The 144,179-nt window shown below is 47.9% G+C and overlaps 4 protein-coding genes across 6 annotated transcripts in view; 2 read left to right on the top strand and 2 right to left on the bottom strand.

Annotated features, from left to right (window-relative positions):
* Positions 1 to 17,598, top strand: part of CCM2 (CCM2 scaffold protein) — a 49,729-nt gene extending 32,131 nt beyond the window's left edge. For both annotated transcript variants that reach the window (XM_077493557.1, XM_077493558.1), the window contains exons 3-11: positions 1 to 157; positions 969 to 1,052; positions 2,116 to 2,299; positions 2,603 to 2,739; positions 3,690 to 3,825; positions 6,637 to 6,694; positions 9,875 to 9,989; positions 13,580 to 13,718; positions 16,840 to 17,598. The exon at positions 1 to 157 is cut by the window's left edge. In XM_077493557.1, coding sequence (XP_077349683.1) covers positions 1 to 157; positions 969 to 1,052; positions 2,116 to 2,299; positions 2,603 to 2,739; positions 3,690 to 3,825; positions 6,637 to 6,694; positions 9,875 to 9,989; positions 13,580 to 13,718; positions 16,840 to 17,138 — 1,309 coding nt within the window. In that variant the 3' untranslated portion in view covers positions 17,139 to 17,598. The remainder of the gene's footprint in view (positions 158 to 968; positions 1,053 to 2,115; positions 2,300 to 2,602; positions 2,740 to 3,689; positions 3,826 to 6,636; positions 6,695 to 9,874; positions 9,990 to 13,579; positions 13,719 to 16,839) is intronic.
* A 171-nt stretch (positions 17,599 to 17,769) lies between these two features.
* LOC143998129 (uncharacterized) lies at positions 17,770 to 20,605 on the top strand. The gene is made up of 3 exons (XM_077493871.1): positions 17,770 to 17,809; positions 18,199 to 18,773; positions 18,828 to 20,605. Exons 1-3 carry the CDS (start codon positions 17,770 to 17,772, stop codon positions 19,254 to 19,256), a joined length of 1,044 nt encoding a protein of 347 aa, XP_077349997.1. The 3' UTR covers positions 19,257 to 20,605.
* Positions 20,606 to 30,849: 10,244 nt separating this feature from the next.
* On the bottom strand, positions 30,850 to 111,974 carry LOC143997766 (uncharacterized). Of its 2 annotated transcripts, none has more exons than XM_077493556.1 (9): positions 111,594 to 111,974; positions 82,408 to 88,038; positions 75,571 to 75,837; positions 71,446 to 71,534; positions 65,559 to 65,642; positions 63,122 to 63,268; positions 50,486 to 50,617; positions 45,455 to 45,577; positions 30,850 to 31,038 (listed from the first exon to the last, which is right to left on the bottom strand). In XM_077493556.1, exons 1-9 carry the CDS (start codon positions 111,655 to 111,657, stop codon positions 31,024 to 31,026), a joined length of 6,552 nt encoding a protein of 2,183 aa, XP_077349682.1. In that variant the 5' UTR covers positions 111,658 to 111,974; the 3' UTR covers positions 30,850 to 31,023. The 2 variants fall into 2 exon arrangements, with proteins under 2 accessions (XP_077349682.1, XP_077349681.1); XM_077493555.1 differs by having other exon boundaries at positions 75,571 to 75,840; positions 111,594 to 111,971.
* On the bottom strand, positions 63,279 to 65,543 carry LOC143997883 (uncharacterized). Its single transcript, XM_077493710.1, has 2 exons — positions 65,539 to 65,543; positions 63,279 to 65,334 (listed from the first exon to the last, which is right to left on the bottom strand). The coding sequence occupies exons 1-2, from the start codon at positions 65,541 to 65,543 to the stop codon at positions 64,221 to 64,223; spliced, it is 1,119 nt and encodes a 372-aa protein (XP_077349836.1). The 3' UTR covers positions 63,279 to 64,220.
* Positions 111,975 to 144,179: the final 32,205 nt, after the last annotated feature.

Here is a 144,179-nt window from a genome sequence, read left to right as displayed (position 1 = left end):
TAAACGGGTCTTTCTGAAGGGGGAGAAGGGGCGGGACAAGAAGGCCCAGGAGAAGGTGACGGAGCGGAGGCCGCTGCATACGGTGTCCCCATCACCAGCGGAGCACCGCGTGGACCCGGATGTGCTGCTGAACGATTATATCGAGAAAGAGGTCAAGGTGAGCGATCTCTAATCTATGTGTATGACAATGGTGTCACATGACCTGATAGATCCCCATCATGGCAGACCCCGGTGTCACATGACCTGATAGATCCCCATCATGGCAGACCCCGGTGTCACATGACCTGATAGATCCCCATCATGGCAGACCCCGGTGTCACATGACCTGATAGATCCCCATCATGGCAGACCCCGGTGTCACATGACCTGATAGATCCCCATCATGGCAGACCCCGGTGTCACATGACCTGATAGATCCCCATCATGGCAGACCCCGGTGTCACATGACCTGATAGATCCCCATCATGGCAGACCCCGGTGTCACGTGACCTGATAGATCCCCATCATGGCAGACCCCGGTGTCCCGTGACCTGATAGATCCCCATCATGGCAGACCCCGGTGTCCCATGACCTGATAGATCCCCATCATGGCAGACCCCAGTGCCACATGACCGGATAAATCCCCATCATGGCAGACCCCGGTGTCACATGACTGGATAAATCCCCATCATGGCAGACCCCGGTGTCACGTGACCAGATAAATCCCCATCATGGCAGACCCCGGTGTCACATGACTGGATAAATCCCCATCATGGCAGACCCCAGTGTTACATGACTGGATAAATCCCCATCATGGCAGACTCCGGTGTCACGTGACCATATAAATCCCCCATCATGGCAGACCCCGGTGTCACATGACCGGATAGATCATCATGGCAGACTCCGGTGTCACATGACCTGATGTACTGAATGTTTTTTGTTGCCCACATACGTTTTATCTGACCCCGTTCTACCACTTCTCTCTGCAGTATTTGGGGCAGTTGACCGCCATCCCCGGATACCTCAACCCCTCCAGCCGGACAGAAATTCTGCAGCTTCTAGACAATGCAAAGGTGAGCAAAGGGGCGGAGACTCAAACTACTGCAGGAAATCTCACCATTGTGGGAGGGGCAGAGACACAAACTACTGCAGGGAATCTCATCATTGTGGGAGGGGCAGAGACACAAACTACTGCAGGAAATCTCACCATTGTGGGAGGGGCAGAGACACAAACTACTGCAGGGAATCTCATCATTGTGGGAGGGGCAGAGACACAAACTACTGCAGGAAATCTCACCATTGTGGGAGGGGCAGAGACACAAACTACTGCAGGAAATCTCACCATTGTGGGAGGGGCAGAGACACAAACCACTGCAGGAAATCTCCCCATTGTGGGAGGGGCAGAGACACAAACTACTGCAGGAAATCTCCCCATTGTGGGAGGGGCAGAGACACAAACTACTGCAGGAAATCTCACCATTGTGGGGGGGGCAGAGACACAAACTACTGCAGGAAATCTCCCCATTGTGGGAGGGGCAGAGACACAAACCACTGCAGGAGATCTCATCATTGTGGGAGGGGCAGAGACACAAACCACTGCGGGAAATCTCCCCATTTTGGGAGGGGCAGAGACACAAACTACTGCGGGAAATCTCATCATTGTGGGAGGGGCAGAGACACAAACCACTGCAGGAAATCTCACCATTGTGGGAGGGGCAGAGACACAAACCACTGCAGGAAATCTCATCATTGTGGGAGGGGCAGAGACACAAACTACTGCAGGAAATCTCATCATTGTGGGAGGGGCAGAGACACAAACTACTGCAGGAAATCTCACCATTGTGGGAGGGGCAGAGACACAAACTACTGCAGGAAATCTCACCATTGTGGGAGGGGCAGAGACACAAACCACTGCAGGAAATCTCATCATTGTGGGAGGGGCAGAGACACAAACTACTGCGGGAAATCTCCCCATTGTGGGAGGGGCAGAGACACAAACTACTGCAGGGAATCTCACCATTGTGGGAGGGGCAGAGACACAAACTACTGCGGGAAATCTCCCCATTGTGGGAGGGGCAGAGACACAAACTACTGGAGGGAAATTTTATAAGTGACAGATGATTGTTCTTCCTGCAGAGATTGCATCACCTCCCGGCACAGCTCACCCAGGAGCATGACGCTCTCATCAGTTTGTCCGCCTACAACGTGAAGGTGGTATGGAGGGACAGAGAGGACATCATTCTCAGGGTTCCCATTCATGACATCGCAGCCGTCTCCTACATTCGAGACGATTGTCTGCACTTGGTGCTTCTCAAAACCGGTAAGATAATAAATATATTACAGATTACACAGATATAATCATGTATTATTGATAACAGGGCTGCATTCATTTTGTCTTTTGTATCTGCCTGAAGTTCACCTTAAAGCTTCCAAACACTGGGGCGGGGGGGGGGGGTCGCAGTGAATGGGGCGGGGGGTCACAGTGAATGGGGCGGAGTCACTTCGGTTCCCATAGTTTTTGGAGTGGGAGGTCCAACAAGCTCTTATAGATGTGATGGTCAATTGTCTGCGATCTAGAGGCCATTGGGCGTTTTTTATTTTTTTATTTTTTGTCTCTTTGCAGCGCCGGATCCCGGAATCTCTCCCAGTCAGAGTCTGTCTGCAGAGAGCGCCAAAGTTCTGACGTCCGGGTCCTTGTCGGAGTGTGGGAGTGGCCCCGTGGAGTCGTGCTGTCTGGTTATTCTGGCCACAGAGAACAAGGTAATGTTCAGTCCTCCCTCTGTACACATATCTGGGGGCCCCTCGCCTGACATTTCCTGTTGTGCACATACCTAGGGGGCCCCTCGCCTGACATTTCCTGTTGTGCACATACCTAGGGGGCCCCTCGCCTGACATTTCCTGTTGTACACATACCTGGGGGGGGGGTGTATACTTACCTGGGGGGGTCCTCACCTGACATTTCCTGTTGTACACATACCTAGGGGGCCCCTCGCCTGACATTTCCTGTTGTGCACATACCTAGGGGGCCCCTCGCCTGACATTTCCTGTTGTACACATACCTGGGGGGGGGTGTATACTTACCTGGGGGGGTCCTCACCTGACATTTCCTGCTGTACACATACCTAGGGGGCCCCTCGCCTGACATTTCCTGTTGTGCACATACCTAGGGGGCCCCTTGCCTGACATTTCCTGTTGTACACATACCTGGGGGGGGTGTATACTTACCTGGGGGGGGGGTCCTCACCTGACATTTCCTGTTGTACACATAAATAGGGGCCCCTCGCCTGACATTTTCTGTTGTACACATACCTGGGGGGGTTGTATACTTACCTGGGGGGTCCCTCATCTGACATTTTCTGTTGTACACATACCTTTTGGGGGGGTTGTATTCATACCTGGGGGGCTCCTCACCTGACATTTCCTGTTGTGCACATACCTAGGGGGCCCCTCGCCTGACATTTCCTGTTGTACACATACCTGGGGGGTCCCTCATCTGACATTTCCTGTTGTACACATACCTGGGGGGGTTGTATACTTACCTGGGGGGTCCCTCATCTGACATTTCCTGTTGTACACATACCTGGGGGGGGGAGTTGTACACATACCTGGGGGGTCCCTCATCTGACATTTCCTGTTGTACACATACCTGGGGGGGGTTGTATACTTACCTGGGGGGGTCCCTCATCTGACATTTCCTGTTGTATATACAGGCTGCCGCTGAGGAGCTGTGTACTCTCCTGGGACAGGTCTTCCAGATCGTCTACACCGAATCCACCATGGACTTCTTAGACCGGGCCATATTCGATGGGGCGTCCACACCCACCCGCCATCTGTCATTACACAGCGGTACGGAGAACTGTCATTTATATAAAACCTCTATATTTTACCAAGGCACACAATATGAAAGCCAGCTAAAATAATACAATACTTTGAGGGGGTGGGTGGGGGGTGCTTATCGTGTCCAGGTCAGGACACTTTACTATTGTACACAATATTTTTCCAAATAAAAATCCTTTACAATTACTTTAAGTTTTTTTTTTTTTTTTATAATATAAAATATGTCATACCTGCTCTGTGTAACGGTTTTGCACGGAGTATCCCTGATCCTCCTCTTCTGGGGTCCTCCCGGGGGGAGGAGGGTATTCAAGTGGGCTCGATTCCCGAGTCTATTAACAGACCGTTATACTCGGCCCCCTTTGACCACTTGCACTCCGGAAGATTCCCCCCCCCCCTTCAGGACCAGGCAATTGCGCGGTCTTGCGAAGCTGTATCCAAATAACATTGAAGTCCTTTTTTTTAATTTTTTTTTATATAGTTTGCCCAATAAAAAACCTAAAGGAATATTAAAGGCAGATTTAAAAAAAAAAAAAAATTATATATATATAAAAAGATTTTGCACAGAGCAGGCCGGATCCTCCTCTTCTCGAGTCCCTCCTCGCTGCTCTTGGCCCCTCCCTGCTGCCGAGTGCCCCTCCCCCATTGCAAGCAGCTTGCTATGGGGGAACCTGAGTTGCTGCTCTGTGTGTCCGTTAACGCACACACTGCTGCTCGGCCTTGCCCCCGCTTTCTCCTCATTGGCTCACTGGCTGTGATTAACAGTAGCAGGATAGGATAGGTGGCCCTGACAGTTATTAAGGGGGGGGCTATGAGGAATGCATGAAAGTAAAAAAACAAAAAAAAAAAAACCTTGGATGCCACCAGGGCAGGGAGGAGCTGGAGTGAACTTTTTTTCTCTCCTGGGAAAGCAGTCTCTCTCACTGCCGGATCTCTTTTAGGGCTCATTCGCATGTGCGTCAGGAAACTGGCGCCCCCTCCTGAAAAGCGATCCACGCTCAGATCGCTTTTCTGAGCGATGCGACAGGCGCCATGTTGCTTCTTCACCGTCTAATTGCCGTGCTACCTCGCAATGCGATTGCACGCATTGTCTGTGGTGCAGCCAACAAAGCCCTAGATCAGGGGGGTCTCAAACTGGCGGTCCTCCAGCTGTTGCGGGACTACAAGTCCCATCATGCCTCTGGCTGAGGGAGTCAGGCTTGTAACTTTCAGCCTTGCAATGCCTCGTGGGACTTGTAGTTTCGCGACTCACTTAACAGATTTTTTTTTTTTTTCCGCCCTCTGTGTCCCATTGGGGAGATTTCCCTTCACTTCCCTTCACTTTCCCTTCCCTTCACTTCCTGTCCCACAGCCAAAACAGGAGGTGAGAGGAAATCCATCCAAATTGAGGGAATTCCTTTTTGGGGGAAGCCCCCAGGTCACCGGAATTGGTGTCCCCGTTGGAAGGTTTCCCGTTTTTATTACTTTTCTGGGGACAACCCGAAACTTGGGATTTTATTTTTACGTTCACTTTCAATGATAATAGTAAACAGGACAAATAGGAACAAATAGGAAGGGTTGTATATTCTTAATGGGGGGGACACAGGCAAAAATAAAAACTGACAGGGGTTCTAATCCCTCTCCACTATCAAACGAAAAAATTAAGTTTTGTCTTTTAGTTATACTTTAACCACTTGCCCACCTCGCTATAGCAAAATTATATATATATATATATATATATATATATATATATATATATATATATATATATATATATATATATATATATATAATATATTTTTTTATATATATTGGGTCCTCCCGTGAGCATGCCTTTGCGGGGAGTGCTGCGCTCTGATTGCTGTGTTCTCCGCACACCGCTCATCACAGATCAGGGGTAAAGGGCCAATCCGGAGGCTCTATACCAATGTCAGCTGATCACAGATGTAAACACAAGCCGGTTATCGGCACTCCTTTCCTCACACTGACTGCATGAGGAGAGGAGAAGAGAGCCGATAACCGGCTTGTGTGGAGGGGACATCTACACCGATAATTTTAATACTATCCCTTTTTAATTTATTTATTTTTTTTACATTTTTATCACTCACAAAGTGAAGGCTGGGGACGGGGTCTCTTTAAAGCGGGAGTCCGCCGGGACTCCGCGTTTTTATTTTTTTTTTTGTTTTTTTTTTAAAAGCCAGCAGCTACAAATACTGCAGCTGCTGACTTTTAAAATAGTGACACTTACCTGTCCAGCGCGCCCGTGATGTCGGCACCCGAAGCCGATCTGTAGATCGTTTCTCGGGTGCTGTCGCCGCCATCTTGGGTATGGGAATCAGGAAATGGAGCCTTTCGGGCTTCATTTCCCGGTTCCCTACTGCGCATGCGCGAGCCGCGCTGCGCAATAAGGACGGTCCCCGCTGCCTCTGGGATCTGTGTGTTTTCCCAGCAGGCAGCGGGGGGACCTGTGGAAAGGGGCGGGCACTTGCGGAAAGGGGCGTAATCTACGCCCCTTTCCGCAAAGAGCTATCCCGGAAGTGGGTGCAGTTACCTGGATTATCCAGGTAACTGCACCCCCCCTCCCCCCTGAAAGGTGCCAATTGTGGCGCCGGAGGGGTGGGGAGGATTCCGATGAGCGGAAGTTCCATTTTAGGGTGGACCTCCGCTTTAATAACATTTATGAATAAATGGATCCGTGAACCAGTATGCGGGGAGACATCAGATTTCTGGGTGTTTATTGCAGACGTGTGAGAGAGGAGCTCAGGGACCAGTTTTATTGTCATGTTTTGTCGTTGCCTGTGAAGTAATGGAAGAAATGGAACGTTGCCTATTAATCTGTTTCAGACGATTCTTCCAGCAAGGTGGAGGTGAAGGAATCCTACGAGCTGGAGGCCGGAGTGTTGTAAGTGTCCGCTTTGGATGTGGGGATAAGCTGGGACATCTGTATGTAGGAACACTAGCTGGATCTCCTTCTTTCCATTGTGCTTCCATACAAATGTGATCATCATGTTCTGATCTTTATTGGGGATGTTATTTTGTATATAGAGTGTTTATGTGGGGAGTTTACACTTTTCATTGAACAGAGTTTGGATAACACAGGGTTAAACGGAAAGGTCATAAATGAAGTGCACATTATCTGGACAGAATGCTTGGGGAGATAGTGATGTGTTCCTGCTTAGGAGATGTATGTTAGCTTGGGGGGGCTGCAAACTCTGCAGGGCTCCAACACACACTCGCTGCTATTCCAACCCTTCACATATTTCCACATAAACTTCCCTCCTGGCATTAAACTTTGCCAGGTATTGTGCCCAGCTTACCACCCCAAACTGATGTTCTTCCCTCAGCTCACCTCTCTCCCTGCATGTCCTGTGAGCAGAATAGCTGTGCTCCTCCTCTGGGTTCTCTTATCATATGGCACTGAAAATAGAGGAGGGGGGGGATTCAGCGGGACGCACAGAGCAAGTATGCAGGAGACTGGGGGGGGGGGGGGGGGGTGAGGAGACAGAAAATCAGGAGGGGCCGGCGGGGAGGAGCATCACGAGAGGTCTGACTAAATACAATCTCTTAGCAGCAGGGACCTGATCTACCCATCAGCTAGCTGTGATTGACAGGTACAGTGGTGTGAAAAAGTGTTTGCCCCCTTCCTCATTTCCTGTTCCTTTGCATGTTTGTCACACTTAAGTGTTTCGGAACATCAAACCAATTTAAACAATAGTCAAGGACAACACAAGTAAACACAAAATGCAATTTGTAAATGAAGGTGTTTATTATTAAAGGTGAAAAAAAATCCAAACCATCATGGCCCTGTGTGAAAAAGTGATTGCCCCCTAAACCTAATAACTGGTTGGGCCACCCTTAGCAGCAACAACTGCAACCAAGCGTTTGCGATAACGTGCAATGAGGCTTTTACAGCGTCCTGGAGGAATTTTGGCCCACTCATCTTTGCAGAATTGTCCTAATTCAGTTACATTAGAGGGTTTTCGAGTATGAACGGCCTTTTTAAGGTCATACCACAACATCTCAATAGGATTCAGGTCAGGACTTTGGCTAGGCCACTCCAAAGTCTTCATTTTGTTTTTCTTCAGCCATTCGGTGGTGGACTTGCTGGTGTGTTTAGGATCATTGTCCTGCTGCAGAACCCAAGTTGGTTTCAGCTTGAGTACACGAACAGATGGTCGGACATTCTCCTTCAGGATCTCTTGGTAGACAGCAGAATTCATAGTTCCTTTTATCACGGCAAGTCTTCCAGGTCCTGAAGCAGCAAAACAGCCCCAGACCATCACACTACCACCACCATATTTTACTGTTGGTATAATGTTCTTTTTATGAAATGCAGTGTTCCTTCTACGCCAGATATACTTGGACACACACCTTCCAAAGAGTTCCACTTTTGTCTCATCGCTCCACAGAATGTTGTCCCAAAAGTCTTGGGGATCATCAAGATGTGTTGTGGAGAAATTGAGACGAGCTTTGATGTTCTTTTTGCTCAGCAGTGGTTTTCTCCTTGGAACTCTGCCATGCAGGCCATTTTTGCCCAGTCTTTTCCTGATGGTGGAGGCATGAACGCTGACCTTAACTGAGGCAAGTGAGGCCTGCAGTTCCTTGGACGTTGTTGTGGGGTCTTTTGTGACCTCTTGGATGAGTCGTCGCTGCGCTCTTGGGGTAATTTTGGGCGGCCGGCCACTCCTGGGAAGGTTCACCACTGTTCCATGTCTTCGCCATTTGTGGATAATGGCTCTCACTGTGGTTCGCTGGATTCCCAAAGCTTTGGAAATGGCTTTATAACCCTTTCCAGACTGATAGATCTCAATTACTTTCTTTCTCAATTGTTCCTGAATTTCTTTGGGTCTCGGCATGATGTGTAGCTTTTAAGGATCTTCTGGTGGACCTTACTGTGTCAAGCAGCTCCTATTTAAGTGATGCCTTGATTGTGAACAGGTGTGGCAATAATCAGGCCTGGGTGTGGCTAGAGAAATTGAACTCAGGGGTGGACAACCACAGTTATAGTATGTTTTAACAAGGGGGGCAATCACTTTTTCACACAGGGCCATGATGGTTTGGATTTTTTTTCACCTTTAATAATAAACACCTTCATTTACAAATTGCATTTTGTGTTTACTTGTGTTGTCCTTGACTATTGTTTAAATTGGTTTGATGTTCCGAAACACTTAAGTGTGACAAGCATGCAAAGGAACAGGAAATGAGGAAGGGGGCAAACACTTTTTCACACCACTGTAGATCGAAGCGGAAGCTGTCATGGGGCCCCCTACTGGCAATGCCTGAATGGTCAGTCCACCCCTGGTGTGCGGCACTTACTATTGCGAGCTGTGTCGGCGGCTGCTGGTCTAGCGCCTGCCACACAGCTTGCATACTTCAAAGTCTTGCAGGACATGGCTGAGGGGGATCTGGGGTCCCATGCGCCCCTCCCGAGGGAGATCTGGGGTCCCATGCGCCCCTCCCGAGGGAGATCTGGGGTCCCATGCGCCCCTCCCGAGGGGAATCTGGGGTCCCATGCGCCCCTCCCGAGGGGGATCTGGGGTCCCATGCGCCCCTCCCGAGGGGGATCTGGGGTCCCATGCGCCCCTCCCGAGGGGGATCTGGGGTCCCATGCGCCCCTCCCGAGGGGGATCTGGGGTCCCATGCGCCCCTCCCGAGGGGGATCTGGGGTCCCATGCGCCCCTCCCGAGGGGGATCTGGGGTCCCATGCGCCCCTCCCGAGGGGGATCTGGGGTCCCATGCGCCCCTCCCGAGGGGGATCTGGGGTCCCATGCGCCCCTCCCGAGGGGGATCTGGGGTCCCATGCGCCCCTCCCGAGGGGGATCTGGGGTCCCATGCGCCCCTCTGAGAATAATTTGCTGTCAATCGGCATACAGGTTGCCAGAAAATTACACTTGGTGCTCTGGATAGAGACAAGTACACACTATAGAGGGATATGCTTTGTTCATATTTCATGTCTGAGGTTTACAAACACTTGAGATGCAGAGCCTCACATCCCCCCAGGATTGGGATAAGGGGCATTTCTTGTTTATTCAGCTATACCAGTGATCTGTATCCTCACACTGTTATCTTTGTTGTCTTTCAGCTCTTTCCAGGAGTCTCCTGATGGTGATGGGAATTCTCCTCCACATAACAAGACGGCCAGCGAGAGCGAACTGAGCACGTCAGCGGCGGAGCTACTCCACGATTACATGATGACTGTAAGAACCCCCGACCTGCAGAGGTCATGTGACCACATTTATAGACGCGTGAATGTTTGTTTGTTTTTTTGGCCGGTTGAGATAGAATTTTTTTGGTAACCACTTTCCGCCTGGCCTATAGCAAAATGTTAGCCAGGCGGGACTTTCGTTGTGGCGGGTGGATGTCGTATGACTTCCTCGCGGGAGCGATCTGTGATCACAGATCACTGTACCCACCCACTGCTAGGTACCATGTGACTCCCCTGTGACCAATCACAGCAGGTCACATGACAGGTTGCACACAATGGAGGGCTTCCTTTCATGCCATCCATTGTGTGCATTTGTGTTGCTAGCTGTGATTGGTCACAATGATCACATGGTATAGACATGGCCAATCACAGCTAATCGCAACAGTGCACACTGATTGAACCACTTTCCTTCAGTGAAAATGGCTGCTTATACTAGTGCTTCTCAACCTCAGTCCTCAAGGACCCCCCCAACGGGTAATGAGAGACATTTTATCTAAGAGAAGTTCCCAAAACATGAAAACAACCACGAGGCGGCCACAGCGGCACCAAACTGCCCCCTTGCCCTGCTGTCTGCCGGTCTGTCCGGCACTTACTCCATCTAGGTGGCGGGCTGCGGTGTCCTCATCTCCAGCACGGCGGCTTTCACCGTTCCTCTCTCCTCCTCCTCCTCGGCGCTAGATGTCCAATAGGATCGCTTGACGTTTTGTCCAAATTGGGAAAATGTGTCTGACGACCCACTTTCCTGATTGGCGGGGGAGGAGATTTAGTGTGAAAATAGCGAAATATTAATTCGTTATTGTCGCACAACTGGGTGGGATCGGGGTGAAGTGCTCTGCGCCCCGAGCCCACCCTTTTTTTGAAGCCTATTAGAGCCTCTGGCTCTAATCACAAGTTTCTAACCTCCCCCCAATTGGAATCCATAGTCCGGTGCCCTGTATGTAGATCAGGGGGCCGGACACAAGGGGACAGCACCCGTGCACCCCTAATGGACGGGCCGCCACTCGCCAGATCCCTTTTGGGCCAGTAGGACTCTCTCAGCTTTGGGAGAGAAGTTCCTGTAGCGGATCGATCCCGGTCACCCACTCACTGATCCAAATCCTTTACTAGTTCCATCGGGGTAATCTCAGGGGAAGAAAGCCAACACCTGATAATCGCTTAATACGTTTATTTAAATGTATTAATATTAAAACCTATATCGTGGTTCCTTTTTTTACGTCACGGCCGGTTTAGGTGGAATGCACGGCGGCTCAGAAGCAGGAGCGGCGGCGGTTTTGTTATCGTTTTAAGGCTCTGCGTAGTGGGTGCCGCTCCAGGGCACAACCAAATACGAGTCAACCACTATATGTTTCAATATTAATACATTTTAAGCTGTTATTCCCCCACCCCCCGCCACCTTCCGCTGCTCTTCCCGGGCCTCTCGTCCCACCAGGAGACACGAGCCACCAGCCAGCTAGGCTGGGCCCCGAACAAAGCCGCATTCAGCTCTGATCAGGTCTCCAATGTAATGTCCCAAGGAGCGGGAGGGGATGTTTCCCCCGCCACCTTCCGCTGCTCTTCCCGGGCCTCTCGTCCCACCAGGAGAAACCCTTCCCACCAGTCTCCATGCCACCAGGAGAAACTGTGACACCAGGAGACATGAGCCACCAGCCAGCTAGGCTGGGCCCCAAACAAAGCCGCATTCAGCTCTGATCGGGTCTCCAGTGTAATGTCCCAAGGAGCGGGAGGGGATGTTTCCCCTCGCCACCTTCTGCTGCTCTTCACAGGCCTCATGTCCACCCAGGAGACTCGAGCCACCAGGAGACCCATGCCACCAGCCAGCTAGGCTGGGCCCCGAACAAAGCCGGATTCAGCTCTGATCGGGTCTCCAATGTAAAATCCCAAGGAGCGGGAGGGGATGTTTCCCCCCCGCCACCTTCTGCTGCTCTTTCCGGGCCTCTCGTCCCACCAAGAGACATGAGCCACCAGGAGAAACCGTGCCACCAGGAGACATGAACCACCAGCCAGCTAGGCTGGGCCCCGATGTAATATCCTAAGGAGCGGGAGGGGATGTCCCTGTCCCTCCCCCCCGCCACCTTCTGCTGCTCTTCACAGGCCTCATGTCCAGCCAGGAGACCCATGCCACCAGCCAGCTAGGCTGGGCCCCGAACAAAGCCGGATTCAGCTCTGATGGGGTCTCCGATGTAATATCCTAAGGAGCGGGAGGGGAAGTCCCCCCCCCGCCACATTCAGCTGCTTTTCACAGGCCTCATGTCCAGCCAGGAGACCCGAGCCACCAGGAGACCTGTGCCACCAGCCATCTAGGCTGGGTCCTGATCAAAGCCGGATTCAGCTCTGATCGGGTCGCCAATGTTTCCCCCTGCCACCTTCTGCTGCTCTTCACAGGCTTCATGTCCAACTAGGAGACCCGTGCCACCAGCCAGCTTGGCTGGGCCCAGCTCTGATCGGGTTGCCAATGTAATATCCCAAGGACCGGGAGGGGATGTTCCCCCTGCCACCTTCTGCTGCTCTTTACAGGCCTCATGTCCAGCCAGGAGACCCGTGCCACCACAAGACCCAAGCCACCAGCCAGCTAGGCTGGGCCCCCCGAACAAAGCCGGATTCAGCTCTGATCGGTTCTCCGATGTAATATCCCAAGGAGCGGAAGGGGATGTTCCTCGACCCCCCCCCCCCCCCCCCCGCGACACCTTCCGCTGCTCTTTTCAGGCCTCACGGTCAACCAGGAGACCCGTCCCACCACGAGACCCAAGCAACCAGCCAGCTAGGCTGAGACCCGAACAAAACCGGATTCAGCTCTGATCGGAGTCTCCGATGTAATATCCCGGAAGCGACATTACTTCCGGTTTACTCGGCTGCCAATGGCGCTGATTTAAAAAAAAATTACAGTATTTAGAATTGCCGATTTTGGCGATCTGAATATTTTTGTGCAAGGGAGGGATTGGGGGGGGGGGGGAGGGGGGGTATTTTAACCAACAAATGGCAGAAATAGGCTTAGGCATGAGTGTCACTGATTTTTTTTTTTTTTTTTTTAACGCTCGGTGTGCGGCCTTAAAGTTCACTAAAAGACGGAGTTGGGCTTTTATCACTTGAGTCCTGAGCATCTTAATCCTGGACTCAGCAGCTCCCTGGGGGGGACGGGGGGGGGGGGGGGGGGGGCCCCTTCCACACTAGTGCTAGAACCCACCGGCTGGCAGCAGCAACAGCAGCTGGTACCCATCACTAAGCCCAGGATCCAAAGCCTTCATTCCCGGGGCTTTTGATTCCGATACTTCACTCCACAGAAGTGCACTGTAGAGAAACTATGTATCGGGGTACAAATGCTAAAAGGTAAAAAAAAAAATGCCCAAAATTGAAATCGATAAAATGGAAAAAAAAAATGCTTGGCTCTCAAGAGGGTCTAGGAAGAAAAACACCCGGGGGGGGGGGGGGGGGGCTCAAGTAGTTACATTTTTATTGAATTCCTCCTGAAAATCAGCAGAGCACTTCAGGTGTGTGAGGACACCTAACGCCCCACCCCATCCTCTGATATCCGGAAAGATTTGTATCGGAGAATCGAATCCATTCCTGTGTTTTTCTTGTTTTCAGCTGAGGACCAAGCTCTCCTCGGAGGAGATCCGGCAGTTTGCGATGCTTCTCCACGAGTACCGGAACGGAGCCTCCATTCACGAGTTCTGCATTAACCTCCGTCAGCTGTACGGGGACAGCCGCAAGTTTCTGCTTCTGGGTAAGAAGTCGCACAGCTTACCGTATATTGTACCAACGTCCTGCTGCAGGCCGCATAGCGATCACAGGGAGATACAGAGAGATTTTTTGGGTGGATTTTTTTAGGCGCCAACACATTGAAAACAGAGAATTTTATATATAAAAATATATATATATTGTTAAGACAAAGATAGACAATTAAAAAGTTGGTTATTATTAAACAAGTATAGACATCAAAAACAAGTTGTCTTTTATAGTATGCCATCAAAGAGGGACGTTATCTTATCACATAGAGGGTGACGGTTATGTAGTTATCACAACATGTTTCGCCACCGTGGGGCTTCCTCAGGGTAATTTATATTTATCCTGACATGTTTCGCCACCGTAGGCTTCCTCAGGGGATATTTATCCCGACATGTTTTGCATCTGCCTCTAGGGCCATGCCTTTTGGCTAGGACCAGAGGATTTCTCTTATTCCTGTCCGGAAGGCCAGCCATTGTATCGCACAATGGCACCTTTAGCACTTCTCCGCCATCCTTCCCTCTCCACCTTTATGTGTGTGTTTTTCACGTTTGTCTTTATTTTTGGTTGCACTGTACATGTCTCTTTTTTTTCACGTGTGACTGGTAGGGTGTAGGTCCTCAGGCCTGCCCTGAAAGTCTTGGGAGGGGGTGGATATGGCCTTCTGGCTTACTTCGCCCTCTCTCATGGGGTCTCCCTTCGGGGGAGCCCCACCTAGTACTTGGGGTTGATCTGTTTGGGCAGACCTCCCAGAGAACTGGGTCCGCCTGGTTTCGACCAGGTGGACCAGTGAAGTACCCCAGTCCCCAACAGGAGCCTCGTGCCCTGGGAGATCAGGGCTAGGGTCCTTTCTCTTCGGAGGAGGCCCTTTTTTTTTTGTGTTCCACTTTTTGATGTGCGCTTTTTGTGTTTCACTTTTTGGTGTGTACTTTTTTTTTTTGCACCGGCTGGAGTGTGTTCATGCAACATGGGCTTTTAAAAAAAAAAAAAAGTCAGTAGATGACACAAAATGCACTAGGGTGCACTGGAGTCATGGTTGCATTGGGGTCACTAGATGTCTTCGGGTTCTCAGTGGGGCACTGGAGTCACGGGGTGCACAGGAGCACACTTTGATCATTTTATATAGTAACAGCATTCTGTATCATCTAGTGACCTAAGTGTGCCCCTGTGCACCCTGTGACTTCAATGCACCACTGAACATCCCGAGTAGATGATACAGAATGCTGTTACTATATAACTCGGGATGTTCAGTGGTGCATTGAAGTCACAGGGTGCACAGGGGCACACTTGAGTCACTAGATGACACCAAATGTTGTCTGGGGGTGCACTGACGTTTACTATATAACTCAGGATGCTCATGGGGCACTAGAATCATGGGGTACGCAGGGGCAAACTTGGGTCAGTAGATAACACATGCTTTCTGGGGTGCACTGGAGCCATGGGCACTCTGGGGTTACTATGTGACTTGGGATGTTCAGTGGTGCATTGGAGTCGCAGGCTGCACAAGGGCAAGCTTGGGTCACTAGGTGACATAGGATGCTCTCTGGGTTGCATTGGAGCGACAGTTACATCTGGGTCACTATATGACTCAGGATGCTCAGTAGTGCAATGGAGTCATGGGGTGCATAGGGGCGCACAGTTGGGTCACTAGATGACACAGTATGGTCTGTGGGGTGCACTGGGATCACTAGGACTCGGGATGATCGGTGGTTCATTGGAGTCACAAGGTGCACAGGGGCACAGTTTGCTCACTAGATGACACAGAATGCTCATTAATACATTGGAGTCACTAGATGGCACAGGATACTCTCTGGGTGCACTGGAGTCATGTGCACACTGGGGTCACTAGATGATTCGGGCTGCTCAGTAGTGCAATGGGGGTCACAGGATACACAGGAGCACTAGATGACACAGGACGCACTGGGGTGCACTAGAGTCACCAGCGCACTAGGGTCACTAGATGACTTGGGATGCTCAGTGGTGTGCAGGGGCACACTTGGGTCATTAGATGACACACAGTGCTCTTTGGGGTGCAGTGGGGTCACTAGATGTCTTTGGGATGCTCAGTTTGGGCACTGGAGTTGTGGGCTGCACAGGGGTACACTTGGGTCACTAAATAACACAGAATGCGCTGTGGTGTGCACTGAGGTTACTATATGACTCGGGGCGCACAGTGGTGCATTGGAGTTACGGAGTACACTTGGGTCACTAGGTGACACAGAATGTTTTTTTTTGGGGTGCACTGGAGACACTAGAGGACTCGGGATGATGCGTGATTCATTGGAGTTACAGGGGCACAGTTGGGTCACTAGATGACACAGGATGCTCATTAATACAGTGGAGTCACAGGGGCACAGTTGAGTGACTAGATGACACAGGGTACTCACTGGGGTGCACTGAAGTTAGTCACCTGGATCACTATGACTCTGGATGCTCAGTACAGTGGAGGAGTCGGAGGGTGCACAGTTGGGTCACTAGATGACACTGGGGTGCACAGTAGTGCAGTGGGGTCATGGGGCACACAGGAGCACTATGACACAGGATGCTCTGAGGGTGCACCAGAGCCACAGGGGTGGACAATAATTCACTAAATGACATGAGTCACGGGGGGCGCACACTCTCTAGTCGGGGGGGGGGGGGGGCACGCTCTCTAGTCATGAGGGGGCATGCTCTATTCACACTCTCTAGTCACGGAGGGGCACACTCTCTAGTCTTGGGGGGGCACACATGTGGCACTGGAGAGACAGGCGCATATACGGGCACGGCATGGGTAGTACAGCAAACACTTTCAGCTGAATAATCACAAAGAACACAGGACTCGTGGCAGGCACAGAGGGGGGGGGGGGGCGGGGGCCTGACGTTGGGCTTAGCCACATGTTGCTTTACAATTTACGGGTGCGCCATTTAGAAGACCTGTCTCTGGAGCTTGAGGGAAGTAACTGTGACACCTGATTGGTTCGTTGTTATATGATTGACTTTCAATTTAGGTGCTCCGTTATTTTTACTCGATTAGCCTTTGATAAATGCTGTAGAATACCACTGAAAGCCAGTGACCTGGAATAGGAGTATATTCCCCAAGTATCCTCCCCTCCTGTAACTTTTGTCTTTCTTCATTGGCTCAGGTCTCCGGCCGTTTATACCTGAGAAGGACAGTCAGCATTTCGAGAACTTCCTGGAAACGATCGGCGTGAAGGACGGACGCGGCATAATCACAGACAGCTTCGGCAGGTACAGACGGACTATGAGCACCGCCTCGAACTCCACCACCAATGGCAATGGTGCGGCCGAAGGCTCAGATGACCAGTCCGCACCCTCGGAAGGAGACGAATGGGACCGCATGATTTCAGACATAAGTAATGACATAGAGGCTCTGGGATGTAGCATGGACCAGGATCCACTCCAAGGATCTGCAACTTCCTGACTCCAGAGTCAACTTTACGATGCCCTCACAGTAACTGCCTGAGAGGGGGGGGGGGGCCCTATAACCAAAAGCCTCATCTGGCCTTTACATTTCTTCAGCCTCCACCACAGTGGGAGTTTAGCCCAGCATGGAATTCTGGGAAAAAAATTTCTGCTAAGTGCAGCGGAACCGTTTCCTGCTGCACCACCTCCTGTTACCAGAAAGGTTTTAGCGCCCAAGTTTTGTTGGGTCTTGCGTGTATGAGACGGACGACGTTTGTAACCTGAAGTGCTTTTGTTACGTTTGACAAACCCTCTGCGTAGAAGTAATCCCGGGCGGGTTTGTACATTGAAGTGACACTTTTTTCCTGTTTGCACATGAACTTATTTTGTTACATTTGAGACTATTTACTATTTTTTTTTTTTTTTTTTTTATACATAGAAGTTATTGCTGGGTAAAATAAGAGATGACAATTTTTTTTTTTTAAAAGTCAACGTTTACCACAATGTGAATCGCTCAAGAGGAGAGGACCGTCAGAAGAAGATGGTAAAGAAGAAGCGAAAAGTTTTAGTTCAATGCTGGTTGTTGTGCGCGTGTGTTTCGTTATCCCCTCAATGTGTACGTGACTACCTTCTCGCCAGAGGTGCCTGGCATGGGAGCTCGGGCGGAAAGGCATTCAGAGTCGAGCTGTGGTCTGCAAATATAAAAATAAAAAATGCTGGAAACACTCCTGAAGAAGTCGGCTTAGCTCAGAGCCTGAAGAAGGCAGCTTTGCTCGGCTCCCTGAAGCGGGTTGCTCGGCTCCCTGAAGCGGGTTGCTCGGCCCCCTGAAGCGGGTTGCCCAGCTCAGCTTCCTGAATAAGGTTGCCCAGCTCAGCTTCCTGAATAAGGTTGCCCAGCTCAGCTTCCTGAATAAGGTTGCCCAGCTCAGCTTCCTGAATAAGGTTGCCCAGCTCAGCTTCCCGAATAAGGTTGCCCAGCTTCCCGAATAAGGTTGCCCAGCTTCCCGAATAAGGTTGCCCAGCTTCCCGAATAAGGTTGCCCAGCTTCCCGAATAAGGTTGCCCAGCTTCCCGAATAAGGTTGCCCAGCTTCCCGAATAAGGTTGCCCAGCTTCCTGAATAAGGTTATCTTCCTGAAGGAGGTTGCTCAGCTTATCTTCCTGAAGGAGGTTGCTCAGCTTATCTTCCTGAAGGAGGTTGCTCAGCTTATCTTCCTGAAGGAGGTTGCTCAGCTTATCTTCCTGAAGGAGGTTGCTCAGCTTATCTTCCTGAAGGAGGTTGCTCAGCTTATCTTCCTGAAGAAGGTTGCGCAGCTTATCTTCCTGAAGAAGGTTGCGCAGCTTTTCTTCCTGAAGAAGGTTGCGCAGCTTATCTTCCTGAAGGAGGTTGCTCAGCTTATCTTCCTGAAGGAGGTTGCTCAGCTTATCTTCCTGAAGGAGGTTGCTCAGCTTATCTTCCTGAAGGAGGTTGCTCAGCTTATCTTCCTGAAGGAGGTTGCTCAGCTTATCTTCCTGAAGGAGGTTGCTCAGCTTATCTTCCTGAAGGAGGTTGCTCAGCTTATCTTCCTGAAGGAGGTTGCTCAGCTTATCTTCCTGAAGGAGGTTGCTCAGCTTATCTTCCTGAAGGAGGTTGCTCAGCTTATCTTCCTGAAGGAGGTTGCGCAGCTTATCTTCCTAAAGGAGGTTGCGCAGCTTATCTTCCTGAAGAAGGTTGCGCAGCTTATCTTCCTGAAGAAGGTTGCGCAGCTTATCTTCCTGAAGAAGGTTGCGCAGCTTATCTTCCTGAAGAAGGTTGCGCAGCTTATCTTCCTGAAGAAGGTTGCGCAGCTTATCTTCCTGAAGAAGGTTGCGCAGCTTATCTTCCTGAAGAAGGTTGCGCAGCTTATCTTCCTGAAGAAGGTTGCGCAGCTTATCTTCCTGAAGAAGGTTGCGCAGCTTATCTTCCTGAAGAAGGTTGCGCAGCTTATCTTCCTGAAGAAGGTTGCGCAGCTTATCTTCCTGAAGAAGGTTGCGCAGCTTATCTTCCTGAAGAAGGTTGCGCAGCTTATCTTCCTGAAGAAGGTTGCGCAGCTTATCTTCCTGAAGAACGTCTTTATCGTCTCATCCTGCCCAAATCATTGTGACCAAATAATCTCTTGACTAAAGCAGTGGTCATCAACCCTGTCCTCAGGGCCCACTAACAGGCCAGGATTTATGAATTACCTTGGGGGGAGATGCAGACTAGAATACAGCAGTCACTGAGCAGCAGATGAGATAACCTGTGATGTATTTTATGCAAACCTGGCCTGTTAGTGGGCCCACAGCTGGTAGAGCGGCCTGGCGAGGCGCGGTTTGATTGGATCGTCAGTTTGTTACACGCTTTATACAAAGTCATGTTTACAAGAATCGGCCAACCTTTATTTGGTCGGTTACAAGTGGCGGATTTCTGATTCCACTCGTCCGTCTTACCCAGTTTACCGCCAGCGTGCCAAAGCCGGTCGTATTTTACGCACCGAGAGGGTTTTTCAGTGTTTTTATTAAGTTGGTTGTAGCAGTTTTTCTGTTAGAATGTTACTTGTGGTGTATGTGTATTTTTTTTTTTTTATATTTAAATGATTGGCAGAATACCGGCGTGTTTTAGATTTTTTTTTCCTTTTCTGTATCTGAAAGTTTAATTGTGATTTTGTTAAAGCTGAACTCCAGGACCCCCCACCACCACCACCACTTACAGTGGTTTCTATCAACCCCCCCCCCATCACCACCACTTACAGTGGTTTCTATCCCCCCCCACCACCACCACTTACAGTGGTTTCTATCCCCCCCCACCACCACCACTTACAGTGGTTTCTATCAACCCCCCACCACTTACAGTGGTTTCTATCAACCCCCCACCACCACCACTTACAGTGGTTTCTATCAACCCCCCACCACCACCACTTACAGTGGTTTCTATCAACCCCCCCACCACCACCACTTACAGTGGTTTCTATCAACCCCCCCCCCCCCCCCCCACCCCCGGGGCTCCATTTATACCATATGATGTAAAATTGGGGATTTAAGTTACCCGTGACCTCACCAGAAGGCCAATCTCTTCTCCAGTCCCTCCTGTGGATGGAGCACTTTGGATTCGTGCTTTGGATGCCGAGCTAGCATGGGTGACAGTGCTTCGAATAATTGCTAAGGGCACTTACCTGGAGCGATTATAGTCGCCTTTCCAGTGGACAGCATCTCTTACTTCCCCCCTCATTACCGCCTCTTGAAGTTTCTTCAACTGCGTACTAATTTTGGATTGGACACTGGCAAGCAAAAAAAAAGTAGGCCAGCCCTGGTAACCCAACCAACTACCAGCATGCCTTATTTTTTTGATGGTGTCAGCGGGGGAGGACTAGCGCCCCATTGATGGTGTCAGCGGGGGAGGACTAGCGCCCCATTGATGGTGTCAGCGGGGGGGACTTGCGCCCCATTGATGGTGTCGGGGGGGGAACTAGCGCCCCATTGATGGTGTCAGCGGGGGGGACTTGCGCCCCATTGATCGTGTCGGGGGGGGGGGGGGAACTAGCGCCCCATTGATGGTGTCAGCGGGGGGACTAGCGCCACATTGATGTCAGCAGGGGGGACTAGCGCCACATTGATGGTGTCACCGGGGGGGGCTAACGCCTAATTGATGGTTGGGGGACTAGTGCCTAATTGATGGTGTGGGGGGGGGGACTAGCACCTAATTGATGGTGTCGGGGGGGGGGGGGGGCTAGTGCCTAATTGATGGTGTCGGGGGGGGGGGGGACACTAGCGCCCAATTGATGGTGTCAGCGGGAGGGGAATTAGCACCCCATTGATGGTGTCAGCAAGGGGGGGGACTAGTGCCCCTTTGATAGCGGGGGAGGACTAGCGCCCCATTGATGGTGTCAGCGGGGGGACTAGTGCCCCATTGATGGTATCAGCGGGGGGGGAGACTAGCGCCCCATTGATGGTGTCAGCGGGACGACTAGCGCCCCATCATCGGTGTCAGTGGGAGGAATAGTGCCCCACTGATGGTGTCAGCGGGAGGAATAGCGCCCCATCATTTAATATTAGTGGGAGGGAGGACTAGTGCCCCATCAATGGTGTCAGTGGGAGGAATAGTGACCTTGTGGCGTAAGTGGGAGTAAACCATACCCATCCCATTCATACCAATAGAGCCTCATTGATATGAATGGTAGGAATAATGCTCCATCAATGGTGTCCCATTATTGGTGTCATCTGGAGGAAAAGTGTCCCAAAGGCCAGATAAAGGCAAGCAAAGGGCCACATCTGGCCCCTGGGCCATAGTTTGGAGACCATTGCCTTAGCTGAATGCACCGCAAACCCGCGTCACGTTTTCTCCCTGAAACTGTATGGTGTGCGCCAACCTGGCCCTTTTTACTGATTGAATGATCCCTACCGGCACTTCTAGTTATTAGCTGATCCCTACTGTCCAATCAGAATGTTTGGCAGCTGGCTTTGAAGGTGAAGTGCGTTTTTCATTGAAGGCTTTTTTTTTTTCTTTCTATGATTGCTGAGCATTGGCGTGTGCGTGCCGGGGGGGGGAGGAGTTTGTGTGTTTTGTGGGTTTTCATTCCAGTTTTTATCCAGTGGTTTTATACACTTTGTTTACTGGGCTGTCTATATGCTTTATTTTGTATGTATTATTTGTATCTGTAAATAAATGTGTGCATCTACATGAGTCCGTGTCTCTTGTCTGCTCTCTTCTCATCTATAGAGTGACCGGACACCTAAATATCCGGGGCAAATATAGAAAAACACTATTTAGTTCTCTTTTTCCTCGTAACGTTGTAATTGGACAAAGGGAGTGCTGAACCCATTCCATTGGTGGGTAAGATGGGGTCTGGAGTCAAAGCTGGGGCAGCGTTGGGGGAGACCCTGGCTGGCGTAGTCTCAAAAAATATAAAAAAAGGGCGAGGGGGCCACAGATTTAGGGCAACTCTGGTAAGTAAAAGCCTGCGGTGCTCGTGCCCCCAGAGTGACAGTTTAGGGGTTGTTAGAATAGTTCACTGATGAGGGCAATACGCACTTTACTCGCTCCCGATTTAGGAGGTCAGGGGTGCCCAACCACTGCGTCCTCTAATATTCCCGACCCGCTATTCCCAGAGCATCAGTCTGAAGAATGTAGGCAGTGGTAGAGGAAGCATGCCGATGCTTTGAAGAATGGAGCCCGGCGGTAGAGGAAGCACGCTGATGCTTTGAAGAATGTAGAGGAAGCATGCCGATGTTTTGAAGAATGTAGCCGGCGGTAGAGGAAGCACGCTGATGCTTTGAAGAATGTAGAGGAAGCATGCCGATGCTTTGAAGAATGTAGAGGAAGCATGCCGATGTTTTGAAGAATGTAGCCGGCGGTAGAGGAAGCACGCTGATGCTTTGAAGAATAGCCGGCGGTAGAGGAAGCACGCCGATGCTTTGAAGAATGTAGCCGGCAGTAGAGGAAGCACGCCAATGCTTTGAAGAATGTAGAGGAAGCACGCCGATGCGTTGAAGAATGCAGCCATTGGTAGAGGAAGCATGCCGATGTTTTGAAGAATGTAGCCGGCAGTAGAGGAAGCACGCTGATGCTTTGAAGAATAGCCGGCGGTAGAGGAAGCACGCCAATGCTTTGAAGAATAGCCGGCGGTAGAGGAAGCACGCCGATGCTTTGAAGAATAGCCGGCGGTAGAGGAAGCACGCCGATGCTTTGAAGAATGTAGCCGGCAGTAGAGGAAGCACGCCGATGCTTTGAAGAATGTAGCCGGCGGTAGAGGAAGCACGCCGATGCTTTGAAGAATGTAGCTGGCGGTAGAGGAAGCACGCCGATGCTTTGAAGAATGCAGCCATTGGTAGAGGAAGCACGCCGATGCTTTGAAGAATGTAGCCGGCGGTAGAGGAAGCACGCCGATGCTTTGAAGAATGTAGCTGGTGGTAGAGGAAGCACGCCGATGCTTTGAAGAATGTAGCCATTGGTAGAGGAAGCACGCCGATGCTTTGAAGAATGTAGCCATTGGTAGAGGAAGCACGCCGATGCTTTGAAGAATGTAGCCATTGGTAGAGGAAGCACGCCGATGCTTTGAAGAATGTAGCCGGCGGTAGAGGAAGCACGCCGATGCTTTGAAGAATGTAGCCGGCGGTAGAGGAAGCACGCTGATGCTTTGAAGAATAGCCGGCGGTAGAGGAAGCACGCCGATGCTTTGAAGAATGTAGCCGGCAGTAGAGGAAGCACGCCAATGCTTTGAAGAATGTAGAGGAAGCACGCCGATGCGTTGAAGAATGCAGCCATTGGTAGAGGAAGCATGCCGATGTTTTGAAGAATGTAGCCGGCAGTAGAGGAAGCACGCTGATGCTTTGAAGAATAGCCGGCGGTAGAGGAAGCACGCCAATGCTTTGAAGAATAGCCGGCGGTAGAGGAAGCACGCCGATGCTTTGAAGAATAGCCGGCGGTAGAGGAAGCACGCCGATGCTTTGAAGAATGTAGCCGGCAGTAGAGGAAGCACGCCGATGCTTTGAAGAATGTAGCCGGCGGTAGAGGAAGCACGCCGATGCTTTGAAGAATGTAGCTGGCGGTAGAGGAAGCACGCCGATGCTTTTAAGAATGCAGCCATTGGTAGAGGAAGCACGCCGATGCTTTGAAGAATGTAGCCGGCGGTAGAGGAAGCACGCCGATGCTTTGAAGAATGTAGCTGGTGGTAGAGGAAGCACGCCGATGCTTTGAAGAATGTAGCCATTGGTAGAGGAAGCACGCCGATGCTTTGAAGAATGTAGCCATTGGTAGAGGAAGCACGCCGATGCTTTGAAGAATGTAGCCATTGGTAGAGGAAGCACGCCGATGCTTTGAAGAATGTAGCCGGCGGTAGAGGAAGCACGCCGATGCTTTGAAGAATGTAGCCGGCGGTAGAGGAAGCATGCTGATGCTTTGAATGTAGCTGGCGGTAGAGGAAGCACGCCGATGCTTTGAAGAACGTAGCCAGCGGTAGAGGAAGCACGCCGATGCTTTGAAGAACGTAGCCGGCGGTAGAGGAAGCACGCCAATGCTTTGAAGAATGTAGCCGGCGGTAGAGGAAGCACGCCGATGCTTTGAAGAACGTAGCCGGCGGTAGAGGAAGCATGCTGATGCTTCCTGTATAGTGTCGGAGTGCTGTCACAAACGCACTCTGAAAAATTGATGCAATTTCCGGTATTACTGGCGCCACTTCCGGTCCCCGTGGAACGCACGCCACGAACAATGTTTTTATACGGACGGATCTATGTTTGAGGCCTGTTCGATCGTATTTTTTATTTTATTTTTTGTAACTGCCCACTCCCCCGTACAATAAAATCTTTTTTAATGGTACTTCACTATCGGTTCCATTTTTTTATTTTTTTTCCTTCATTTTTGGGTACCTGCCTGTTCTGCTGAGAAACTTCTTAACCACATAAGGACCAGCCTCGTTTTGGAATTTAGGTGTTTACAAGTTTAAAACAGGTTTGTTTGTTTTTTTGCTAGAAAATTACTTGGAACCCCCGAACATTATTGTTTTTTTTTGTTCTAACACCCTAGAGAATAAAATGGCGGTCATTGCAATACTTTTTTTCACACCGTATTTGAGCATTATTTTTTTTTTTTTTTTTTTATTCGCTTTTTTTAATAAAAAAAATAACACGACAGTAAAGTTAGTCCATTTTTATTTATTTTTTTTATATTGTGAAAGATTAAGAGTAAATTGATACCCGACATGTCACGCTTCAAAATTGCGCCCCGCTCGTGGAATGGCGTCAAACTTTTACCCTCAAAAATCTCCATAGGCGACGTTTTAAAAATTCTACAGGTTGCCTGTTTTGCGTTGCAGAGGAGGTCTAGGGGTAGAATTATCGCTCTCGCTCTACCGATCGCGGCGATACCTCACATGTGTGGTTTGACCACCGTTTTACATACGCGGGCGCTACTCGCGTATGCGTTCGCTTCTGCACGCGAGCTTGTCGGGATAGATCGCTTTAAAAAATAAAATAAAAATTCTTATTTATTTTACTTAATTTTATTAATTTTTTCACTGTTTTAAAAAATAATTCTGGATTACTTCTATTCCTATAACAAGGAATGTAAACATCCCTTGTAATAGAAAAAAAAGCATGACGGTGGGGGGGAGGGGGGGAGGGGTCAAAAAGTCCTCACATCTCATATTTGGACTAAAATAAAAATAAAAAAATTGACATTTGAAAAAATGTGCTTTTTAAGAGCTATGGGGGGCCATCTTCGCCTCACTCGCCTCCATACCCAGGCACCGAGAGGACCCGATCGCCTCCGCTGCTGCCGGCGGCTCTGGTGAGTGGCGGAGGGCACAGGTGAGAGGTGGGGGGGGGGGTGGCACCTCTCATCGATAACGGTGATCTAGCGGCGAATCCGCCGCAGAGATCACCATTATCGTAAACCCGACGGCTCCTGAAAAGATGGATTTTATATTTACACGTTTCTCAAGTGATCAGCACTGTGTGTGTCGCAGCTGCATTTTTTTTATTTTATTTCATTTTTATATTTCTTTATTTGTTTTTTGTATACACCTTTAGCGCGAGTTTATATATTTAGTTTACATTTCTCACTCGCGTATACACAGTAGACACAGATCTGTCATCCGCTCGTTGTGGCCCTCGACCGGTTACCAAGTTGCTTAAGTGGCCCTCGCTCTCCAAAGCGTTGGGCGCCCCCCCCCCCCTGGTGTAGGTCCTTGGACTTGCCCTGAAAGTCTTGGCGCGGTTATGCTCCCCCCCTCCTTGTATTGGAATGGACCTTGCCTCGGCAGGTCCCCTTAAGAATGGGGTTTGGCTCGGTGGACCCTGGGGAATCGGGGCTTAGGGTCCCCTCTCCTCCATGTGTACACCCAGTGCACTTTTTGTTGTGTTTTATTAGCACATTTTGTTGTCTATTATTCTCTCTCATTTACACTCAACGCCTATGCCCTGATGAAGGGGGTTTTGGGCCCCTGAACCGTGGTGGCTTTTAATTCTGACGACTTGTCATGTGCAGCAAGAGATATATATATATATATATATATATATATATATAATATTTTTTTTTTTTTTTTTTTTTTTTTTTATTGCTCCTCCACTACACTTCAAGGCTTAAAAAATAAATAAAAATAAAATATTTGTTGAACATGACAAATCGTCAGAATTAAAAGCCACCACGGTTCAGGGGCCCAAAACCCCCTTCATCAGGGCTTAGATGTTGACTGTAAATGAGAGAGAATAATAGACGACAAAATGTGAAAATTAAATGAACTCGATCTATGACCAATAGCCAGATCCTTTTTTTTTTTTTTTTTTTTTTTTTTTTTTTTTTCAACATTTTGTTGCCTTTTATTCTCTTTTGATAACATCTTCTAGGCCCTGATGAAGAGTTCTGAGCCCCCAAAACGCGTTGGAATTTAACTTCCCGTCACGTGCAATAAAGACTTATTAGATCTGTGATGCTCTCATACCTTTTTATATTCCTTCAAGATTAGTGAAGCCCTATTTCAGTTCAGGCCAGCTCACACAACAGCTGAAAGTTGAAAGCAGGCTTGCTGCTCTGCAAGCTGATAGGCGGGGGGCGGGGTTAGTAGTACAGCAGGACCACCGGTCTTCCAGTGACGTAAGGTTTGGAGCGCTGCAGTTTTTTCAACTTCCCTATAATATACAGCTATAGAGTACAAGGAGGACGGGGCACCACTGGGGGAGCAGCAGCGCTCGATCTTCCAGATATTCAGGGAGCTTCCTGAAATGAGCTGGCAGTGCTGCCCTCTGCTGTACTAAAATCTCAAACATAGAATGTTACAAACCTGACACTTCAGCAGCGTTCAGAAATCGCAGGGACGCTTGCCATCAAAGATGCGAATGCTACGGCCTCTGTGCGACTCGGGATAGAAGACTGAAGCGGTGCGGCCCTCCTCAGAGCGGGAGATCCAGTACTGAACACCCAAGAAACGCAGAGGGATGCGAATGCCCAGCGCATTATCTCCAGCACTGGATTACGGAATGGAAGATTTTATTAGGGATGCATCAATACCATTTTTACTACGAGTACCGATGACTTTTTTTTTTTTTGTTTGCTTTGGATTATTTTATTTTATTTTTTTGTCCACTTCTATTTTATAAACTATTAAAACTTTAAAATTTTTTTGTTTGCTTTGGATTTTTTTGTTCACTTCTATTTTATAAACTATTAATTAAAGCGCTTTTTTTTTTTGTTGTTGTTTTGTTAATATTTTTACACTTATTAACCCTTTAATGAGCTTTAATTAACTGCTTATTCTCCTTCTCCATTTAATTATCTTTTTCCTGCTATTTTATAAATCATTAATTAAAACATTATTTATTTGTTGCTTTGTTCGTTACTATTTTTACACCTTTAACATATATCTACATGCTTCACGTTGAAAAAAAAAAAGCGCAATAAAATAAAATAAATTTATTTAAATTTATAAATAACTTTTCAATGCTTTGTACAATTTCTGGACTGATATGAAGTGTAAACAGAACAGATGCGGTAGGTATCGGTAATTGGTATTGGCGAGTGCTAAAAAATAAATTAAATAATTCCTACCGCAGCTCTTCTGTTTACACTTCATATCAGTCCAGCAATTGTACAAAGCATTGAAAAGTTATTTATCAATTTAAATACATTTATTTATTTGTGCTTTTTTTTTTCAATGTGAATCGTGTAAATATATGTTAAAGGTGTAAACATATTAACAAACAAAGCAAAAAAAATATTTTTTAGTTAATAGTTTATAAAATAGAAGTGAACAAAAAAAAATAAAAAATCAGCAGGAAAATGATAATTAAATGGAGAAGGTGAATAAGCAGTTTATTAAAGCTGATTACAGTAAGGGGTTAAACAGGAACATTTAATAAAAAAAACAAAAAAATACTTTTTTTTTTTTTTTTAAATACACGTGACAGGTTGCTTTAAACGAGAAGTATTTTATCAATTTTTTTTTGCTGTTTTATAGGTGGATGTTGCATCTGTCCCCTGGCACTAAGAACCAACCGATCGACTGTCAATCACCAGCTCTCTGTTCTGACAACCCCCCCCCCCCCCCTCACTGGATCGCTGAGCTGCAGAGGGGTGGGGGGAGCGGCTCGCTGAGAGGGTCACCAGTCCAGACACCTGGCAGATCCAGACGTTATTGTCGGGATGACGCGGTGCCTAGACTGATATCTGTGACATCAGCAGAGAGCGGACTTCAGACCCACTCTCTGCTGAAAACGTGTCACAGGTGTGCAAAATGAATTGCACTCCTGTGACCAATAGGAGAAGCCCGGCCAAACAAGCTCAGGCTGGACTTCTCCTTTTAAACTGACTTCATCTGTAGATGAATAAAAAGAAAGATACAAAATGAAACAATGTTTCTTTTTATCTTTCTGTTTCAGTAGCTAAGCAAGGCTGCTTTTATTTTTTTCTGAAGGCTCCAATTATCAGGACTTCAGTTTACACTTCAGCTGTTCCCAGGGGAACCCCGCTGACAGCTGAATAAGTAATCGGCCCCCGCTCCTTAAAGCGGAGGTCCACCCTAAAGTGGAGCTTCCGTTCATTGGAATCCTCCCCCCCTCCGGCACCACAATTGGCACCTTTCAGGGGGGAGGGGGGTGCAGGTACCTGTACAGTACAGGTATCTGCACCCACTTCCGGCATAGATCTCTGTAGAATCTACGCCCCTTTCCGCAGGTTCCCCGCTGTCTGCTGGGAAACACACGGATCCCAGAGGCAGCGGGGACCATCCTTATTGCGCAGCGCGACTCGCGCATGCACAGTAGGGAACCGGGAAATGAAGCCGCAAGGCTCCACTTCCTGATTCCCATACCCAAGATGGCGGCGGCAGCACCCGAGAGACGATCGAGAGATCGGCTTCGGGTGCCGACATCGCGGGTGCGCTGGGCGGGTAAGTGTCCTTATTTTAAAAGTCAGCAGCTGCAGTATTTGTAGCCGCTGGCTTTTAAAAAAAAAAAAAAAAACGGCGGACTCCCGCTTTAACAACCAATAATTGCAGTTTTTTTTTTGTTTGTTTTTTTCCCATTTCTGCTGTCAGTGGGGGAATCCCACTGACAGCTGAAAGAACCGAGCCTTCGAGGTTTCAAGTATCAGAGCATGTGCACGACTACCGATACCCATGCAAATGCTTAGTATCGGCACCAATACCAGTATCGGTGCAACCCTAGCATTCATAATAGACTCAAACCAAAAAGGAATAGTGGCACGTCAAGATAAGAGTCCAGAAGTTCGTTCTCCAACCTCAACAAATTGTGTGGATGTCCATACCAGCTGACGCATTTCGGGGGGTGTTGGGAGGTTGCCCCCCTTCCTCTGTCCTCTGTCTAGTGCAATGAGCTACAGCTCATTGAGAGGAACCATGAATGCCAACATGTACTGTGACATACTGAAGCAGAGCATGATCCCCTCTCTTCAGAGACTGGACCGCAGGGCAGTATTCCAACATGATAACCACCCCAAACACACCTCCAACACCACCACTGCCTTGCTAAAGAAGTTTGCTGAAGACAAGCAGACTAAGGACATGGATTACTGGAACCATGTCCTGTGGTCTGATGAGACCAAGATAAAGGTATTTGGTGTCAGATGGTAACAAGCGTGTGTGGGGGCAACCAGGTGAGGAGGACAAAGACAAGTGTGTCTTGTCTACAGTCAGGCATGGTGGTGGGAGTGTCATGGTCTGGGGCTGCATGAGTGCTGTCGGCACTGGGGGGCTACAGATCATTGAGGGGACCATGAATGCCAACATGTACTGTGACATACTGAAGCAGAACATGATCCCCTCCCTTCAGAGACTGGACCGCAGGGCAGTATTCCAACATGATAACCACCCCAAACACACCTCCAAGACCAAAGAAGCTGAGGGGGAAGATGATGGACTGGCCAAGCATGTCTCCAGACCTAAACCCTATTGAGCATCTGTGGGACATCCTCAAACGGAAGGTGGAGGAGTGCAAGGTCTCCAACATCCACCAGCTCTGTGAAGTCATCATGGGGGAGGGGAAGAGGACTCCAGTGGCAACCTGTGAAGCTCTGCTGACCTCCATGCCCAAGAGGGAGAAGGCAGTGCTGGAAAATAATGGCGGCCACACAAAATATTGACACCTTGGGCCCAATTTGGACATTTTCACTTAGGGGGTGTACTGACTTTTGTTGCCAGTGGTTTAGACATTAATGGCTGTGTGTTGAGTTATTTTGAGGGGACAGGAAATTTACACTGTTATACAAGCTGTACACTCACTACTTTACATTGTAGACAAGTGTCATTTCTTCAGTGTTGTCACATGAAAAGAGAAGAAGAAAAGATTTACGGAGATGTGATGGGGGTGTACTTACTTTTGTGACATACTGTGTATATATATATATATATATATATTGTGGTCAGCCAGCGGCTAGGATCACAACGCAGTTCTTCAAGTGCAGTTTAATGAGTGAGTGTTGTCACCAACCAAAAAAATAAATAAAACGAATGCGGCCACCGCAGCTAATGACCGATAAGTTGCAACATTTTCGCTTAGAACTTCAGGGAGATCGGTACTATTCTGCCCACCCTTATTACTCTATTAAATAAAACCCCCAGCTAATATTCTGTCCGCCATATGGGGGGGGGGGGGGTGCGGAGTGTATCGGTTGGTCTCTCTACGTAGAGATTCTGCTTCTCTTATTACTTTAGAACTGATTTTGCGGCCTGTGACGCGTTTCGTCCCGCAGCACCGCGAACCCCTCCAGAAATAAAGTCCCGGCACAATGTGGATGTATCAGCAACGGTTTATTGAGCAGCATAGTTGGTGCATCCTACTCGGAGTATATGTCTAATACAGAGGGGTAGTTAATGATCAGCTGTGCACTATACAGAGTGAGGCAGGAAGAAGAGGCTTGAAGGTTCTCGGAGGGGGAGGGGAAGGGGTCCAGTCTGACCAGCAGCTACATAGTCAGTTCCTACAAGACAAAAAAGAAAGATGCAAATCAGCGACCTCAGGAGCAACACTCTGACCTTCCACCAGCACCTCCCATTATTCCTAATGTAGAAGTCCAGCCAAATACCACGCCAAGCTTAAACCTGCCCCCATCCCCCTTCTAATCCCTATGCTAACTACCCTGTAGATCAGAGGTCTGCAAACGGTCTAAACCAGAGATATGCAATTAGAGGACCTCCAGAACTTGCAGAACTACAAGTCCCATGAGGCAAAGCAAGACTCTGACAGCCACAAGCATGACACCCAGAGGCATGATGGGATTTGTAGTTTTGCAACAACTGGAGGTCCACTAATTGCCCTGGAAGGACTGGTTTACTGTCTTTCAAGCTTTGGGGGGGGGGGGGGGGTGCTTTGTAGCCATTGGAAGAAGAAAATATCCTGGTATCAGTGGGAGGAATGGTGCCCCATCATTGATATCAATAGGGAAAATCATGCCCCATCATTGGCACTGTATCAGTAAGAGGAATAGTGCCCCATCATTGCTATTAATGGCAGGAATAGTGCCCTATCATTGGGAGGAATAGTGCCCCATCATTGGTATCAGTGGGAGGAATAGTGCCCCATCATTGGTGTCAGTGGGAGGAATAGTGCCCCATCATTGGTGTCAGTGGGAGGAATAGTGCCCCATCATTGGTGTCAGTGGGAGGAATAGTGCCCCATCATGTGTGTCAGTGGGAGAAATAGTGTCCCATTATTGGTGTCAGTTGGGAGGAATAGTGCCCCATCATTGGTGTCAGTGGAATAGTGCCCCATCATGTGTGTCAGTGGGAGGAATAGTGCCCCATCATTGGTGTCAGTGGAGGAATAGTGCCCCATTATTGGTGTCAGTGGGAGGAATAGTGCCCCATCATTGGTGTCAGTGGGAGGAATAGTGTCCCATCATTGGTGTCAGTTGGGAGGAATAGTGCCCCATCATGTGTGTCAGTGGGAGGAATAGTGCCCCATCATGTGTGTCAGTGGGAGGAATAGTGCCCCATCATTGGTGTCAGTGGGAGGAATAGTGCCCCATCATTAGTGTCAGTGAAAGAATAGTGCCCCATCATTGGTGTCAGTGAAAGAATAGTGCCCCATCATTGGTGTCAGTGGAGTAATAGTGCCCCATCATTAGTATCAGTGGGAGGAATAGTGCCCCATCATTGGTGTCAGTGGAGGAATAGTGCCCCATCATTGGTGTCAGTTGAGAAATAGTGCCCCATCATTGGTGTCAGTGGAGGAATAGTGCCCCATTATTGGTGTCAGTGGGAGGAATAGTGCCCCATCATTGGTATCAGTGGGTGGAATAGTGCCCCATCATGTGTGTCAGTGGGTGGAATAGTGCCCCATCATGTGTGTCAGTGGGAGGAATAGTGCCCCATTATTGGTGTCAGTGGGAGGAATAGTGCCCCATCATTGGTGTCAGTGGGAGGAATAGTGTCCCATCATTGGTGTCAATGGGAGGAATAGTGCCCCATCATTGGTGTCAGTGGGAGGAATAGTGCCTCATCATTGGTGTCAGTGGGAGGAATAGTGCCCCATCATTGGTGTCCGTGGGAGGAATAGTGCCCCATCATTGGTGTCAGTTGGGAGGAATAGTGCCCCATCATTGGTGTAAGTGCAATAGTGCCCCATCATTGGTGTCAGTGGAATAGTGCCCCATCATGTGTGTCAGTGGGAGGAAAAGTGCCCAATCATTGGTGTCAGTGGGAGGAATAGTGCCCCATCATTGGTATCAATAGGAAAAATGGTGCCCCATCATTGTTATCAATGGCAGGAATACATCATCATTGGTATCAATGGGAGGAATGGTGCCCCATCATTGGTGTCAGTGGGATGATTAGTGCCCCATCATTGGTATCAATAGGAAAAATGGTGCCCCATCATTGGTATCAATGGCAGGAAGACATCATTATTGGTATCAATGGGAGGAATGGTGCCCCATCGTTGGTGTCAGTGAGAGGTCTAGTACCCCATTGTCAGTGACAAGAACTATGCCCTCTGTTGCCGACAGCGGGGGGGGGGAGGGGGGTGATTATGCCCCAGGGGTTGGATAAAAGCAAGCAAAGGGCTGCAGTTTGGAGACCATTACTGTAGAGGAAAGTTGGCCATACTCCGGTCTGGTTACATAGTTTGGCTCCCAGAGGAGAGGAGTGATGGGTGACATCACCTCACAGACTCGGCAGCGTTGGCCATCTCTCCTCTTCACTGAGCCCTTGAGAGATCATGTGACTGGACCCAAACGCCCTCAGAACCGGCAAGTCTAGCCATCTTTCCTATACGGAGTAGTTCATATAGGACTTATGGGGGTAGGAGTAGATCTAGGCTTACACAGCATTTGACTAGACTTCTGTAGCACAAGCAACTGTGCCCTACTTAACCCGGAACCCACACATTAGTGAAAAGGGTTGGAAATGATTTGGGGCTTCTGTTGAGATGACCAAACCTGGAGATGGACATTCAGTACCGGAGAAAATCGTCCCAGAGTAAGGGATCCAGTCGGTCACACGGAACAAATCTCATTAATGCTCTGGATTGGACTCATTGATGGATTGTGGTTGAAGAAGGTGAACCAAATTCATAGGGCATGCAATGGCTCCAGGTAGGTTTCTCCCAGCAAAAACAGGGGGCCCCTAAAACTGGAGTGTTCAACGTTTGGAATCCACTTGTAGAAGGTCCAACGAGAGCGGCCAGCAGTGCTAATAACACCATCTTCAAAATAATGAATATTTGATAATGATAGCATTTGGAGTCCTCTCAAGTCTACACCATACTGGAGCCCCGAAGAAGGGGGAGATGAGTTCCCATTGTCACATTGTCCATCATTAAAGATCTTGAACTCTTCGGTTCTTCGGTTTGGAGCTCTCATTGGACTTTCTACATTGGTCACATAACAGCGTATCCCAACCAACATGTTCTGTCTTAGCAATATAACATCTCAATGGATATCTGTTGGCCACAGAAGCTGGAGGAACCTGCCGATGGATTGATTATCGGCAGGAAAATGTCAATGGCCTCTGTATCGGTGACATGAGAACTATCTCCACACCTCTACAGTACGGCACCGCTGTTACCATGTGCTAAATGACTGCAGTTTGAAGACCACATCCTAGACCAGTGCTTGTCCACCTACAAGGTATAGAAGGTCTCCGCAGCGTTCCCCGTCATCACCAAATGGCTTCACGTGATGTTTGGTATATATAAGGCCAGAACAGATTGTCAGAGACTGAGGACATACAGAAGAAGATGGCTAAAATACTGGGGACAGGCTACAAGTTTGGTTGGAGACTGGAGACATGCTGCAAAAGATAGTGAGACCCCGAGGACATGTTACACTATGCTAGTGGAAACCATCCCTTTACGAATCAATGCTGCCCCGGCCACTACAGATTGCTGGGACCTGAGGGCCGCATGTTGGGCACCAAGATCCCAGATCAGCCTTTCTCAACCTTTTCAACACAGAGGAACCCTTCAAATAGTTCTCCAGTCTCAGGGAATCCCCTACTAAAAATTAGAAATCTACAACTCATGATACATTAGTGTGATGGTCATTGGGAAGAATGGTCCTTACACTTGTGGTCATTGGGAAGAATGGTCCTTACACTTGTGGTCATTGGGAAGAATGGTCCTCACACTTGTGGTCATTGGGGAGAATGGTCCTCACACTTGTGGTCATTGGGAAGAATGGTCCTCACACTTGTGGTCATTGGGAAGAATGGTCCTCACACTTGTGGTCATTGGGAAGAATGGTCATTACACTTGTGGTCATTGGGAAGAATGGTCCTCACACTTGTGGTCATTGGGAAGAATGGTCCTCACACTTGTGGTCATTGGGAAGAATGGTCATTACACTTGTGGTCATTGGGAAGAATGGTCCTTACACTTGTGGTCATTGGGAAGAATGGTCATTACACTTGTGGTCATTGGGAAGAATGGTCCTCACACTTGTGGTCATTGGGGAGAATGGTCCTCACACTTGTGGTCATTGGGAAGAATGGTCCTCACACTTGTGGTCATTGGGAAGAATGGTCCTCACACTTGTGGTCATTGGGAAGAATGGTCATTACACTTGTGGTCATTGGGAAGAATGGTCCTCACACTTGTGGTCATTGGGAAGAATGGTCCTCACACTTGTGGTCATTGGGAAGAATGGTCCTCACACTTGTGGTCAGTGGGAAGAATGGTCCTCACACTTGTGGTCATTGGGAAGAATGGTCATTACACTTGTGGTCATTGGGAAGAATGGTCCTCACACTTGTGGTCATTGGGAAGAATGGTCCTCACACTTGTGGTCATTGGGGAGAATGGTCCTCACACTTGTGGTCATTGGGAAGAATGGTCCTCACACTTGTGGTCATTGGGAAGAATGGTCCTCACACTTGTGGTCATTGGGAAGAATGGTCATTACACTTGTGGTCATTGGGAAGAATGGTCCTCACACTTGTGGTCATTGGGAAGAATGGTCCTCACACTTGTGGTCATTGGGAAGAATGGTCATTACACTTGTGGTCATTGGGAAGAATGGTCCTTACACTTGTGGTCATTGGGAAGAATGGTCATTACACTTGTGGTCATTGGGAAGAATGGTCCTTACACTTGTGGTCATTGGGAAGAATGGTCATTACACTTGTGGTCATTGGGAAGAATGGTCCTTACACTTGTGGTCATTGGGAAGAATGGTCCTCACTAGGGATGAGCCGAACACCCCCCGGTTCGGTTCGCACCAGAACTTTCAAACGGACCCCGTGTTCGTAACGAACGTTAGAACCCCATTGAAGTCTATGGGACTCGAACGTTCGAAATGGAAAGTGCTAATTTTAACGGCTGATATGCAAGATACTGTCCTAAAAAGGGTTTGGCGACCTGGCTCCTGCCCCAGGGGACATGGGTCACTGCAAAAAAAAGTTTTAAAAACGGCCGTTTTGGCGGGAGCACTGATTTTAATGACAATTAAAGTGGAAAAAAAAAAATGAAATATTCCTTTAAATATGGTGCCTGGGGGGTGTCTGTAGTATGCCTGTGAAGTGCCACGTGTTTCCCGTGTTTAGAACAGTCCCTGCACAAAATGACATTAAACGGAAATAACACCATTTAAAACTGCTTGAGGTTTTAATGTTATATCTGGTTCCTGCAATATGATTGAAAATCATTCAGAAAAATGGCATGGGTAGCCCTCCCTGCCCATTACCAGCCTATTTGGGTCTTGTACGCATATTAAGGGGAACCCCGTACCCATATTAAAAAAAGGAAATGCGTGTGGCCCCCAGGCCCTATATACCCAGAACAGCAGTATACAGGCGGTGCAAACAAGACAGGGACTGTGTAGGTTTGTTGTGTTAAGTTGAATCTGTTTGTAATTTTCAACCGGTACATTTTTAAAGTGTAGCTCCAGTCAAAAAAACTATTTTTAAGCTTTTTGGAAAACATAGGGAAGGGTTATCACCCCTGTATAATTTGTTTTGCCGTCCATCTTTTTTCATCTCACTTCCTGTTGTCTCCTTCCGTTTGCAAGTAGGAGATGTTTGTAAGTTGGATGTTTGAAAGTAGGGGCCTGCCCTATATGCTCTGCAGAAATGGCGGAACAAGGTGTTGGTTTTGCCACAACATTGTAAGCCCTCAAAGTGACTCTTGGTGGGCGCTGGAGCGCCCTGCTGTGAACGATTATATCAAGAATTGTAATTACATGCCATTGTTGAACAGTGGTAGAAAAATTGACCTTTGGTGGTTGTGGTGCTGGTGCCACAACACTATAAGTCCTCACCGTTACTCTGGGTGGGCACAGGAAGGGGCCCTCCTGTGAAATATTATATCAAGAATTGTAATTACATGTCCCTGTTAAACAGGGGCAGAAAAATTGGGCCTTAGGCACTGGTGCCATCACACTGCAACCTCTAGTTTTATTGCAGGAATTAGCCCTGCTGCAAAGTATTGCATCAAAAATTGTACTTGAACGCCCCTGTTAAACAGGGGCAGAAAAATTGGGCTGATGGCATCACCCAGAGCCAGAAATGTTCTTCCAACATATCAGCGGAGGAGGAAGAGGATAGACAATCAACATAACAGGACAGTCACTCAGCATCAGCATAGGCAGTCTTGAAGGGATGTGATATTTCAAAAAAAATTATTCGGTTACATCAGCTCCAGGTGCTTGGTAGCTGTGGGTGATCCAAGACTGATTCATCTTGATGAAGGTCAGTCGATCAACTGATTCGGTGGACAGGCGCACCCTGTGATCGGTAACGAAGCCACCAGCAGCACTGAAGGTGCGTTCCGAAAGAACGCTGGATGCAGGACAGGCCAGTAGCTCAATTGCATACTGTGCAAGCTCTGGCCAGTGATCCATCCTCAAGACCCAGTAAGCCAGAGGATTTTCAGTGGGAAAGGTGTCCAAGTCTGACCTTGCCCCTAGGTATTCCTGCACCATGTAAATCAGACGCTGGCGATGGGTGCTGGAACCAATCATACCTTGGGGCTGCGGACTAAAAAATTGTCTGAAAGCATTAGTCAGACGGCCACCTTCTCCACCGCTCCTTCTGACCGATGCCTCAGCAACACGTTGTCCAGGACCAGGAGTTTGTGACCTCCCAGTCTCTGGGAACGCGTTGCACAGAGCTTTCTGCAAGGCCTCCCGGAGATGTCTCATCCTCTGCTCCCTCTGCGATGGCAAGATAAGGTCGGCAACCTTACCCTTGTACCGTGGATCAAGGAGAGTGGCCAGCCAGTAATGGTCCCTCTCCTTGATCCGAAGAATACGAGGATCCTTCCGCAGGCTTTGCAGGATCAGGGAGGCCATGCAGCGTAGGTTAGCTGAGGCATTCGGTCCGGAGTCCTCTGGGTCACTAAGGACAACATGATCCGCAGCTACCTCCTCCCAGCCACGTACAAGTCCACGTGTTTCTTGGGACTGTAAATCATCCCTATAAGACTGCTGCTGCTGATGCTGATGCTGAGTGCCAGCCTCCACCTCCATGCTGACACAATCATCCTCCTCCTCCTCTTCCTCCTCCTCACCCTCTTCCTGTGTGATGGGTGGCACAGCAGGAACACTGTCTGGATAAAGGGGGCCTTGAGAGGCAAGGAAGTCCTCCTCTTCCTGCCTCTGTTCTGCCTCAAGTGCCCTGTCCATTATTCCACGCAGCGTATGCTCCAACAGGTGGACAAGAGGTATAGTGTCACTGATGCATGCACTGTCACTGCTCACCATCCTTGTGGCCTCCTCAAACGGTGACAGGACAGTGCATGCATCCCTGATCATGCCCCACTGGCGTGGTGAGAAAAAACCGAGCTCCCCTGACCCTGTCCTGGTGCCGTAGTTGCACAGGTACTCATTGATGGCCCTCTGCTGCGTGTGCAGCCGCTGCAGCATGGCCAATGTTGAGTTCCATCTGGTGGGCATGTCACATATAAGGCGGTTCTTGGGCAGGTTCTACTCCTTTTGGAGCTCAGCCAGCCGAGCACAGGCATTAAATGATCGGCGGAAATGCACACAGACTCTCCTGGCCTGCTTCAGGACATCCTGTAAGCCGGGGTACCTGCCCAAGAACCGCTGCACCACCAGGTTAAGGACGTGAGCTACACAGGGCACATGGGTCAGTTGTCCCTGTCGGAGGGCGGAGAGGAGGTTGGTGCCATTGTCGCAAACCACCATTCCTGGCTTAAGCTGGCGTGGCGTCAACCACCTCTCGGCCTGCCCCTGCAGAGCTGACAAAACATCCGCCCCAGTGTGGCTCCTGTCCCCCAAACAAACCAGCGCAAGCACGGCATGGCATCGTTTTGCCTGCGTACTTGCGTAGCCCCTGGAACGCCTACGGAGCACCGCTGGTTCTGAGGACAGAGCACTGGAAGAGGCCATGGAGGAAGAAGAAGAGGAGGGGGTGGAGGAGAGAGGTGTGTCACAACCAATAGTAGCATTTTGGAGGCGTGGTGGCGGAACAACCTCCAACACTACTGCACCTTGTCCTGCATCCTTCCCAGCAGCCAGAAGAGTAACCCAATGGGCCGTGATAGACAGGTAACGTCCCTGTCCATGCCTGCTGGACCATGAGTCAGCGGTAATATGCACCTTACCGCTGACCGCCCTGTCCAGCGAGGCAAGGACATTGCCTTCCACATGCCGGTAGAGAGCCGGAATCGCCTTCCGTGAGAAAAAGTGGCGTTTGGGGACCTGCCACTGAGGAAGCGCACATTGTACAAACTCACGGAAGGGGGCCGAGTCTACCAACTGAAAAGGCAGCAGTTGAAGTGCTAGCAATTTAGCCAAGCTAGCATTCAACCGCTGGGCATGTGGATGGCTGGGAGTGAACTTCTTCCGCCGGTCCAGCAGCTGGGGCAGGGACATTTGCCTGCTATAATCGGATGTGGATGTACCACTAGCAGAGTTCCCGGAAGCACTTGGCTGTGACACACCTAATTCTACACCTTCATTCCTCTCAGAGCAGGTTTCAGAGAGGACTGAAGGTCTAGTGGGGTTGGAGATGCCAGCTGATGAGGAGCAAGGAGAGGTCCGCTTTGTTCTTTGGTGTGGGTCTTTGAGGTACGTTTGCCAACGAACTGCATGGCAGGTCAACATATGTCTGGTCAAGCATGTGGTGCCCAAGCAGCTGATGTTTTGGCCACGTGAGATACGCTTGAGACATATGTTGCAAATAGCAGCGGTGCGATCAAAAAAGGCCCACACCAAAGAACTTTTAGAATAACGCGCAGAGGCAGCGCCCTGCACAGGCGGAGCTCTGCGCTGTGATTCAGTCGGTGTGCTGCCCCTAAGTTGGCCCCGGAGGGCATCCTGCCTCGTTGGACATGTGCCTCCTCCTCCTCCTCCTCCTCCCTCCTTCCAGGCACCCACGTGGAGTCATTGCCCTCATCATCCCCTCCCTCTTCATCGCTGTAGTAAACCTGGCAGTATGCTGCAGCTTGTGGAACATGACTGCCAGATTGCTGTGCTTCTTGAGCATCCCCTCTCTCTGCGCTCAAGCTACTGCCTTCCTCTAGCTGAGTGTCATCATCAGAGCCCACCAAACACTGGGCATCCTCCTGGAGCATGTACCCAACACTGTGCTCAAAGAGTTCAGGAGACTCCTCAGGAGGACGTGGTGGGTCTAGGGAAGGAGTCACTGATGATGACATTGAGAGGAGGGAAGACGATGCGTTGGCAGCTGCTTTGCTACTACCCTGAGACTGGGTGAGAGAGGATGAGGAGGATGAAGAGGGCTTGGTCATCCACTCTACCAAGTCGTTGGCATGTTGCGGTTCAACATGTCCAGCTGCAGAAAAGAAGGACAAGCATGTCCCATGGCCACGTGCTGATGACAATGCACCACGTCCACGACCAGCACTGTTGTCTCTAGACACAGAGCCTGCTTGCCCTCTTTTATCGGCTCGCGCCTGTCTGCCTCTCCTTGCTGGCCTTCCAGACATGGTAATGGCCTGAAGGGAGTTGGGTAAAACAGTAGTTGGGTAGTTTATATTGTGCTGGAGGCACACAACACCCACTAACTCCTGCAGATGCCTTTTTTATAGAACAGCAGAGTTAAAGGGGTATATACAGATGTATACTGTGCTGTGCTGGAAGCACACACAACTTCCAATAACTCCTGCAGATGTCAATCGGGCCCAAATACAGAACAGCTATGTAGGTGGATAATAGCGGTATGTACTGGGTACAGAGCAGGCACACAGCACGCACTATCTCCTGAGTGACACTACTGACTGCAAGCGCTATTGTTAAAGATGGACCACTAGCTATATAGGTGAGGTGAATATCACGGTGTATACTGCGGTCAGGGCACGCAGACAATAACCAGAGAACACCAGAGATAAAGGGGTATATACAGATGTATACAGTGCTGTGCTGGAAGCACACACAACTTCCAATAACTCCTGCAGATGGCAATTGGGCTCAAATAGAGAAGAGCTATGTAGGTGGATATAGCGGTATGTACTGGGTACAGAGCACGCAGACAGCACGCACTATCTCCTGGCACTACTGACTGCAAGCTCTATTATTAAAGCTAGATCACTAGCTATATAGGTGAGGTGAATATAGTGGTGTATACTGCGGTTAGGGCACAGACAGTAACCACTACACAAGAGCAAGATAGTAAATCAGCCAAAAACGATTGGTGTGTAACTGTGTTGAAGGTACACAGAACACCCACTGCTTCAGACGCCAACACACTACACGAGGCCACCTCAAAGGCGGCCTTATATAGTGTGGGGCGTGCACTACACAGCCTGAGCTATGATTGGCCACAGGCAGGATGCCTGTGGCCAACCATGGCTCTCCTCGCTGCTTGGGCTGCGATTGGCCAAGCATGCGGGGTCACAGTGCATGCTTGGCCAATCGTGAGCCAGCAATGCATTGCCCCATCGCAGTGCATTGTGGTCCACACGAATTTTGCCGCGAACGGCCCAAACGTTCGGAATTCGGCGAACGCACGAACGACCAATGTTCATCCCTAGTCCTCACACTTGTGGTCAGTGGGAAGAATGGTCCTCACACTTGTGGTCATTGGGAAGAATGGTCCTCACACTTGTGGTCATTGGGAAGAATGGTCCTCTCACTTGTGGTCATTGGGAAGAATGGTCCTCACACTTGTGGTCATTGGGAAGAATGGCCCTCACACTTGTGGTCATTGGGAAGAATGGTCCTCACACTTGTGGTCATTGGGAAGAATGGTCCTCACACTTGTGGTCATTAGGAAGAATGGTCCTCACACTTGTGGTCATTGAGGAGAATGGTCCTCACACTTGTGGTCATTGGGAAGAATGGTCCTTACACTTGTGGTCATTGGGAAGAATGGTCCTCACACTTGTGGTCATTGGAGAGAATGGTCCTCACGCTTGTGGTCATTGGGGAGAATGGTCCTCACACTTGTGGTCATTGGGGAGAATGGTCCTTACACTTGTGGTCATTGGGGAGAATGGTCCTCATACTTGTGGTCATTGGGGAGAATGGTCCTTACACTTGTGGTCATTGGGAAGAATGGTCCTTACACTTGTGGTCATTGGGAAGAATGGTCCACACACTTGTGGTCATTGGGAAGAATGCTCCTTACACTTGTGGTCATTGGGAAGAATGCTCCTTACACTTGTGGTCATTGGGGAGAATGGTCCTTACACTTGTGGTCATTGGGGAGAATGGTCCTTACACTTGTGGTCATTGGGGAGAATGGTCCTTACACTTGTGGCCATTGGGGAGAATGGTCCTTACACTTGTGGCCATTGGGGAGAATGGTCCTTACACTTGTGGTCATTGGGGAGAATGGTCCTTACACTTGTGGTCATTGGGGAGAATGGTCCTCACACTTGTGGTCATTGGGGAGAATGGTCCTCACACTTGTGGTCATTGGGGAGAATGGTCCTTACACTTGTGGTCATTGGGGAGAATGGTCCTTACACTTGTGGTCATTGGGGAGAATGGTCCTCACACTTGTGGTCATTGGGGAGAATGGTCCTCACACTTGTGGTCATTGGGGAGAATGGTCCTTAAACTTGTGGTCATTGGGAAGAATGGTCCTCACACTTGTGGTCATTGGGGAGAATGGTCCTCACACTTGTGGTCATTGGGAAGAATGGTCCTCACACTTGTGGTCATTGGGAAGAATTGTACTCACACTTGTGGTCATTGGGAAGAATTACCTCCTTGCAGATAGCTAAAAAGATCAATGGTGTCGGTGGGAACTTATCTGAGAGGCAGAAATTGCCCAATGCTAAAGGAACCCCTACAACCTCTGGAGGAAACTTAGGGTTCCACGGAACCCTGGTTGAGAATCACTGTCCTAGATAGTCATATAGGCGTATAAAAGTTTTGAGGAGCAATTCGTTCTGTCAGGAGCGTGTAACCGTCGTGTCTCATGGCAGCTGCTGGTCTCATTCCTGGATTTTGGTTTTGGCAGAGCTGCGTTCTCCCTGTCTGACTGCCCACCTGCAGGGTGATTGGTGTAGACACAACCTCCAGGTGGAGACCAAACCCGTTTTAAGCTCTCCAAGCTCTTAGTATCATGCTTGTTATAGTGCTTGCAGCACGTGCTTCTAGCTCCCTGCTTGCCTGCCTTGTTCCCGTGACTTCACCTTCGCTTTTGCCTGAGCCCTGCCTGCTGCTTTGGATCTCCTTGTTATTGATCTCGGATTGAATTTTGGACTCTACCACAGCTTTGACCCTGACTACTCTCCTAACGTTGCCTGCTCTGATCCTGGACTGCCATAGACTACACTGCCTGTCTGCCAACTGCAAGTACCTGTTTGCTGTGTGTAGTTTGTACTGGCCCTAATGTTGTAGCCAGGCACTATAGCATTGCATATAAGACCTGGGGGCAACTGAGGAACAGTAGGCCTGCTTGCCTTATGGGAAAGGGGACTGCTATACAGTGCCTAGAAAAAGTATTCATACCCCTTGAAATTTTCCACATTTTGTCATGTTACAACCAAAAACGTAAATGTATTTTATTGGGATTTTATGTGATAGACCAACACAAAGTGGCACATAATTGTGAAGTGGAAGGAAAATGATAAATGATACAAAGAAATCTGCGAAAAGTGTGTGTGTGTGTGTGTGTGTGTGTGTGTGTGGGGGAGGGGGGGGGTATTAGTATTCAGCCCCCTTTACTCTGATACCCCTAACTATAATCTAGAGGAACCAATTGCCTTCAGAAGTCACCAAATTAGTAAATAGAGTCCACCTGTGTGTCATTTAATCTCAGTATAAATACAGTCGTTCTGTGAAACCCTCTGAGGTTTGTTAGAGAACCTTAGTGAACAAACAGCATCATGAAGACGAAGGAACACACCAGACAGGTCAGGGATAAAGTTGTGGAGAAGTATAAAGCAGTGTTGGGTTATAATAAAATCTCCCAAGCTTTGACCATCTCACGGAGATCTGTTCAATCCATCATCGGAAAATGGAAAGACTATGGCACAACTGCAAACCTACCAAGACATGGCCGTCCACCTAAACTGACCGGGCCGGGCAAGGAGAGCATTCATCAGAGAAGAGCCAAGAGGTCCATGGTGACTCTGGAGGAGCTGCAGAGATCCACAGCTCAGGGGGGAGAATCTGTCCACAGGACAACTATTAGTCGTCTCTCCACAAATCTGCCCTTTATGGAAGAGTGACAAGAAGAAAGACATTGGAGGAAGAAAGTCATAAGAAGTCCTGTTTGTAGTTTGTGAGAAGCCATGTGGGGGAGGGGGCAGCAAACATGTGGAAGAAGGTGATCTGGTCAGATGAGACCAAAATTCAACTTTATGGCCTAAAAGCAAAACGCTATGTGTGGGGGAAACTAACACTGCCCATCCCCCTGAACACACCATCCCCACTGTGAGACATGGTGGTGGCAGCATCATGTGGTGGGGATGGTTTTCTTCAGCAGGGACAGGGAAGCTGGTCAGAGTTGATGGGAAGATGGATGGAGACAAATACAGGACAATCTTAGAAGAAAACCTGTTAGAGTCTGCAAAAGACTTGAGACTGGGGCGGAGGTTCACCTTCCAGCAGGACAACGACCCGAAACATCCAGCCAGAGCTACAATGGAATGGTTTACATCAAAGCATATTCATGTGTTAGAATGGCCCAGTCACAGTCCAGACCTAAATCCCATTGAGAATCTGTGGCAAGACTTGAAAATTGCTGATCACAGACGCTCTCCATCCAATCTGACAGAGCTTGAGATATTTTACAAAGAAGAAGAATGGGCAGAAATGTCCTCTCTAGATGAGCAAAGCTGGTAGAGACACCCCCAAAAAGACTTGTAGAGAAAGGGGGTTCTACAAAGTATTGACTCCGGGGGGCGCCATACAAATGCCCCTCCCCCCACACACTTTTCACATATTTATTTGTATTACTTATCATTTTCCTTCCACTTCACAATTATGTGTCACTTTGTGTTGGTCCATCACATAAAATCCCAATAAAATACATTTAAATTTTTGGTTGTAACATGAGAAAGTGCGGGAAATTCCAAGGGGTATGAATACTTTTTCAAGGCACTGTGTAGGTGAAGAAAACAGAAGCCAGCTATTGTGCCTGACCACCATCACTAGGGGTAGGTGTGGCGTGAGGCTATTTTCTCCCTAGGTCAAATGTTCTTCATTTATAAAAAAGAGCGAATCCAGGAAAATACCTTATCACAGAGCGGACGATCGTAGGAAATGAATACTATCTGATATGATTGTCAGCTGCATCTAGTGGCCATAATTTGGTAGTTTTCCCCCATTCACTCTTCTTTATGAACGAGTAGAATTTGACTATTCCATTCCACCTCGTCCAATAAGAGATGAGGCCCTGTACGTAGAACTGAGACTCGCCCTAGAGGTTTTTGGGGAAGATCCTCCCCACCTCTTTAGGGCGTTGATGGCCTGGACTGCCGTAAACGTAAAGCGACGAGACCAGGCGGAGCACAATCCTTACCATGATGGCGTTCACGATGTCGTTGTTGTTGTGTCGGAGCGCCCGCACCGCCTTTGCTCGGGAGACGTTGGCCTGCGCCATCACCAGCTCGATGTCTCTGACTTCCAGTCCGCTCTCGTCGACCTGCAAGTACAAGAGGACGGTGGTAATGGAGGTGGAAGTCCTGGCCCAGTGGAGCCGCAGCTTGAGCTGGACAAACGGTTCAAATAACTTACACAGAATCTTTTCATACGTTCCCACGTGTAGGGCAACCCATTCCTTTCAAAGCATGAGGAATCCACTAAAGGTGTCCCTCACCCTTTTTTTTTTCCCAAAGTTGCAGCACCATGCGGTTTTCGAGCACGTGTTAACGGATATGTGAACAATTAATGGGAAGCGCGTCCCCGACAAACACGCGTGCGGGCGGAGCCTTAATGGGTTTGTAAACCTTTACAAAGCTCCTCTCTTATTACTCCTTTTCAATATCTGTTCAATAAGTGCAAACCCATACTCATTAATCATGCCAGAAGTACAATGCTGTCCTAAGGTACCACAAACAATATTATATTATACAATATTATAAGCTCTTGCTATTTCACTTTCCTTGGACTACAGAATACCTGACCCCCCCTATGTTACTGGAGATTAGGAGAGGGAAAGGTGTTCTGTAGTTCGCTCTGTAGTTCTTACACATCTCCTATCCTAGGGTGATAAAACTGCATCCACAGCCGTGGCCAAACGTTTGGAGAATGACGCAAATATACATTTTCATCAAGTAGGCCGCGTCAGTTTTTTTATTAAGGTTGCAACGACACCACTTTTTTAAGACCCCCCGTACTGATACTTTTTTTTTATGTCATGTGACAGTGGCACTAATATACAGCACTGATGGACGCTGATAAGTGGCACTGATGAGGCGTGTCAGTAGTTTTTTATTTATTTTTTACAATTTTATTTTTTACAATTTTATTTTTTTACAATATTATTTTTTACAATTTTATTTTTTGATTATTTTTTACAATTGAAAAAAACGTTTTTTTTTTACAATGCTTTCTTTTTTGGGGGGGGGGGGGGATTTTATTTTTATAAAAAAAAAAAATAAAAAAAAAAGGAAACATTGTAATAAATAAATATTTAAAAGTAAAATTGTAAAAATAATACTTTTTTTTACAATTTTACTTTATATTACTTTTAAATATTTATTTATTACAATTTTTTTTTTTTTTTAATCAATCCTGTTTGGGGGAAGGGGGGGGTGCTTTGGGGGGGGGGGGTTTATTTTTATTAAAAAAAAAAAGGAAACATTGTAATAAATAAATATTTAAAAGTAAAATTGTAAAAATAATACTTTTTTTTACAATTTTACTTTATATTACTTTTAAATATTTATTTATTACAATTTTTTTTTTTTTTTAATCAATCCTGTTTGGGGGAAGGGGGGGTGCTTTGGGGGGGGGATTTTATTTTTATTTAAAAAAAAAAGGAAACATTGTAATAAATAAATATTTAAAAGTAAAATTGTAAAAATAATACTTTTTTTTACAATTTTACTTTTAAATATTTATTTATTACAATGTTTTTTTTTTTTTTAAATCAATCCTGTTTGGGGGAAGGGGGGGGGGGCGCTTTGGTGAGATGTCAGGGGTCTTAACAAAACTCTGATATCTCCCCTTTGAGACAGGGAAAGGGACCGAGGACACAGGTTCCCCAATCTCTCTCTCTGTGGCCTCTGAAGGGGAGGGGGTTTATTTTTTTATTTTTATTTTTAAAAGGAAACATTGTAATAAATAAATATTTAAAAGTAAAATTGTAAAAAAAAAAAAGTAGTGTTTTTACAAATTTACTTTTAAATATTTATTTCTTACAATTTTTTTTTTCTTTTTTATCAATCCTGTTTGGGGGGGGGGGGGGGGGGGTTTGGTGAGATGTCAGGGGTCTTAACAAATCACTGATATCTCCCCTTTGAGACAGGGAAAGGGACCGAGGACACGGGTTCCCCAATCTCTTTCTCGGTGGCCTCAGCTGCACCGAAGATGAATGGACAGGAGACAGAGGCTCCTCCCCATTTACAAACTGAAGCAGAGGAAACAGGTTACGATGTTCAGTTATGAATGGAGAGAGTCAGTGATTATGTCCATTCATAAAGGGAAGCAGCCAGTAAATGACATATATGTCTCCATTCTGAAACATCTGGGATGGGGGAGAGGGAGCACAGAGGGGGAGCAGAGAAGGACACAGAGGGGGAGCAGAGGAGGACACAGAAGGGGGGGCAGAGGAGGACATGGGGGGCAGAGGAGGACACAGAGGGGGGCAGAGGAGGACACAGAGGGGGGGGCAGAGGAGGACATGGGGGGGCGGAGGAGGACACAGAAGGGGGGGTGCAGAGGAGGACATGGGGGGCAGAGGAGGACACAGAGGGGAGCAGAGAAGGACACAGAGGGGGAGCAGAGGAGGACACGGAGGGGGGGGGGCAGAGGAGGACATAGAGGGGGTGCAGAGAAGGACACAGAGGGGGAGCAGAGGAGGACACAGAGGGGGAGCAAAGGAAGACACAGAGGGGAGCAGAGGAGGACACAGAGGGGGAGCAGAGGAGGACACAGAGGGGGAGCAGAGGAGGACACAGAGGGGGGGCAGAGGAGGACACTGAGGGGGCAGAGGAGGACACAGAGGGGGAGCAGAGGAGGACACAGAGGGGGAGCAGAGAAGGACACAGAGGGGGAGCAGAGGAGGACACAGAGGGGGGGGCAGAGGAGGACACTGAGGGGGGCAGAGGAGGACACAGAGGGGGAGCAGAGGAGGACACAGAGGGGGGGCAGAGGAGGACACAGAGGGGGGGCAGAGGAAGACACAGAGGGGGAGCAGAGGAGGACACATAGGGGGGAAGCAGAGGAGAACACAGAGGGGGATCAGGGGAGGACACAGAGGGAGAGCGGAGAAGGACACAGAGGGGGATCAGGAGAGGACGCAGAGGGGGAGCAGAGGAGGACACAGAGGGGGAGCAGAGGAGGACACAGAGGGGGGGCAGAGGAGGACACTGAGGGGGGCAGAGGAGGACACAGAGGGGGAGCAGAGGAGGACACAGAGGGGGAGCAGAGAAGGACACAGAGGGGGAGCAGAGGAGGACACAGAGGGGGGGGGCAGAGGAGGACACTGAGGGGGGCAGAGGAGGACACAGAGGGGGAGCAGAGGAGGACACAGAGGGGGGGCAGAGGAGGACACAGAGGGGGGGCAGAGGAAGACACAGAGGGGGGAGCAGAGGAGGACACATAGGGGGAAAGCAGAGGAGAACACAGAGGGGGATCAGGGGAGGACACAGAGGGAGAGCGGAGAAGGACACAGAGGGGGATCAGGAGAGGACGCAGAGGGGGAGCAGAGGAGGACACTGAGGGGGGCAGAGGAGGACACAGAGGGGGAGCAGAGGAGGACACAGAGGGGGAGCAGAGAAGGACACAGAGGGGGAGCAGAGGAGGACACAGAGGGGGGGGCAGAGGAGGACACTGAGGGGGGCAGAGGAGGACACAGAGGGGGAGCAGAGGAGGACACAGAGGGGGGGCAGAGGAGGACACAGAGGGGGGGCAGAGGAAGACACAGAGGGGGGAGCAGAGGAGGACACATAGGGGGAAAGCAGAGGAGAACACAGAGGGGGATCAGGGGAGGACACAGAGGGAGAGCGGAGAAGGACACAGAGGGGGATCAGGAGAGGACGCAGAGGGGGAGCAGAGGAGGACACAGAGGGGGAGCAGAGGAGGACACAGAGGGGGCAGAGGAGGACACAGGGGGGGCAGGGGAGGACACAGAGGGGGCAGAGGAGGACACAGGGGGGCAGGGGAGGACACAGAGGGGGCAGGGGGGGACACAGAGGGGGGGCAAGGGAGGACACAGAGGGGGAGCAGAGGAGGACACAGAGGGGGAGCGGAGAAGGACGCAGAGGGGGGGGGGCAGAGGAGGACACAGAGGGGGAGCAGAGGAGGACACAGGGGGGCAGAGGAGGACACAGGGGGGGAGAGGAGGACACAGGGGGGGCAGGGGAGGACACAGAGGGGGGGGCAGGGGAGGACACAGAGGGCGGCAAAGGAGGAGACAGAGGGGGAGCAGAGGAGGACATGGGGGGACCGGAGGAGCACATGGAGGAGGACACTGAGGACACAGATTGCCACTTCTAGCCTACACCCCAGATTTCCCCTCCTAGAAAAATTCTTACTCCCTGCCACCCTCACAATTCCCCCTACCAACACCAATTCCCTCCTTCCAATCTCCTTGTGGTGCCCCCCCCCCACATGATACCACAGTGCCCAGGTCAGCTGCCCCTCCTGCCCCACCCCTTCTCCTGTCATTGCCAACCCCATTGCCAAAAAAAACTAAAATTGTAAAAAATAATAAAAAAAAAAAAAACATAATTAAGGGCTCATTCTCACAGGTAATGTTGGTTGCACGAGTGAGCGGTTCATTCATGCGGGTGTAGCCACCTGTTAGGCTTCGTTCACTGTTCCAGTCAGCTAGGCTGATATCTAACAGCAGCCCTGTGTAAGCGGGTTCTACAGCGACCATTGGCTGGAACCCAAGACAGTCAAAGCGAGAGAACGTCACCAGCACTCTATGGATCTCCAGAATGGGTCCTAATGGGGTGACATGCCCCATGAAGGTGTCCAAAGTGTCGCTTCTGCTGTAATCATGAGATTTGTGAATAAAGCTTTGAAACTAATTTTGGAGATCCCCGGTGTTCTGGTGACGTCTCGCTCCGGCCATGACCAAGGGAATTCTTATCCTTATGATGGAGGCTCAACCTCACCGAGAGGCGACACTTATCAGTTTTAAAAAAATGTGTCCTCGAAGCATCTCTGGTGGCAGAAGAGTGAAGAGTGAAGAGTGAAGAGTGAAGAGTGAAGAATGAAGACTAGACTTGGACCATCTACAAGCAGAAGGTCCTCAGAAGAATGGACATGCTCAGGTAAGACTTTCACCACGAGGACTATGAGAGGCCTCTGTACATTGCTGGCCCCAATAGGTGTGCTAATTATTAGTAGATGTTCATCTATTCTCTGGTATTCTCACCTCCTCCTCATCCTCACTTTCCTCTTTGATGGTCAGTGTTGGAGCGGTCTCAGTAATGAGCGGGGAATGCTCCATGGGGACTTTGAACTTCTCGGCCGCTGCCTTGTGAACTTGCTGTGATAAGTCTTCAATCTGGAATGGGAAGACAATATAACAATGTGAGCAATCAGATACCCGACTTGTCCAGTCAGGAAAAGGGCCCCTCTGTTCACCAGGGGCACATTGCAGATGGCAAACTACGCAGTGGCATAGCGTGGGTTGTCAGCACCCATGGACTTTGATACCCCCACCCTAATCACCCCCCCAGATACTCCCCCACTCTGATCACACCCCTAGATACCCCCCTTGATGCCTCCACTCTGATCACACCCCAAGATTCCCCCACTCTGATCACACCCCCAGATCCCCCTTCAGGTCCCTCCACTCAGATCACACCCCCAGATTCCCTCCACTCAGATCACACCCCCAGATTCCCTCCACTCTGATCACACCCCCAGATCCCCCTTCAGGTCCCTTCACTCAGATCACACCCCCAGATTCCCACCACTCAGATCTCACCCCAGATTCCCTCCACTCAGATCACACCCCCAGATCCCCCATCAGGTCCCACCATTCAGATCACACCCCCAGATTCCCACCACTCAGATCACACCCCCAGATTCCCCCCACTCTGATCACACCCCCAGATCCCCCATTAGGTTCCTCCACTCAGATCCCACCCCCAGATTCCCCCCACTCAGATCACACCCCCAGATTCACCCCACTCAGCTCACACCCCCAGATTCCCCCCACTCAGATCACACCCCCAGATTCACCCCACTCAGCTCACACCCCCAGATTCCCCCCACTCAGATCACACCCCCAGATTCCCACCACTCAGATCACATCCCCAGATTCCCCCCACTCAGATCACACCCCCAGATTCACCCCACTCAGATCACACCCCCAGATTCACCCCACTCAGATCACATCCCCAGATTCCCCATCAGGTCCCACCACTCAGCTCACACCCCCAGATTCCCCATCAGGTCCCTCCACTCAGATTACACCCCCAGATTCCCCATCAGGTCCCTCCACTCAGATCACACCCCCAGATTCCCCCCACTCTGATCACACCCCCAGATCCCCCATTAGGTTCCTCCACTCAGATCACAGCCCCAGATTCCCCCCACCAGGTCCCTCCACTTTGATCATACCCCCAGATGACCCCCAACCCTCCACCCTGATCACACCTCCAGACCCCCCCCCCCCCCATCCATCCACTCTGATCACACCCCCAGATTCCCTCCACTCAGAACACACCCCCAGATCCCCCATCAGGTCCCACCATTCAGATCACACCCCCAGATTCCCACCATTCAGATCACACCCCCAGATTCCCACCATTCAGATCACACCCCCAGATTCCCACCACTCAGATCTCACCCCCAGATTCCCCCCACTCTGATCACACCCCCAGATCCCCCATTAGGTTCCTCCACTCAGATCCCACCCCCAGATTCCCCCCACTCAGATCACACCTCCAGATTCACCCCACTCAGCTCACACCCCCAGATTCCCCCCCTCAGATCACACCCCCAGAGTCCCACCACTCAGATCACATCCCCAGATTCCCCCCACTCAGATCACACCCCCAGATTCACCCCACTCAGATCACCCCCCCAGATTCACCCCACTCAGATCACATCCCCAGATTCCCACCACTCAGCTCACACCCCCAGATTCCCACCACTCAGATCTCACCCCCAGATTCCCCCTACTCTGATCACACCCCCCAGATCCCCCATTAGGTTCCTCCACTCAGATCCCACCCCCAGATTCCCCCCACTCAGATCACACCCCCAGATTCACCCCACTCAGCTCACACCCCCAGATTCCCCCCACTCAGATCACACCCCCAGATTCACCCCACTCAGATCACATCCCCAGATTCCCACCACTCAGCTCACACCCCCAGATTCCCCATCAGGTCCCTCCACTCAGATTACACCCCCAGATTCCCCATCAGGTCCCTCCACTCAGATCACACCCCCAGATTCCCCCCACTCTGATCACACCCCCAGATCCCCCATTAGGTTCCTCCACTCAGATCACAGCCCCAGATTCCCCCCACCAGGTCCCTCCACTTTGATCATACCCCCAGGTGACCCCCAACCCTCCACCCTGATCACACCTCCAGACCCCCCCCCCCCATCCATCCACTCTGATCACACCCCCAGATTCCCTCCACTCAGAACACACCCCCAGATCCCCCATCAGGTCCCACCATTCAGATCACACCCCCAGATTCCCACCATTCAGATCACACCCCCAGATTCCCACCATTCAGATCACACCCCCAGATTCCCACCACTCAGATCTCACCCCCAGATTCACCCCACTCAGCTCACACCCCCAGATTCCCCCCCTCAGATCACACCCCCAGATTCCCACCACTCAGATCACATCCCCAGATTCCCCCCACTCAGATCACACCCCCAGATCCCCCATTAGGTTCCTCCACTCAGATCCCACCCCCAGATTCCCCCCACTCAGATCACACCTCCAGATTCACCCCACTCAGCTCACACCCCCAGATTTCCACCACTCAGATCACATCCCCAGATTCCCCCCAATCAGATCACATCCCCAGATTCCCCCCACTCAGATCACATCCCCAGATTCCCACCACTCAGCTCACACCCCCAGATTCCCCATCAGGTCCCTCCACTCAGATCACACCCCCAGATTCCCCCCACTCTGGCACACCCCCAGATCCCCCATTAGGTTCCTCCACTCAGATCACAGCCCCAGATTCCCCCCACCAGGTCCCTCCACTTTGATCATACCCCCAGATGACCCCCAACCCTCCACCCTGATCACACCTCCAGACCCCCCCCCCCCCCCATCCATCCACTCTGATCACACCCCCAGATTTCCCCCACTCTGATCACGTCCCCAGATCCCCTCCCTCCACTCTGATGCTCTTATCTTAAGCCTACTCTTTATGAGGTGAATACATCTGCAGCTCTTCTGTGCATATACAAGGACCATTGGACAGGCTTTTATCCAATAAACCGGCTAAAACATTTTTGGACCTGATTTCAAACCGCAAAATAACCGCCCTCTATATTTAGAAATGCTAATTGTGCCCAAGCAGTACATTTAAAGATCCACCCTTTGACTTCTTTATAAAAAACAGTGGTGCACGTCCTGTGCCTACTGACTCCTGTTGTAGTCTCATAGCTGTATATCTGCAGTGTGAGATCATCTGAGGCACTGCTGCCTGTGACTGCTAGTTTTAGAAGATCTGGTGAGATCACTACTGTGCTGCTCACTATTCTTTACTGGACACCTGGTGAGGCGGAAGGAGCGACCCAGATATCCAGAAAATTGCAACCCTTGATGTAGGGTTCACAGACTGACAAGGTGCCGGCTGGTAGCAATGCAGAGGCAGCAAGAGCTTTTGTTGACAACTCAGTGCCCTTGCTGTACTGAAATCTCCAGCAGAGTTGTCAGCTACAGAGCTCCACCCATCCCCCGCCCCATTCTCTGTTCTATACCATGTCCATAATTCAAAGATTTTTAAGGCAAAACTGTGCTGCGGCATTGACTTTGTCATGTACCTGGGTGTATTTGAACCAGGATGTTCCTGGTCCCACGGCTGCTGTTGTGCCACAGAGGAGCTCTGGAGTTATAGTAGGGTTGCCACTTTTTCTTCAAGTCAAACCCAAACACTTCAGCGTCACACAGAATTTTTTTTTTTTTTCATAGCATGCATAGATAAACTATGCATAGATGTTGCTATTAAATAACATTTCTGATCATATGAAATGAATCACAAGAGTTCCCCTTTACACTAGAGTCCACAGAGTTCCCATTTTACATCTGAACTCGCTGAGTTCCCTTTCACTGTAAGGGGGGACTCTGCAGACTCTGATGTAAGGGAGATCTCTATGGACTCTAATATAAGTAATGCTCTGGTGTATGGAGAGGACTCTGATGTAAGGGGGAACACTGTGGCCTCTGGTGTAAAGGGGAACTCAGATGTAAGGGGTGACCTGAGAACCCTGACACTCTCAGCTTAGACAACTGCATGCAGCAACCCTGCTGGGAAGCCATAGCCCAGTCTAAATAATGTGTCCGGGTTTCAGGCAGTCTGAAACCCGGACACATGATTTCAAACCCAAACTGTCCGGGTGAATCCTGGACAGGTGGCAACCCTATTCTGGGGGTGTGCCTACATCAGTAGGAACTGACCTCCCAACAGCTGCCACTGCAAGTTTTTTTTTTTTTTTTTCAAGCCTGGTGATGGCATCGCAAAGAATACAAGCTGTCGCATACTACAAATGATGAAGCTCAACTGTATATCTCCAAATCTTTCATTGGTAAAAATCCATGGCTTTGACAATGATACCAAATCAAATACGTTTCGGCTGCTTAGTCAAAACGCGTTTTGCTTTTGTGCCACTGTGTTAACCATGGACTTTTTAACAATAAAGGGCCTTGAAATTCACAGTCAAGCTCCAACGTTTTTAAGTATTTGGAAGGGTGAGCAGGAACCCGGCCCTAGAGCTGACACTCCATGGGCCGTATTGGCTGAGACTTGAAGCTAACATCTTTTACTTATGACAACGTCTATGCAGGGCCGTCTTTAAGGCAGGGCAAAAGGGGCAGATGCCCTGGGCCCTGTCATTGTTGTGGGGCCCAAAGCAGCTGCCTCATACTTGCCAACTATCCCAGTTTTACATTCTCTTGTCCCTTGAAGTTTTAGTCCAGTGCTGTGTCCTGATATCTCAGTGTGAAGTACTGCTACTAATGCTGGACAGCTCTGCCCTATCCAGTTGAAGTCTTGACGACGTAACGCGTAGGAACCCGGAAGTGACGTCCATATCCAGTCTATTGCTGTTTGTCAATGTGTACATTCCTACCTCTCTTGTGAGTAGTTTTAAATTTTCAATAAATTTTACATGCTTAACCCTTTCATGACTAAGCCTATTTTTGGAATTTGGTGTTTACAAGTTAAAATCCATATTTTTTGCTAGAAAATTACTTGCAACCCCCAAACATTATATATATTTTTTTAGCAGAGGCTCTAGAGAATAAAACGGTGATTGTTGCAATATTTTATGTCACACGGTATTTGCAATGTGGTGTTTTAAACGCAACTTTTTGGGAAAAGGGACACTTTCATGAATAAAAAAACAAAAAAACAGTAAAATTAGCCCAATTTTTTTGCGTAATGTGAAAGATAATGTTACGCCGAGTAAATAGATACCAAACATGTCACACTTTATAATTGCGCGCACTCGTAGATTGACGACAAAGTACGGTACCTAAAAATCTCAATAGGCGACGCTTTAAATTTTTTTTATGGTTACCAGGTTAGCATTACAGAGGAGGTCTAGTGCTAGAATTATTGCTCTCGCTCTGACGATCGCGGCGATACCTCACATGTGTGATTTGAACACCGTTTACATACGCGGGCGCGACTTCCGTATGCGTTTTCTTTGCTTCGCGAGCTCGCGGGGACGGCGGGCGCTTTGAAATTTTTATTTTATTTTTTTATTTATTTTATTTATTTTAAAATGACTAAATTGTTTTTAACCACTTGCTTACTGGGCACTTAAACCCCCCTCAGTCCCAGACCAATTTTCAGCTTTCAGCGCTGATGCACTTTGAATGACAATTGCGCGGTCATACAACACTGTACCCAAATGACATTTTTATCATTTTTTTCCCACAAATAGAGCTTTCTTTTGGTGGTATTTAATTACAGCTGGGAGTTTTATTTTTTGCTAAACAAACAAAAAAAGATGCAAAAAAAAAAAAAAAAAAAAATCATGTTTTAATAGTTTGTTATAAAATTTTGCAAACAGGTCATTTTTCTCCTTCATTGAAGTGCGCTGATGAGGCGGCACTGATGGCTGCATTGGTGGGCACTGATGGGCTGCATTGGTGGGCACTGATGGGCACTGATAGGCATAGTTAAGGCGGCACTAATAGGCACAGATAAGGCGGCACCGATGGGCACAGATAAGGCGGCACTGATGGGCAAAGATGGGCACAGATAAGATGGCATGGATGGGTGGCACGGATAAGTGGCACGGATGGGTGGCACGGATGGGCACTGATAGGTACCACTGATAGATGGGACTGATGGGCACTGATAGGTGGCACTGATAGGTGGCTCTGATAGGTGGCACTGCTGGGCACTGATGGGCGGCACTGCTGGGCACTGATGGGCGGCACTGCTGGGCACTGATGGGCGGCACTGGGTCGCAGCACCTTTGAGGCAGATTGTGGGCACTGTGGGTGGCACTGTTGGTGGCACTGCTGGATGGCACTGTGGGTGGCATTGTGGGTGGCACTGTAGGTGGCACTGTGGGCACTATGGGCACTGATGGGGGGCACTTACTTTTATTCAGGATGGCACGGCGGTGGGCAGGTGGGCACTGGCAGGGGGCAGGTGGTCAGCTGTATTGCTGGCCGTGATCGGGACTGATGTCCCGATCACGGCCGCCGGTGATCGGCTTTTTTTTTCTCTCCTCGCGCTGTCAGCGCGAGGAGGAATAATAGCCGATTACCGGCTCCGTTCTATCACATGATCAGCTGTCATTGGCTGACAGCTGATCACGTGATAAGGGGTCGGGATCGACCCCTTGCACGGATCGGTGATCAGGCGAGTCTCACGGACTCGCCGATCACAGAGCGCGCCGTGCGCGCAGGCCGCTCGTATCCGGGACAACGTCAATAGACGTAGTCCCGGAAATGTAGGTCCGCGCTGATGCCGTCATTTGGCAATAGCGCGGATCTGTAGTGGTTAAAAAAGAAAAAAAAATGTGATCACTTTTATTGCTGTCACAAGGAATGTAAACATCCCATGTGACAGTAATAGGCGGTGACAGGTACTCTTTATGGAGGGATCGGGGGGGGGGGTCTAAAAGACCTCAAATCCCTCCTTTACACTTCAATGTATTCAGATCGCCGAAAACGGCGATTCTGAATACCGGATATTTTTTTAAAACCGGCGCCATTGGCAGCCGAGTAAACGGGAAGTGACGTCATGACGTCGCTTCCGTGTTTACGATGAGGAGACTGGAACGAAGCCGATTACGGCTTCGTTCCAGTTCCTCCCCAGCAGCCGGAGCCGACGGATCGCTAATCGGTGCTCCCGATCGAGCGGGAGCACCGGTAACAGCGGCGGGAGGCGGCGGGAGGGGGGGACGTCCCCTCCCGCTCCTCCGGCATAACAGCCGAGCGGCTTTTAGCCGCATCGGTTGTTATGGCTGGAAAGCCAATCGCCCGCTGTAAAAAAAACGGTACTGGGATGATGCCTGCAGGTGCGGGCATCATCCCGGTATAACCCCCGGAAGCCGAGTACGCAGATCTGCGTACGCTCGGCGGGAAGGGGTTAAAATACTACACTATGGCGGTTCTCTTTGGTTCATTCCTCTGAGCTTATCCACCATCCACCACATGTGAGGAAGTTAGAGAAGTCTCCAAAAGAGCCTGTTGTACAGCCATCCCTGTGATCATCCCTTGCTACCTGGGCGTCCAGTACTATTTTCGCTGTTTTACCTACAGCGGTGAGGTAATTGCATAGCATTAGCATTATTTGCACGGATCATCACTGAAGGATTGTTGGCCCAGCACGTTGCACAGTATCATCTGTCACTATATGGTTTAATTTTTACACATTTAATTATTTTTACACATTTTTTGCATATGAATTTTGATATTTATGGTAAATTTATGATTTTTTTGTGCACATAGTCACCCTGCGATTTATTGCAGCATAATTTTGATTTATCTAAGCATATCCTTATATATATGATGCACAAAGTCACCTTTTGATATATTTATGCATGGTTGCACTTTAAATAATTTTTTCCAATCTTGAATGTATTTGCACACTATTGGTTTTTATTGTGGCTATTTTTAATTTTTTGAAATTAGCGCATCACACCCTTTTTTATTTGCTTCTATTAGTGAGAGTCAACTCATTTAGTGATTGCTGCTTTCTTCACTCGCTGCTCTCGTCCTCTTCTATTTTACCCATAGAGCGCAGAAGTCTTTAGTTATACACACAGCTCTGCCCTATTGTTGTGTACAGGTGACTCACCTGCAGACCCTGTGTTTACATGTAAATAAGCGGCCTTCGTATGTAAATTGCAGTGACATGCATATGTAAATAACTGAGGCCAAACGGAACTGATATGTAAATAAGGGAGCATTCATATGTATATCATGCCCCACTGCAGTGAGGAGGAGATGTACTGTAACCTATAGCAACCACACTGAGCAGTATTACTGTACAGTAATCTCTAGCAGCCAATCAAAAAGCAGAAATCATGTGCTGTAACCTCTAGCAACTAATCAGTGAGCTGCAACGTGTGCTGTAACCTCTAGCAACCAGTCAGTAAGCAGTAATGAAATGCTGTAACCTTTGGCAACCAATCGCAATCGCTGCCTGATCTGATACAGTAAACTGATTTTAAGTCTAGCTGCTATTTATTGTATGTCTCAGAGAAGGTGGATAGCGAAATTGCATGGGGGGAGGGGGGCCCTAAGAAAATTTTTGCCCAGGGCCCAATGAATATTAAAGACGGCCCTGGATGAAGGAGAAGGGTTCTTGGGAGACATAGTTCTGGGGGTGTGCCTACATCAGTAGGAACTGACCTCCCAACAGCTGCCACTGCAAAAAATTTTTTTTCCAAGCCTGGTGATGGCATCGCAAAGAATACAAGCTGTCGCCAGGGCCGTCTTTAATATTGATTGGACCCTGGGCAAAATGTTCTCTTGGCCCCCCCCCCCCCCCCCCCCCCCATGCAATTTCACTCTCTACCTGCTCTGAGACATACAATAAATAGCAGCTAGACTTAAAATCAGTTTACTGTATCAGATCAGGCAGCGATTGTGATTGGTTGCCAGAGGTTACAGCATATCATTACTGCTTACTGACTGGTTGCTAGAGGTTACAGCACTCCTTAAGGCTCACTGATTAGTTGCTAGAGGTTACAGCACATTTCTGCTTGTTGATTGGCTGCTAGAGATCACTGTACAGTGATACTGCTCACTGGTTGCGATAGGTTACAGCACATCTTCTCCTCACTACAGGGGGGCATGATATACCTATGAATGCCACCTTTATTTACATATCAATGCAGTTGGCCTCAGCTATTTACATATGCATGTGACTGCTATTTACATATGAATGCCAGTATTTACATGTAAACACAGGGTCTGCAGGTGAGTCATCTGTACACAACAATAGGGCAGAGCTGGGCAGCATTAGTAGCAGCACAGGACTAAAACTTCAAGGGAATGTAACTGGGATAGTTGGCAAGTATGAGGCAGTTGCTTTGGGCCCCACAACAATGACAGGGCCCAGGGTAGCTATCCCTTTTGCCCTGCCTTAAAGACGGCCCTGGCTGTCGCATACTACAAATGATGAAGCTCAACTGTATATCTCCAAATCTTTCATTGGTAAAAAATCCATGGCTTTGACAATGATACCAAATCGAATACGTTTCGGCTGCTTAGTCAAAACGCGTTGGCTTTTGTGTTACTGTGTTAACCATGGACTTTTTAACAATAAAGGGCCTTGAAATTCACAGTCAAGCTCCAACGTTTTAAGTATTTGGAAGGGTGAGCAGGAACCCGGCCCTAGAGCTGACACTCCATCGGCCGTATTGGCTGAGACTTGGAGCTAATCTCTTTTACTTGTGATAACGTCTATGTCTAGCTAAAGGACGAGGTCATAGAAAAATGTCGGGGCATGACCTGGAGGTCCATGGGGGTGGTGAAGGCCCATACCTACATGGGGGTGGTAAAGGCCCATACCTACATGGGGGTGGTGAAGGCCTATACGTACATGGGGTGGTGAAGGCTTTTAGCTACATGGGGGTGGTGAAGGCTTTTAGCTACATGGGGGTGGTGAAGGCCCATACCTACTTGGGGGTGTTGAAGGCCCATACCTACTTGGGGGTGGTGAAGGCCCATACCTACATGGGGGTGGTGAAGGCCCATACCTACATGGGGGTGGTGAAGGCCCATACCTACATGGGGGTGGTGAAGGCCCATACCTACATAGGGGTGGTGAAGGCCCATACCTACATGGGGGTGGTGAAGGCCCATACCTACATGGGGGTGGCGAAGGCCTATACGTACATGGGGGTGGTGAAGGCTTTTACCTACATGGGGGGGGGTGAAGGCCCATACCTACATGGGGGTGGTGAAGGCCCATACCTACATGGGGGTGGTGAAGGCCTATACCTACATGGGGGTGGTGAAGGCCCATACCTACATGGGGGTGGTGAAGGCCCATACCTACATGGGGGTGGTGAAGGCCCATACCTACATGGGGGTGGTGAAGGCCCATGCCTACATTGGGGTGGTGAAGGCCCATACCTACATGGGGGTGGTGAAGGCCCATACCTACATAGGGGTGGTGAAGGCCTATACGTACATGGAGGTGGTGAAGGCTTTTACCTACATGGGGGTGGTGAAGGCCCATACCTACATGGGGGTGGTGAAGGCCCATACCTACATGGGGGTGGTGAAGGCCCATACCTACATGGAGGTGGTGAAGGCCCATACCTTAATGGGGGTGGTGAAGGCCCATACCTACATGGGGGTGGTGAAGGCCTATATCTACATGGGGGTGGTGAAGGCCTATACCTACATGGGGGTGGTGAAGGCCTATACCTACATGGGGGTGGTGAAGGCCCATACCTACATAGGGGTGGTGAAGGCCTATACGTACATAGGGGTGGTGAAGGCTTTTACCTACATGGGGGTGGTGAAGGCTTTTACGTACATGGGGGTGGTGAAGGCCCATACCTACATGGGGGTGGTGAAGGCCCATACCTACATGGGGGTGGTGAAGGCCTATATCTACATGGGGGTGGTGAAGGCCTATATCTACATGGGGGTGGTGAAGGCCTATACCTACATGGGGGTGGTGAAGGCCCATACCTACATGGGGGTGGTGAAGGCCTATACCTACATGGGGGTGGTGAAGGCCCATACCTACATGGGGGTGGTGAAGGCCCATACCTACATGGGGGTGGTAAAGGCCTATATCTTCATGGGGGTGGTGAAGGCCTATACCTACATGGGGGTGGTGAAGGCCTATATCTACATGGGGGTGGTGAAGGCCCATACCTACATGGGGGTGGTGAAGGCCCATACCTACATGGGGGTGGTGAAGGCCTATATCTACATGGGGGTGGTGAAGGCCTATATCTACATGGGGGTGGTGAAGGCCCATACCTACATGGGGGTGGTGAAGGCCCATACCTACATGGGGGTGGTGAAGGCCCATACCTACATGGGGGTGGTGAAGGCCCATACCAACATGGGGGTGGTGAAGGCCCATACCTACATGGGGGTGGCGAAGGCCTATACGTACATGGGGGTGGTGAAGGCTTTTACCTACATGGGGGGGGGGTGAAGGCCCATACCTACATGGGGGTGGTGAAGGCCTATACCTACATGGGGGTGGTGAAGGCCTATACCTACATGGGGGTGGTGAAGGCCCATACCTACATGGGGGTGGTGAAGGCCCATACCTACATGGGGGTGGTGAAGGCCCATACCTACATGGGGGTGGTGAAGGCCCATGCCTACATTGGGGTGGTGAAGGCCCATACCTACATGGGGGTGGTGAAGGCCCATACCTACATAGGGGTGGTGAAGGCCTATACGTACATGGAGGTGGTGAAGGCTTTTACCTACATGGGGGTGGTGAAGGCCCATACCTACATGGGGGTGGTGAAGGCCCATACCTACATGGGGGTGGTGAAGGCCCATACCTACATGGAGGTGGTGAAGGCCCATACCTACATGGGGGTGGTGAAGGCCCATACCTACATGGGGGTGGTGAAGGCCTATATCTACATGGGGGTGGTGAAGGCCTATACCTACATGGGGGTGGTGAAGGCCTATACCTACATGGGGGTGGTGAAGGCCCATACCTACATAGGGGTGGTGAAGGCCTATACGTACATAGGGGTGGTGAAGGCTTTTACCTACATGGGGGTGGTGAAGGCTTTTACGTACATGGGGGTGGTGAAGGCCCATACCTACATGGGGGGTGGTGAAGGCCCATACCTACATGGGGGTGGTGAAGGCCTATATCTACATGGGGGTGGTGAAGGCCTATATCTACATGGGGGTGGTGAATGCCTATACCTACATGGGGGTGGTGAAGGCCCATACCTACATGGGGGTGGTGAAGGCCTATACCTACATGGGGGTGGTGAAGGCCCATACCTACATGGGGGTGGTGAAGGCCCATACCTACATGGGGGTGGTGAAGGCCTATATCTTCATGGGGGTGGTGAAGGCCTATACCTACATGGGGGTGGTGAAGGCCTATATCTACATGGGGGTGGTGAAGGCCCATACCTACATGGGGGTGGTGAAGGCCCATACCTACATGGGGGTGGTGAAGGCCTATATCTACATGGGGGTGGTGAAGGCCTATATCTACATGGGGGTGGTGAAGGCCCATACCTACATGGGGGTGGTGAAGGCCCATACCTACATGGGGGTGGTAAAGGCCCATACCTACATGGGGGTGGTGAAGGCCCATACCTACATGGGGGTGGCGAAGGCCTATACAAAATGTTTTAATTTTCTCATGGTCACCTTGGCTTCTCCAAAAACGATGTAGATGTCGGATGCCGGACTCTTGAAGACGTCCGGCTTGGTGATGACGAATAGGATGTTCTTTGATTTCCGTATGGTGATCCTGGTGACGCCGTGTATCTGCCGGAGACCGAGCTTGGACATGGCCTGCAGAGAGGTTGGGGAGCAAGAAGAAGATACTTGGTGTCAAAGGAAGACTAGATGAGCCAGGAGGGGTTGTCGGGGGCATTTTATAGTTTGGCTTCTCTTTATCTTCGGCCAGTGATATTTGTCCGTAGAATTTCCATCTCTACAAACAAGTCAAGCTGCAGATTTGAAGGCTTCGTACCATTCTCCCGCTATACAAGTTCCGGGGCAGATAAGGCAGTAAGAGGCCAATTATATTGTGTAATTTCTGGCGTCATAAAACGGCCTTCCATTGCCGGTAGCAGGCCAAAACATTAAAACTTAGACATGTGCGACGCGTTTCGTCACAAATCGAAATTCGGACAAAACTTTCGTTATTTGGAGATTCGGATGTATCTGAATTTCCAAATTACAATAGTAACAATTTTCATCGCATCTGAAATAAATTATAATTAAAAAAAATTATTTGAATTCAAAAATGATTTTGAATTTGACATGGAAACATATTGCAATAAATACAGTAAGGTATACAAGTGAAATAAGATGATGATTCCTACTTAGGCTGCTTTATACAGTAGAATAGAATAAAAAAAAAATAGAATAGACTAAAACAAAATAGAAAAAAAAGGAATGAAGTAGAACAGAATAAAATAGAATAGAAAATAAAGAAAATAGGAAAGAATAAAATAGAACAAATAATTTGAATTGCAGAAGATGGTTGTATTTGTTCTATTCTATACTATTTATTTCTACTCCAATCTGGTCTGTAGTCATATTGTGTATGGGGAAAGGGGGGGGGGGGGTGTCAGCTGAAAAATGTTATCCAAGCCTGCTATGCTGGGATTTGTGGTCCCATGGAGGGGAGGGCAATGCTCACACATATCTGGGGGTGGGGAGGGGGTGTTGGGGCTGGTTGTATAAAGTAAAGAACTCTATGCTGTGATGAGGCTGTCATGGCTGACCTGCCTCCCTTCTAGAAATACTTATTGTCTGGCACACTGGTATAAAGGGGAACTCTGCCAACTCTGGGGTAGGAGGGGAACTCTGCCGACTCTGGGGTAGGAAGGGAACTCTGCCGACTCTGGGGCAGGAGGGGAACCCTGCCGACTCTGGGGCAGGAGGGGAACCCTGCCGACTCTGGGCCTGGAGGGGAACTCTGCCGACTCTGGGCCTGGAGGGGAACTCTGCCGACTCTGGAGCTGGAGGGGAACTCTGCCGACTCTGGGGCTGGAGGGGAACTCTGCCGACTCTGGGGCAGGAGGGGAACTCTGCCGACTCTGAGGCAGGAGGGGAACTCTGCTGACTCTGGGGCAGGAGGGGAACTCTGCCGACTCTGGGCCTGGAGGGGAACTCTGCCGACTCTGGGCCTGGAGGGGAACTCTGCCGACTCTGGAGCTGGAGGGGAACCCTGCCGACTCTGGGGCTGGAGGGGAACTCTGCCGACTCTGGGGCTGGAGGGGAACTCTGCCGACTCTGGGGCAGGAGGGGAACTCTGCCGACTCTGAGGCAGGAGGGGAACTCTGCTGACTCTGGGGCAGGAGGGGAACTCTGCCGACTCTGGGGCTGGAGGGGAACTCTGCCGACTCTGGGGCTGGAGGGGAACTCTGCCGACTCTGGAGCTGGAGGGGAACTCTGCCGACTCTGGGGCTGGAGGGGAACTCTGCCGACTCTGGGGCTGGAGGGGAACTCTGCCGACTCTGGGGCAGGAGGGGAACTCTGCCGACTCTGGGGCTGGATGGGGAACCCTGCCGACTCTGGGGCTGGAGGGGAGCTCTGCCGACTCTGGGGCAGGAGGGGAACCCTGCCGACTCTGGGGCTGGAGGGGAACCCTGCCGACTCTGGGGCAGGAGGGGAACTCTGTCAACTTTGGGGCTGGAGGGGAACTCTGCCGACTCTGGGGCTGGAGGGGAACTCTGCCGAATCTGGGGCAGGAGGGGAACTCTGCCAACTCTGGGGCAGGAGGGGAACTCTGCCGACTCTGGGGTAGAGGGGAACGCTGATGTAAGTGGGATCTCCGTGGACTAGAGGTAACCAGAGACACTCTCACATCAGAGGCCCCCCTTACATCCCAGTCTGCAGAGATCCCCCTTAATTATTGGGGGGGTGACATCATGTTTTCCCGCACCAGGTGACACCAACCCTAGTGACGCCGCTGTTGGCGGTTTTTTATTTCAGTGCAGAACTGGCATTGCGTTCACAATACCCGGCCTGCGCTCTTCATCTCCTGGGTGGATTGTTTCTGACTCCGCCGTCTACACAATTCCCTTCCTTCCGATCTCAGCGCGGCCCACCTCATGAATTATTCACTCACCTTTCTGGCCTTCTTCTCGCTGCGGCTCTGCTTGGCTTTGCTGACGCATTCCTCTCCGGAACCCACACAGTGAGCCAGCTGGTTCTGTGGAGACACAAGGGGGGGGGTGGGGGGAGATAACATAAAGACGGAGCAGGCAGAGAGATGGATGGATGGTCCCCTGGGGGCCCGCCTTTCAAAAAAAAAAAAGCACAACGGGCTCTTTGCAATTTTAATGCTAATGCACTCATCTCTGCCTGGAGATATCTCCTCTCCTTAACGCCAGTCAGACATTTCATGGTGAAACGCGCTGATCCATACAGTATACATTTCCACTTTCCTGGAATACCCGTAATTCAACACCCACGCAAAATGGACTCCCAGATTTTTTTTTTTTTTTCCATGTTTTTTTTTTTTTTTTCTTTTCTACTGATCAACAAAATTCCATTGGGGGGTTTATTTATTTAAAAAAAAAAAAAAAAAGTCTGAATGTCTCAGCATTCATGCAAAAGTTGCAAATAGTAACTGTAACGTTTGTAATATGTGTGAAATGTCCTACGCGTTTCCTTTTCTCAGGGTCGAAGTAACATTCCCTCATATGTAATCCTATTTTGCAAAACCAACACGTTTCGGGTGCTGTCCCCTCTTCATCAGGGCTAACATGTAACATGAAAAATTAAAAAAATTGGAACCCCTAGTTCCGAAAGCTGAAGAACAGCATCAGATCCCGATAAGAGCAACATGAGTTAAAAGTAGTAAATGTATTAATTGTCGCATACACTATATTACCAAAAGTATTGGGACGCCTTAGCATACACATGAACTTTAATGGCATCCCAGTCTTAGTCCGTAGGGTTCAATATTGAGTTGGCTCCGCCCTTTGCAGCTATAACAGCTTCACCTCTTCTGGGAAGGCCGTCCACAAGGTTTAGGAGATGTGTCTATGGGGAATGTTTGACCATTCTTGCAGAAGAGCTTTTGTGAGGTCAGGCACTGATGTTGGATGAGAAGGCCTGGTTCGCAGTCTCCGCTTTAATTCATCCCAAAAGCGTTGAGGTCGGGACTCTGTGCAGGCCAGTCAAGTTCCTGCACCCCAAACTTGCTCACCCATGTCTATATGGACCTTACTTTGTGCACTGGTGGGCAGTCATGTTGGAACAGGAAGGGGCCGTCCCCCAAACTGTTCCCACAAAGTTGGGAGCATGAAATTGTCCAAAATGTCTTGGTATGCTGACGCCTTAAGAGTTCCCTTCACTGGAACTAAGGGGCCAAGACCAACCCCTGAAAAACAACCCCACACCATAATCCACCCCCCCCCCCACACCATAATCCCCCCTCCATCAAATGATTTGGACCAGTGCACAAAGCAAGGTCCATAAAGACATGGATGAGCAAGTTTGGGGTGGAGGATTCAGGGGATGGATTTGTTTTTCAGGGTTTGGCCCCTTCGTTCCAGTGAAGGGAACTCTTAAGACATCAGCATACCAAGACATTTTGGACAATTTCATGCTCCCAACTTTGTGGGAACAGTTTGGGGACGGCTCCTTTCTGTCCCAACATGACTGCCCACCAGTGCACAAAGCAAGGTCCATAGAGACATGGATGAGCAAGTTTGGGGTGGAGGAACTTGACTGGCCTGCACAGAGTCCTGACCTTGACCCCCCGATAGAACACCTTTGGGATGAATTAGAGCGGAGACTGTGAGGCAGGCCTTCTCATCCAACATCAGTGCCTGACCTCACAAATGCACTTCTGGAAGAATGGTCAAACCTTCCCATAGACACCCTCCTGAACCTTGTGGACGGCCTTCCCAGAAGAGTTGAAGCTGTTATAGCTGCAAAGGGCGGAGCCAACTCAATATTGAACCCTTTCGGACTAAGACTGGGATGCCATTAAAGTTCACGTGCGTGTAACAGGCAGGCGTCTCAATACTTTTGGTAATATAGTGTATGTTGCTCTGAGGGTTCGTTCCCATGTGGGGCAGCCCGACAGAGTGGATACCCACCCTCAAAACGTGTTGGCTTTGCAAACAACCCATCATTGGGGGAAAAAAAAAAACCTTGTATTTGGACTTGAATACTACGGTGCGGCACTTCAATCCTACATTATTAATCCCCCCCGAACACCACATACCCCAATATTCTGTAAAAAAAAAAATTTTTTTTTTCCAAATTTTTTTTTTTTTTTTTTAAACATCAGACCAGTGGGGGTTTATTTCTTTTCTTTTTTTTTTTTTCTGATCTGATGCTTTTAAGGGTAGAGGAGAAATCTGGGGTCTTAAAGACCCCAGATGTCTACATAAAGAGGAGCTGTCATGCTTTCTTGTTATTGCAAGGGATCTTTACATTTCTTGTGCTAGCAATAAAAGAATAAATAAATAAAACAAAATAAAATAAATAAATAAAATCAATAAAACATTTTTTTTTTTTATAAAGGGGCAGTGTAAAAATATATATTTTTAAAATAAAATAAATAATAATAAAACCTTTTATTTTTTTTATTTTTTTTTACCACTTAAGCCCCCGGACCAATTTGCAGCCAAAAGGACCAGGCCCCCTTTTTGCATTTCGGCGCTGCGTCGCTTTAACTGACAATTGCGCGGTCGTGGCGACGTGGCTCCCAAAACAAAATTGGCGTCTTTTTTTTCACCCCACAAATAGAGCTTTCTTTTGGTGGTATTTGATCACCCCTGCGTTTTTTTTTTTTTTTTTATGCGCTATAAACAAAAATAGAGCGAAAATTTTGAAAAAAACGCATTATTTTTTACTTTTTGCTATAATAAATATCCCCAAAAAATATATAAAAAAAAAACATTATTTTCCTCAGTTTAGGCCGATAATATTCTTCTTCTACATATTTTTGGTTAAAAAAAAAACGCAATAAGCGATTATTGATTGGTTTGCGCAAAAGTTATAGCGTTTACAAAATAGGGGATAGTTTTATAGCATTTTTATTAATATATATATTTTTTTTTTACTAACAATGGCGGCGATCAGCGATTTTTTTTTTATTGTGACTGCGACATTACGGCGGACACATCGGACATTTTTGACACATTTTTGGACCATTGTCATTTATACAGCAATCAGTGCTATTTAAATGCAGTGATTCCTGTGTAAATGGCACTGGCAGTGAAGGAGTTAACCACTAGGGGGCAGTGTAGGTTTTATGTATGATGTTATGTGTTTTTTTATTGTAGGGGGGGCGTGGCCTGGCATGTGACGTCACTGATCGTCCTTCCCTATATAAGGGAACAGACGATCGGTGACAGCCACACAGGGAAGCACGGGGAGAGGAATGTTTACACAGACCTCTCCTCGTTCTTCAGCTCTGTGACCCGATCGCGGGACACCAGCGGCAATCGGGTCCGCTAGTCCTGCAGGCCACGGAGCTCAGGACCGGGTCAGGAGCGCGGCGCCGGCCCCACGGCTGGGCACTTAAAGAGCAACGTACAGGTACGTGCTTGTGCCCAGCCGTGCCATTCTGCCGACGTACATCGGTCCTTAAGTGGTTAAAAAGCGTCTCCGCCCCCCCCCCCCCGTGCTTGAACAGACGCAGGTCACGCACACATATGTAAGTGGTGTACGCACCACACATGTGAGGTATCGCCGCAAACGTTATATCAAGAGCGATAATTCTAGTACTAGACCTCCTCTGTAACTTTAAACGGGTAACCTGTAAAAAAATGTTTAAGATGTCGCCTATGGAGATTTTTAAGTATTATAGGTTGTCGCCATTTCATGAGCGTGTGCGCAATTTTAAAGCGTGATATGTTAGGTATCTATTTTACACCATCTTTTATATTTTAGAAATAAAATGGGTTACAATTTGTGTTTTTTTTTATTTTATTTTTTTATTTGCATTAAATTCCCCCCCCCCAAAAAAATTGCATTTTAAAAACCGCTACGCAAATACCGCGTGACAAAAAAATTGCAACCGCCACGTTTTTTTATTCTCGATGGTCTTGGCTAGAAAAAACTAAAAATGTTTCTTTGCATTAAATTTTTTTCTTTGCATTAAATTTCCCCCCCCCCAAAAAAATCGCATTTTAAAAACCGCTACGCAAATGCCGCGTGACAAAAAAAATTGCAACCGCCACGTTTTTTATTTCTCGATGGTCTTGGCTAGAAAAAAATAAAAAATTTTCTTTGCATAAATTTTTTTTTCTTTGCATTAAATTCCCCCCCCCCCAAAAAAATTGCATTTTAAAAACCGCTACGCAAATACTGCGTGACAAAAAAAATTGCAACCGCCACGTTTTTTATTTCTCGATGGTCTTGGCTAGAAAAAAATAAAAAATTTTCTTTGCATTAAATTTTTTTTCTTTGCATTAAATTCCCCCCCCCCCCCCAAAAAAAATTGCATTTTAAAAAACCGCTACGCAAATACCGCGTGACAAAAAAAATTGCAACCGCCACGTTTTTTATTTCTCGATGGTCTTGGCTAGAAAAAAATAAAAAATTTTCTTTGCATAAAATTTTTTTTCTTTGCATTAAATTCCCCCCCCCCAAAAAAAATTGCATTTTAAAAACCGCTACGCAAATACCGCGTGAAAAAAAAAATTGCAACCGCCACGTTTTTTATTTCTCTATGGTCTTGGCTAGAAAAAAATAAAACATTTTCTTTGCATTTAATTTTTTTCTTTGCATTAAATTTCCCCCCCCAAAAAATCGCATTTTAAAAACCGCTACGCAAATACCGCGTGACAAAAAAAATTGCAACCACCACGTTTTTTATTCTCGATGGTCTTGGCTAGAAAAAAACTAAAAATTTTCCTTTGCATTAAATTTTTTTCTTTGCATTAAATTTCCCCCCCCCCCCAAAAAAAATTGCATTTTAAAAACCACTACGCAAATACCGCGTGACAAAAAAAATTGCAACCGCCACGTTTTTTTATTCTCGATGGTCTTGGCTAGAAAAAAAATAAAATAAAATTAGTGTCATGTATGTGTATAATATAATGTTTGGGGGTTCTAAATGATTTTTTTTAGCAAAAAATAGAGATTTTTTTAAATTATAAACAAAAAGTGTCGGAAAAGTCCTGACCTTTTGTGGCTATAAAAGGTAGGTTAATGTCCCCCGTGGCCGTGGTTGATGTCAAAAGGCATTGGTTGATGTCCCCCGTGGCCGTGGTTGATGTCAAAAGGCATTGGTTGATGTCCCCCGTGGCCGTGGTTGATGTCCCCCGTGGCCGTAGTTGATGTCAAAAGGCATTGGTCGATGTCCCCCGTGGCCGTGGTTGATGTCAAAAGGCATTGGTCGATGTCCCCCGTGGCCGTGGTTGATGTCCCCCGTGGCCGTGGTTGATGTCAAAAGGCATTGGTCGATGTCCCCCGTGGCCGTGGTTGATGTCAAAAGGCATTGGTCGATGTCCCCCGTGGCCGTGGTTGATGTCCCCCGTGGCCGTGGTTGATGTCAAAAGGCATTGGTTGATGTCGCCCCGTGGCCGTGGTTGATGTCAAAAGGCATTGGTTGATGTCCCCCCGTGGCCGTGGTTGATGTCAAAAGGCATTGGTTGATGTCCCCCGTGGCCGTGCTTGGCTTCCCACACCAATAGCTTGCATATTAGCCCTACAAATGGCCAGAGAACAAGATTTGACCCCCCTCCCACCCCCACCCCCCCCCCATAGGCTTCAATGGAGTTTGCCGCAAAACTGGCAAACTGGCAGCTTCTCTCATTCTTATGGCCAACCTTTAATGGTGGCACATTGACACTGAGCTCTTCTATCGGACTCATTCTACGGTCAATGTTTGTTGGTGAATTCGGCACGGCTTTGTGTTGGGTTATACTCCAGTGTTTGCTGTATTAAAGGGGGTCCCGGTGCTTTTGGCTATTTATGATCCCTACTGGTCATATATTTATTGGACAAGCTCGGTGTTGCCCCCGGTGAAGTGAAATGCGCCGTACCTGGCTGGACGATGTCCTGGGCTCACTCATGTCTGGCTCCTCCAGTTCAGGGAGGGAGTCGTCGTTGCTCTCCGTGTCATTACATGAGCCTGCGCCAAACACAGAGGACAGGATATTAGTGAATGATATCAGCGCTCACCCTGGACTTACACATCCGTCTGCTTTATAATCTACCTGAGTCATGCCAGAGTCATCCATACATGAGTAGGCTGAGGAGACACCAGAGGTTTTGCTGCTGGACCCGTCTTGGCACCAGACTGCCTATTTAAGTAACAGAACTGAGCAAGGAAGGACGGTCTTCAGCCTGAACCTGACTTCTGCTTTCCCATTGCTGGCCTGGCCTGCTTTTGGGCTTGCCTATGCTCTGCCTTTTGCTATTGACTTTGGCCAGTTCTCCCTGACCACAGCTTGCCCCTGCCTATTCCCAGGTTTTACCTTTCTAGTTCCCCGAGCATGGCTTGTCTCTGCTGATTCCTATTTTTGACCTTGGTCAGTTCCCGAACCACAACTTGCCTAGGCTGATTCACAGTTTTTGGCCTCGGCGAGTTCCTGACCACAGCTTGTCGTTTTGCTTATTCCCAGTTTTTGACCTCGGCTGGTTCCTGACCACAGCTTGTCGTTTTGCTTATTCCCAGTTTTTGACCTCGGCTAGATCCTGACCACAGCCTGTTGCTGCCGATTCACAGTTCTGCTAGTTCCTGACCCTTGGCTCGTCTCTGCTGATTCCCAATTTTGACCACGGCTAGTTCCTGACAACAGCTTTTCTCTGCCGATTCCTGGTTTTGACTTCAGCTAGTTCCTTACCATGACTTGCTTTTGCTCAGGGGCGTAACTATAGGGGGTGCAGCAGTCGCAACCGCCAACTGGGCCCTGTGATGCAGGGGGCCCATGCAGCCCCCTCTACATATGGCCGGCAGCAGCATAGGCAGCTAGGGGTACCAGTGCACCATGCACACGGGGGGCTGGAGGTGGAGGGTGACTAGCAGAGCTCCATGCTCGACTATCGCACTGGCTGCTCTTTAGTTGTGCATTCCCCACATGACCTGTGTCCTCGGCCGGCTCCTCGGAGTACCCCTCTCCTGCTCCATGCATTGCCGCTCAGTCCGATGTCTGTTCTCCCCAGCCAGAGTCCCGCCCCCCTGAGTCCGGCCCACACTGCACTGCATACTTCTCCTGGGTAAACAAACTTTAAGCACACAGATGCAGTGCAGCCCTATGAGAGTCGGCTCCCGGAGGACACTGCAGGCTTGTCTGCCAGCCCCCCTCCTCCCCCGTCATACACAGATGATGAAAGGTCTTTCTGGGAGATATGCTGATCGCCCGTTCAGCACACTGGATGGAGCCCAGGCCAACATGGATGAGTGCGCAGCCTACAGCTTGGTCATGGTGAGTGAAAGAACCCATCCCCCACACACCATTACTTACCCCCTCCATCTCCCCCTGGGGACAGGGACCCCTTCTCACGTGGGGACAGGGACCTCCACCTTCCCTGGGGACAGGGACCCCTTCTCACCTGGGGCAGTAACTTCATCTGCCCTGGAGAAAAGGACCTCATCTCTTCTGGGGACGGGGACCCCATCCTGCCTAGGGACAGTCCCCCAATGGGGCACCTAAAAATAAAAAAAATTAAATAAAAAAAAACATCTGATACCAGTGGTGGAACTACAGGGCTCACAAAGGTCATACCTGTGACCACGCCCTGGAGTTCCACCGCTGGACTCGGAGGGAAGGGCCCTGGCTGGGGTTCAGGGGGGCCCTTCATGGTTTCTTGCATCGGGGGCCCTGAAAGTTCTAGTTACGCCACTGCTTTTGCTGATTCCCGGGTTTGACTTTGGCTTGCCTCCCGACCACGACATTGTTTGCTACCCTGTCTACTGTCTGTCTCCTTGGCTACCGACCACTGCCTGTCCAGGCTATGCTTCCAGCCTGTTGTGTGTTCCACTGTACTGGTCAGCTGCCTTCCAGTCTATCTCTTCCTGGAGACTTTCCTGTTGGTCTGCACAAGCACCTGACAGGCAAACCTGCTTCCAGAAAAGAACATCTGTGGCCTGGACATCCGAACCCTGTGCCATCCCATTCTGTATGCTACACTTCAGGGGTGTAAGGGAAGCCTCCAGCCAGGTACATGGTACAGGTACTGGCTCACAATCAGCATTCCAATTCATCCCAAAGGTGTTCAGTAGGGTTGAGGTCAGGGTTCTGTGCAGGACACTCAAGTTCCTCCACCCCAAAACTAATATAAAAAAGTCTTTATGGAGTTGGCTTTGAACACAGAGAACAATTGCCTACAATGCCTTTTCTATGTTGTAGTTTTACCAGTACCTTTCACTGGTAACAGCTGAACTCCATCATTTGAAGGGGGTTCCAGCTACTTTGGGTCATATAGATAAGTGTGATGGTCGGGTGCGCACAAAGTGTTGGCCATACAATGTCTCAGAGGGGCAGAAATAGGAAATTGGCTACACGTAAACAGGGCCGGTGCTACCACTAGGCAAACTAGGCAGCCGCCTAGGGTGCCCTGCTGCCTAGGGTGCCCGGCCACTTGTGTTCCTACTCTCTTCTCTCTGCAGCAAGCAACTAAGTCGCAGCCGCAGCTCTGTTCGCACATGGTGTCAGAGGCGCGGCGGTGGCAGGGGACTGTGTCTGTATCCAATCTACCGCATGAATGGAAGCAAGAAAACATTCATTGATGGGCTAGTAGGCTGCATTTGATGGGCGCTGGTGAAGCTACATTGATTGGGCGCTGGTGAGGCTGCATTTGATTGGGCGCTGGAGAGGCTGCATTTGATGGGCGCTGGAGAGGCTGCATTTGATGGGCGCTGGAGAGGCTGCATTTGATGGGCGCTGGAGAGGCTGCATTTGATGGGTGCTGGTGAGGCTGAATTTGATGGGTGCTTCATTTAAAAAGTGCGGTTTACATGGGCAGGGGAAAGGGGGTGGGGTCAGGGGTGGGCGCTGGAGAGGCTGCATTTGATGGGCGCTGGAGAGGCTGCATTTGATGGGCGCTGGAGAGGCTGCATTTGATGGGCGCTGGAGAGGCTGAATTTGATGGGCGCTGGAGAGGCTGCATTTGAGGGGCGCTGGAGAGGCTGCATTTGAGGGGCGCTGGAGAGGCTGAATTTGATGGGCGCTGGAGAGGCTGAATTTGATGGGCGCTGGAGAGGTTGCATTTGATGGGCGCTGGAGAGGCTGCATTTGATGGGTGCTTCATTTAAAAAGTGTGGTTTACATGGGCAGGGGAAAGGGGGTGGGGTCAGGGGTGGGCGCTGGAGAGGCTGCATTTGATGGGCGCTGGAGAGGCTGCATTTGAGGGGCGCTGGAGAGGTTGCATTTGATGGGCGCTGGAGAGGCTGCATTTGATGGGCGCTGGAGAGGCTGCATTTGATGGGTGCTTCATTTAAAAAGTGCGGTTTACATGGGCAGGGGAAAGGGGGTGGGGTCAGGGGTGGGCGCTGGAGAGGCTGCATTTGATGGGCGCTGGAGAGGCTGCATTTGATGGGCGCTGGTGAGGCTGCATTTGATGGGCGCTGGAGAGGCTGAATTTGATGGGCGCTGGAGAGGCTGCATTTGAGGGGCCCTGGAAAGGTTGCATTTGATGGGCGCTGGAGAGGCTGCATTTGATGGGTGCTGGAGAGGCTGCATTTGATGGGTGCTTCATTTAAAAAGTGCGGTTTACATGGGCAGGGGAAAGGGGGTGGGGTCAGGGGTGGGCGCTGGAGAGGCTGCATTTGATGGGCGCTGGAGAGGCTGCATTTGATGGGCGCTGGAGAGGCTGCATTTGATGGGCACTGGTGAGGCTGCATTTGATGGGCGCTGGAGAGGCTGCATTTGATGGGTGCTGGAGAGGCTGCATTTGATGGGCGCTGAAGAGGCTGCATTTGATGGGTGCTTCATTTAAAAAGTGCGGTTTACATGGGCAGGGGAAAGGGGGTGGGGTCAGGGGTGGAGCTAGGGGGGCGGCAAAATTTGGTTTCGCCTAGGGTGTCAAAAATCCTTGCACCAGCCCTGCACGTAAACTGATCTTGCAACAGAAGTCACCTAAGGACCACAAACTTTGTCTAGTCCTATCATCTTCTTTTTTTTTTTTCTGTGGGCACCCATCCCCCAATCCCTGGGTTGTGTTACCTCTATGGCTCAGCATTTCACAGCCGCGCTGCCTCAGGAGCGGTTTGGTGATGCCCAGAAGGGTCACCTCGGAGGTATCCCTTAGGAGTGGCATCTCTTGGCCCCGGGAGGTCAGCTCACTGTCACTGGATGAACTGGGCTCAGACGGGGGGCAGGTCAGTTGGATTTTCTTTCCCACTTTTTCTTGGAGGGGAATGACTCGGGGGCACCGGCTAGTCACCGGGGTCTCTGTGCTTTGACTGGTGGCAGTAGAGCTGCTTTCTGGAACTGCTGAAATATAAAAAAAAAAAATTACAAAGGGATAATTGGGGTACTTTCGAGATCTTCTGGACAGTTAATGAGTATAAAGAGTATCCTAAAAGAAAAATTATTTTCTTATAGTTCAGAATTGACATGCAGCAGATGTGTGGTAGACAGTGGCGACCAGTCCAGGGGCGCCAGACGCATGGATTCCAATGGGTTTTTTTTTTTTAAGCACGTGATTAGAGCCAGAGGCTCTAATAGGCTTCAAAAAAGGGTGGGCTCAGGAGCGCAGAGCACTGCGCCCCGATCCCACCCAGTTGTGTAACAATTAGCGAATGAACATTCGCTATTGTCATGCTGATTCTCCTCCCGGCCAATTCGGGAAGCGGGTCATGAGACCCGTTTTCCCAATTGGCCAAAAAAAGGAGAAGCGGGCCCATTGACCTAGGAGGGAGGAGACGCACAGCCGTCGTGATACAGGGGAGAAAGACGAGACTGCCAAGATGCAGGGGAAGCCGCCGCCCCGGAGGGAAGCGCTGCCCGTGCCATAGACGGGGTCAAGCGCAGGACTCGTATCTGACCCGACCGATGGGTGCATTGCTTGGTATAATTGGGACCATTAAAGTGTGACACCATTGTTTTCCATTTCTGGCCATTTTAAAATGATCTGACAGGCAGGGTTGCCAACCCCCCGATGTGAAATTTACTGACACGACACCAAAAATTTACTGACTGTAAATTTTTCTTTACTGGCATGACAAAAAAAAAAAAATTAGTGGCAGAGCCAATTTTTTTTACTGACATGCCGGACAAAAAAAATTACCGACAGGGCCAAATTTTTACTAACAGTTCAAAAAGTTCACCAAAATGATCATTTTACAAGAAAGTCAGGTTAACATAACCCAGAACAGAGTTTCCCTTTACATCAGAGTCTGCAGTTTTCCCCTTCATATTCCAAGAGGGAACTCTGTGGGCCCTGATGAAAAAGGGAACACTGCGGACTCTGGTGTGAAGGAGAACCCTAAGGACTCTGATGTAAAGGAGGAACGCTGGGGACTCTAGTGTAAAGGGAAACTCTGATGTAAGGGGGTCTCTGGTCACCAGACCCCCCCCCCCTCCTTTACATCACAGTCAACAGAGTTCCCCTTTACATCACAGTCAACAGAGTTCCCCTTTACATCACAGTCAACAGAGTTCCCCTTTACATCAGATTGCACAGAGTTCCCCTCTATATCAGAGTCTGCAGGGTTTCCCCCCTAAAGTTAAAGGGGGAACTCTATGAACGCTGATGTAAAGGGGAACGCTGATGTAAAGGGGAACGCTGATGTAAAGGGGAACGCTGATGTAAAGGGGAACGCTGATGTAAAAGGGAAAGCTGTGGACTCTGCTGTAAAAGGGAGCTCTGATGTAAGGTGGTCTCGGGTCACCAGAGCTCCTACTACACCATGGTCCATGGCGTTCCTCTTTACATCAGAGTTCCCTCTTTATATCACAGTCAACAGAGTTCCCCTTTACATCAGATTGCACAGAGTTCCCCTCTATATCAGAGTCTGCAGGGTCTCCCCCCCTAAAGTTAAAGGGGGAACTCTATGAACGCTGATGTAAAGGGGAATTCTGATGTAAAAGGGAACGCTGCGGTCTCTGCTGTAAAAGGGAGATCTGATGTAAGGTGGTCTCGGGTCACCAGAGCTCCTACTACACCATGGTCCACGGCGTTCCTCTTTACATCAGAGTTCCCAGTTACGTCAGGGTCAGCAGAGTTCTCCTTTGTACTGTAAGGGGGAATCCTGTAGACTCTGAATTAAAGGGGAACTCTGTGGTCCCTGATTTAAGGGAGAACACTGGGAACGCTGATGTGGGGAGGAAGACTCTGGTGACCACAGACTACCTTGCACAGAGTGAATACACAAAGGTAAGAGGGGAGGTTGCTGATATCAGTGTGAAACCTTTATATCAGTGTCCCCCCTTACCTTAATGTATTCACTCCCCCTTGCATCAGTGACCCCCTCCCTCCCCCCACAAACTTTCTGTGGCCTGGCTGGAGCTGTCACTGACCTCCTCTGTTGCTCGCTCAGGTGCAGGGCAGTCAGACATGGGCTTGGTGGCTCCTCTGGTTTGATCCTCATCACTATCTCTGTCCTCTTCTCCTCCAGAGTCCACCATTTCTCCAGTGACAGTCCCGACGGGCCGGCGGCGCTCCCACTCTCGAGTCCCAGCTCCCCCTCCAGTGCTGCTGTAATTCATAAAAGGTGCCAAGAGGCGCCATGATGTCACTTCGTGCCCGCCCTCCCGTCCAAGACTACCTGTGCCCACCCTCCCGTCCAAGACTACCTGTGCCCTGCCCGAGCCCATGGCCATATTTTATTACTGGCAGCAGCTGTCCATAACAGACATTTATGGACAGTTTTGTAAATCAGCCATTTTTTTTTTTTTTTTAATTGCCCATAAAATTTACGGGCGGTTGGCAACCCTGCTGACAAGTCAATGAGATGCAAATCTTTGCAAAGAAGCTTAAAGAGGAACTTAACTCTGCCTAACTTACCCCAAAATATAACCCCCAACACTTGTCTCTGCTTTAGAAGAAAAAAAAAGCAGTAGTGTGTAATGTGGATAACCAGACTGCGATTGCATTTGTTTTATGCCTTTAGTTTTGTAATGCAAAAAATTTTTCCCAATAAAATCCGAATGAAAGAAAACATATTTACTAGACGATGGAGTCCAGCGTTGTCCTGCTTGAAGCAAAAGCTCTCCCTTTGCTCTTCTTTAGTGCCGCCATCTTTAATCGAGATCCCGCACATGTGCAGACATGCTGTTAAGCTTTGCCAGTTCTGAGGGTACCAGGTCTATGTGACCTGGCAGAGAAATCTATGGGTACCAGTCTATAAGATCTGGCAGAGAAATCTATGGCTGTACCACTTTATAGGGACCTGGCATAGAAGTCTATTGCAGCCCCAGTCTATGGGACCTGACAGAGAAGTCCATGGCTGTACCACTTTATGGGGATCTGGCAGAGAAGACTATGACACTATCAGTCTATGGGTCCTGACAGAAAAGTCTATGGGTACAGGGCTATGGGACCTGACAGAGAAGTCCATGGCTGTACCACTTTATGGGGACCATAAAGACTATGACAGTACTAGTCTATGGAACCAGGCAGAGAAGTCTTACTAGACCATGGAGTCCAGTGTTGTCTTGCTTGAAGAAAAAGCTCTCCCTTTGCCTGTCTTTTCTAGCACCGCCATCTTAATTGAGATTTGGTGCATATGCAAACACACTGCAAGGCTTTGTTGGGTCTGAGGGTACCACTCTATGAAACCTGGCAGAGAAATCTACGAGGGTACCAGTTTATGGCACCTGGCATAGAAGTCTATGACAGTACCAGTCCATGAGACCTGGCAGAGAAGTCTATGGCAGTACCAGTTTATGGCACCTGGCAAAGAAATCTATAGCTGTACCAATCTATGGGACCTGCCAATGAAGTCTATGGCAGTACCAGTCTATGGGACCTGACATAGAAGTCCATGGCAGTACCAGTCTATGGCACCTGGCAGAGAAGTCTATGGCAGTACCATTTTATGGCACCTGGCAGAGAAGTCTATGGCAGTACCAGTCTATGGGACCTGGCAGAGAAGTCTATGGCAGTACCAGTCTAAGGGACCTGCCAATGAAGTCTATGGCAGTACCAGTCTATGGGACCTGGCAGAGAAGTCTATGGCAGTACCAGTCTATGGGACCTGCCAGAGAAGTCTATGGCAGTACCAGCCTATGGGACATGGCAGAGAAGTCTATGGCAGTACCAGTCTATGGGACCTGGCAGAGAAGTCTATGGCAGTACCAGTCTATGGGACCTGGCAGAGAAGTGTATGGCAGTACCAGTCTATGGGACCCGGCAGAGGTGTATGGCAGTACCAGTCTATGGGACCTGGCAGAGAAGTGTATGGAAGTACCAGTCTATGGGACCTGGCAGAAAAGTATATGGCAGTACCAGTCTATGGGACCTGGCAATGAAGTCTATAGCAGTACCAGTCTATAGGACCTGGAAGAGAAGTCTATAGCAGTACCAGTCTTTGGGACCTGGCAGAGAAGTCTATGGCAGTACCAGTCTATGGGACCTGGCAGAGAAGTCTATAGCAGTCAAAGTCTATGGGACCTGGCAGAGAAGTATACGGCAGTACCAGTCCATGGGACCTGGCAATGAAGTCTATGGCAGTACCAGTCTATGGGACCTGGCAGAGAAGTATATGGCCGTACTAGTCTATGGGACCTGGCAATGAAGTCTATGGCAGTACCAGTCTATGGGACCTGGCAGAGAAGTCAATAGCAGTACCAGTCTTTGGGACCTGGCAGAGAAGTCTATGGCAGTACCAGTTTATGGCACCTGGCATAGAAGTCCATGGCAGTACCAGTCTATGGCACCTGGCAGAGAAGTCTATGGCAGTACCATTTTATGGGACCTGCCAATGAAGTCTATGGCAGTACCAGTCTATGGGACCTGGCAGAGAAGTCTATGGCAGTACCAGTCTATGGGACCTGCCAATGAAGTCTATGGCATTACCAGTCTTTGGGACCTGGCAGAGAAGTCTATGGCAGTACCAGCCTATGGGACCTGCCAGAGAAGTCTATGGCAGTACCAGCCTATGGGACATGGCAGAGAAGTCTATGGCAGTACCAGTCTATGGGACCTGGCAGAGAAGTGTATGGCAGTACCAGTCTATGGGACCCGGCAGAGAAGTGTATGGCAGTACCAGTCTATGGGACCTGGCAGAGAAGTGTATGGAAGTACCAGTCTATGGGACCTGGCAGAGAAGTATATGGTAGTACCAGTCTATGGGACCTGGCAATGAAGTCTATAGCAGTACCAGTCTTTGGGACCTGGCAGAGAAGTCTATGGCAGTACCAGTCTATGGGACCTGGCAGAGAAGTCTATAGCAGTCAAAGTCTATGGGACCTGGCAGAGAAGTATACGGCAGTACCAGTCTATGGGACCTGGCAATGAAGTCTATGGCAGTACCAGTCTATGGGACCTGGCAGAGAAGTCTATGGCAGTCAAAGTCTATGGGACCTGGCAGAGAAGTATATGGCAGTACCAGTCTATGGGACCTGGCAATGAAGTCTATGGCAGTACCAGTTTATGGCACCTGGCATAGAAGTCTATGGCAGTACCAGTCTATGGGACCTGCCAATGAAGTCTATAGCAGTACCAGTTAATGGAACCTGGCAGAGGAGTCTATGGAAGTACCAGTTTATGGAACCTGACATAGAAGTATATAGCAGTACCAGTCTATGGGACCGGGCAGAGAAGTCTAGGGCTGTATCAGTCTATGGGACCTGGCAGAGAAGTGTATGGCAGTACCAGTCTTTGGGACCTGGCAGAGAAGTATATGGCCGTACTAGTCTATGGGACCTGGCAATGAAGTCTATGGCAGTACCAGTCTATGAGACCTGGCAGAGAAGTCTATAGCAGTACCAGTCTTTGGGACCTGGCAGAGAAGTCTATGGCAGTACCAGTCTTTGGGACCTGGCAGAGAAGTCTATGGCAGTACCAGTCTATGGGACTTGGCAGAGAAGTATATGGCAGTACCAGTCTATGGGACCTGGCAATGAAGTCTATGGCAGTACCAGTCTATGGGACCTGGCAGAGAAGTCTATGGCAGTACCAGTCTATGGGACCTGGCAGAGAAGTCTATGGCCGTACCAGTCTTTGGGACCTGGCAGAGAAGTCTATGGCAGTACCAGCCTATGGGACCTGACAGAGAAGTCTATGGCAATACCAGCCTATGGGACCTGCCAGTGAAGTGTATGGCAGTACCAGCCTATGGGACCTGGCAGAGAAGTCTATGGCAGTCAAAGTCTATGGGACCTGGCAATGAAGTCTATGGCAGTACCAGTTTATGGCACCTGGCATAGAAGTCTATGGCAGTACCAGTTTATGGCACCTGGCAGAGAAGTCTATAGCAGTACCAATCTATGGGACCTGCCAATGAAGTCTATAGCAGTACCAGTCTATGGGACCTGGCAGAGGAGTCTATGGAAGTACCAGTTTATGACACTAGCCATTGGATGGTTTGACAGTTTGGTCGAGAGCACAACCTATGGGAGTGTTACATTTCCGGCATTTGCTGGAAATTAAACTGTATTACCACAATAGGACCACTAGATGTAGGCAGTGGGTATATTGGGTATTTATTCCTTATGATCCTAAGCTCTATCTAGTGGCCGTAATGCAGTATGTTTCTATGGCGTGTGAATGAAAGCAGAAGTAAACCCATCCATAAAACAGTTTAATTTCCAGCAAATGCCGGAAATGTAACACTCCCATAGGTTGTGCTCTCGACCAAACTGTCAAACCATCCAATGGCTGGTGTCATAACTGATCACATGTGCAGCATCATGGCAGTTGTAGATTAAAATGCTTGAAAGAAACTCGACCTGGAGAGAAAATGGCGATTTTGCCCCATTTGCACAAAACGAATATGCATGCAGTTTCACAGGATGAATAGCCCTACCTTTCTTAAGTTCCACTTTAAATAATATTATTCCATAGGGATGGTTGCAAAGTCAAAGGCGGGGTTTCAGACTTGCATGCAAACTTACCAGAGGAAAGCCTTTTGGTTCCCAGCATTTCAGAGGCAGCCAGAGGTCTGACCACTTTTTGGTCATGAAGACTACCACCAGGTATGGGGGTAGGAGATTTTGCAGGAGGCACTTTGCTTACAGGGGAGCGAGGCTTTATTGTGTCCAGACTCTTTTCGGTAGAGGGCATTGCAGCTTCGGCACGGGGAGTTACATGCATGGAAAGGGGGAATTCATTGTCAGTTTCTGACAGCTTGACCTGGTAATTCACCTTGCTGCTGCACCGCTCTGCCTGAGACTTCTTGGAAGCCCCCACATCACTCAAATAACTGCTCTTTACACATCTGTCCTGTTCTGTGCTATACACCTTAGATTGCCTTGGTGATTCGCGTAATAACGAATCATTGACACAGCAAATGTTCTCTACTGTCTTCTGATGAGTGTTAAGTCTCTCTTGGGCATGATCTTCCTCAGAAGAAGTACTACCACCACTCATGAAGACCATGGAGGCCCTTCCTAGAAGGCTCCTATCTGAGCTAGATGCTGTAGATGTTCCTTCAGAGAGTGCCGGCTTGTCTAGACGTCCTTCAACATCCTCTTGTTTTTTCTCCAGAGTATTAATATTTTCCTGCTCAAAAAACTCTCCATCGTTGACCTTGGATGTAGCAAATGATACACCGGTCTCATCATTGTCTACAACCTTGACCGTTGAGGGCCCGCTTGTGATTGCTTCTGAAGGACTACATCGAATGCATTGATCAAAAGTCTCTGTTTTACCAAAGGACCCTTGCAGCAACTTACTCATCTCTAGAATGTTGCTGGACATCTCCATTGTAGGCTTAGAAGCTACATCAAAAAAGGCACTGTCAGATCGTGGATGAACATCACGTCTTGAGATGCTAGATGACGTAGGCTCTGTATCCACCAACTGTGGCGATTGTTCTGGGGTTTTAGTAGCAGCTTGCTTTGACCTATCAATCATCTCAGACAAGGAATCATCATAATTAGTATCTAATTTAGAAACAGCACAAAAGTTTTTATCTACATTGTGTTTGGGAAGTGTTTGGTATTCCTGGATCTCTGATTGATCTATAGAGTCTTTGGCATCTCTGGAAGGGGTGGTTTTCATGGGTTCAATCATTGCAAGCAGCTCCTTTTCGACTAACTGTCCAGTGAAAGGGGTATTTGATTGTACTGACGTACAACTAGGAAATAACTCTTCTTGGGTGGACTTGTCTAAATTCTTTACAGATTTTTTAATAATGGGTTCTTGGTTCTCAAGACTCTGAAACTTGCTTTCTAAACACGCAGCTTCACTTGCCCTGTTACAGCTAGCAACATAACCATCACTGAGCTGACTGTTTTTTGTTGCATTCAGCTTGTGTTCTGATTGGGTAACAGCAGGCTCCTGCTTTTCACTGATTATCTCCAAATTACTTTCATACACTGAGTTGTTCTTCAGCCCAGTGTTCAAGGAAACTTCCTGCTGTAATTCTGCGTTGTCACCATGGAGGGCGCTCTGCTGGCCATGTGGTTCTTTGCAAATAGAGCAATCCTCTTCATCTTTGGACTCTTCCATTTCCAATTTTGTGGAATTTTCGTTTTCTATGGAAAATGTTTCCTGCGTCTGATGTTGAAGAATGACTATGGTAGTTCCATCACTGACCGGAATGTCAGGTTGTAAAGAATAGGGGCATTTTTCGGGAGTGCCTTCAACTTCACCAATTATTTGGCCATTTTCTGTTGTCTCTTCAAGTTTGTTACCTCTCCAGGATTCAAAAGATTTTTCGGGAGTGCCTTCAACTTCATCAATTGTTTGGGCATTTTGTGTTGCATCTTCGTTTTTGTTACATCTCCAGGATTCAAAAGATTTATCAGGAGTGCCTTCAACTTCATCAATTGTTTCGGCATTTTCTGTTGCGTCTTCGTGTTTGTTACCTCTCCAGAATTCGAAGGCTTTTTCGGGAGTGCCTTCAACTTCACCAATTGTTTTGGAGTTTTCTGAGGATTCAAAAGATTTTTCGGGAGTGACTTCAACTTCATCAATTGTTTGGGCATTTTCTGAGGATTCAAAAGATTTTTCGGGAGTGACTTCAACTTTGCCAATTGTTTGGACATTTTCTGTTGCGTCTTCGTGTTTGTTACCTCTCCAGAATTCGAAGGCTTTTTCGGGAGTGCCTTCAACTTCACCAATTGTTTGGGCGTTTTCTGAGGATTCAAAAGATTTTTCGGGAGTGACTTCAACTTCGCCAATTGTTTGCACATTTTCTGTTGCGTCTTCGTGTTTGTTACCTCTCCAGAATTCGAAAGCTTTTTCGGGAGTGCCTTCAACTTCACCAATTGTTTGGGCATTTTCTGTTGCCTCTTTATGTTTGTTACATCTCCAGGATTCAAAAGATTTTTCGGGAGTACCTTCAACTTCACCAATTGTTTGGGCGTTTTCTGTTGCCTCTTCGTGTTTTTTACATCTCCAGGATTCAAAAGACTCTGTTGCTTGATCTTCAGGGCAAGCTGACTGAGAAGTTACATGGTGTGTTTTTGTGGATGAAGCTTTGTCTACCTCTTCGCTTTTGGTTTCAGCCATATTTTCATTGGTTGACTCTGAACAGTTTAGTCGGTTTTGTTCTGGGTGGTTCCTCAGTTGAGCATTGCCTTCACTTGATTTAGAAGTTTTCTCACAAGTAGTGGAAACAAAAGTTTCTTCTTTATACTTATCATAAACCAGCAATGTTTCCATCTCATCAGTTTCACCAGTAACTTGTACTGAAAACTCATTGGTATCATATTTTTCATGAACGTTGGCACTGGTATGTAAAGTGCTATTTGCCTCAGAACTTGCTTCCGTGATGCTTTCATCAACATTTGTGTTGTCTGCTTTTACTTCTTGACTCTTTAAATCATTGATGTAAGATGACTGGTTTGCAATGTAATTAGCAGCTTCTTCCTGTTGTCTGTAAATCTCAGCAAGGATGGACGAGCGATCTAGAAACATGACATCTTCTGAATCTTCTCCTGAGTCGTAACATGCAAACACGCACTCTTCTTCAGGCAGATCTTCTAAAGGGGCATCCTGTAATATTTCAGCCTCAGTTGCTGTATCTTGAGTTCGTAGTTCCATGATCTTTAGGTTCTTGCATTCTTCAAAGTCATCTGAATCCACAGTGAAACGAGTGCACGTTGCATTTTCTTCTGCCTGTTGCTGTGGTTTCTCAATATCTTCTTCACACTGGTCTGCAAAATAATTCCCATCTTCGGGAAGCCTTACACCCAAAGAGGTCTGCCTTCCGCTTTCATTTCTTTCTCTGTGTTCATCCAGTAGACTTTGTGGAGTGGTGTTTAATGGTGGAAAAGAATCTAACTCTTCATCGGTGTCAAAACAGGCGATTAAACATTCCCCAACATTCCCAATCCCCGCTTTAAGGACCAGGTCCATTTCTGACGATGACGTGGACTGTTGTTCTACTGGGCTGTCGGACCAGGTTCTTATAGCGCCATGTCTTTCTTCTAGTCTCTGTGAGGCATCTGGACTTTCGAAATGTGGCTCAAGCTCTGAAGTTACAACTAAGGTGCTTCTGATGGGTTCTTGAGGTGCATTGCTGGTGCTGGAGTCTTCAAGTTCGCTTGAACTGTCTTGAATAGTACAAGACTCCTTAGACTCTGAGAGTGGAAAATCTTGGGCTAATGAATATGATGCTCCATGCTCCTCATCACTATTTAATTCTTCTTCATCTTCCATTGTGACGGACTCTTCATTCACCCCAGAAGTTACTGCTACAATTTTTTGCACATTTTCACCAGCATCTCCACAGCTGATGTCAAGAGCTGCATAAACGGCACCCTCCTCATCGGTCTCTGACATGTCAGAAGACGTTTCCATCTCGCTCTCGCATCCAGAATTGGATGAGTCATGTTGGGATTTAGCCGCGGCTTCGTCGGCATCGGGGGCAGAATCGGTCGTTACAGCATACGGCTCCGTGCTGTACCTTTTCTCATCTTCTTCCGCGTTGTAGGATGCTGAATCCGAGGACTCCGAAGTGTCGTCTTGATAGGCAAATGATTCATCCACCCCTTCGTTAATCGAAGTTTCGGATAAGGAATGCAGATAGGAAGCCGAGGTGCTATCTTCGTTGTCGTCCTCCTTATCTTCTTCTTCTTCTGCTTCCCCACAGACGACCTCACTTTCCGCCGTCTCTCCTTGAGGGAACAATGTGATCTCCATGGACTCTGCTTCAAAAATCAAACTTCCCTGGAAAGGCAGCATAAAAGCGGGAATCATGTGATCGTTTTCAGGACCGGGCATGCTAGCCCTCAATAGCTCTGCGGACCTTATATCTGGGCTTGCGGCTTGCAGTGCACCATCAGCATCTGCAGAACAGCTCGCCTGCTGTAGTACCTCATGCACGAAGGTGCTGCTGGCGTTAATAAATTCAGGACATAATGGGATGCTAGTAAAAGAAGGTGCAAAATCCGTCTCCCATTCATCTTCATCTTCTGCACTGGAATGTTCATCACTAGGATACCCATCCAAGAGCTCCTCATTTTCTGGAGAGAAATCATCTGGATCTATATCTCGTTCATAGAGTTCAGGAATATCTTCATCTTCGAGCATATCTGGAGACATACAGCATGGGTCCTCAGAAATACTTTCTTCATGGGCGATCAGGTTATCTGGGTAAGGGATTGGAGATTCAACTGTTTCAACCTCGCCCATCAAATTGGGGGAATATGATGGTGAACCACTAGTGGCGGATGAGGCCCAACTACCACCTTCTGCGGTGAAGTAGGATCCTGATGGGGATGTAGGGGGAGAGGACATGTTGTCATTTTCTATATCTACCTGCTCATCGTGTAAAGCATTTTTGGAACCGGGATAGTGTTTAAACTGGGTGTAGATGCTTTTAATTGGCGTGGAAGGAGCCGTGGTGTATGGGTCTGTATCTGTAAAACATGCGGGGTTGATCTGTAATGAATGAATATTACTCTCTCTAATTCTGCTGGGTGACTCTTTGGTGGGTTTAAGAAAGGAAGGCACATCAGCTACGGCTTCACCCTGAGAAAATAAGCCACCTTTCAAAACATACTCTTGACACATTTCGTTCGATTCAAAGTGCAAATCGTCCAGAGACTCAATGGCTTCGTGATCACTTTCGTTCTCCAAATTCTCCTCCAAAATTTCAGCTTTAGGGTGACGTAAGTGCATCGTTGCTTCATCCAAGGTGTCCCCAGAAGCTTCCTCATACTCAGCTATGATGTTGTGCCCCCTGCTGGCAGACCCCGCTTCCTCGTTGCTACAAGAAGTCTCTTCCCCCATTACAATTCTTGTATCGAGCGTGTCCAGGGTTGGGGTCTCAGCGGGGCAATGTTCTGCAGCCTCTTCTAAGTCTTGCTCCCGAGATACCAGGGCCTTATCTGCTGCCTCGGTGGCCAGGTGAAGGATTCCAGTGGCTTGCCCAGGCTGTGACTCGCTGCTGGCTCCTTCAGGTTGAGGCCGGTCTCCTTCTTTGGCCTGCAGGTAAGCAGCAGACACCAGTGCTTTGTCGGCGGTGGTGCCTACGGGGCTCACAATTGGAGATTCCTCTAGAGGGCTCAGGCTTTTGGGGGTTGCAGAGTCGCTACACGGGGTTGAAGCTATGGAAGAAGCCGGTGATAAACCTGTGAGGAAAAAAAATATAAAAAAAAAAGAATTTTAATAATTCACAAATGAAGCAAATTCAAGAATGTGGAGTGGTTACTAGATTAGGGTGTATGCATAGATTACAGCGCCTTGAAAAAGTATTCATACCCCTTGAAGGAATCTTTCACATTTTGTCATGTTACAACCAAAAACGTAAATTTATTTTATTGGGATTTTATGTGATAGACCAACACAAAGTGGTACATAATTGTAAAGTGGAAGGAAAATGATAAATGGCTTTCAATTTTTTTTACTAATAAATATGTGAAAAGTGTGGAGAGGGGCATTTGTTTTCAGCCCCCTTTACTCCGATACCCCTAACTAAAATCTAGTGGAACCAATTGCTTTCAGAAGCCACCTAATTAGTAAATAGAGTCCACCTGTGTGTCATTTAATCTCAATACAATACAATATAATGTTCTGTGAAGCCCTCAGAGGTTTGTTAGAGAACCTTAGTGAAGGCCAAGGAACACACCAGACAGGTCAGGGATAAAGTTGTGGAGAAGTATAAAGCAGGGTTAAGTTATAGAAAAAAAAATCTCCCAAGCTTTGACCATCTCACGGAGCTCTGTTCAATCCATCATCGGAAAATGGAAAGAGTATGGGCACAACCGCAAACCTACCAAGACATGGCCGTCCTCCTAAACTGACCGGGCCGGGCAAGGAGAGCATTCATCAGAGAAGAGCCAAGAGGTCCATGGTAACTCTGGAGGAGCTGCAGAGATCCACAGCTCAGGGGGGAGAATCTGTCCACAGGACAACTATTAGTCGTCTCTCCACAAATCTGCCCTTTATGGAAGAGTGACAAGAAGAAAGACATTGGAGAAAGAAAGTCATAAGAAGTCCTGTTTGTAGTTTGTGAGAAGCCATGTGGGGGAGGGGGCAGCAAACATGTGGAAGAAGGTGCTCTGGTCAGAGGAGACCAACATTGAACTTTTTGTCCTAAAAGCAAAATGCTATGTGGGAGGAAAACAAACACCGCCCATCCCCCTGAACACTCCATCCCCACTGTGAGACATGGTGGTGGCAGCATCATGTGGTGGGGATGGTTTTCTTCAGCAGGGACAGGGAAACTGGTCAGAGTTGATGGGAAGATGGATGGAGACAAATACAGGACAATTTTTAGAAGAAAACCTGTTAGAGTCTGTAAAAGACTTGAGACCGGGGCGGAGGTTCACTTTCCAGCAGGACAACGACCCGAAACATCCAGCCAGAGCTACAATGGAATGGTTTACATCAAAGCATTGACTCAGGGGGGCGCCATACAAATGCCCCCACACTTTTCACGTATTTATTTGTATCATTTATCATTTTCCTTCCAGTTCACAATTATGTTCCACTTTGTGTTGGTCCATCACATAAAATCCCAATAAAATACATTTACGTTTTTGGTTGTAACATGACAAAATGTGGGAAATTTCAAGGGGTATGAATACTTTTTCAAGGCACTGTACATACAAATACATACAAGTGATATACATACATACATACAACATACAGGTCTTTGACTTGATAAGGGACTGTTTTCTATGACATATTATATGGTTGCGGTAGAACGGCCTTTGTGAGTACATCTGTACATTTTTTTGTTAATAAATGGTGTTTGAGGTAATGCGAGTGCACTGTTCAAGTTTAAGATGGACATTTGCAAAAGATTGGGAATGGGATGAGAACATACTGAGGACGACATACATGGAGTCAGTGGCGTAACTACCAGGGTCGCAAAGGTCGCACTTGCGGGCCAAGACCTGGCGTTCCGCCACCGTGAAGGGGCCTGAAGACAGCAGGAAGGGGGCCCACTGCAGAACATGTGAAAGGGTACCGGCTGTGAGACTGTAAGGCTCCATTCACACTGCTGCAGCCCCAAAGTCGTGCCCCTTGCTTGCGACATTACTGATTTAACATTGCAGTCTGTGGCACTCAAATTGCACCAAAGTCACAGAAAAGTAGCGCAGGAGCCTTCTTTTATGTATCGCTGCGACTTGAGTCGCATTGATTGCGATGGCACCCATTGAAGTGAATGTGTTTTGACTTGTCGTGCGACTTTAGTAGGAACTGGGGGCCCATAAAAGGGCACCCGAAAAGGGAGTAAAGGGCCCCAGGATTAGTAGGAAGGGCCGAAGGCTCAGAGGCAGGGGCCCTAGGACCGCAGTACTGATGAAAAGGGCCCAGGCGCAGTGGCGGCCTGTAAGCGTGCTGCCCCTAATATACATGCGGGGAGCCAGACACATTCACTCCAATGGGTTTTTTTTTTTTTTAAGCACGTGATTAAAGACTGAGGCTCTAATTGGCTTTAAAAAAAAAAGGGTGGGCTCAGGTGCAGAGCACTGTGCCCCAAGCACACCCACTTGTGTGACAATAGCGAATGAATATTCACTCATTATCTACCTGAATCTCCTCCCAGCCAATCAGGAAGCGGGTCCTGAGACCCATCACCCGATTGGCCGAATGGAGAGGTGATTCGTTTGGCTGCCTAGGAGGAGGAGGGAGGAGACGCACGGCGTGATGCAGGGGAGGAGGAGACGCAGCGGAAGCCGCCACCCGGTGGAGGAGCGCTGCCCGCGACCTACATGGGCTAAGTGCGGGGCCGGCGAAACCGACAGCGGGGGGTGTGTTTGCTGGCACCCCTCCCTAAAATTATACCACCACCTGCCACTACCCAGGTGGTCAGGAAGGCCCTCCATGATTTCTTGCACTGGGGAAGGCCCTGAAGGTTCTATATACACCTCCGCATGGAGTCCTCTGAAGATGGAGGGCTAGCCGGACACAATGCAGGTTCCAACGAACTCTCTATTATGGGACTTGAATAACCAAAACCTCACATCTGGCTGACCTCCCAGTGAATATACATGTAGCAGTGGGCTCCTGAAGATCACCCGCTATGTTTTTCAAAGTTAAACCTTTACCCAGACTATAGTTTGGTTTGGGCCTATTTGTCTAAATTAGACTTTTGTGTCAGTCTGACTGGGCTGTGAAATGTTCAGCCTGGCCACAAGGGGGCACTGCTCTCTGGTGGAGGCGTGGAACTATGGTCTAGTCAGGAGTTTGGTTACTCTGTTTCGGAGTCAGGTCAGTGGGAGTGACCCTCTCTCTGTGCCCTCTGGGAGAGGGTATTTAAAACACGGACGTCACGTGGTTCGGGGTTCCGGTCCAGTATGAAGTGTTGAGTACTTTGTCCTGGTCCTCCTGACCAGCCCCCAGGAAGGCTATGGCCTGGGGTGTGAATCCACCCAACATTAATGCCTCGGGGCTGGCTAGCCCAAGGCAGGTAAACTAAAGGAGGATTCTGAGGTGGTTGGGTGCCGTCTCCGGTTCGGGAGAGACCCATTGAACTTCAAGCATTCCAGGGGAGGTCTCTTTAGAAGAACACCACAAGAGAGTTTGGTTTTCTTAAGAAGAGCCTGGAAGGGCTGAAGTAACCAAGAGAATCTGGTCTTGTGGATATCACCAAGCTGGTTGAAAGATCCAGGTATCCTACAAGTGTTCTACAGCTTAGTTTCCTATGTGTTCTGCAACAACGTCGGTAATAAAGACTTTGTTCCTGAGTAATCACCTTGTTGGCTGCTAGGCCTTGTGAGAGAGGGACTGTCCAACCTGAGTGACCATCCAGCTGCGAATGGCTATTCTCTGGATGCAGTCAAAGTAAGCAAGTTCCTTAACGTGTATAGACTTTGACATTGAGAGAACCTGAACTTTCCTTTCCAACCTTCTGATCCCAAGTTAAAGACTGTTCAATGGTTGAAGTTTGCAAATAAAATCCATTCAACTGGATCTATTGTCAGTCTCAAGTTACTGGGGCACCTACCACGGGACATCCCCTAGACGTGAGGGAAGGAGAAGCGGAAGGTAACGGTAAGCCCAGAAAAATAACCAGCAGCTCCTTCGGGGGTTAGTGCTTCATGTGGGGGCTCGTAGTCCGGGATTTTACTTTTAATCTTTACTCGGACTTTCCCTGAGGTGCGTAAGCGTGGGAGGAGCCCTTGCCAAAAAGCCCGCGAAGTTGCGTGACCTGAGCATCCCAGTGGGAGGAGTCTGAGTTGTTCTTTTCTGCACGAGGCACCGCGTGCGTAAGCGTGGGAGGAGCCCTTGCCAAAAAGCCCGCCTACATTTCCATTAAAAACCCTTTGCTTTTAAAATTTACAAATGCAACAATTTAGAAAATTGGACGAAAGGTTTAGCGCTGGGAAACACTTTTTGAAAGATCAAAAGTGCATTTTATATACAACTATATGGATCAGACCAACATGAGGGACAAATGAGGGGGAAAGAGGGACATTTCTCCAAATCAGGGACAGTCCCTCGAAAATCAGGGACAGTTGGGAGCTATGATAGTAGTGGTAAAAATAAAATAAAAAAAATTGGATTTAATTCAACTTTTGTTTTTGGTTAATTCTCCTTTAACCACTTGCTTACTGGGCACTTAAACCCCCCTCAGTCCCAGACCAATTTTCAGCTTTCAGCGCTGATGCACTTTGAGTGACAATTGCGCGGGCATACAACACTGTACCCAAATGAAATTTTTATCATTTTTTTCCCACAAATAGAGCTTTCTTTTGGTGGTATTTAGTTACAGCTCGGAGTTTTATTTTTTGCTAAACAAACAAAAAAAGATGCAAAAAAAAAAAAAAAAAATCATGTTTAATAGTTTGTTATAAAATTTTGCAAACGGGTCATTTTTCTCCTTCATTGAAGTGCGCTGATTAGGCGGCACTGATAGGCTGCATTGGTGGGCACTGATGGGCTGCATTGGTGGGCACTGATGGGCTGCATTGGTGGGCACTGATGGGCTGCACTGGTGGGCACTGATAGGCATAGTTAAGGCGGCACTAATAGGCACAGATAAGGCGGCACCGATGGGCACAGATAAGGCGGCACTGATGGGCAAAGATGGGCACAGATAAGATGGCACGGATGGGTGGCACGGATAAGTGGCACGGATGGGTGGCACGGATGGGCACTGATAGGTACCACAGATAGATGGGACTGATGGGCACTGATAGGTGGCACTGATAGGTGGCTCTGATAGGTGGCACTGCTGGGCACTGATGGGCGGCACTGCTGGGCACTGATGGGCGGCACTGCTGGGCACTGATGGGCGGCACTGGGGTGCAGCACCTTTGAGGCAGATTGGGTGGCACTGTGGGTGGCACTGTGGGGTGGCACTGTGGGTGGCACTGTGGGTGGCACTGTGGGTGGCACTGTGGGTGGCACTGTGGGCACTATGGGCACTGACAGGGGGCACTGACGGGGGGCACTTACTTTTTCTTTTATTTTACTTCAGGATGGCACTGCGGGAGGCAGGTGGGCACAGGCAGGTGGCAGGTGGTCCCTTGTATTGATGGCCGTGATCGGGACTGATGTCCCGATCACGGCCGCCGGTGATCGGCTTTTTTTTTCTCTCTTTGCGCTGTCAGCGCGAGGAGGAATAATAGCCGATTACCGGCTCCGTTCTATCACATGATCAGCTGTCATTGGCTGACAGCTGATCACGTGATAAGGGGTCGGGATCGACCCCTTACACGGATCGGTGATCAGGCGAGTCTCACGGACTCGCCGATCACAGAGCGCGCCGCGCGCGCCCCTCAGGGGGCGCGCAGGCCGCTCATAACCAGGACGACGTCAATAGACGTAGTCCTGAAAATGTAGGTCCGCGCTAATGCCGTCATTTGGCAATAGCGCGGATCTGAAGTGGTTAAGGGGGGTGTGGCAGGGGGCGTGTCTTAGGCCTACATACGTTTGATAGTAGGTGTCCCTCATTCCCATTTTAAAATGTTGGGAAAAGTAAAGAAATAAAAATGTAATCTACGGGAGCTGGGGCGGCAATAGAGTAGAGTTTGGAAAGGTTGGAGCCTGTATGTGTAAGAAATGGTGCAAAATGTAAAGGAAGGATGGCGGCCATTGACTGTTGGCAAATGTATGTGAACCCCCCCCCCCACTGCATATTTGCTGTTCAGGTGGGTCAGTGAGCTGTAAAGTCCTAGATGCAACCATTTGTTATGCATAAATATCATTGAGCCTGTTTGAAGCATGCCTTGTTCTTTGTACAACACTACGGTATATGAGTGAGGTCGAAGGATGATATCTACGAAGCAGTAATAATAATAAAATAAAAAACCTGACTAGCTGAACTTGGCCACTAGGGGGGGGGGATAGTTCTTGGTTCACAGGAAATAAAACATTTCACAGCATCATCTATATTTCCATTTCATCTGCAGGAATATTCATTTCACTGCAATATTTATCAGGCTGAGCTGAAAGCTTTGATAGGAAAATGATCAGGAGATAAAAATGGCGAAACGTGCCATTGCGAGGAGTCGCCCCCTGATAACGAAGCTTTGTGATCGTAGACGGTTGGAGTTTTGCAGAGCGATGCTGTACAGTCGCACTGTATTATCTTATTCTATTATTACTGCTGAGCGGACACAATGTATTTCTGTACCTGGGTCATGTGACCCCCCCGAGCTCCCGCAAGACGCACGCAGTGCTGACTCTGAGTCCGCCGCACTCTGCATGAGTCTGCAACCGACAATACATACAGGGTGTGAGGACCTGTCTATGCACAGCTTATACAGATACACATATACAGTGTATATATATAAAGTAGTGAGTGTACAGCTTGTATAACAGTGTAAATTTGCCGTCCCCTCAAAATAACTCAACACACAGCCATTAATGTCTAAACCGCTGGCAACAAAAGTCAGTACACCCCTAAGTGAAAATGTCCAAATTGGGCCCAATTAGCCATTTTCCCTCCTCCCCGGTGTCATGTGACTCGTTAGTGTTACAAGGTCTCAGGTGTGAATGGGGAGAAGGTGTGTTAAATTTGGTGTTATCGCTCTCACTCTCTCATACTGGTCACTGGAAGTACAACATGGCGCCTCATGGCAAAGAACTCTCTGAGGATCTGAAAAAAAAAAGAATTGTTGCTCTACATAAAGATGGCCTAGGCCAGTGATGGCGAACCTTGGCACCCCAGATGTTTTGGAACTACATTTCCCATGATGGTCAACTAGACTGCAGAGTGCATGGGCATCATGGGAAATGTAGTTCCAAAACATCTGGGTGCCAAGGTTCACCATCACTGGCCTAGGCTATAAGAAGATTGCCAAGACCCCGAAACTGAGCTGCAGCACGGTGGCCAAGTCCATACAGCGGTATAACAGGACGGGTTCCCCTCAGAACAGGCCTCGCCATGGTCCACCAAAGAAGTTGAGGTCACGTGCTCAGCGTCATATCCAGAGGTTGTCTTTGGGAAATAGACGTATGAGTGCTGCCAGTATTTCTGCAGAGGTTGTAGGGGTGGAGGGGGGGGGGGGGGGGGTGTCAGCCTGACAGTGCTCAGACCATACGCCGCACACTGCATAAAATTGGTCTGCATGGTTGTCGCCTCTTCTAAAGATGATGCACAAGAAAGACCACAAACAGTTTGCTGAAGACAAGCAGACTAAGGACTTGGATTACTGGAACCATGTCCTGTGGTCTGATGAGACCAAGATAAACGTATTTGGTGTCAGATGGTGACAAGTGTGTGTGGAGGCAACCAGGTGAGGAGGACAAAGACAAGTGTGTCTTGTCTACAGTCAAGCATGGTGGTGGGAGTGTCATGGTCTGGGGCTGCATGAGTGCTGCCGGCACTGGGGGGCTACAGATCATTGAGGGGACCATGAATGCCAACATGTACTGTGACATACTGAAGCAGAGCATGATCCCCTCCCTTCAGAGACTGGGCTGCAGGGCAGTATTCCAACATGATAACCACCCCAAACACACCTCCAAGATGACCACTGCCTTGCTAAAGAAGCTGAGGGTAAAGGTAATGGACTGGCCAAGCATGTCTCCAGACCTAAACCCTATTGATCATCTGTGGGACATCCTCAAACGGAAGGTGGAGGAGCGCAAGGTCTCCAACATCCACCAGCTCTGTGATGTCATCATGGAGGAGGGGAAGAGGACTCCAGTGGTGACCTGTGAAGCTCTGGTGACCTCCATGCCCAAGAGGGTGAAGGCAGTGCTGGAAAATAATGGTGGCCACACAAAATATTGATACTTTCGGCCCAGTTTGGATATTTTCACTTAGGGGGGATGTACTGACTTTGGTTGCCAGCGGTTTAGACATTAATGGCTGTGTGTTGAGTTATTTTGAGGGGACAGGAAATTTACACTGTTATACAAGCTGTACACTCACTACTTTACATTGTAGACAAGTGTCATTTCTTCAGTGTTGTCACATGAAAAGATAGAAGGAAATATTAAGAATGTGACTGAGGGGTGTAATTACTTTTGTCAGATACTGTATATATACAGTGGGTAAAATAAGTATTGAACACGTCAGACACGTCGGTAACAACCCATACAATCCATACATACAAAGACGCCAAAACAAATACGTTCAGAAATTAAGTTCTGTGTAATAAAATGGAAGGACAAAGGGAAAAAGTATTTAAGACATGAAGAAAGGGAGGTGCAAAAAGACATGGAAAGCCAAGACATCAGCTGAAATCTATCAGTGATTAGAAAGCAGTCCTGTCCCTTGTCTGTGCAAATTCATCTCAGCTGGTTCAGTCTCACCTGATGGCCTATAAAAAAGGTGTCTCATTACCAAGTTGTCACACAAGAACCATCTTATGATGGGTAAAAGCAAGGAGCTCTCTCAAGACCTTCACAACCTTATTGCTGCAAAACATACCGATGGCACTGGCTACAGAAAGATCTCTAAACATCTGAATGTTCCAGTGAGCACTGTAGGGGCCATAATCTGGAATTGGAAAGAACATAATTTTACCATAAACTGGCCACAGCCAGGTGCTCCTCGCAAGATTTCTGACAGAGGAGTGAGAAGAATTATCAGAAGAGTTGTCCAAGTGCCAAGGACCACTTGTGGGGAGCTTCAGAAAGACCTGGAATTAGCAGGTACACAATAAGTAATGCACTCCCCCCGTCATGGCCTGCGTGCATGCTCCCCGCGCAACACTCCATTGCTGAAGAAAAAGCATGGTGAAGCTCGGTTAAAGTTTGCCGCGCAACATTTAGACAATCCTGTGAAATACGGGGAGAATATAGAGTGGTACCTTGGCTTAAGGGCATAATTCGTTCCAGGAGAATGCTTGTAATCCAAAGCACACATATATCAAAGCGAGTTTCCCCATAGGAAATAATGGAACTTCAGATAATCTGTTCCAGCTGCACTGCAAGTGTATGCAGTTCTGCATGTAACCAGAGGTGGGGGGGGGGGGGGGTGCCGTAGACAATCGGAAACACTCGGAAAGCACTTGGAGACGCTCGGATGCACAAGCGGCTCCGAACGGCTTAGCCCTTGTACACACGGTCAGAGATTCCGACAACCAAATCCATCGGATTTTGTCCGTCGGATTTTGTCCGAAACTGTTGCATACACACGGGCGGACAAAGTTGTTGGAAAATCCGACGTGATGACGTTATTTCGTTACGACGGGACTAGTAGCCAATAGCTTTGGTGTAGGAATTTGATCTGAGCATGCGTGGCACTTTGTCCGATCAGAATTCTCTACACATGATCGGAGTATGTCCGATCGGAGCATTTTGTCGGAAAATTTTACCAACAAGTTGGAAAACTTGGTCAGTCGGATACTCCGACGGAAACAGTCCGATGTAGACCACACACATTTCTATGGTCTGGTCAGCTGAGACCAAAATGGAACTCTTAGGAGGCCATAATACACACCATGTTTGGAAGTCACATGGCGCATCACCCCAAAAACACCAGTGAGGTTTGGAGGTGGGGACATCATTGTGTGGGGGCGGGGCTGTTTTTTTTGGCCAACTTCATATCATTGAAGGAAGGATGAATGGTGATAAAAATCTGTTGCCATCTACCAGGATGAAGGAGATGGAACGAAGGTTGGACATCTCAGGAGGACATCTCAGGAGGACATCTCAGGAGGACATCTCAGGAGAACATCTCAGGAGAACATCCCAGGAGGACATCTCAGGAGGACATCTCAGGAGGACATCTCAGGAGGACATCTCAGGAGGACATCTCAGGAGGACATCTCAGGAGGACATCTCAGGAGGACATCTCAGGAGGACATCTCAGGAGAACATCTCAGGAGAACATCCCAGGAGGACATCTCAGGAGGACATCTCAGGAGGACATCTCAGGAGGACATCTCAGGAGGACATCTCAGGAGGACATCTCAGGAGGACATCTCAGGAGAACATCTCAGGAGGACATCTCAGGAGGACATCTCAGGAGGACATCTCAGGAGGACATCGCAGGAGGACATCTCAGGAGGACATCGCAGGAGGACATCTCAGGAGGACATCTCAGGAGGACATCTCAGGAGGACATCCCAGGAGGACATCCCAGGAGGACATCCCAGGAGGACATCCCAGGAGGACATCTCAGGAGGACATCTCAGGAGGACATCCCAGGAGGACATCCCAGGAGGACATCTCAGGAGGACATCTCAGGAGGACATCTCAGGAGGACATCCCAGGAGGACATCCCAGGAGGACATCTCAGGAGGACATCTCAGGAGGACATCTCAGGAGGACATCTCAGGAGGACATCTCAGGAGGACATCTCAAGAGAACATCTCAGGAGGACATCTCAGGAGGACAATCATCCCAAACACAAAGCCAAGGAGAAAGAAAATAAAGCTGCTAGAGTGGCCAATCACCTGACTTGAATCCAATAGAAAATCTATGGAAAGAACTAAAGATCAGAGTTCATAGAAGAGGCCCATGGAGCCTTCAAGATGTGAAGACCGTTTGTGTGGAAGTATGGGGCCAAAATCACACCTGAGCAACGCATGCGACTCGTTTCTCCATACAGGAGGCGGCGTCTTGAATCCGTCATCACCAACAAAGGATTTTGTACCAAGTATTAAATACACTTCAGTGAGGGGGTTCAATACTTTTTCTCTGTGTCCTTTCATTTTATTACATAGAACTTCATTTGTTTTGGTGTCCTTGTATGTATGGATTTCATGGGTCGTTACCGACATGTGGGTCAATAGCACCTTTACCAATAAGATTTACCTAGAAAAATGGTGACGTGATCAATACTTATTTTACCCGCTGTATATAGCATATACGGTATATACAATTAAGGACCGCCCACCCGCAATGCACTGCTACGGCGCTTCCTCCGTCCGGGTTTAGGGCACATCCCCCCCCCGCCACTTGCCATGATTGTACACAGCGGGATTCTGTCAGCAAGTCCCAGCCAATGATTCACGGCCGGGACCTGCTGATTGGCTGTGTCCAATCACAGCCCAGAGCTCTGTGTTGACAATCAACACAGGGCTCAGTACAGCGGGAGTGATCTCTCTGTTTCTTCTCCCTGCAAAGGGATAAGGGATGATTCTCACTGATGACAAATTACAGAGGAGTCTCCCACTCCCACTGACCCCCCTAAAATGCACATCACAACTGGTCGTTTCTTTAGAAAGTTTTAGGATCCCTGTCCTTTATGGCTATCTGATCATCTGCACAGTGACCCCACAAAACACTGGCTGAGATGACAGGATAAGCCATACGGGTTCTCCTATTTTATGTCAGTCTAGGTGGAATGGGAAATTGACATTGAGAAGGAGATTCATGGTGTGTTCACTACGCAATACCCCTAAGCAGGAAGCAGAGACTGCATATGTAATGAGGAAATATGGCTGCCCCCCACGTACGTTTGTTATTATCCACTAAACACAGAAAGAAGATATAAACCCCTAACACACACTATGGAAGACTTTCATGAAACCACTGATGACTTCTCCTGTCACCCGCAACGTGGACAAGGATAATGACTTAACACTTCTGTCCCACCATATTGATCTGTGTAAGTATGCAATAATAGGCGCATTACTGCAACACAAAAGTCCAAAATACAAATTGCCCCTCTGGCTTTCAAGGTCTAAAAACAAGGTTCTAGGCTTAAAGGTCCACAACTACAAAATTCCTGTCCAGGGATCAAGGTCCACAACTACAAAGTGGACACCTGGGTTTAAAGGTCCGCAACCACAAATTGCCCGTCTTGGTTTCAAGTTTCAAACTACAAAGTGCCACTGGGCTTCAAGGTCCAAACTAGAAATTGCCCATTTAGGTTTTAAGGTCCAAACAAAAGATTGCCCATCTACATCTGGGTTTCAAGAACCAAACTAGAGACTGTCTGTCTAGGTTTCAAGGTTCAAACTGCAGATTTCCCATCTAGGTTTTAGTGTGCAGACTACAAATTGCTCATCTGGTTTTCAAGGTCCATACCACAAATTGCCCATGAAGGTTTTAAGGTCCAAACTAGAGATTGCTCTTCTAGGTATCAAGGTCCAAACTACAGATTCCCCGTCTAGGTTGCAAGGTCCAAGCTACAGATTGCCCTTCTAGATTTCGAGGTCCAAACTACAGAGTGACCATGTAGGTTTCAAGGTCCAAACTAGAGATTGCCTTGTTAGGTTTTAAGGTCCAAACTACAATTTGCATGTCTGGGTTTTAAGGTCCAAACTACATATTGCCTGTCTGGGTTTCAAGGTCCAAAATACAAATGGCCATCTGGGATTCCAGGTCCAAACTACGAATTGCCCATCTAGGTATCAAGGTACAAACTACAAATTGCCCATCTAGGTTTCAAGGTCCAAACTACAGATTGCCTTTCTAGGTTTCAAGATCCAAGCTACAAATTGCCTGTCTGGGTTTTAAGGTCCAAACTAAAAATTGCCCATCTAGGTTTCAAGGTCCAATTACAGATTGCCCATCTAGGTTTCAAGGTTCAAACTACAGATATCCCATCCAGGTTTCAAGGTCCAACTACAGATTGCCCATCTAGGTTTTGAGGTCCAAACTACAGATATCTCACCCAGGTTTCAAGGCCCAACTATAGATTGCCCATCTAGGTTTTGAGGTCCAAACTACAGATTGCCTGTCTAGGTTTTATGATCCAAACTATAGATTGCCCTTCTAGGTTTCAAGGTCCAAACTACAGATTGGCTTCTAGGTTTCAAGGTCCAAACTACAGATTGTGCTTCTGGGTTTCAAGGGCCAAACTACAGATTTCCCTTCTAGGTTAAGGTCCAAACTAGAGATTACCTTTCTAGGTTTCAAGGTCCAAGCTACAAATTGCCTGTCTGGGTTTCAAGGTCCAAAATACAAACAGCTGTCTGGGATTAAAGGTCTAAGCTACAAATTGCCTTTCTGGGTTTTAAGGTCCAAACTACGAATTACCCTCTAGATTTCAAGGTCCAAACTACAGATTGCCCGTCTAAATTTAAGGTCCAAAGTAGAGATTTGCCCATCTAGGTTTCAAAGTACAAACTACCGATTGCCCGTCTAGGTTTTAAGGTTCAAAGTACAAATTTCCCATCAGGGGTTCAAGGTTCACAGCTGTGAATTGCCTGTCGTGGCCTAAAGGTCCACAATTACAAAAAGCCTGTGATTAAGGTTTACAACTACAAATTGGACACTTGGGCCTGAAAGTCCATAACTACAAATTGTCTGCTTGGGTTACAAGGTCCACAGCTACAAATTGCCCAACTGAGCAATATATATTTTAAAAAGAAGATTGACTCAGTGGAACCCCATCTGTCTGTCGCCCATTGGTGGGTTGGTGAGTTGAAGGCCAATCACCAGTATTGGGTCCAGCAGCTCCTTTGGGGTCATTGTGACATCTGAAATCCTAAATATATTTCTGTAGTTATCCCTCTGCTGTAAAATCCACTCTTTTCTGTCCTAGGAAGGCCATGTCTGGAGTGCTGTTGTACGATGACAAAGTTCAGGATCCCCTAGATCTGGTTGATCCCAGGATGCTGGTGACCCCATTCAATTCTACCAATGCCAATTATAATGTTCAAGCTCTACATCAGCAGCAGAAAGCTTTTTGAGGGCCTCATATGTGACCCCTAGGTCTTCTTAAGGGCCCATGTGCCCTTTTGCTAATTTATAACAAATAAAATCCTGCATGGCAGAAAATATGGCGAGGATAGAGAATCCGTCATCCTATTATCAGACATCAGTGACACCGACCAATCACAGCCTACCATGAGCTCTTCCCCATCCTCGTCCTCTGCCTTACTGTCACATATAAAGAGAAGTGAAAGACCCAGGAACCCAAACAAACCCCAACCCAACCCTTACCACTGGAACCCAATTAACTGGGTGTGATTCTCAGTATCTGTTCTTATTCTGTATGTATGGACTCTGCACAGTACCACTTCTCTTGTCCTGTATGTCGGGTGTAATTCTCAGTATCTGTTCTTATTCTGTATGTATGGACTCTGCACAGTACTACTTCTCTTGTCCTGTATGTCGGGTGTGATTCTCGGTATCTGTTCTCATTCTGTATGTATGGACTCTGCACAGTGCTACTTCTCTTGTCCTGTATGTCGGGTGTAATTCTCAGTATCTGTTCTTATTCTGTATGTATGGACTCTGCACAGTACCACTTCTCTTGTCCTGTATGTCGGGTGTAATTCTCGGTATCTGTTCTTATTCTGTATGTATGGACTCTGCACAGTACTACTTCTCTTGTCCTGTATGTCGGGTGTAATTCTCGGTATCTGTTCTTATTCTGTATGTATGGACTCTGCACAGTACTACTTCTCTTGTCCTGTATGTCGGGTGTAATTCTCGGTATCTGTTCTTATTCTGTGTGTATGGACTCTGCACAGTACCACTTCTCTTGTCCTGTATGTCGGGTGTAATTCTCGGTATCTCTTCTTATTCTGTGTGTATGGACTCTGCACAGTGCTACTTCTCTTGTCCTGTATGTCGGGTGTAATTCTCGGTATCTGTTCTTATTCTGTGTGTATGGACTCTGCACAGTACTACTTCTCTTGTCCTGTATGTCGGGTGTAATTCTCGGTATCTGTCCTCATTCTGTATGTATGGACTCTGCACAGTACCACTTCTCTTGTCCTGTATGTCGGGTGTAATTCTCGGTATCTCTTCTTATTCTATATGTATGGACTCTGCACAGTGCCACTTCTCTTGTCCTGTATGTCGGGTGTAATTCTCGGTATCTCTTCTTATTCTATATGTATGGACTCTGCACAGTACCACTTCTCTTGTCCTGTATGTCGGGTGTAATTCTCGGTATCTCTTCTTATTCTGTGTGTATGGACTCTGCACAGTACCACTTCTCCTGTCCTGTATGTCGGGTGTAATTCTCGGTATCTGTTCTTATTCTGTATGTATGGCCTCTGCACAGTACCACTTCTCTTGTCCTGTATGTCGGGTGTAATTCTCGGTATCTCTTCTTATTCTGTGTGTATGGACTCTGCACAGTACCACTTCTCTTGTCCTGTATGTCGGGTGTAATTCTCGGTATCTGTTCTTATTCTGTATGTATGGACTCTGCACAGTACCACTTCTCTTGTCCTGTATGTTGGGTGTAATTCTCGGTATCTGTTCTTATTCTGTATGTATGGACTCTGCACAGTACCACTTCTCTTGTCCTGTATGTCGGGTGTGATTCTTGGTATCTGTTTGCTATAGTAATAATATATTATCTTCTCTCATCAATACTATAGGAAATCTTAGTACCTATCAGTATTTAAAGCAGTACTCCGATCACAGATAACAATATAAAATGAAGAGCCCAATAAAAGATAATATAACAAAATCAGCTTTTGATGCAATATTTATCACTAGTCAAGAGATTCCTCCCTCAGTACTTTTTTCTACCACTGGGTGTCCTCAGTCTGGTCCTGGACCCACCCCCAGCCTGTGATTGGACAGCGACAGGAGAAGCAGCACAGTAATGACCTCATCTCTCTGTCATTCTGCTCTCTCCTCCTATCAGAATGCTTCCTGCCAGCACATGAACTGATCGGTTCCTTGTGCTGCTTCTTCCTGTCATTGAGAGGAAATCTCTCTATCAAAAGCCCCAGACAGCAATAAAAGCCAACGGGGCTTCTAAGCCTTCCTCCCTCTGTAGAAAACTAAAATGTTTGACATTTTGAGTGTCTAAAAATTCCCAGAACTCCTTGTTATGTCCGGACATATCCGGGGTATTCGGGGTGATCTCCAAAATGGGTCCTGGGAATATCTGGAAGGTGGATGACTGACCTGGTGGTGGCCTCTTAGCCCTTGTACACACGGGTCGGACATTCTGACAACCAAATCCATCTGTTGCATACACACGGTCGGACAAAGTTGTCGGAAAATCCGATCGTTCAGAACGTGATGACGTTATTTAGTTACGATGGGACTACATTCAGGCTAGTAGCCAATAGCTTTGGTCTTGGAATTTGAACTGAGCATGCGTGGCACTTTGTCCGATCGGAATTCTCTACACATGATCAGACAAAGTCCGATCGGATCATGTTGTCGGAAAATTTTATAGCCCTGCTCTAAGCCCTTGTACACACGGTCGGACATTCCGACGGAAAATGTCCGCTCGGACCGCGTTGTCGGATAATCCGACCGTGTGTGGGCTCTCATCGGACTGTTTCCGTCGGAATATCCGACGGACCAAGATTTCCAGCTTGGCTATAAAATTTTCCGACAACATGATCCGATCGCACTTTGTCCAATCATGTGTAGAGAATTCCGATCGGACCAAGTGCCACGCATGCTCAGATCAAATTCCTAGACCAAAGCTATTGGCTACTAGCCTGAACGTAGTCCTGTGTAACGAAATAACATCATCACGTTCCGAACGATCGGATTTTCCGACAACTTTGTCCGACCGTGTGTATGCAACAGTTTCGGACAAAATCCGTCGGAAAAAATCCGATGGATTTGGTTGTCGGAATGTCCAACCCGTGTGTACAAGGGCTAAGACTGGGTCTCAAACTTGCGGCCCTCCAGCTGTTGCAAAACTACAAGTCCCATGAGGCATTGCAAGGCTGATAGTTACAAGCATGACTCCAACAGGCTGAGGCATGATGGGACTTGTAGTTTCACAACAGCTGGAGGGCCACCAGTTTGAGACCCCCTGGCTTAGAGACTTTTTATAGTTGATTGGCAACCTAGTGGGTAAGTACACGGGGTGCAGGTTACATAACCAGCCCAAGGTCCACAAGGAGGTGTTGTCTTCATCCATTGGGGCCCTGATATGTAGCATGTAGAGACCAGGAATGGTCCTTCACATCTGTATCTGGTCTTTATCCTTCATTCTACAACCATGACTATGAAAAGCTGGTATGAGGAACCCATCAAGGCCTCGAAGCGGGGGCCCAGGGGCTCTCATCTACATCTCCCATGCCAACCAACTACAAAAAAAATGCAGATTCCAAAATCCAGAGTTGTCACAATTCGGCCGTTGTACCTGAGCCTGCTTATCTGAGACCACGCTTGTTAGCTGCAAATGACTTGAGAGACACAATCCAAGGAAGTGGCACAGAGGTCTGGCATGCCTGAGGGCAGATAAGTTGGTCCAGCTGCACCAGCCACGGCACCCTGGCCTTATTTTTTGCGTCACCTACAAAAAAAAAAAAAACTCCTGGGGAGCCACAATCCATGGAAACAATCTTGAGATTCGGCATGTCAGGAGGTAGACAGGCCAATGCCATGACATGATTGGCACAGTTCAGCTATGGCACCCGGGTCTTGTTCTTGTCACCCTAAAAGCATTAAGCCTTGAGGAGACAATCAATGGAAGTGACACCAAGGCCCGGCATGTCAGAAGGCAGACAAGCCAAAGTTATGGCATGACTGGTACAGTTTAGCCATGACACTGGGGTCTGGTTAAATGTCATTAGTCACCTACAATAATAAACCCTTGGGGAGAAACAATCCATGGAAGTGACGCCGAGGCCTGGCATGTCAGAAGGCAGACAAGCCAGTGCCATGGTATGCCTGGCACAGTTCAGCTAAGGCACCTGGGCCTTTTTCTCCTTGTTTTTGTTACCCAACCAACATGTAACTCTTGAGGAGACCAAATTCATGCAAGTGACACCAAGGCCAGACATGTCAGAACGGCAAATTTAGCAAGTGCCATGGCATCATTGGCACATTTCAGCTGTGGCAGCCAGGCCTGCTCTTTTGAAGTTACTTTTGCCATCTACAAAGATTAACCCTTGGGAAGTCACAAGCCATGGAAGCAACCTTGAGGCCTGGCATGTCAGGAGATAAACAAGCCATTGCCATGGCATAGTTGGCACAGTTCCGCCATGGTCCTGGGGCCTGGTTTTCCTTTTTTTATTACCTACAAAAACAATTAACCCCTGAGGAAACACAATCCGTGGAAGTGACACGGAGGCCTGACATTTTAGGAGGTAGGCAAGCTGATGCCATGTCATAATTGGCACAGTACCTGGACTGGTTCCCCTTGTTTTTTTGTCAGTTTACAAATGATTAACCCTTAGGGAGACAAAATCGATGGAAGTGACACTGAGGCCTGACAAGGCAGGAGGTAAACGAGCTGATGCCATGACATGACTGGCACAGTTTAGCCATGGCACCCAGGCCTGGTTCTCTGAAGTGTCTTTGGTCACCTACAAAAAAATCCCTTGAGGAGACCCAATCCATGGAAGTTACCCCAAGGCCTGGCATGTCAGAAGGCAGACAAAGCCAAAGCTATGGCATGACTGGTACAGTTTAGCCATGACACTGGGGTCTGGTTAAATGTCATTAGTCACCTACAATAATAAACCCTTGAGGAGAAACCATCAATAGAAGTGACACCAAGGCCTGGCATGTCAGAAGGCAGACAAGCTAGTGCCATGGTATGCCTGGCACAGTTCAGCCAAGGCACTTGGACCCTTTTCTCCTTGTTTTTTGTTACCCTACCAACATGTAACTCTTGAGGAGACCAAATCCACGGAAGTGACACCAAGGTCTGGCATGTCAGAAGGCAGACAAGCTAGTGCCATGGTATGCCTGGCACAGTTCAGCCAAGGCACTTGGGCCCCTTTCTCCTTGTTCTTTGTTACCCAACCAACATGTAACTCTTAAGGTGACCAAATCCATGGAAGTGACACCAATGCCTGGCATGTCAGAACAGCAAATCAACAAGTGCCATGGCATCATTGGCACATTTCAGCTGTGGCACCCAGACCTGGCTCGTTTGAGCCTACTTTTGCCACCTACAAAGATTAACCCTTGGGAAGTCACAATCCATGGAAGCAACCTTGAGGCCTGGCCAGGGCCGGTGCTACCACTAGGCAAACTAGGCAGCCACCTAGGGCGCTCTGCTGCCTAGGGCGCCCGGCCACTGGTTTTCCTACTCTCTTCTCTCTGCAGCAAGAAACTAAGTCTCAGCATCAGCAGGCAGCCGCCGCTCAGTTTTCACATAGTGTCAGAGGCGCGGCGGAGGCGGAGGACTGTGTCTGTGTCCTGACTCCCGAATGAATGGAAGCAAGCAAACATTCATTGATGGGCACTGGTGAGGCTGCATTTGATGGGTGCTTCATTAAAAAGGTGGGGTTTACATGGGCAGGGAAAAGGGGTGGAGCTTGCTAGGGGGAGGTTTTGCCTAAGGTGTCAAAAAAAACTTGCACCAACCCTGGGCCTGGCATGTCAGGAGGTAAACAAGCCATTGCCATGGCATAGTTGACACAGTTCCGCCATGGTCCTGGGGCCTGGTTTTCCTTTTTTTGTCACTTACAAACAATTAACCCCTGAGGAAACACAATCCGTGGAAGTGACACAGAGGTCTGGCATTTTAGGAGGTAGACATGCTGATGCCATGTCATGATTGGCACAGTTCCGCCACAGCACCTGGACTGGTTCTCCTTGTTTTTTGTCACTTTACAAATGATTAACCCTTAGGGAGACACAATTGATTGAAGTGACACTGAGGCCTGGCAAGACAGGAGGTAAACGAGCTGATGCCATGGCAGGACTGGCATAGTTTAGCTATGGCACCCAGGCCTGGTTCTCTGAGGTGTCTTTGGTAACCTACAAAAAAAAAACCTTTGTGGAGACACAATACATGGAAGTAAACCCAATGCCTTGCATGTCAGAAGACAGACAAGTCAGTGCCATGGCACGACTGGCACAGTTCAGCCACAACACCCCCAACTAGTTAAAAATGAAAACAAAAGTGGGGTTGGTAGAGCCACCAATCCCACTTTTGTTTTAATTTTTCACTATAGCCCCTTGTGGGGGTCTATCAGGGGAGGCTGCAACCGTAGTTGTATCCTAAGCGCGCGGAGCCCTTACTATTTTTCTACCCCCACCTAGTTTGTTATGTTAAGAGTTGTTGGCGAAGGCACAATACAAGGAAGTGGCACCAAAACCTGGCATGTCAGAAGGCAGACAAGCCAATGCCATGGCAAGGTTCAGCCAGAGACCCCCTTGGCTCTCTGATAAGTCTTTGGTTACCCTATAAATGATTAACATTGGGGTGAAGTAATCCATGGAATGACACTGGGACCTGGCATGTTGGGGGGTAAACAAGCTGATTTCATGGCATGATTGGCACAGTTCAGCCATGGGACTTGGGCCTGGTTCTCTGAGATGTCTTTTGTCACCCTACAAACATTATAACTTGACCAAATCCATGGAAGTGACAGCGAGGCCTGGCATGTTAGGAGGCAGAAAAGCCAATGCCACGGAATGATTGCCATGGTTCAGCCCCAGCACCCGGGCCAGGTTCTCCTTGTTTTTGTCACCCCCACAAACATTAACCCTTGAGGAGACACAATCCATGGAAGTGACACTGAGGCCTGGCATGTCAGGAGGTAGGCAAGCTGATGCCATGGCATGATTGGCAAAGTTCAGCCACAGCACCCAAGCCAGGTTCTCCTTGTTTTTGTCACCCTACAAACACTAACCCTTGAGGAGACACAATCCATGGAAGAGACACCGAGGCATGTCAGGAGGTAGACAAGCCAACGCTATGGCATGATTGGCACAGCTCAGCTATGGCACCTGGGTCTTCTTCTTGTTTTTGTCACCCGACAAACATTAACCCTTGGGGAGCCAATCCCTGGAAGTGACACCAAGGCTTGGCAGTTCAGGAGGTAAACAAGCTAAAGCCATGGCATGACTGGCACAGTTTAGCCATGGCACTGGGGCCTGGTTAAATGTCAATAGTCACCTACAATAATAAACCCTTGGGGAGACACAGGCCTGGCATGTCAGAAGGTGAGTGATTGGCACAGTTCAGCCACGACACCCCAACCTGGTTCTCTGAGAAGTCAGAGGAGATGTTGCGGAGACTCAATCCATGGAAGTGATACGGAGATCTGGCATGTCGGCAGGTAAACAAGCTGATGCCATCACATGACTGCCATCAAATCAGATACAGCCCCCGAGCCTGGTTACCTTTTTTTTTTATTTCACCCTACAAATGATTAACCCCTTAGGGAGTCACAATCCATTGAAGTGACTCTGAAGCCTACCTAGCCAGGAGGTGAAAAAGTCGATATCGTGGCATGACTGGCACAGTTCAACCATGGCACCCAGACCTGGTTCTGGTTTTTCCTCACCCTACAAATGATTAATCCTTGAGGAGACCCAATCCATGGAAGCGACATTGAGGCCTGGCATGTCAGAAGGCAGATAGCCGTGGCACCATTGGCACAGTTCAACAATGGCAACCCTGGCCTGGTTCTCCGAGATAGCTTTTTTCTCACCCTAGAATAATTTAAGCCCTAAGGAGACCCAATCTAAGGAAGTGGCACCAAGGCCTGGCATGTCAGAAGGTAGACAGGCTGGCTCAGTTCAGCTACGGCACACGGCTTAGTTCTCCTTTTTTTGTCACCCTCCAATCATTTAACCCTTGAGGAGACCCAATCCATGGAAGTTACCCCAAGGCCTGGCATGTTGGGAGGTAAACAAGCTGATGTCATGGCATGACTGGCACAGTTCAACTCTGGCACCCGGGCCTGGTTCTGGCTTTTCCTCACCCTACAAATGATTGACCCTTGGGGAAACAATCCATGAAAGAAACTTTGGGGCCTGGCATGTCAGAAGGCACCATTGGCCTAGTTCAGCCATGGCAACCCTGGCCCGTTTCTCCGAGATATTTTTTCTCACCCTACAATCATTTAACCCTTGAGGAGACCCAATCCATGGAATTTACCCTAAGGTCTGGCATGTTGGGAGGTAAACAAGCTAATGTCATGACATGACTGGCACAGTTCAACTATGGCACCCGGACCTGGTTCTGGTTTTTCCTCCCCCTACAAATGACTGATCCTTGGGGAGACCCAATCTATGGAAGTGGCACCAAGGCCTGACATCATGTCAGAAGGCAGACAAGCTGGCTCTATGGCATGACACTGGCACAGTTCAGCTACAGCACCCGGCCTGGTTCGCCTTTTTTTTTGTCAGCCTACAATCATTTAAACCCTTGAGGAGAACCAATCCATGGAAGTGACACAAAGGCCTGGCATGTCAGAAGGCAGACAAAGCCAAAGCTATGGCATGACTGGTACAGTTTAGCCATGACACCGGGGTCTGGTTAAATGTCATTAGTCACCTACAATAATAAACCCTTGGGGAGAAACAATCAATAGAAGTGACACCGAGGCCTGGCATGTCAGAAGGCAGACAAGCCAGTGCCATGGTATGCCTGGCACAGTTCAGCCATGGTAACCTTGACCTGGTCCTCCCAGATATCTTTTCTCACCGTTCAAACATTTAACCCATGAAGAGCCCCAATCCATGGAAGTTACCCCAAGGCCTGGCATGTCAGAAGACAGACAAGCTGGCTCTATGGCATAACTGGCACAGTTCAGCTACGGGACACCCGGCCTGGTTTTCCTTTTTTTTTTGTCACCCTACAAATCATTTAGCCCTTGAGGAGACCCAAACAATGGAAGTTACCCCAAGGCCTGGCATGTCAGAAGACAGACAAGCTGGCTCTATGGCATGACATTGGCACAGTTCAGCTACGGCACCCGGCCTGGTTCTCCTTGTTTTTTTTTTTTGTTTTGTTTTTGTCAGCCTACAATCATTTAAACCCTTGAGGAGACCCAATCCATGGAAGTGACACCAAGGCCTGGCATGTCAGAAGACAGACAAGCTGGCTCTGTGGCATGACTGGCACAGTTCAGCTACGGGACACCCGGCCTGGTTTTCCTTGTTTTTTTTGTCAGCCTACAATCATTTATCCCTTGAGGAGATCCAATCCATGGAAGTTACCCCAAGGCCTGGCATGTCAGAAGGCAGACAAAGCCAAAGCTATGGCATGACTGGTACAGTTTAGCCATGGCACTGGGGTCTGGTTAAATGTCATTAGTCACCTACAATAATAAACCCTTGGGGAGAAACAATCAATAGAAGTGACACCGAGGCCTGGCATGACAGAAGGCAGACAAGCCAGTGCCATGGTATGCCTGGCACAGTTCAGCCATGGCAACCTCGGCCTGGTCCTCCAAGATATCTTTTCTCACCGTTCAAATGTTTAACCCATGGAAGTGACACCAAGGCCTGGCATGTCAGAAGGCAGACAAGCTGGCACCGTGGCATCACCGGCCCCATCCAGGTGCGCAGCAGCCTACGCCACCCGATCTGCAGATCCCGCTAAACCCGTGTCACGACCTCTGGATCCCGAATCACTCCTAATCTCCGCTGATCCCTTGTCCTTCTCCAAACACGGTGGCGTTATCCATGCCATGCTGCCAGCCAACCCCCCCATCCCCTCCATCCCCCCCATCCCCATCCTCCTCACCTGTCCCAGCCTGCATGGCCCTGACGTCTTTCTCCGGATCCTCTTTCCTGGAATCCCCCGGCATGGTCTCCTCTGTTCCTAGCGATGGCGTGCCCTTCTCTCCGGGGGGAAGGGAGGGGGATGGATGTGTGGATGTGTAGAGGCTTAGTGCTGTCTCTGCATCCCTCCTGTACAAGGAGACTCTTCAGGAGGAGGCTGCGCACTGGCTGCTGGGAATTAGTGCAGCTCCACTGGCTGATAAGGAGCAGCGTTGCTCGTGATGCTCAGTCATCCTGCGTGATGTCAGCACAAGGATGCTGCTGCTGTTTTTTCCTCCCATGCAGAAGGGGCAGGGTGTGCGCAGCCACTGCAGAGGAGGCAGGTGGAAGGAAAGGACCCCCCATGTGTCTCTTCCCAGCCTGTGTCACCCCCCCCACCCCCCACCATCGCTCCATTGTGTCCTTGCATCAGATCGCCTCCCATTATTCATCGCCATTAACCCTTCGCTCACACGAGTGACGAACGAGCCAAACCCGCTCATCACTGAGCACCCGAGGGAAGAGAGAGGAAGCGACACAATGTATCACCGCCAGAGACAATGTATCGTATTTATCAATCATCGCCAGAAACAATGTATCATCGTATTTATCAATCATCACCAGAAACAATGTATCATTGTATTTATCGATCATCACCGGAAACAATGTATCATTGTATTTATCAATCATCACCGGAAACAATGTATCATTGTATTTATCAATCATCACCGGAAACAATGTATCATTGTATTTATCAATCATCACCGGAAACAATGTATCATTGTATTTATCAATCATCACCGGAAACAATGTATCATTGTATTTATCAATCATCACCGGAAACAATGTATCATTGTATTTATCAATCATCACCGGAAACAATGTATCATTGTATTTATCAATCATCGCCAGAAACAATGTATCATTGTATTTATCAATCATCTCCAGAAACAATGTATCATTGTATTTATCAATCATCACCAGAAACAATGTATCATTGTATTTATCAATCATCACCAGAAACAATGTATCATTGTATTTATCAATCATCGCCAGAAACAATGTATCATTGTATTTATCAATCATCATCAGAAACAATGTATCATTGTATTTATCAATCATCGCCAGAAACAATGTATCATTGTATTTATCAATCATCATCAGAAACAATGTATCATTGTATTTATCAATCATCATCAGAAACAATGTATCATTGTATTTATCAATCATCATCAGAAACAATGTATCATTGTATTTATCAATCATCACCAGAGACAACGTATCATATTTATCAATCATCACCAGAAACAATGTATCATTGTATTTATCAATCATCACCTGAAACAATGTATCATTGTATTTATCAATCATCTCCAGAAACAATGTATCATTGTATTTATCAATCATCGCCAGAAACAATGTATCATTGTATTTATCAATCATCATCAGAAACAATGTATCATTGTATTTATCAATCATCACCAGAGACAACGTATCATATTTATCAATCATCACCAGAAACAATGTATCATTGTATTTATCAATCATCACCTGAAACAATGTATCATTGTATTTATCAATCATCTCCAGAAACAATGTATCATTGTATTTATCAATCATCGCCAAAAACAATGTATCATTGTATTTATCAATCATCGCCAGAAACAATGTATCATCGTATTTATCAATCATCTCCAGAAACAATGTATCATTGTATTTATCAATCATCACCTGAAACAATGTATCATTGTATTTATCAATCATCGCCAGAAACAATGTATCATTGTATTTATCAATCATCGCCAGAAACAATGTATCATCGTATTTATCAATCATCTCCAGAAACAATGTATCATTGTATTTATCAATCATCTCCAGAAACAATGTATCATTGTATTTATCAATCATCACCAGAAACAATGTATCATTGTATTTATCAATCATCGCCAAAAACAATGTATCATTGTATTTATCAATCATCGCCAGAAACAATGTATCATTGTATTTATCAATCATCGCCAGAAACAATGTATCATTGTATTTATCAATCATCGCCAAAAACAATGTATCATTGTATTTATCAATCATCGCCAGAAACAATGTATCATTGTATTTATCAATCATCGCCAAAAACAATGTATCATCGTATTTATCAATCATCTCCAGAAACAATGTATCATTGTATTTATCAATCATCTCCAGAAACAATGTATCATTGTATTTATCAATCATCTCCAGAAACAATGTATCATTGTATTTATCAATCATCACCAGAAACAATGTATCATTGTATTTATCAATCATCGCCAAAAACAATGTATCATTGTATTTATCAATCATCGCCAGAAACAATGTATCATTGTATTTATCAATCATCGCCAGAAACAATGTATCATTGTATTTATCAATCATCGCCAGAAACAATGTATCATTGTATTTATCAATCATCGCCAGAAACAATGTATCATTGTATTTATCAATCATCGCCAGAAACAATGTATCATTGTATGTATCAATCATCGCCAGAGACAATGTATCATTGTATTTATCAATCATCGCCAAAAACAATGTATCATTGTATTTATCAATCATCGCCAGAGACAATGTATCATTGTATTTATCAATCATCGCCAAAAACAATGTATCATTGTATTTATCAATCATCGCCAGAGACAATGTATCATTGTATTTATCAATCATCGCCAGAAACAATGTATCATTGTATTTATCAATCATCGCCAGAAACAATGTATCATTGTATTTATCAATCATCGCCAGAAACAATGTATCATTGTATGTATCAATGTCTCATCACCAGAAACAATGTATCATTGTATTTATCAATCATCGCCAGAGACAATGTATCATTGTATTTATCAATCATCGCCAAAAACAATGTATCATTGTATTTATCAATCATCATCAGAAACAATGTATCATTGTATTTATCAATCATCACCAGAAACAATGTATCATTGTATTTATCAATCATCACCAGAAACAATGTATCATTGTATTTATCAATCATCACCAGAAACAATGTATCATTGTATTTATCAATCATCACCAGAAACAATGTATCATTGTATTTATCAATCATCACCAGAGACAATGTATCATTGTATTTATCAATCATCACCAGAGACAATGTATCATTGTATTTATCAATCATCACCAGAGACAATGTATCATTGTATTTATCAATCATCACCAGAAACAATGTATCATTGTATTTATCAATCATCACCAGAAACAATGTATCATTGTATTTATCAATCATCACCAGAAACAATGTATCATTGTATTTATCAATCATCGCCAAAAACAATGTATCATTGTATTTATCAATCATCACCAGAGACAATGTATCATTGTATTTATCAATCATCATCAGAAACAATGTATCATTGTATTTATCAATCATCATCAGAAACAATGTATCATTGTATTTATCAATCATCGCCAAAAACAATGTATCATTGTATTTATCAATCATCACCAGAGACAATGTATCATTGTATTTATCAATCATCATCAGAAACAATGTATCATTGTATTTATCAATCATCATCAGAAACAATGTATCATTGTATTTATCAATCATCACCAAAAACAATGTATAATTGTATTTATCAATCATCACCAGAAACAATGTATCATTGTATTTATCAATCATCACCAAAAACAATGTATCATTGTATTTATCAATCATCATCAGAAACAATGTATCAGTGTATTTATCAATCATCACCAGAGACAATGTATCATTGTATTTAGAAACAATGTATCATTGTATGTATCAATGTCTCATCGCCAGAAACAATGTATCATTGTATTTATCAATCATCGCCAGAAACAATGTATCATTGTATTTATCAATCATCGCCAGAAACAATGTATCATTGTATGTATCAATCATCGCCAGAGACAATGTATCATTGTATTTATCAATCATCACCAGAGACAATGTATCATTGTATGTATCAATCATCACCAGAGACAATGTATCATTGTATTTATCAATCATCACCAGAGACAATGTATCATTGTATGTATCAATCATCACCAGAGACAATGTATCATTGTATTTATCAATCATTATCAGAAACAATGTATCATTGTATTTATCAATCATCACCAGAAACAATGTATCATTGTATTTATCAATCATCACCAGAAACAATGTATCATTGTATGTATCAATCATCACCAGAGACAATGTATCATTGTATTTATCAATCATTATCAGAAACAATGTATCATTGTATTTATCAATCATCATCAGAAACAATGTATCATTGTATTTATCAATCATCACCAGAAACAATGTATCATTGTATTTATCAATCATCATCAGAAACAATGTATCATTGTATTTATCAATCATCACCAGAGACGATGTATCATTGTATTTAGAAACAATGTATCATTGTATGTATCAATGTCTCATCGCCAGAAACAATGTATCATTGTATTTATCAATCATCGCCAGAAACAATGTATCATTGTATTTATCAATCATCGCCAGAAACAATGTATCATTGTATTTATCAATCATCACCAGAAACAATGTATCATTGTATTTATCAATCATCACCAGAGACAATGTATCATTGAGAGGAAAGAACAATGGAACAATTTCTGGAAGATCCAATAAAAAAAAAAACCTCTTCTTTAAAAAATTGTACCCCCGACCCCCCCCCCCCCCCGAGAGGTAAATATGAGCGCCGGGATTGAGGCTGACACTCCAGTCACACCTGAGCGTTTCGCAAACGCACGCAAAAATTTGTGTACGTTTACAAAACGTGGAGAAAAATACGCGTCACGCTTGTGGTGTCTTTCATTAGCATTCCGTACGTGGCGAGCAGGCGTGCGTTTTTTCCGTGTGTTTAAATGCTCGACAAAGGCAGCAAAATGTGCGGTAAAATAAAAAGTGCGACGCTCGGGATCTGAGGCCGACCCTCCATTTACACTTGAGCATTTTCGCGAATGTGCGCAAAATTTGTGCGGGTTTACAAAACGCACGGGGGGGGGGGGGGGGGAATGCGTGTTGCACTTGCAGTGCTTTTCATTGTTAACAGCATCCCATACGCAGCATGGGATGCTTTTCCATGCGTTTTTTTCCATGCGTTTTTTTCCATGCGTTTCAATGTTCGACAAAGGCAGCAAAATGCGCGGTAAAATAAAAAGTGCAACACTCGCGATCTGAGGCCGACTCTCCATTTACATCTGATCGTTATTGCAAAATTTGTGCAGGTTTACGAAACGCGTGCGGGTGCGGGGGGGGGGAATTGGTGTCGCGCTTGCAGTGCTTTTCATTGTTATTAGCATCCCATACGCAGCGAGCAAATGTGCGTTTTTTCCATGCGTTTAAATGTTTGACAAAGGCAGCAAAATGTGCGGTAAAATAAAAAGCGCGACACTTGGGAACTGAGGCTGACTTTCCATTTACACCTGAGCATTTTCGTGAACGTGCGCAAAATGTGTCCATTTACATCTGATCGTTATTGCAAAATTTGTGCATGTTTATGAAACGCGGGGGGGGGGGGGGAGGGGAGAATGCGTGTCGCACTTGCAGTGCTTTTCATTGTTAATAGCATCCCATACGCAGCGAGCAGGCATGCGTTTTTCTGTGCGTTTTAATTTTCGACAAGGGCAGCAAAATGACTCCCCATTCATGTCTGAGTGCTTTGCGTATGCTTGTGAAATTTGTGCACATTTATGAAACGTGGGAAAGATGCGTGCCGCGCTTGCGGCGCCCTCCATTGTTATTAACATTCCATACGATTTTTAGGGGAGCCCCATCCAAATTTTTTTAAGGGGTCCCTTATTAGCATCTATGTCAGACCCCCACCAAGGATAGGGGTCTGGTATGGAATTTGAGGGGGACCGCATGCCAGTTTTCTTGCATGGGGTCCCCCTTGGTATCCATACTGGACCCCCACCAAGGATAATGGTCTGGTATGGAATTAGACGGGGGCCTCATGGCGTTTTTTTTTCTTTTGCATGGGGTCCCCCTTGGTATCCATATTAGACCCCCACCAAGGATAAGGGTCTGGTATGGAATTTGAGGAGGACCTCATGGCGTTATTTTTTATTTTTTTGCATGGGGTTCCCCTTGGTATTCATACTAGACCCCCACCAAAGATAAGGGTCTGGTATAGAATTTGAGGGGGGCCCTATGCCAGTATTCTTGCATGGGGTCCCCCTTGATATCCATACCAGACCCTCATCAAAGATAATGGTCTGGTATGCATTTTTAGGGGAGCCCCATCCATATTTTTTTTAGGGGTCTTTATTAGCATCTGTGTCAGACCCCCACCAAGGATAAGGGCCTGGTATGGAATTTGAGGGGGACCTCATGCCAGTTTTATTGCATGGGGCCTCCCTTGGTATCCATACTAGACCCTCAACAAGGATAATGGTCTGGTATGGAATTTGAGGGGGACCTCATGCCAGTTTTCTTGCATGGGGTCCCCCTTGGTATCCATACTAGACCCCCAACAAGGATAAGGGTCTGGTATGGAATTTGAGGCGGACCTCATGCCAGTTTTCTTGCATGGGGTCCCCCTTGGTATCCATACTAGACCCCCACAAAGGATAAGGGTCTGGTATGGAATTTGAGGGGGAGCTCATGCCAGTTTTCTTGCATGGGGTCCCCCTTGATATACATACCAGAACATCATCAAGGATAGTGGTCTGGTATGCATTTTTAGGGGGGCCTCATCCAGATTTTTTAAGGGGTCTCTTATTAGCATCTATGTCAGACCCCCAACAAGGATAAGGGTCTGGTATGGAATTTGAGGGGGGCCTCATGCTAGTTTTCTTGCATGGGGTCCCCCTTGATATCCATACCAGACCCTCATCAAGGATAATGGTCTGGTATGCATTTTTAGGGGAGCCCCATACAGATTTTTTTAAGGGGTCTTTATTACCATCTGCGTCAGACCCCCACCAAGGATAATGGTCTGGTATGGAATTTGATGGAGGGGTCGTGGTGTTTTTTTTTTTTTTTTGCATGGGGTCCCCCTTGGTATCCATACTAGACCCTCACCAAGGATAAGGGTCTGGTATGGAATTTGAGGGGGAGCTCATGCCAGTTTTCTTGCAAGGGGTCCCCCTTGATATCCATACCAGACACTCTTCAAGGATAATGGTTTGGTATGTATTTTTAAGGGAGCCCCATTCAGATTTTTTTTAAGGGGTCCCTTATTAGCATCTATGTCAGACCTCAACCAAGGATACGGGTCTGGTATGGAATTTGAGGGGGACCTCATGCCAGTTTTCTTGCATGGGGTCCCCCTGATATCCTTACCGGACCCTCATCAAGGATAATGGTCTGGTATGCATTTTTAGGGGAGCCCCATGCAGATTTTTTTTAAGGGGTCCCTTATTAGCATCTATGTCAGACCTCAACCAAGGATAAGGGTCTGGTATGGAATTTGAGGGGGACCTCATGCCAGTTTTCTCACATGGGGTCCCCCTTGATATCCATACTAGACCCCCACCAAGGATAAAGGTCTGTTATAGAATTTGTGGGGGACCTCATGCCAGTTTTCTGGCATGGGGTCCCCCTTGATCTCCATACCAGACCCTCATCAAGGAAATGGTCTGGTATGTACTTTTAGAGGGAACTCCACATTTTTTTTTTGTGAGGTCCCCCGACTACCACCCATACCTGACACAATGTAACATTTCATCCCTATAGAAGGGGAGACAAAAAATGTTACAATTTGTTGATGATCCAATACAATACTCTCCAATCTGAGACTGCTCCGCTCATCTCTCTGTCACTCCGCTCTCTCCTCCTATCAACGCAGTGATGAGCTCATCGCTGTGCTGATAGGAGGAGAGAGCGGAGTGATGGAGAGATGAGTTCCGCACTGTGCTGATAGGAGGAGAGAGCGGAGATACGCCGATAATACTTATTGACAATGATCGCTGGCTCCCTCTAGTGTAAATGTCGCGCTCCTCTCCGCTGTGAAGCCGGACTTTTCTGCTACCACCTGAACGTTGGAGACCAACAGAGCCATCCAAGCTCCTAACAGAGTGCAGTAATAAGCGATCGCCACAGATTGATGATGTCAGTCACTATAATCCAACTTTATTCCATGGAACAAGCACAATCGCCACAATATCAGCCCCAGCCCTAGGACCTCCAGCTGACGCGTTTCACCCAATACAGCTTACTCAAAGATTTTGAAGGGCCTGGAGGGCTCCATTTAGTGGCCATAATGTGGAATTCTCTTAAACCACTAATTTTTTTTGTTATGAATGAATAACATTCGACCTGTAGAGGGGAAAAAGCCAGAGAACATTACATTTTTCCTAATTTACACCGAACAATAGACCAGCAGTTTCAATGGACAAATACCTATGCAGATTTTTGCATGTATATATATATATATATATATATATATATATATATATATATATATATATATACACAGTGTCTTGAAAAAGTATTCATACCCCTTGAAATTTTCCACATTTTGTCATGTTATAGCCAAAAATGTAAATTAATTTTTTGGGGATTTTATATGATGGACCAACACAAAGCGGCTCATAATTGTGAAGTGGAAGGAAAATGATAAATGATACAAATAAATATGTGAAAAGTGTATGTGTGTGTGTGTGTGGGTGTGTGGGGGGGGGGTTGATACCCCTAACTAAAATCTAGAGGAACCAATTGCCTTCAGAAGTCACCTAATTAGTAAATAGAGTCCACCTGTGTGTCATTTAATCTCAGTATAAATACAGCTGTTCCGTGAAGCCCTCAGAGGTTTGTTAGAGAACCTTAGTGAACAAACAGCATCATGAAGGCCAAGGGACACACCAGACACGTCAGGGATAAAGTTGTGGAGAAGTATAAAGCAGGGTTGGGTTATAAACAAATCTCCCAAGCTTTGACCATCTCACGGCGCTCTGTTCAATCCATCATCGGAAAATGGAAAGAGTATGGGCACAACTGCAAACCTACCAAGACATGGCCGTCCACCTAAACTGACCGGGCCGGGCAAGGAGAGCATTCATCAGAGAAGAGCCAAGAGGTCCATGGTGACTATGGAGGAGCTGCAGAGATCCACAGCTCAGGGGGGAGAATCTGTCCACAGGACAACTATTAGTCGTCTCTCCACAAATCTGCCCTTTATGGAAGAGTGACAAGAAGAAAGACATTGGAGGAAGAAAGTCATAAGAAGTCCTGTTTGTAGTTTGTGAGAAGCCATGTGGGGGAGGGGGCAGCAAACATGTGGAAGAAGGTGATCTGGTCAGAGGAGACCAAAATTCTACTTTATGGCCTAAAAGCAAAACTCTATGTGTGGGGAAAACTAACACTGCCCATCCCCCTGAACACACCATCCCCACCGTGAGACATGGTGGTGGCAGCATCATGTGGTGGGGATGGTTTTCTTCAGCAGGGACAGGGAAGCTGGTCAGAGTTGATGGGAAGATGGATGGAGACAAATACAGGACAATCTTAGAAGAAAACCTGTTAGAGTCGGCAAAAGACTTGAGACCGGGGCGGAGGTTCCCCTTCCAGCAGGACAACGACCCGAAACATCCAGCCAGAGCTACAATGGAATGGTTTACATCAAAGCATATTCATGTGTTAGAATGGCCCAGTCACAGTCCAGACCTAAATCACATCGAGAATCTGTGGCAAGACTTGAAAATTGCTGATCACAGACGCTCTCCATCCAATCTGACAGAGCTTGAGATATTCTACAAAGAAGAAGAATGGGCAGAAATGTCCTCTCTAGATGGGCAAAGCTGGTAGAGACACCCCCAAAAAGACTTGTAGAGAAAGGGGGTTCTACAAAGTATTGACTCTGGGGGGCGCCATACAAATGCCCCTCCCCCCACACTTTTCACATATTTATTTGTATCATTTATCATTTTCCTTCCACTTCACAATTATGTGACACTTTGTGTTGGTCCATCACATAAAATCCCAATAAAATACATTTACGTTTTTGGTTGTAACATGAGAACATGTGGAGAATTTCAAGGGGTATGAATACTTTTTCAAGGCACGGTATACCCCCCCCCCCCCCTTACCCAATTCAGAGCTCAGATCTGGCTGGTTTCGTTCTCCATGACCTCTACTTTGGCTCTTTTCACACTTGTGAGACAATAAAGTCGCTCGGCTTGCTTTACAGTGCGACTTTTGGTGCAACTTTGATCTTGACGTTACGTTCTCAGACCTTGCTTTGTGCTCTGGTGGGCGGTCTCCGCTCTAATTCATTCTAAACACGTTCTATCGGGTGGAGGTCGGAACAGGCAATGCAAGTTCCTCCGCCCCCAATCTCGCTCATCCATGTCTTTATAGACCTTGCTTTGTGCACTGGTGGGCAGTCATGTTGGAACAGGAAGGGGCCGTCCCCCAAACTGTAACCGGAAAGTTGGGAGCATGAAATTGTCCAAAATGTCTTGGTATGCTGACGCCTTAAGAGTTCCCTTCACTGGAACTAAGGGGGCAAACCCAACCCCTGAGGAGCCAAGCCCAACCCCTGAGGAGCCAAGCCCAACCCCTGAGGCGCCAAGCCCAACCCCTGAGGAGCCAAGCCCAACCCCTGAGGCGCTAAGCCCAACCCCCGAGGAACCAAGCCCAATCCCTGAGGAGCCAAGTCCAACCACTGAGGAACCAAGCCCAACCCCTAAGACGCCAAGCCCAACCCCTGAGCAACCAAGCCCAACCCCTGAGGCACCAAGCCCAACCCCTGAGGAGCCAAGCCCAACCCCTGAGGAACCAAGCCCAACCCCTGAGGAACCAAGCCCAACCCCTGAGGAGCCAAGCCCAACCCATGAAAAACAACCCCCCCCACACCATAATCCCCCCTCCACCAAATGGTTTGGACCAGTGCACAAAGCAAAGTCCATAAAGACGTGCATGAGAGAGTTTGGGTTGGAGGAACTTGACTGACCTCAACCCGATAGAACACCTTTAGGATACTGCAAGCCAGGCCTTCTCATCCAACATCAGTGCCTGACCTCACAAATGCTCTTCTGGAAGAATGGTCAAACATTCCCATAGACACACTCCGAAACCTTGTGGACGGCCTTCCCAGAAGAGATGAAGCTGTTATAGCTGCAAAGGGGGGGGGGGGGGGGCAACTCAATATTGAACCCTCCGGACTAAGACTGGGGGGCCATTAAAATTCATGTGCGTGTAAAGGCAGGTGTCCCAATACTTTTGGTAATACAGTATATATATATATATATACACGTTATGCATTGTATATACGGCGTTGGGTGGCTTTTCCTTGGTGTTGCTCCCATGAGTTGGTTATTTTTATCCTCGGTGAGATAACGCAGACCTCGGAATAGAAGAACACTCATGGGTTTCCGGTGATGCAACACGCAGAAATGACGGCGCGCGGTGACACGGAGCTCAGGGTGGGAAGATATAAACATCGTACATGTATCCTAATAGATTGTAAGCTCTTATGAGCAAGGCCCCCCCCTCTCCTAACCCTCTTGTATTTTATTGTATTATTACTTTAAGACCTCAGAGTCGCTGAATGGAACGCGTCAAGTCGGAGCGCCTGATCGGCACGCTTTGTTCCCGGACTGAAGCCGGAGGATCAGCATGACACAGCCAGGCGATTAGCATTTCTAGCAGGAGAGGATGGCGTTGGTGGGCCCGGCTTCTCTCCGCTGACAGGATTCCTATGGGGGGGGGGGGGGGGGGCTCACTGCTGCAGACATGATCCCCGCCCCCAATCCTCACACGTCATAGAGGATGAATGGTAACAAAGGATAGAAATGATGAATGCATTGCTGGGATCTGCTGCCACCTGCTGGGCACATTTTGAATTTAGCTCTTAAAATAACAGTATCTAATCCTGCAAACACAAATGACAATGGATTTCTTTTTTCAGGCTTTTTTTTTTTATTATTGTCATCTGGTGACCCGGCCAGTGACACACTTCCCCCCCCCCTCCTATTCTCTATTACAGGGGTAAAAATCCCTTTCAGGGTGCCTTTTACATATGTGTCCCCATCAGAGTCCCCCCTTACATCTGTGTCCCCATCAGAGTCCCCCTTACATCAGTGTCCCCATCAGAGTCCCCCTTACATCAGTGTCCCCATCAGAGTCCCCCTTACATCTGTGTCCCCATCAGAGTCCCCCTTACATCAGCATCCTAACCAGAGCCCCCCCTTTAAATCTGTGTCCCCATCAGAGTCCCCCTTACATCAGCGTCCTAACCAGAGCCCCCCTTACATCTGTGTCCATTCATAGTCACCCCTTACATCAGGGTCACCATCATAGTCTCCTCTTACATCTGTGTCCTCATCAGAGTCCCCCATTACATCAGAGTCCCCATCTTAGTCTCCTCTTACATCTGTGTGCCCATCAGAGTCCCCCTTACATCCGTATCCTCATCAGAGTCCCCCTTACATCTCTGTGCCCATCAGATTCCCCCTTACATCTGTGTCCTCATCAGAGTCCCCCTTACATCTATGTTCCAGTCAGAGTCCCCCTTACATCAGGGTCCCAAATAGAGTCCCCCATTACATCAGGGTCTCCATCAGAGTCCCCCTTACATCTGTGTCCCCGTCATAGTCTCCTCTTACATCTGTGTCCCCATCATAGTCTCCTCTTACATCTGTGTCCTCATCAGAGTCCCCTTACACCTCTGTGCCCATCAGATTCCCCCTTACATCTGTGTCCTCATCAGAGTCCCCCTTACATCTATGTCTCAATCAGAGTCCCCCTTACATCAGGTTCCCAAATAGAGTCCCCGATTACATCAGGGTCTCCATCAGAGTCCCCCTTACATCTGTGTCCTCATCAGAGTCCCCCTTACATCTGTGTCCCCATCATAGTCTTATCTTACATCTGTGTCCCCATCAGAGTCCCCCTTACATCTGTGTCCTCATCAGAGTCCCCTTACATCTATGTCCCCATCAGAGTCCCCCTTACATCTATGTCCCCATCAGAGTCCCCCTTACATCTATGTCCCCATCAGATTCCCCCTTACATCTATGTCCCAATCAGAGCCCCCCTTACACCAGGATCCTAAATAGAGTCCCCCATTACATCAGGGTCCCCATCAGAGTCCCCCATTACATCTGTGTCCCCATCAGCACCTCTCCTTACTTCAGCCTCTGCTGACTCTAATCCTCAATCGGTGCACGGCGAGGATTTGCTGCTGTCTTTAGCTATTTGAGGGATAAAATCTTGTAGCTGGCTGGATGTGGCCCGCAGGCCATAGTTTGGAGACCCTTGCGCCATAATATAGAGGGAGGAGTTCTGTAGCCCACAGACATAGCTGGGAACAATGGGAACTGATAACATTCCGCACAGGATGTTATGAGCTCACACAATTTCTGGCAGGATCAACAGGTAATTTTGTGTAGCACTAACCCCCGAAGGAGCTGCTGGTTTGATTGGGCTTCCCGTTACCTTCTTTTCCTCAATTCACATCTAGGGGTGTCCCGTGGTAAACGGCCCAGTAACTCGAGAGACTGATGACAAATCCGCATAAAGGGATTTTATTTGCAAAACGTAGACAATGAACAGTCCCTTAAATTGGGATCAGAGGGTTGGAAAGGAAGTTCAGGGACTCTTGGTGTCAAAATGTTGAAGAACTTGCTTATTTGACTGCATCCAGAGAATAGCCATTCACAGCTGGATGATCACTGGACAGTCCTCCTCTCACAACCACCTCAGAATCCTCCTTTAGTTTCCTTGTCTCAGGCTAGCCAGCCCGAGACAACAATATCGGGTGGATCCGCACCCCAGGCCATAGCCTTCCTGGGGGCTGGTCAGGAGGACCAGGACGATGAAGTCAGCACATACTTCTGGACCGGAACCCCGAACCACGTGACGTCCGCATCTTAAATACCCTCTCCCAGAAAGCACAGCAAGAGCGCCACTCCCACTGGGCGGGCTCCAAGAGAGAGCAATCTTAAAGCACCCAACCAGACCATAGTTCCATGCCTGCCAGAAGAGACAGCTCCCCCTGTGGCCAGGCTGAACATCTCCTAGTCCAGTCAGACTGATGCTGAGATCGAAATTTAAACTATTTTACCCAAACCAAACTGCAGTTCAGGTGTAACCTTAGATTTATGTAGCGGATGACATTTTGGACAAAGTGTCATACGCATGTAAATTTTGTTTTTGCCTCAGAACAGTAGTGGGGTTCTGAGGGTTAATTGCATAGGTTGGCCTTAACATCAGTTAGGCCGGGCTGTATCAGAAGTTCTGCCTGGTCATGTGAACAGTGAGGTGCACATGACAGGCCAGAACCAGGCCTGGTTGGATGTTTTAGGTATCCGCCTTCTCGGAGCCAATCAGTGGGAGTGCCGGGGCCTGCTGCGGAGTCTGGGAAGGGGTACTTAAGAGGTGTGGGTTATGTGGTTTAAGAGAGGAGTTCATGAGGCCCATGTGGTCTGTTCTGGTTCCAGGACCGGGGTAGCCCCGTGAGGGGTCCCGGTCACGGGGTTTTCGACATCCCGCAACATGTTCCTGTTGAAGGCCCCTGATGGACCCGTCTGGTCTGGGGTAGGGATCCGTCTGTTCCCGAGTCTCGGAACTGGCTGGTCCGAGGTGCAGTAACTGAGGAAGGATTCAAGGTGTCCGGGTGTCCGGGTGTGCTCTTGGCTTGGAGAGGCGCCACAGCTCGTGGAAATGATCGGTGGAGGACTCTTCGGAGGAGGGCCAGCAAGTGGCATCCTGAGAAGTGCCTGGTTACTGAGTTGGGAAGGACATTGACAAATTCAAATTTTTCCAGTGCCATTGAGGAGACAGAGAATGTTCCAGGTACTGAAGAAAAAGGTTCCCGTTCACTCTTAGTTACAACTTGTACACATTCATAGGATTGTTTCAAGTTCTTTGTTAACAGGCTGACTGCCATGATCTCTGGCTAGAGAACTGTTCAGCTATGAAGTACCCAGCTGCGAGTGGCTACTCTCTGGGTGGAAATAGAGACTTTGTTAGTTCAGCAGTTCAAGGTGCCTGAGTTCTTCACCCGTCCCCTCTGTTCCCATGAGAGACTGTGTTACTGGAAGTTATCACTGCAAAATAAAACCTTTCAAAAGGACTTTATTTGTGTCGGAGTTCAAGTTGTTGGGTATCAACCCTGGGAACCCCTAGACATGGAAGAACAAGCCAAGCGGAGGTAACCGGTAAGCCCAATAAGTCAAGGCCGCCCTACAAAGGGTTATGACCGCTACATGTGGGGGCTCGCTGTCCGGGATTTACAGTTACCTCGCAGGGCCTTGGAATAGAGGGTGAAGAATGTTTTTGAACTAGGCCACAGAGATCAGCGACATTTTGGAGAGACTTTCACTGAGGTGCGTAAGCATGGGAGGAGCCTGTATCAAAAGCCAGAGAAAGTACACAGGAGCCAGCGTCCAGTGGGAGGAGTCCAGGCTGATCTTTTCCCCGCACGAGGCACCGCGTGAGTGTGTGTTGCGGAAGGAAAGGGCGAGCCCAGTTTTCTCTGAGTTGGAGAGAGAATTTCTCGGAATGTACCCTGTACCGGGAGTGCAACTTGTTCCAGGACCCAGGATGCCTCTGGGAAGGGGTCCCATAGGAATGCAGCCACTCGGTTCGGTGTTGACGGACACGGGCATTCGTTTACTGCCGCAGGGGCAGTTGATACTCTACACCATTTTAGACATCGATGGCCTAGGTATGCTGTGCGGGAAGTGCGACGGCCTGGTCGCCAACCCTAGGCCATTCCCTAGATGTAGCAAGTGTGGAGTGTACGTTTTCAAGGTGGAACAGCCGATTGGGTCACCAAGGGCCTACCGCATGGACTGGGCCACGGGTATGATAACCGAGGAATCGGCTGTTTTCGCTCCTTTGGTGAGGCCTTCCACAAAGGTGACAAGTGTTGTTGTTGATGTTCCTGAGGGAGATGCTGCTACGTCTGTTACAGAGACTGTGAGGAAACCATTCTGGAACAGAGGTACAGCCCCAGGAGGAAGTCAGCACAGCACAGGGATGGTGGGAGCCCCTCATAATAAGCAGCCCCAGGAGGAAGTCAGCACAGCACAGGGATGGTGGGAGACCCTCATAATATGCACAGCAGAGGTACAGCCCCAGGAGGAAGTCAGCACAGCACAGGGATGGTGGGAGCCCCTCATAATAAGCAGCCCCAGGAGGAAGTCAGCACAGCACAGGGATGGTGGGAGCCCCTCATAATAAGCAGCCCCAGGAGGAAGTCAGCATAGCACAGGGATGGTGGGAGCCCCTCATAATGAGCACAGCAGAGGTACAGCCCCAGGAGGAAGTCAGCATAGCCCAGGGATGGTGGGAGCCCCTCATAATAAGCATAATGACTGAGTCGTCGATGCGACGACAACTGATCTGAAATTCGAAATTCGTAAACAAAAGTTCGTATTGCGTACAGAATTCGGACGCACGGCAATTCGTATTTCGGATCCTCCCGAACGTGCGAATTTTGGGAAATGCGTACAAATTTGAGATTTGTACGAAACGAATCGCACATGTCTACTAAACATATATATCTTTTGTGGTCCATGACGATCTCCCAGGAGTATTTCCTGTTTACACGGCAGCCTCTGTAATAGGAAGTCCCGTCTCCGCCATTGGACGACTGTTCTGTCCATCAAAGGAGGTGGGACTTTCTCTTAAAGAGGCCGCTGTGTAAACAGTAGATTCTCTTGTTCTTCAGCGCTCGCCCCTGCCCCCTCCATGTCCCCTCCAAGGCTGCACTGATGGCAATGGTGAGAACATTCCTGGCTAATGGTGGCTGCATTCCTGGCTAATAGTGAGTGAGATCCTGGCTAATGGTGGCTGCATTCCTGGCTAATGGTGGCTGCATTCCTGGCAATGGTGGCTGCATTCCTGGCTAATAGTGAGAGAAATCCTGGCAATGGTGGCTGCATTCCTGGCTAATGGTGGCTGCATTCCTGGCAATGGTGGCTGCATTCCTGGCTAATAGTGAGTGAAATCCTGGCTAATGGTGGGTGCATTCCTGGCTAATGGTAGCTGCATTCCTGGCTACTGATGGCTGCATTTCTGGCAATAGTGAGTGAAATCCTGGCTAATGGTGGCTGCATTTCTGGCAATAGTGAGTGAAATCCTGGCTAATGGTGGCTGCATTCCTGGCAATGGTGGGGGCGCAGATGGGCACTGACCCTTTTTTTCTTCACATTTTTTTATTTAAAATTTTAAGTTTTTTTCCTGAAACTTCCCTCTTAAAGTGAAGGTGCGTGCTATTCGCCAATAAATACGGTATATCCAAATAGCACGCCCGAGCTCATCTCTTCACCACACACAGCCACAAAGGCAAGAGAATTCTTGTTGGGCCATGTATTAGTGTTCGAACGAACACACTTAGACCAAATTTTAATGGTTCAAAGAATGTCAGGAAAAATGGTCGACCCTCGCGCATGTTCACTTCATCAAATCTGGCTGTTAGAAAAGTTTCAAATGTTTATTGTGTGACTATTAGAAAAACAATAGTCCTGAGACTGATTTGTTAAAAAGCTTACTTCTGAGCACATTATTGTATTAACTCATTGTATTGTTTTGTCTTAATTAACTCCATAGTAAGTTGTAGAATCATTAGATTTAACTAAATATGATAGCCTAAGAATACACGGAACATGTATAGCTTATAAAGTGCCAGCCTGTGCCATGACACGTTATTTATGTTCCCTCAACCAATAGAAGCACGGAGATGTTATTCTTGTGGGATATGTGAGGGCGGAACACTTTCTTTTGTTGAGACTTTTTCTTCAGCTTTCGTGCTGTAAGCATGTCTCCCTGTTGTGGGCCACATCAGAAATAAATTGTTTGCTTCTCAGAACACCTGATGTTTTTTTACTGATCACAAGGGAATTTCCTAACATTTTTGGTCTTTCGAGCCGGGAGAAACACGCTGGTTTTCAGATCAGACGGCCCGACAACACTTTGGTGAGTATTGGACTTTGAAGCTCACCGAACCTTACAAGTCCCCCCAATCAATGTTATTTGGTGAAAAAGGGGCGGGGCCATAGATCTGAATTCCACTGTCTGTTTCCGAACCTTGTGTGATCCAGTCCAGGTGTTTGAGAGGTAAGATAATTTAAATTATTCTTAATTCTTTCTGAGTCTTTTCTTCTCTTTCTCTTGCTTCTGGTTTAATGTGTTGTAATTGCCGACATTGGTATTGATCGTATAATATCTAGATGATCCAGTGCTCGTAGACAGAGACACTTGGGGACGTTGTCTAAGGTAAAAAATTACGTCGCCCGCTGTCCGGACAGATAACAAAAAGATTTGAGGTATACCGAATGTCAGAGGTTAATTGCCTGACTATTTTAAGCGCTGTTTAGTTAAGTGATCTACAGAGATCGCAAGGCTAATTTTCTTCTGTGTGTGTTTACTTTATCTTTGTTCTGATGTTTTTTCTCTTGTATTGACATGGTTTTTGTGCTGGTATTTCTCAGCAGATAAGAAGCCAAATTCACTGAACTCTCTCCCCCTCCCCCTCCCCTCATGGAAGGATTTCTCCTGATCCTGCAAGACCGTTGTAAAAGTTAACCCTTGATTAGCTATGATAATACAGAAGGGTTATATTGTATATATTGAAACTTAGCATAAAAGAAAAAGAAGGTATATGGCATTTTGGAGTAAATAGAATGAATGTTGTAGAATTATCAGGTGGCTTGATGAATGTGAAAAGAAATGAAAAAAAAAAAAAAAGGCTGAGGATGTTTTCATTGCTATGAAGCGGTTTCTCAGAAACAAGAAAATGCAGATTGCCTGACAGAGGTTAATTTGTGCATCTGTGAAAATATTAGGACTTTTGGTGGGAAAAAGAGTTTGAAAAATAGTCTTAAAGTAAATATTTATATTGGATTGGAGTTATTTTTAGAATTCATAGACTTTCAACTGTGAAGTGTTAATGATGCAATGCTGTTTATATTTGGGTACATTTATAAGTCAAAAGGCTAAGTTCTGAATCAGAATACTAAAAAAAAAAATTAAAAAGAAAGAAAGTTCTATTTTGGGGTCCTGTGGATAAGCTTAAAATATCAGGACCCAAAGTTCAAAAAAGGTATCGGTTAAAAAATGGCGGAATATTGGCTTCAGCATGCTAGAATTAGGGTAGAAGGAAGAACAAAGGAAAAATGCTAAGCCCAATTGCCCCTAGTGGACAAAGAGGATGATCTCATCTGCTGTACCCAGAGACCACCTCCCTATGGTGGTCCTCCCCCTCAGGTGCAAGTAACTGCCCAGACTAACACCTTCCCTGTGACATCCACCCCTGTCAAAGGAACCGCCTTTGAACAAACCCCAATTCCACTTCCTCAATCTCTGCAGACAGTAGTTCAGTCCTGGAGATGAACAGATCGATCCTTGAAACATTAACTGACGCCATAACTCATGCACAGGGACGGGGGGGGATCCATTGCCTCCAGAAAGCCCAGACTTAGGAAACAGGTTGACTGCCCTACTGAACAGATGCCAGCTTAGATGGGTACAACGGACTGATTGGAAAAAAAAAAAATATATGACAGTACAAGAAGACAAAGAATGTGTCAGTGACTACCTAAATAAATTACGAGAGATTTTTAGAGTGTTCTCCGGGCTCCCCGAAGCTGAAGATGTGTATAGTGCATATCAGCAACAGCTAAAGATTGCTTTTTAAATGGATTGAAACAGGATCATAAGGATTACATTGTTTAAAACATGGTTACTTACCGAACTGCATCAGTTTTAGATGTTTTACAATATGCTAAGCATTCTGAGAAGTATTTGAAAGCAAAAGCAAAAAAGAATGTGAAAATAAAAGGTTCTTATGCAAGGTGATGAAAGGGAGGAGGATGCAGAAGAGTACACTGCTGAGGCAGAACTAGAGGGGTCTCATAGAGGAAGGATTACTCTACAGAAATAGACAGTGCAACGAGAGTACTTCCACCCTGTGTACAAGCACTGGTAGCATCAGCGGTGTAGTGGTTAGCACTCTCGCCTAGCAGTGAAGGGGGTCACTGGTTCGAATCCTAATCATGACGCCGCCTGCCTGGAGTTTGCATGTACTCCCTGTGCCTGTGTGGATTTCCTCCGGGTGCTCTGGTTTCCTCCTGCACTCCGGAGACATGCGGGTGGGTTGATTGGCTTCTGTCCCGGTTTGGCCCTGGTATATGAATGGGGACGTTGGATCCTTGGGGGTGGAGAGCGGTATGGGTGTACAGGGGTAGGGGCTAGACGCTCGCTCGGGCTGGGCCGGATGGACTGTTGTCTTTATTCAACTTTACTAACTGAAAAGGTACCACATGCAGTGTTTGTTATCCTGTTACAGCAAAAGATATCACATTTGAGCCCAGCACGACACCTTTCCTGTATGACAATACTTTTAACACAACCTCACTTAACAATACAGAGGTGTACTACATTAAACCCATCCACGCTACTACCACTTCCTACTGACGGGTATAAACATGACTGCACTGCTGCCATCATTGAAAAGGTACTGCCACGAAGTGATCTGAAAGATGTACCATTATCTAACCCTGACATGATACTTTTTGTTGATGGTTCTAGTAAGAAAAATCCAGATGGCACAAATGCAAAAGGATATGCAGTAGTGACACAGGATGAGATTTTGGAAGCGGGGCCACTACCAAAACATTATTCAGCACAAGTTGCAGAACTTGTAGCACTGACAAGAGCATGTATACTGTCAGAAGGAAATCTGTAACCACATACACTGACAGTCAATATGCCTTTTCAACAGTGCATGTTTTTGCACAACAATGGAAAAACAGGGGGATGGTCACCTCCAGTGGTAAACCAATTTCACATACGGACTTCATTTTAGAACTCCTAGATGCAATACAGATACCAAAAAAGCTTGCAATCTGTAAATGTCAAGCACACACAAAATATACGGACCCCATCTCAAAGGGAAATAAAAGGGCAGATGAAGCTGCACATAAAATAATGACGAGAAATCATAGTGATAGATCATACAGTCCTTACTGATATGCAGCAAAATGCCCCCCCCTGGGGAAAACAATATTGGAAAACAAAGGGTTACACAATAATTGATGATATTTACACATCACCTGAAGGGAAACCGGTATTACCAAAATCTTTATTTAGGTATGCAGCAGTATTGACACATGGAGTAACGCATGTGTCAAACAGGGGGGTGACTGAGATGTTAAATAAAGTATGTACAGCCTATGGATTCACAAATTATAAAAAAAACTTTTTGCTCTCAATGTCTTATATGTGCAAGACACAATGCTCAGGGAGGTATAAGACCACAGAAAGGGAAGTTCCCTACACCACAATATCCATTCCAACACATTTACATGGATTTTATTGAATTAGACAAATGTGAAAGGAAGAAATATTGTTTGGTACCCAGGCACCCTGACCAAATGGGTGGAGATATTCCCGACAGGAAGTGCAGATGCACAGACTGTAGCCAAAGCATTACTAAGAGATATTATTCCTAGATTTGGAATCCCTGAAAGGATTTACAGTGATAATGGACCCCATTTTGTAATTAAAAAATATACAACATTTGATAGAAGTGATGAGAATTAAAGGGAAATACCATTGTGCCTATCATTCCCAATCAGCTGGATTGGTAGAAAGACATAATGGCATTCTAAAAAGCAAACTGAGAAAAGTTATGGAAGAAATAGGTAAAAATAATTGGATGTATTGCCTACTAGTAGCTGTGACCAGTATGTATATCACACCCCCAAAAGAAGATGAAAAGGTGCATGTGGGAGATTGGGGTCTCAATAAAAAGTAATAAGAAAAAAGTAGTGGTACTCCCCAAGGTGGGATGGTCCTTTCAAAGTCCTTTTAACTACCCCTACTGTGATAAGGATTGTAGAGAGGTCTACCTGGATTCACCAGTCCCATTGTAAAAACGTTTTACAGGCAGAGTAGGGCCAGTTGGCTACAAGAGGTCCAGAAAGTCCGGCTACAAAGGGAGGTCTCACACAAGGTGGGACTTGTCTCAAACCGGTGAAGTCTCCCTCCCCTTCCAACTCCCCTATCCTATCCGCTGGAACTCTGTAGCTGGTTAGGATGAAAGGACAAGTAATTATCCTTGGGTTACTGGTGACACTAGGAGAGGCATCCATAAGAGGGGGTAGGCGCTATGGAAGAGTAGAGGAACTTTTGAATTAGGAAAGAACAGGAAAAGCATTAAATCCAACCTTTATAGAGGGAATAACTAGCACTATACTGGTAGAATTCTGTCAGATTGCAGATTGTGGGGATACAACTGGGGCTAGAGGACTTCTATGGGCAGATATATATATCTGCTGGCTCTGGAATAAGGCAGGATGTCAAGCATGGGATCAGGCCCTGTGGACTACAGCGCATCAAGATTGGGGGTATAATCAACCAGGGGCTAAAAAGAGTGGTATAAAGGAGAGACTCGTAATCACAAAAGCGGCCAACTCCCCCTGCACAAATAGTAAGAACTGTAACCAACTATTAATAACATTAAAGGAGCCGAGGAAGGAAGATCAGCGGTTGTATTCCATGGGAGCATGGGTGTCAGTAAATGACCCCTCAGGAACATTTTTCCCTGAGGTATTACTACCTAATAAAATTAAACAACAGGAAAAAGTAGACTCAGAAGGGAAAGAAGAAGGCCATACTAAAATAGAAGTTCTGAGTATAACTATAAGATTCACTAACCTAACAATAGAAGATGCCATAGCTTTGGAGACGGGCGACCAAAGAAAAAATGAGTGGTTAGAATGGTTGAGGTACACGGTTAGAACTCTGAAAAAGGAAAACTGTTTAGTTTGTGCCGGAGCCAGACTACATTTAGCAACAGTTCCTTTTCCTCTAGATCACAATACAGATCCAGAAGGTTTAAAATGTATGTTGCAATTGTATAATAAGAGCTATAAACCTGAAACAAATTCTACTTGTCACACATTGAGTTTGTTGTTTCCCCCAGTACAGAGACCTCAGATACCTCCAGCGGTTGCCGCTTATCCGGGCAACTTTACTTGTTTTGCACTCCCAGGGAACCGTAGCGCGGTGGATCTTGGGTCACTACCTGATGACTACTGTGTGGAGAGGATTAACACGGACAACGGTGACTGGGTTGGACATGACATTCAGAGAGCTGATGTCTGGTGGATGTGTGGGGATAAGAAACTGCGAGCTAGACTACCGGCCAATGCCCAAGGGGATTGCGCTATGGTCCAGCTGGCTATGCCCCTGAGAATCCTGTCAGAATACCCGTGGACTAAGAGTCACCGACAGTATCGTAGGGACACCTCTCCCTTGGGGTCATTTGACTCTCAGATCTACATAGATAAGATTGGGGTTCCTCGCGGGGTGCCGGACGAGTTTAAAGCCAGGAATTAGGTGACAGCTGGGTTTGAGTCTCTTCTCTGGTGGGTGACTATAGATAAAAATGTTGACTGGATTAATTATATATATATTATAACCAACAACGATTTGTAAATTATACTAGGGATGCTGTGAAGGGCCTAGCAGAACAGTTGGCCCCCACATCTCTAATGACCTGGCAGAACCGAATGGCTTTAGATATGGTCTTAGCTGAAAGAGGAGGGGTATGCAAAATGTTTGGTAGCATGTGTTGTACCTTTATCCCAACAATACAGCTCCTGGAGGGACAGTGACCAGAGCCTTGGAAGGACTGACTGCGCTATCGAATGAATTGGCGGAAAACTCAGGTATTAATGATCCATTCACAACTTGGTTTGAAGGATGGTTCGGTAAATGGACTGGATTTATCATATCATGTTTGATCTCAATCGCTGTGGCTTTGGCTGTTTTGGTCACTTGCGGATGCTGCTGCATTCCCTGTATTCGAGGACTTTCACAAAAACTCATTGAAACTGCAGTCTCAGGAACAATGTATCAAACCCTCTCTACCTCCGAGGAGACCTATGTGGACATTGAAGCTCAACTTAATGACATACAGTCCGAAAGTGTATAACACAGGGACTTTCATCGAAATGTGTGGAGATAAAATAGTCACACAAAGAGGAGGGAATGTTAGAAAAGTTTTAAATGTTTATTGTGTGACTATTAGAAAAACAATAGTCCTGAGACTGATTTGTGAAAAAGCTTACTTCTGAGCACATTATTGTATTAACTCATTGTATTGTTTTGTCTTAATTAACTCCATAGTAAGTTGTAGAATCATTAGATTTAACTAAATATGATAGCCTAAGAATGCACGGAACATGTATAGCTTATAAAGTGCCAGCCTGTGCCATGACACGTTATTTATGTTCCCTCAACCAATAGAAGCACGGAGATGTTATTCTTGTGGGATATGTGAGGGCGGAACACTTTCTTTTGTTGAGACTTTTTCTTCAGCTTTCGTGCTGTAAGCATGTCTCCCTGTTGTGGGCCACATCAGAAATAAATTGTTTGCTTCTCAGAACACCTGATGTTTTTTTACTGATCACAAGGGAATTTCCTAACACTGGCCCTCTTTGAAAAAAGTTTGGACACCCCTGCCGTAGACGTTTTCCCCTCAAGCCTAGTGGTCCTCCAGGGGGGGGGGGGGGTTGTTGAGGAGGGGGTACTGTCAGGGCTGGCTCAGCCCTTCCTTCTCTGAGCTGGCTGTTCAGCTGTCGGCTAATTGCCAGCTCCTATCTATCCACATTACTCAGCTGTTGATGATATCCTGCTCGCCAGTCCTGCCTACTTAAGCTGTCCAGTCCAGAGGTTCTCTTCCTTCGCCTTGGTCAACATCCTGCGATCCTGTTCAAGACTTGCTTTGCTGACATCACTTCTGGCTCCAGATCCTGCTTGCTGTTCCACTACATTGATCCCTGACTTCTGTCTTGGCTGACTATCCATTCTGGTTACTGAATTTTGGCTATGTTTTGACTATGTTTGTTGTTTTTACTTTTATTATTAAAGTGTGATTTAACTGTACTTCTGTCTCGGCCTGATTTCATGGTTTCTGACAGGTGGGGACATCTGATGTAAGGAGGAACTCCACGGGTGGGGGGGGGGGCACCTGATGTAAGGAGATACTCCAAGACAGATGAGAGAGTAGTAGATACAGACAGGGGTCAAGGCAGATGAGAGAGTATTCAGGTCCAGGCAGGGGTCAAGGCAGATGAGAGAGTAGTCAGGTCCAGGCAGGGGTCAAGGCAGATAAGAGAGTACTCAGGTCCAGGTTGGAGTCAAGGCAGAGGAAAGAGTAGTCATATCCAGGCAGGGGTCAAGGCAAACGAGAGAGTAGTCATATCCAGGCAGGGGTCAAGGCAGACAAGAGAGTAGTTAGATACAGGTAGGTGGCAAGGCAGATGAAAGAGTAGTCAGGTCAAGGCAGGAGTCAAGGCAGGCGAGAGAGAAGTCAGGTCCAGGCAGGGGAAAAGGCAGACGAGAGAGTAATCAAGTCCAGGCAGGGGTCAAGGCAGACGAGAGAGAAGTCAGGTACAGACAGAAGTCAAGTCAGATGAGAGAGTAGTCAGGTCCAGGCAGGGGAAAGGGCAGACAAGAGTGTAGTCTGGTCCAGAGAGGGGTCATGGCAGAACAGAGAGTAGTCAGATTCAGGCAGGTGGCAAGGCAGACGAATAAGTAGTCAGGTCCAGGCAGGGAAAAAGGCAGACAAAAGAAGAGTCAAGTCCAGGCAGGAGTCAAGACAGACGAGAGAGTGGTCCAGGCAGGTGTGAAGGCAGATGAGAGAGTCGTAAGGTCCAAGCAGGGGTCAAGGCAGATGAGAGAGTAGTAAGGTCCAAGCAGGGGTCAAGGCAGATAAGAGAGTACTCAGGTCCAGGCTGGAGTCAAGGCAGAGGAAAGAGTAGTCATATCCAGGCAGGGGTCAAGGCAGACGAGAGAGTAGTCAGATACAGGTAGGTGGCAAGGCAGATGAAAGAGTAGTCAGGTAGAGGCAGGAGTCAAGGCAGGTGACAGAGAAGTCAGGTCCAGGCAGTGGAAAAGGCAGACGAGAAAGTAGTTAGATCCAGGCAGGGGAAAAGGAAGACAAGAGAGTAATCAGGTCCAGGCAGGGGTCAAGGCAGACGAGAGAGAAGTCAGGTCCAGACAGGAGTCAAGTCAGATGAGAGAGTAGTCAGGTCCAGGCAGGGGAAAGGGCAAACAAGAGTGTAGTCTGGTCCAGAGAGGGGTCATGGCAGAAGAGAGAGTAGTCAGATTCAGGCAGGTGGCAAGGCAGACAAATAAGTTGTCAGGTCCAGGCATGGGAAAAGGCAGACAAGAGAAGAGTCAAGTCCAGGCAGGAGTCAAGACAAACGAGAGAGTGTTCCAGGCAGGGGTCAAGGCAGTTCAGAGAGTAGCCAGATCCAGGCAGGGGTCAAGGCAGATGAGAGAGTAGTAAGGTCCGGGCAGGGGTCAAGGCAGATCAGAGAGTAGTCAGGTCCAGGTGGGGGTCAAGGCAGATGAGAGAGTAGCCAGGTCCAGGCAGGGGTCAAGGCAGATGAGAGAGTAGTCAGGTCCAGGCAGGGGTCAAGGCAGATGAGAGAGTAGTCTGGTCCAGATGGAAGTCAAGGCAGACAAAAGAGTAGTCTGGTCCAGATGGCGGTCAAGACAGACTAGAGAGTGATCCTAAGTCTACTACCATTTACACCATACAGGCTCTTGAGGTTACTCCTTCGCCTGGCCTATGCTAAAATTGTTTGATTTAGACTTTGACCCTGCTACCGCTCAGGGATGCAGGAGCCAGTATAGTGGGGGATAGCTCTTTCAGTGCACATCCCATGCTCTGGGTCTGGTTAAGGGACTGGGGCGTTCCAAGGTGTGCACGCTGGGAGGCAGCGGTTCCTAGTTGCCTCTTTTGTCCTTCGTGTCTATTGTGCTTTGCTCAGAGTGAACGTGGGGGATTCACCACACAGTGGCCTACCCACCTATTTAGGCTGTGATGGAGGACCCTCCCCCCCCTTTCCCTGGACCTAATATTCCTCCCAATGAGAGTCTCTTCACTAAACACATCTACCCTGAGTGGAGCCCCTCTACGTTTTGTTATACCATCTTGTTGGCTCCGTCCATCTTCGGGGGGTGGGGGATCCGCCATGGCAGCTGACCTCTGTATACTATGACTTGGTCCCACTCAGTTGGGTGGCCTTGGCTATATGAAATGGGTTAGGCTGGGAGACCATGCTTTTTGTGTATAAGACGTATTGTTAGACTTTGTTGTTGTTTTGCAGGAAAGTAGTGAAAATTCAGTTTTGATTTCATTTTAGGGACTGATGATATGCAAAAAAGTTTTATCCCTATTGTGGTGTCACCAGTACGGTATTTGTACATTGAAATCATATCCCCTCTCAAGCGTCTTTCCTCCAGAGAGAATAAGTTCAGTGCTTGTAATCTTTCCTCATAACTAGGGATGAGCTGGGTGTTCGAGTCGAACGCATGTTCAACTCGAACACCAGCTGTTCACCGAAAACCAGAACATTATGGGCCATTCGTGCCAAATTTGAGTGGCGCTCACGGCCCATAACGCAGTGCATTGCTGGCTGATTATTGGCCAAGCATGCACTGTGACCCGCATGCTTGGCCAATCACAACGCCGTCAGCGAAGAGAGCCATAATTGGCCCCAGGCAGGATGCCTTCGGCCAATTATGGCTCAGGGGGTTTAGTACACGCCCCACACTATATAAGGCCACCTGTGTGGGGGCCTTGCGTAGTGTGTTGCGGCTCATAGAGACAGATAGACGTAGAGACAGTGTCTTCATTTCCTTAGAAGCTATTGCAATTACAGTGAGTGTATTGTTCCCCCTACACAGTGTACACCTGAAGCTACCCCAATTGCTCGGGTTGTGCTAGTCCTATACCACAGGCAGCTGCAGCAGTTACAGTTGGTGTATTGTGCCCCCTGCACAGTGTACACCAGAAGCTACCCCAGTTGCTCCTGTTGTTCTGGTCCCACAGGCAGCTGCAGCAGTTACAGTCAGTGTATTGTGCCACCTGCACAGTATACACCTGAAGCTACCCAAATTGCTCGTGTTGTTCTGGTCCTATACCACAGGCAGCTGTAGCAGTTACAGTCGGTGTATTGTGCCCCCTGCACAGTGTACACCTGAAGCTACCCCAGTTGCTCGTGTTGTTCTGGTCCTTTACCACAGGCAGCTGCAGCAGTTACAGTCCGTGCATTGTGCCCCCTGCACAGTGTACACCTGAAGCTATCCCAATTTCTCCTGTTGTTCTGGTCCTATACCACAGGCAGCTGCAGCAGTTACAGTTGGTGTATTGTGCCACCTGCACAGTGTACACCTGAAGCTACCCCAGGTGCTCATGTTGTTCTGGTCCTATGCCACAGGCAGGCAGCTGCAGTAATTACAGTCGGTCTAATGTGTCATCAGCTCAGTGTGCACCTAAAGCTACCCCAATTGCTGGTGTTCTCATTTTCCTGCAGGCCATTAGTATGTCTGGAAGGCCCACAAGGAGAGGCAGACAGTCACAAGCCAATAAAAGAGGGCAAGCAGGCTCTGTGTCTAGAGGCAACAGTGCTGGTCATGGACATGGTGCATCCTTATCAGCACGTGGCCATGGGACACGCTTGTCCTTTTTTTTGGCAGCTGGCAATGTTGAGCCACAACATGCCAAAGACTCGGTATAGTGGATGACCAAGCCGTCCTCATCCTCCTCATCCTCTCTCACCCAGGCTCAGGGTACTTTGTCTGGCAAAGCAGCTGCTCTTCCCTCGGCTTAATGGCATCAGTCACTCCTTCCCTAGCCCCATCATGTCCTCCTGAGGAGTCCCCCGAACTGTTTGACCACAGTGTTGGGTACATGCTCCAGGAGGATTCCCGGCGTTTTGAAGGCTCTGATGATGGTACCCAGCAGGAGGAAGGCAGTAACGTGAGCCCAGAGAGAGGGGGGGCCCAAGAAGGACAGCAATCTGGCAGTCATGTTACCCAAGTTCCAAAAGTTCTTTGGTAAGGTCCTTTTTTGAGACGAGTGCATCAGATCGCACCACTGCTATTTGCAACATATGTCTCAAGTGTATCTCGCGTGGCCAAAACATCAGCCGCTTGGGCACCACATGCCTGACCAGACATATGTCAACCTGCCATGCAGTTCATTGCCAAGCGTACTTAAAAGACCCACACCAAAGAACAAAGCGGACCTCTCTTTGCTCCTCATCAGCTGGGATCTCAAAGCCCACTATACCTTCAGTTCTCTCTGAAACTTGCACTGAGAGGAATGAAGGTGTAGAATTAGGTGTGTCACAGCCAAGTACTTGCGGGCAATCTGCTATCGGTACACCGACATCCGATTGTACCAGGCAAATTTCCCTTCCCCAGCTGCTGCACCGCCAAAAGAAGTTCACTCCCAGCCATCCACATGCCAAGCGTTTGAACGCTAGCTTGGCTAAATTGCTAGCACTTCAGCTGCTGCCTTTTCAGCTGGTAGACTCGGCCCCCTTCTGTGAGTTTGTGGAATGTGCGGTTCCTCAGTGGCAGGTTCCCAAACTCCACTTTTTTGCACGGAAGGCGATTCCGGCTCAATACTGGCATGTGGAAGGCAATGTCTTGGCCTCGCTGGACAGGGCAGTCAGCGGTAAGATGCATATTACCGCTGACTTATGGACCAGCAGGCATGGACAGGGACATTATCTATCTTTCACGGTGCATTGGGTGACTCTTCTGGCAGCTGGGAAGGATGCAGGACAAGGTGCACCACGCCTCCAAAATGCTACTACTGGTGATTCTGACACACCTCTCTGCTCCACCCCCTCCTCTTCTTACTCCATGGCCTCTTCCTGTGCTTTGTCCTCGGAACCAGCGGTGCTCCGTAGGCATTCAAGGGGCTACGCAAGTACGCAGACAAAAAGATGCCATGCCGTGCTTGCGCTGGTGTGCTTGGGGGACAGGAGCCATACTGGGGCAGAGATTCTGTCAGCTCTGCAGGGGCAGGCTGAGAGGTGGTTGACGCCATGCCAGCTTAAGCCAGGAATGGTGGTTTGCGACAATGACACCAACCTCCTCACAGCCCTCCGACAGGGACAACTGGCCCATGTGCCCTGCTTGGCTCACGTCCTTAACTTGGTGGTGCAGCGGTTCTTGGACAGGTACCCGGGGCTTACAGGATGACCTGAGGCAGGCCAGGAAAGTCTGTGTGCATTTCTGCCAGTGATATAATGCCAGTGCTCGGCCGGCTGACCGCCAAAAGGAATTTAACCTACCCAAGAACCACCTAATCTGTGACATTCCCACCAGGTGGAACTCAACGTTGGCCATGTGGCAGTGGCTGCACACGCAGCAGAGGGCCCTCAATGAGTACCTGTGCGACTACGGCACCAGGACAGGTTCAGGGGAGCTTTTTTTTCCCCCACGCTAGTGGGCCATGATCAGGGATGCATGCACTGTTCTGTCACCATTTGAGGAGGCCACAAGGATGGTGAGCAGTGACTCTGCAGGCATCAGTGACACTGTCCCTCTTGTCCACCTCTTGGAGCACACGCTGTGTGGAATAATGGACAGGGCACTTGAGGCAGAACAGAGGCAGGAAGAGGAGGACTTCCTTACCTCTCAAGGCCCCCTTTATCCAGACAGTGTTCCTGCTGTCCCGCCGATCACACAAGAAGAGGAGGAGGAGGATTGTGTCAGCGTGGAGGTGGAGCCTGGCACTCAGCATCAGCAGCAGTCTTTAAGGGATCATTTACAGTTCCAAGAAACCCATGGACTTGTACGTGGCTGGGAGGAGGTGGCTGCGGATCATGTCGTCCTTAGTGACCCAGAGGACTCCGGACCGAATGCCTCAGCTAACCTACGCTGCATGGCCTCCCTGATCCTGCAAAGCCTGCGGAAGGATCCTCGTATTCGTCGGATCAAGGAGGGGGATCATTACTGGCTGGCAACCCTCCTTGATCCACGTTACAAGGGTAAGGTTGCGGACCTTATCCTGCCGTCACAGAGGGAGCAGAGGATGAAACATCTTCGAGAGGCCTTGCAGAAAGGTCTGTACAACGCGTTCCCAGAGACTGGGAGGTTACAAATTCATGTTCCTGGACAACGTGTTGCTGAGGTTTCGGTCAGTCAAAGAAGAAGCGGTAGAGAAGGTGGCCGTCTGACTGATGCGTTCAGACATTTTTTTTGTCCGCAGCCCCAGGGTATGATCGATTCCAGCAAGCATCGCCAGCGTCTATTTTACATGGTGCAGGAATACCTAGGGGCAAGGTCAGACTTGGACACCTTTCCCACCTAAAATCCTCTGGGTTACTGGGTCTTGAGGATGGATCACTGGCCAGAGCTTGCACAATATGCTGGAGTCTTTGTAACCGATCACAGGGTGTACCTGTCCACCGACTTGGTTGATCGACTGACCTTCATAAAAATGAATAAGTCTTGGATCACCACCAGCTACCAAGCACCTGATGCTGATGTAACCGAATAATTTTTTTGGAAATATCAGATCCCTTCAAGACTGTCTATGCTGATGCTGAGTGACTATCCTGTTATGCTGAGTGACTATCCTCTTCCTCCTCAATGATCATGCTGATAGCTTGTAAGAATATTTTTGGTTCTGGGCACCGCCACCAGTGGCTAAGGCCCAATTTTTCAGCCCCTGTTTAACAGGGACATGTAATTACAATTCTTGATCTAATATTTTCACAGCAGGGCCCACTCCTGCGCCCACCAAGAGTAACTGTGAGGGCTTACAGTGTTGTGGCAACACCACCACCACCACCAACAAAGGCCCAACTTTTCTGCCCCTGTTCAACAGGTGCATGTAATTACAATTCTTGATCTAATATTTCACAGCAGGGCCCGTTTCAGCGCCCACCAAGAGTAACTGTGAGGACTTATAGTGTTGTGGCACCAGCACCACCACCACCAAAGGCCCAATTTTTCTACCACTGTTCAACTATGGCATGTAATTACAATTCTTGATATAATAGTTCACAGCAGGGTGTTGCAGCACCCATCAAGAGTAACTGTGAGAGCTTACAGTGTTGTGGCAACACCAACACCTTATGCCCAAATTTCTGCAGAGCATATAGGGCAGGCCCCTACTTTCAAACATCCAACTTACAAACGACTCCTACTTGTAAATGGAAGGCGACAACAGGAAGTGTGATGAAATCTACCCCTAGGAAGTGAAATTCTCTCCTGTAAGAGTTGATATGGGAAAAACATGTCTCCTCGACACTGATGCTTTATCACCAATCCTCGTTTCACTAAAAACCCCAAATTTTCAAAAAAACATTTGTCATGGGGACAGAAAGTGAGGTGAAGTCTTCTGAAGAGGTGCACAGACAACAAAACAAATGTTACAGGGGTGATAACCCCCTTCCCTATGTTTTCCAAAAAGCTTAAAAATAGATTTTTTTGTCTGGAGCTACACTTGTACCAGTTCAAAATTACAAACAGATTCTACTTAACAACAAACCTACAGTCCCTGTCTTGTTTGCACCACCTTTATACTGATGTTCAGAGTATATAGGGCCTGGGGGCCCCACGCCTTTCCTTTTTTTAATTTGGGTGTGGGGTTCCCCTTAATATCCGTACAAGACCCAAAGGGCCTGGTAATGGACTGGGGGGGGGGGGCGGGGTACCCATGCCGTTTGTCTCACTGCTTTTCATCCATATTGCCGAGACCAGACATAGATGTGAATGTACAATGTATATGTAAAGCGCTGCGTAAATTGATGGCGCTAT

Source organism: Lithobates pipiens, unplaced genomic scaffold (assembly GCF_037356315.1).
Source record: "Lithobates pipiens isolate NorthernLeopardFrog02 unplaced genomic scaffold, aLitPip1_a1.2 Scaffold_19, whole genome shotgun sequence".
NCBI classification, from domain to species: domain Eukaryota; kingdom Metazoa; phylum Chordata; class Amphibia; order Anura; family Ranidae; genus Lithobates; species Lithobates pipiens.
This window is presented reverse-complemented; position numbering and strand designations above follow the sequence as displayed.

Excerpts from the sequence above, each read along its gene's own strand:
- LOC143997766 (XM_077493555.1), bottom strand. The coding sequence starts at position 111,657 with ATGCCGGGGGATTCCAGGAAAGAGGATCCGGAGAAAGACGTCAGGGCC. Across the intron at positions 75,841-82,407 it reads AACCAAAAGGCTTTCCTCTG|CAGTTCCAGAAAGCAGCTCT; the intron begins GTAAGTTTGCAT and ends TTTATATTTCAG. Across the intron at positions 50,618-63,121 it reads TCGTTTTTGGAGAAGCCAAG|ATTGAAGACTTATCACAGCA; the intron begins GTGACCATGAGA and ends TTCCCATTCCAG.
- LOC143998129 (XM_077493871.1), top strand. The coding sequence starts at position 17,770 with ATGGGAGCTCGGGCGGAAAGGCATTCAGAGTCGAGCTGTG. Across the intron at positions 17,810-18,198 it reads GCATTCAGAGTCGAGCTGTG|GTTGCCCAGCTTCCCGAATA; the intron begins GTCTGCAAATAT and ends TTCCCGAATAAG. Across the intron at positions 18,774-18,827 it reads AGCTTATCTTCCTGAAGGAG|GTTGCGCAGCTTATCTTCCT; the intron begins GTTGCGCAGCTT and ends TTCCTGAAGAAG.